Source organism: Daucus carota, chromosome 2 (assembly GCF_001625215.2).
Source record: "Daucus carota subsp. sativus chromosome 2, DH1 v3.0, whole genome shotgun sequence".
Classification (NCBI taxonomy): Eukaryota; Viridiplantae; Streptophyta; class Magnoliopsida; order Apiales; family Apiaceae; genus Daucus; species Daucus carota.
The window spans coordinates 30,427,205-30,571,383 of record NC_030382.2 but is presented as its reverse complement, the minus strand read 5'-3'; the positions used below and the strand labels follow the sequence as shown (position 1 = coordinate 30,571,383).

The 144,179-nt window shown below is 35.0% G+C and overlaps 8 protein-coding genes and 1 long non-coding RNA gene across 13 annotated transcripts in view; 6 read left to right on the top strand and 3 right to left on the bottom strand.

Moving 5' to 3' along the window:
* LOC108209482 (uncharacterized) overlaps window positions 1-3,353 on the bottom strand; it is a 3,815-nt gene extending 462 nt beyond the window's left edge. Inside the window, exons 1-4 of one of the 2 annotated variants that reach the window (XR_010288756.1) lie at window positions 2,930-3,217; window positions 1,256-1,516; window positions 342-784; window positions 1-240 (exon numbers count right to left, since the gene is read on the bottom strand). The exon at window positions 1-240 is cut by the window's left edge and continues 102 nt beyond it. Coding sequence is in view for 1 of the 2 variants with exons in the window: in XM_017380410.2 (XP_017235899.1) it covers window positions 734-784; window positions 1,256-1,516; window positions 2,930-3,130; window positions 3,228-3,233 (519 nt within the window). In the remaining variant the exon portion in view is untranslated. The other variant, XM_017380410.2, reaches the window with a different exon arrangement.
* Window positions 3,354-6,369: 3,016 nt separating this feature from the next.
* Window positions 6,370-8,393, top strand: LOC108207326 (uncharacterized). Its single transcript, XM_064086295.1, has 3 exons — window positions 6,370-6,846; window positions 7,259-7,626; window positions 7,714-8,393. The coding sequence occupies exons 1-3, from the start codon at window positions 6,579-6,581 to the stop codon at window positions 8,221-8,223; spliced, it is 1,146 nt and encodes a 381-aa protein (XP_063942365.1). The 5' UTR covers window positions 6,370-6,578; the 3' UTR covers window positions 8,224-8,393.
* A 16,584-nt stretch (window positions 8,394-24,977) lies between these two features.
* On the top strand, window positions 24,978-27,444 carry LOC108205919 (GDSL esterase/lipase At5g33370). The gene is made up of 5 exons (XM_017376044.1): window positions 24,978-25,307; window positions 25,694-25,821; window positions 25,929-26,171; window positions 26,596-26,848; window positions 26,965-27,444. Exons 1-5 carry the CDS (start codon window positions 25,055-25,057, stop codon window positions 27,195-27,197), a joined length of 1,110 nt encoding a protein of 369 aa, XP_017231533.1. The 5' UTR covers window positions 24,978-25,054; the 3' UTR covers window positions 27,198-27,444.
* Window positions 27,445-27,866: 422 nt separating this feature from the next.
* Window positions 27,867-29,970, bottom strand: LOC108206796 (GDSL esterase/lipase At5g33370). Its single transcript, XM_017377204.2, has 5 exons — window positions 29,637-29,970; window positions 29,220-29,347; window positions 28,847-29,089; window positions 28,362-28,614; window positions 27,867-28,263 (listed from the first exon to the last, which is right to left on the bottom strand). Exons 1-5 carry the CDS (start codon window positions 29,878-29,880, stop codon window positions 28,031-28,033), a joined length of 1,101 nt encoding a protein of 366 aa, XP_017232693.1. The 5' UTR covers window positions 29,881-29,970; the 3' UTR covers window positions 27,867-28,030.
* A 5,134-nt stretch (window positions 29,971-35,104) lies between these two features.
* LOC108205679 (uncharacterized) lies at window positions 35,105-39,394 on the top strand. Its single transcript, XR_010288755.1, has 3 exons — window positions 35,105-35,564; window positions 37,234-38,363; window positions 39,223-39,394. It is a non-coding gene; the product is annotated as an uncharacterized LOC108205679 (long non-coding RNA).
* Window positions 35,660-40,431, bottom strand: LOC108205678 (serine/threonine-protein kinase-like protein ACR4). 2 transcript variants are annotated; one of them, XM_064087111.1, is made up of 6 exons: window positions 38,935-40,431; window positions 38,110-38,438; window positions 37,274-37,409; window positions 36,830-37,064; window positions 36,591-36,741; window positions 35,660-36,500 (listed from the first exon to the last, which is right to left on the bottom strand). In XM_064087111.1, the coding sequence occupies exons 1-6, from the start codon at window positions 40,307-40,309 to the stop codon at window positions 36,261-36,263; spliced, it is 2,466 nt and encodes an 821-aa protein (XP_063943181.1). In that variant the 5' UTR covers window positions 40,310-40,431; the 3' UTR covers window positions 35,660-36,260. The 2 variants fall into 2 exon arrangements, with proteins under 2 accessions (XP_063943181.1, XP_017231180.1); XM_017375691.2 differs by having other exon boundaries at window positions 38,110-38,453; window positions 38,935-40,429.
* A 6,944-nt stretch (window positions 40,432-47,375) lies between these two features.
* On the top strand, window positions 47,376-92,656 carry LOC108207324 (protein PIR). 3 transcript variants are annotated; one of them, XM_064087108.1, is made up of 31 exons: window positions 47,376-47,546; window positions 47,621-47,691; window positions 48,181-48,253; window positions 50,795-50,859; window positions 51,051-51,128; window positions 51,796-51,915; window positions 52,118-52,188; window positions 52,806-52,898; window positions 54,480-54,549; window positions 54,645-54,709; window positions 55,736-55,931; window positions 56,070-56,221; window positions 56,992-57,085; window positions 58,612-58,827; window positions 60,277-60,488; window positions 62,117-62,264; window positions 64,491-64,659; window positions 66,121-66,197; window positions 67,422-67,592; window positions 71,329-71,405; window positions 71,473-71,575; window positions 73,533-73,652; window positions 73,743-73,886; window positions 74,099-74,248; window positions 75,630-75,773; window positions 83,568-83,655; window positions 84,652-84,779; window positions 85,527-85,734; window positions 87,941-88,113; window positions 90,116-90,322; window positions 92,293-92,656. In XM_064087108.1, exons 2-31 carry the CDS (start codon window positions 47,638-47,640, stop codon window positions 92,485-92,487), a joined length of 3,861 nt encoding a protein of 1,286 aa, XP_063943178.1. In that variant the 5' UTR covers window positions 47,376-47,546; window positions 47,621-47,637; the 3' UTR covers window positions 92,488-92,656. The 3 variants fall into 3 exon arrangements, with proteins under 3 accessions (XP_063943178.1, XP_063943179.1, XP_063943180.1); XM_064087109.1 differs by having other exon boundaries at window positions 47,391-47,463; XM_064087110.1 differs by lacking the exons at window positions 47,376-47,546; window positions 47,621-47,691; window positions 48,181-48,253; ... (2 more) ...; window positions 51,796-51,915; window positions 52,118-52,188 and adding an exon at window positions 52,400-52,422.
* Window positions 92,657-96,887: 4,231 nt separating this feature from the next.
* On the top strand, window positions 96,888-100,162 carry LOC108206453 (protein neprosin). Its single transcript, XM_017376756.2, has 7 exons — window positions 96,888-97,506; window positions 97,598-97,684; window positions 97,813-98,070; window positions 98,559-98,729; window positions 99,116-99,169; window positions 99,259-99,405; window positions 99,716-100,162. The coding sequence occupies exons 1-7, from the start codon at window positions 97,285-97,287 to the stop codon at window positions 100,091-100,093; spliced, it is 1,317 nt and encodes a 438-aa protein (XP_017232245.1). The 5' UTR covers window positions 96,888-97,284; the 3' UTR covers window positions 100,094-100,162.
* A 10,977-nt stretch (window positions 100,163-111,139) lies between these two features.
* On the top strand, window positions 111,140-116,451 carry LOC108205991 (uncharacterized). The gene is made up of 6 exons (XM_017376139.2): window positions 111,140-111,534; window positions 111,695-111,769; window positions 111,847-111,935; window positions 112,871-112,955; window positions 113,546-113,627; window positions 116,051-116,451. Exons 1-6 carry the CDS (start codon window positions 111,373-111,375, stop codon window positions 116,140-116,142), a joined length of 585 nt encoding a protein of 194 aa, XP_017231628.1. The 5' UTR covers window positions 111,140-111,372; the 3' UTR covers window positions 116,143-116,451.
* The last annotated feature ends 27,728 nt before the right edge of the window (window positions 116,452-144,179 follow it).

The following is a 144,179-nucleotide window of genomic DNA, read 5'->3' as shown; positions in this document are numbered from 1 at the left end:
GGTGAATGGTATTCTTGAAACCCAAATAAGTTCACAATTTTGGCCCCAAAGGGATCAATAAATTCGCCACCAGGTCCAAAAATCACAAGACTGGCTACTTATCCTGATATTGACGATACGTTAGTCTGGAATACTGGAATATCCGCTTCAACTTCTTATAATCTGGGTCTGTTCTTGGGTCTTCAAAAGGGAGTTCCAACCAAGGCATAGTCTTGAACGGTTTCCAGAATGATTCTTCCTCTGTACAGCAAGATTTTTTTTTGTCGGAAACGTAAGCACAACCTCAAAGTTTTTACTATTTTTAATGAAGTAGATTTACTTATAAAAAAAAGGTTACTCACATTTAGCTTTTACCGAGATCAAATCCAGAGTTCGTTTGTTTGGACAATAATGAATAGGGAAAGATACTGCATTCCCTGGTAAGAAGTCGAATTTTATTACCTATGGGGTCGAATGTCAATACTCCCAGATTGCCTGCCGCTGTATAACTAAAGAGGTTTTTGCTTTCCAATCATCAGATGTTGTTATACACGTATAACTGTATTGCATTTTTGCAATTCTACATTCTACATTTTAACCAATGCTAGAGCAACTTAGACTAGCTGTAAAGATTTCTTTCATTCCTTTAAGATTGTAATATACTACTGGATGTCCTTTGGGAAAATTCAGTTAGCCTTGGAATCCTGTTTTGTAGGGCTCGCTTCAGAAGCACCTGCATCTTCTAAAATATAAACTATCTCGTATGTGGCATAAAACATCTTGAAAAGAATCCAAACAACTTCTTCTGCACAAAATATGAAAACAAAGACATATCATATGTCTATTAGACTTCATCAGACGTGTCCGTGTATGAAAGTATTTCTAGAAAATGACTGCAACTTATCTAATGTTCCCAACAGATCTCTGTGCAGACTCATCCCTAATTATGTTGTGTTTTGGAGGAATTTAACCAGAAATTTAGTCCAAGTTATATCATGGATGAAAATGAGTACATGTGATAAGATAGTTTGGATTGCGTCGTTCTTATTAAAACTATTTATATGGTGCTTATGAAAACAGACTACTCTGTGCAGAAGGTTATTTTATACCATGATATTTTATTTTATTTTGTTAAACCAGCAGCAAGCCTTAAACCCCACTGTCCAACCATCTGGGACACTAGTAAAGCAGTTCCGTTATTCATGTTCCATATGACTGACTTGCAAAGCATGTATAATGCACAATATTTGAAGTTTAGTAAAGAAGAGAGACTCACTCTCTTGGAATTTTGTAGGGCTTCGGAAGGAACTTGATACAAATCTTCGTCCACAGGTTTAGTGATGGGTGGAATTCTGCGGTGAGAAACAGAAACAACAGCACTGGATATATTTTGGGTCTGAAGCTGATTAGGCCTCTTCTGTCTACCCTTGTAAGAATTCTTCTCTGATTTCTTCTCATGTGCCAGAAAATGTGAATAGGTCTTGATGGTAGGATTCCCCTTCTGTACATAAGCGCTCGGTTGAGTAGCTGAGTTTGGCTGTTCAAAATTAGCTGTATGTTAGGCTCTGGATTGCTGTTCAAAGTTAGATGCATGAAATAATGATAAAAAAAAGTGCTGTAGAAATAATTAGATGATTGACTGTGGTGTTGTTTTCTATCTGTTAAACAGAATAGGATTATTAAATATCTGTAAAACGAAAATGTCAATTATCAACTAAATAAATATGATTAAACCAAAAACAATGTTCCACAAAAGGCGAAAATAAAAGACATATGATCCTACGCTGCTATTTTTGAGGAAGTTGGTAGTGTCGGCGTAGGGAGTGTGATTCGAGATGCAAATGGAACCTTTGTTGGTGCTAGACATCGCAAGTTTGAAGCTCAATTATCTCTGCGAGAAGCAGAGGCTCTAGGACTAAAGGAGGCTTTATCATGGACAAAGAGATTGGGATTCAGAAGCTGCATCTTTGAGACAGATGCAAAGACAGTAGTGGAAGCGATTAAGGTGATCAAAGGGGTGTTCTTATTTTCATACGATCGTATCAGATTGTGTTGAACTTTTAAAGCACTTTGATAATGTGCAAGTTGATTTTATTCATAGGTCTGCGAACGGTGTTACTCATACATCAGCCAGGGCATCACGTTCTATGTCAAGCTCTCAGGAGTGGATACGTGTCGCTTCGGGGTTTATATCTGATGTACTGATTATTGATTCTATTTAATGAGAAGCAAGGCTGTTAATAGTACTCTCTCTATTTAAATATGCTCGTCTCTAACTTTTCTTCTGCATTTTTCAAAATTTTGATCATATAAGTGAATACATAGAATAGAATTTATTAATTTATTTGGATATAAATATTAAACAAAATATTTAATTAGAAAATATAAAATTTAACATTCTATCTACGTGCGAAATGGCCTAACATCTGCCGTCTGCATCTCAGAAAATAAGGAGTAATGTGAAATGTGGTGCCGTGCCGACATCTCCCCAACAAAGATAAGATTGGAACATGCATACTATGACTATATGCGTAGTATACGCTTACCCACGAATGCATGATGATGGAATCATTGAAATATCCCATGGTGGCCTCCACCCCAAAGTCAAATATATTTCCCTTCACTTTGTGGTGTTCTAACACTAATACTCTGATTTTTCTATTAAGTAATTTTTGGTAAATATTTTTTTAACATTTATATTTTGATTTGATTAAAAATAATTGATTAATCAAATAATTTCGATAAATCTCTGATAAATTCTGACAGCCAAAGGCCATCATAGTTTTAAAACTCGGATCTCCACTTCTCCGGTGATAATTCCGACCTTCATGTTATCCATGATCAAACTCATGGATATCAAGTATTATAATTTTGCTCCATAAATTTTTCAGCTCATGTACATATTCTATATATGCAAAACAAGTAACTAAGAAATCAATTGTTGTATTACCTTTGTGTAAGGAAGATGAGGAGGGTGATTCCTACTTGGCGCAGCAACATAATGATCACCAAATTCACGGGAATGACTAGGTTTTAAGCCTGCTTGTCTAGCATTTTCGAAATATTGAGTGATGGGAAGCTCCTTGACTTGATCCCAGTTCCCGAACGCTGGAATTTGACCACTGCGGCCTTGTGGTTTTCCTCTGTATATCTGCACTCAGACATAGCCCACGTCAATTCTGGATCATTGAGTAGAAACCCAAATAATACTAATAGATACCAAAGTGATGGTTCTCCACAGGACTTACATTCATTTTAGGCGCCCTGAACAACGAGGAAACTAGTCATCAATATCTGGTCTATAAATAGGTGGAGTAGGAGGGGTCATATATTGCCATATTGGAAGCGTGCGGAATTTTATAGGACTAGGATGATAATTATTTAATAGTAATAAGTTTTCTAAAATAGGACGGATGAAACATAGAGGGTGCTTGTTTAACGCTTAAAAGCCCGGTTTCTGAGTTTATAAACTAGAAACATTTATTCATATCGTTTGTGTAATAAGTCAAAAAGCACTTATAAAAAATTAGGATTGCTAACTTTTGTTTCTCGGCTTTTGTTTTTTCCTCAAACACTTATAAATTTTAACTTGGTTTTTCTTATCTTAAGCTCATACAAACCGCCCATAAATTTGGTATATGCCAAACTCTTCACGGGAAAGGACTGGGATAGTCAACTTGGTACAGTAGTACTATAAATATGTTTTCTAGTATTCGTAACGTGATTGGGACACCTCTTTTTGTTCACACTCTAAAGTCCAACCATACGTTGAGTTCTTGCCATTTTTCCTCTGCTCCCGCGGTACAAGGAAGATATTCCAAATAATCGATCCCACTTCCCAGCAGGATGACTAGATTTCACACCTCGATTTCTAGTGCTACGTACATAGAGGTATGCAAAACCATTAAACCAATCCAAACCAAACCAAAATTGTGAATTTGGATCCATTTGAAATCACATTTAGAAAAATGGATTTGGTTTGGTTTTTAGTCTCACATTTCTCACAAAATATGGTTCTAACCACATTTGGTCTCACTTTTAAGATTTCTTATAACTCTCCACACACTATTAGGTTCCTTTTCTTTTCTTTTTTTCTTTTTGCTAATTATCACACATGCACATCCCATGATTCGAACTCATGACCTTACTTGGAGAAGCCAAGAGCTTAAACCACTCCATCAACTCACACACTCACACATGCTTTTGTTATATTTAGTATTCATTATATTGTGATTTGAGTGTATTAACTTTTGTTCATTATATAAAATTTATTTTTATTTACTAAACTAGTTACCCATAATTCAAACTAAAACCATAACCACATTTATTAATATATGGTTTGGAAATAGTTTTGGTTCATCTATCCAAACCAAATCCATTTTATAAGAACCAAAACCAAACCAAAACTACATTTTGCCACCTCTATACGTACATACTCTAATACTCTAGTTTTGACTTTTTAATCCACTACAAAATATTTTGATTACATACATGTTACGATCAATTGTATGCTAGAACTCTTGTCGATCGTGACATTAAAAGAGTAACTGTGGGAGTTAGGATAGAAGTATCTTCTCCTTCTAACTCCCGCTTATTAACTTATTTATTTTCACTTTTAATTCATTTTTTACTTTAAAGAAGAATTTTTTTTTTAAGTTTGCCTAATCGACCACATAATTTCTTGATTCACTTCTGATGTGAAAATAATTAAGAAGTTTTGAATGTTTTTGTGTGAATGAAAATCGTAATTGAGGATGAATAATTTTGCACTAATGTATATATAGCTCCGTTTTGTCAATCGGTGGTAGCCGAACGAGGTGAGGAGTGGGAGGTAGTTACATGAAGTTAAGGAATTCGTCGCTTACGAGTAGCGTTCTAATTGACTCAGTTTATAAGCTGATCTAATTGGTACTCCCTCTGTCCCATTTTAACTGATGTTTGACTTTTTAATACGTATATTGAGGTGTAAAAAAACAATATCTACACTCAATAAAAAATTTCAATTCTTATATCAAATAAAAGTTTAGACTCTAAACTTTTATTTGATATAAATTTTATAAAAAATATTCATATTTAGATGTAATTTTTTTAACATCTTAAAATACGTGTAAAAAAGTCAAAAGCAGTTAAAATGGGACGGAGGGAGTACACTGTTTGGGTGGGTTATATGTGAAGTTTTAAACATCAGATTTTGACGATCATACAACCCACGCGGAGTTTGAGGAAATTTTTTTCAATTCAAAGAAAAATTCAATTGGAACGAAACTTGAGAAACAGAATTACGAATTTTAAATACCAAATCCTATTCGATTTCAAGCTCCCTTGTATATTTTTTTAAGTATTAAAATACTTTTATTCTAGAAGATATTGAGAGTTTTTTCATTAGAGATATATGCCTACTTTGAAATATTGAGAGAGAGAGAAGTGGGTGATTTTTACTTTCTCTTATTCAAAGATTTAAACGTTGAAGGTGTTTATCTATTCTCAATAATAGTTTAATTATGTGTTTTTTAATTTCTTGTTTTTTGTTAGTTTAATTATGATTGAGTAGATTTATAATCTTGGATTTAGAAAAAAACGCAACTTGATTTTAGATTTATTACAAAATAATCACATTTATGCTGTTTAAATGATTTTTATAAAATATTTTAGTTTTGAAAACCATAAGTTTAATCCACATTTCAGAAAAATTGAAATAGAAGTATTAACACAAGTTGTGGACTTGTGGTTGGGTTTCTGACAAAGGTATCATGTAAGACCACGCAATATGTTAACTACATTTCTGATACAACAAAGATTTCGAAGTCACTGGGCCAGAATAAGCCCAACACCGAGTAGCAGCCCAAACATCAAAAAAAGACCTCTTTTGTTGCTACATGGGGCCTTTTCCCATGAAATATGAATGTTGCTTTTCTTTCTCTTTTTTTTTTAATTATTATTATTATTATAAACTTTACTTAAATTTAGACATTGCATTTCGTATTAATTGGATCAGTTTCGCATGGAGTTCAATAATATTAAAACATCCTTAAAGAATAATTTGAGAAAAAATAACATTCCATCAGTCTCCTCAATCTCATAATTTTGTCTTATGTTTAACTTTTCAAAATTAAATTATTCTATATTTGAATGATAATTAAAACCTTTTAATTTATTATTTACTAATTTAAAAATTGATCCTTACAGTAGGTTGTTTAAAGTTTTAATGACATAATTTTTAGAAATTATATCAATTATATGCTGTAGTTATTTTATTGGTCAAAATTATTCAATTTGATTTGTGAAAAATCAAATGAGACTAAATTATGGGACGGGGAGAATAATGTATATTACTTCTTTTTGAAAGAAAAATATTTGTTTTGTTTTGTAGGCTTTTGAGTTGGAGGGAAACCAAAAAGTCATTGCGCGCATTGGATGACCTTGGGAACCGAAAGCTTGGGACTTGTCTTGTCATCCTCGTTTCTTTAAAGAAACCCTTTTGAATGCTCTTTTTATTTTAAACATGATTTTTGTGGCTCTTTTATTTCTTCTCCTTCTGTGTAGGTAATCTCCTCTCTTCGCAAAATCTCCCTTTTTTTACCTTTTGTCCAGATCTGAATATGACTTCTTTGAGAGTCACACGACGTCGTAGCTCGGCACCGAAGGCCGCCGCTGGTGGTTCTCCAGGTTTATCTCGTACCTTTGAGAGTATGGCGCCACTGCCACGCACCACTGTACCCCATTCTAGTTCTCATAGTTTTGCTTCTTTAGAAGGGGATGTTGAGCCTGTTAAGATGGGTGGGTTTGTCAGTCCTGATGTGGTGATGAAAGTGAATGTCAATGGGGATGGTTTCGCTAGAGAGGACGGAGGCACCGTAGAGGACACTGGTACGTTCTTTGGAGTCAAATCAAAAAATCTTTTAATTGTCGTACCACTTTGACAGCACAGAGCTCTAATATATGAGGGCTTCCCTAATATTGTGCCTTTGATATTGGTTATGTACATCACCTTCCTCGCCGTTCTGATAAGATGTGCCTCGTGATGGTTGGACCTATATGGAAGGGGACGATCTTAGTCACGCTCTGTCGTGGACTGTAGCGTCTGTCGGTGCTTAATCATTTGGCACCGCTTCCTGAAACATACCTGAATGACTTCCATGGGCGTGTTGAACTCTATAGATTTGATGATTTGTGTGATGTTAAATTTTTGACTACGCGTTGTTGTAAGGTTTCTTTTAATTAGCCGTGTCTTGTATTGTTATCCTCCCTTGCTAATTGTGTTCCTTTGTTCCTTTTGTAGTGGCCGAACAACTTTTGAGGCTTTTAGTGGAGTCGCGGCCCAAAATGCCTAGTAAGGCCATACCAGCTATGCAGGCGAAGCGTGGGGCTACATCAATGGCTGCCAGGACACCAGAGACTCTAGAGAAAGAAGTCACCTCGCGGGCAAAAGAGGTACTCGTGGTGATACTTGAGTCTGAGGTGGGGGCTGATAAGTTCGAGCTTTTTTTGAGGGATTGTAAACGTCATTCGAAGGATGGAGAAGGTCACTCGCGCCCTCCCCATCAAAAGAAGCCTAAAGAGTTTGTTTCCCTTGTGGCTGATGTCGTTGTTGCTGCTAAGGCATCCTACCGTGAAGAAGTTAAACGCCTCAAGGGGCGTCTTGATCAGGTGTGTAGCTGAGTCGTTTTATTGCTTCATCTTCGGTATTGTACTTAATGCACCTGCTTTGTACCCTTTTGAACTTTTGTTTTGTAGGTTGTTCAAAGTTTTGCTCGGGTGTTTGCTCTTGGAGAGGCGATGGATAAGACTGAGGAGATGGCTCGTATCCGACGCGATCATGAAGTGGCGAAGCGTAGGAGTGCTGAAGTGGAGGAGCGTCTGAGTGCTGAGGTGACAGAGTTAAAGATGAAGAACGCTGATCTCGTGACTGATAATGAGTTGTTGAATGATCTGATCACTTCTTACCAGAAGATTGAGGCTGAGAACACCACCATTGCTGCTGCAATCAAGGCCGAACATGAGAGGGTGTTGAACTCTTTGCGAGATGAGAAGCGTGGTTTGGAGGAATCACTTGGGAAAGCGCAAGCTGATTTATCTCGATGTCGTGAAGAAGCTTTGAAGGCTGTAGAGGATGGTTATCAGGTGTGCTGGGATCGAGCTGTTGAAGCTAGATATGACATGAAGGATCATACCTTCACGAAGTACTGCGAGAGTTTGGTAATTTCTGAAGACGGTGATGGTTCTTCAAATCATCTTGCTGATTAACTAGTTTTACCTTTTGTCGCTGGGGAATGCCCCTAAGAGCGTTGTAAGCACTTTGAGATGATCTGTTGACTCTGTTGCTTCAAACTTTTTTTTCTGTGTTTGTTGAATTCTGATTCTCTTTTGTCCCGCTTGTGGGAGTAACTAGTGTTTGGTGTATGCTTGTTATATTATGCTGGTTTTGAAAGTAATTCTGGCTCTTGTTCTTGAGTTGCTCCTTTTTTTAGATCTTTGTTTCTTGCATTATTAGTAGCTGTGTTGGAAATTTGGAAGTATAAATAAAAGTAAAGTGGGAGTTTTGCATATAAACTTGTTTCATAATTGTAGGTTGATATATGATGGTGTTACTACTGATAGTATTTTTTGAGGTGGACTGCGTTCTAGGTGTGGGGGACTGGCGACCCGTCGAGGTGACAAAGGCGATAGGTGCTCGGCCTCACCACCTTGGAGACTTTGTAAGGTCCCTCCCAGGGAGCTGATAGTTTGGAGATCTTTTCAGGCATTGAAGTTGATGCCTCTCTGAGAACATTGTCGTTTACTTGAAAGTATCTGGGCTTGACCTTGGCGTCATAGTACTATGCCACCTTTTGATGGTACTGCGCCACCTTGAGGCTTGCTGACTCCCGCACCTCATCTACTAAATCAACATTCAAATGGTTTCCTTCTTCCGAGGACTCTGGTGTGAAATTCTCCATTCTCGGGGACTGCAAACTAATTTCTATTGGGAGGACGAATTTTGTCCTGTATGCCATTTGGAATGGAGTCTCTTGACTGAACTCCATATTGAAAATTCCCAGCATGTTCGCGGAGATGTGTGCCTACGATTGGCTTTTGTGATGAAGAACTATTGGGCTTCTTTGATATGTATTACCTCTTACGAGTGAAAAAATGATGGGCTAGTTGGGTGGTTAAGTATCAGCTGGAAGAGTTTGACTTTAGAAGCCTGTTGTGTGTTGAGGTCTTCCCAGATCATAAGGATAGTGCATAGTCTGTTAAAGTAGCAACATATTGAGGCGTTATGGTGGAAGACCAAAATGGTTTTTTTTAGAGTAGTGATTTCCATTGTCGTAGTTATTCTGTGTATTGGTACATCATGTATGAGTTCAAAGTTCTTTAGTGGTTTCAACCTCTAGGGCCTTTTTGGGTAGATTGCTTCATGGATTTCCAATGGGACATGTGGATTCCATTCGAGGTATTGATGTTAACACCATGTCACATGACTATATTTTTGTACCGTTGTGATGCAATGTTCAATGGAGACAAGTGAAACGAAAAGTATCATAGAGAATAACTTTGGAGATTTTATGAGGATCTTTCCGTGGAGTTTATACGTTGCTAGTCTTTGAAGGCATTGTATTCGTGGGCTCCGAACGGCATCTTGTTTATGAAGGCGTGTGATTGGATTCTTGCGAAATTTTTTATGTATCCCTTGATGGAGCATAGAACTTGCCGACCCCGTCGAGGTGTTGAGGTTATGAGGTCGTATCCACCTGAGGTGATGGTCTCGGTCTTTTGATCATTCTGACGAAGATGACGCTTCATTGAAGCTTTCTTGGAGAGTGCCATATAGACTTTTTCAGAGGCCTTGGATATTTTACGTTCAAACTTTGTTTGCTTCAAAATTTTGTAAGGGGTACATGAGGTAGTGAGGTTAATGGTGACCGTTGGGGCGAGAACTGTTGGCTTGCAAGGGAATCTGCACCAGACTGGTGAGGCGATAGAACCAGTGAAGTCGAGGACTAGGGAGCTGCAGTGAAGGTTCATGCGATTCTTGTGAACAAAGAGTCATTTTCCTCTTTAAAGACTTTAAACCTGATAACTGAAGTCAATCTGATTGTGATAATTGTTGAAGGAGCCCGATGGCAAAAAGAAGAAAGTGTCGTGTTGATAGAATATATTTTTATATATATTTTATATGATTTTATTCTCATATCTTATTATATTTTGCACTGATTTGGATATTTATTTAATATATTTTCATGTTTTATTGTAGGGAATAAAGAATTCCAAGTTGAGAAGGATTTGAAGCTAAAATAGCTATTTTGTAGCTAAATTCTAAGGAAATTCGGATTTATTGGGTTCAACCCGATTTCTACACTGTTTGGGCCATATCTTGAGTTTCGGATGTCAGATTTGGACGTTCTTACAGCCCACGCGAAGCTTGGGAAATTTTCTTTAATTCAAAGACAGCCCAAGAAGCCAAATCCAACTGGAAAAGCCCGAAAACTGGATAGAACAGAAAGCTACGAATTTTGAGACTAAATCCTACTTGGTTTTGGAGTTTTATTTATATATTAGTTTTAAACATTACTTTTTATTATTAGATATAGGATTAGTTTTATCATTGTACAATATTGGATTAGAATTAGGGTTAGAGACTTATGGAGGAACTATGACTTCCATGGATGTGACAACAATGGAGGTTAAAGGTTTTAATCTATAGTTTTCTTCTCTTCTCTTATTAGTTTATTATGTCTCTTTATTGTCCTAATTGTTTTACTTGTTTAATTAGTATCGAGTAGTGTGTTCTAGGGTTTAAGGGGAAGCCATGTTTGCACTATGATATTGGCATGATTTTACAGTGACTTGATTTGTTGTGGTAATTCTAATTGATATGTTTTAATATTGATTTGTGTAATCGGCCGATATCATGAATTGATTCTTTGCGAATAGGAGTATGATCGAGAGATATACTACTAGAGGCACACATACGATTAACATATTTGAATTTGAGTGCGAGAGCATCATTGGATTTATGAAAGCGTTAATACTCGAGAGAGATTAACATTGCTTTAATTACCCGATTAATTGAATTACTAAAAGTGATTATTTCTGTAAGCATGTTTCGAGAGTGTTGATACTTGAGAGAGATTAACAAACTCTAGTTTCATGACCGCTTTAATTGCTTTAGCTTAGAGCCAGTCATTGTCTAAGCATGGTGGACCTGATTGCCCTGGATTTTTAACATATTATTTTAGTGTCTATTTAATTAGTGTTAATTTAGTTAGTTAAAATATTTTCTTATAATCATTTGATCTGGAAACAATTGAATATAACTGAATAAAAATTGATAGCATCTGTCTCCTTGAGGATACGACCCGCATTTGCTAGTCTGCACTACAACAGACACCGTGCGCTTGCGGTTAGTTATAAAATAACACATCAAGTTTTTGGCGCCGCTGCCGGGGAGACGGCTAGTTTCTATTAGTTTTGTTTGGTTATCTAGATTGTTTCCTTTGCCTCGTTGGAACCCTTGTTCCGATTGAGGCGGATTTTACTGTGTTTTCTTGGCTTGTGTTTTTTTCTTTCAGGTTTACAATGGAGGGAGCTGATAACTTTGCACATCTATCTTCCCTGATCGAGGCATATACTCGTGGAAATGCCTCACTGAATGCTACAGAGCCTACTATGCGTCCGATGAGTATTAATGAGATGTCACAAGTTGCCCCGAAAACTTACAACTTTTGTCAAGTTTGTGGTGTTCAGGGTCATTATGCTTATGAATGCTCGTACAATGTCTTCAATTCTCAGAATGCTCAATTGGGACCGATGAATGATTATCGTGAAGAATATGAGTACAACCAGTATTCTAATTCTTGTGATCAAGAATGGATGGGTCAACCAAGTTTCTCTTACACGGACAATGGTTTTCAGAATTTTTCATATCATGATCAACCGCAGTTTCAACAACAATATTATGAAGAGCAGTATGAGCCACTGCAACAATATCAATATTCTCCACCGGAAGAGCCACAATTTTCTCTAACTGATGTGGCTATGGAAGCTCAAAAAACTAACGAGATGTTGAAAGAAGTGATGCAGGAGATCAATGAGCTAAAAACTCAAAATCTAATGATGGAGGTTCAAATTGCACAGTTGGCTAGTTCTTCCACTACATGGCAAACCGAATCCCCCTCACCCTCTCCATCTATTCAACTAGAGATGGGCATAAATACTGTTATACTTGCAAGTGATGAAGAGTGTGATAATTTCTCGATCTGTGTTGATGATGTGTCTACTGATAAAGAGGAGGATCGTGTCATTTATGATGAAATTGATGATGTTGTTGTAGACCACGTGCTTGATGATGGGGTTAGCGAGGAAAGCAATGCAAAATTGGTTCTTGTGTCTATTCCAACATATGTGCCTGAAATACTATTGCCTACTCGGATGGATGACATGATTAAAGTGGATCAATGGTTTGATAATGATAAATTTGCTTTTACTCCAACCTCTACTCTTGTACATGAGAGTACATGTTTCAAGGTTGAAGAGATGTCAAGAATTGTTCTAGGAAATCTTTCTCAAAATTTGGTGGGTGATCTATTCCAAAAGGCTATTGTACTTCAATTCTCGGAAGATGGGGAAAGTGATATTGATCCCTTACTCATTGATGTGAGAAGCCAAGAAATTCAACTAGCTCCTGAGAAAGTGAGGAGTTTCGAAAAGCCGCCACCTGAGCCTCCACCTCCTGTGAATATTCAGGGAGTTTATTTTTCTGGCTTTGAATTTTATCGTTGTTTTGTCACAAATTTCTCCAAAATTTTGAAGTCTCTTGCTCAATTATTATTTTTTAATGTGACAATTAAATTTAATAATGCTTGTTTGGAGAATTTTTGCAGGATCAAAACAACTAATTATATTCATGATATTATTAGTGGCGGCGAGATTTTGTTCGAAGTAGTGGATACTCCACGTTTATTTGGACGTGATTTGAAGAAGTCAAGCTAATGACTCTAAAAGAGCGCTTCTTGGGAGGCAACCCAAGGTCTCTCTTACTTAATTTATCATATAATATATTTTTGTATTTTTGTTTTAGGAGTTTAGAATTTTTATTTTCATTTTTTACTCCCACGAGATGCCTTGATAAATTTTTATGAAGTGTTTCAGGTAATTGGTAGCTGAGAAAATAATTTATTTAAGACACTCAGTGTTTTATTTAAATTCTGAAAAAAGTGTTTTTCCAAAAAAAAAGGAAAATGTGTGAAAAAAATATAGCAGGTGAAGCCGTAAACCGCCGTTCGCTTTTTCCAGATTGACGGTGCAGAGCTTCCGTTTTTCCAGCGCACAAGACAAATAGCAGATCTTGCACGGGCGTGCATACTCTCAACCGGCGGTGCAATAACTTCTGTCCAGAGCGCTCATTCTCTGCCAGTCCTGTCCAGACTTCCGTTTATGGGCTCATCTTGATATCCCATTTTCATGCCCAGCCTATTCATGATATGTCAGGCCCGCAGTGGAACCCATCCACCTGATCCAGTCCAGCCGCAGTCCACTTAGCCACTTGCTGGGTTTAGCAAAAATAATTGATGGAGCTGAGAATTGAACTTTGGACTTCTGTAGACTAGACTCCATGTGCTACCATCCCACCATTGAGGCAACTGCTGCAATTGTTAAAATGTAGCATCATTCTATTAATAAAGAATTTGAAGTCCAGAGCCAATTAACAACCGCATTATCAGGGGAGTTTTCTTTATTTTTTTTAACTAATATTATCTTATTATATTATATATGTGTCATATTTGTTCATTGAGGACAATGAACCACGTTAGTGTGGGGATGGTTCCTCAATGACTAAAAAATAAAAAAAAATTATATATTATAAAATTCAAAAAAAAAAAATAGAAAAATTAGAAAAAAAATTGTATATTGCCATGTCTTAAATTTAGGAAATTCATGTTAGTTGCATTTAAATTAGAGCATGTAGCTGCTAAATTTTGTATGCATTTTTTTAGTATTTTTTTTATTTCTTTTAGGTTGCATAATTCATGAAAGTATATAATACCGAGTTAATTTCTCATGATGAGTTTATTTGCATAATTTCTTGGCTAGTAGTTTTGATCATATGTGATGTCTTGCATGCTTGGAAATTGTTTGTGCGGAAATTTTAAATACACTATAAAATGTTCTAGAGACGAGACTTAGACTAACTTAATTCTTGAGTTTTATCTATGAGTCGAGTGTAGAATTTTGACTATTCTCTTTTGAGCTTAGAGTATATAAATCTTAATTTTAGGGGAGCTTTAGGATGTTTATGCCTTTCTAAAAAAATGAAAAAAAATAGAATATTAAAAAAATAAAGTATCGAGTACTCCTTTGAGATTAATGGGTGATAATATGTCATGTGAAAAGGACGATCCATGTACTTGTGCTGGTATTAAGTGCAATTGTACTAGAAATAAATTTTCTTGGTGACTTTTCACAACCCTTGGTTACTGGAGAATTACTTGACTTAAAAAAAAAATAGAAAAAAAAATGAGCTAGCAAAGTCTTATGGTGGTCATAACTCACTTACCCTGAGAAGTGTCCCGACCTTAGACTGAGCATGAAAAAAAAATCGAAAAAAAAAAGTGAAATAAATAAGAGAGGCATAGAAATTAATCCCTTGCGACCCTAAGCTGTAGTTGACTCTAATGCAACGAAGTGTTTAAGCATTATTCTGATTAACGACTCATGGTTAAGACTCTGTTGAAGTTTGTTGGTCTCTGTTATGTTTCATTAGAGAGCATACTGAGCACACACGATGCACTCCGTACTTGCAGTGGAAGAGTTGCTTGACTAATGTGTGAGATAGATGAATGCCTTGATTGTTGCATATTCTGAGGATATATATTGACGAGGTTGATGCTTTCATGATTTGTTTTTAGACATATTCATTTAGTTTGCATTCATATTAGTTGCATGTTTAAGACTTGGTAGAAAATAATGGATTTTGTGGGTATATTCACTATAAACCCTCACGAGACAACACTCGTCCTACTAGGGCTGCCTAGGGGTTTAACGGCTTGTTGCATACGCTCAATGCAATCGTGTCATCTACGAAAGTGGTGTTAGTTAGTTAGGACTTAGATTTTATTTCGCTTATTTGCCCGAGGACGTGCAAAAGCTTAGTGTGGGGATGTTTGATAGAATATATTTTTATATATATTTTATATGATTTTATTCTCATATCTTATTATATTTTGCACTGATTTGGATATTTATTTAATATATTTTCATGTTTTATTGTAGGGAATAAAGAATTCCAAGTTGAGAAGGATTTGAAGCTAAAATAGCTATTTTGTAGCTAAATTCTAAGGAAATTCGGATTTATTGGGTTCAACCCGATTTCTACACTGTTTGGGCCATATCTTGAGTTTCGGATGTCAGATTTGGACGTTCTTACAGCCCACGCGAAGCTTGAGAAATTTTCTTTCATTCAAAGACAGCCCAAGAAGCCAAATCCAACTGGAAAAGCCCGAAAACTGGATAGAACAGAAAGCTACGAATTTTGAGACTAAATCCTACTTGGTTTTGGAGTTTTATTTATATATTAGTTTTAAACATTAAAAGACTTTTTATTATTAGATATAGGATTAGTTTTATCATTGTACAATATTGGATTAGAATTAGGGTTAGAGACTTATGGAGGAACTATGACTTCCATGGATGTGACAACAATGGAGGTTAAAGGTTTTAATCTATAGTTTTCTTCTCTTCTCTTATTAGTTTATTATGTCTCTTTATTGTCCTAATTGTTTTACTTGTTTAATTAGTATCGAGTAGTGTGTTCTAGGGTTTAAGGGGAAGCCATGTTTGCACTATGATATTGGCATGATTTTACAGTGACTTGATTTGTTGTGGTAATTCTAATTGATATGTTTTAATATTGATTTGTGTAATCGGCCGATATCATGAATTGATTCTTTGCGAATAGGAGTATGATCGAGAGATATACTACTAGAGGCACACATACGATTAGCATATTTGAATTTGAGTGCGAGAGCATCATTGGATTTATGAAAGCGTTAATACTCGAGAGAGATTAACATTGCTTTAATTACCCGATTAATTGAATTACTAAAAGTGATTATTTCTGTAAGCATGTTTCGAGAGTGTTGATACTTGAGAGAGATTAACAAACTCTAGTTTCATGACCGCTTTAATTGCTTTAGCTTAGAGCCAGTCATTGTCTAAGCATGGTGGACCTGATTGCCCTGGATTTTTAACATATTATTTTAGTGTCTATTTAATTAGTGTTAATTTAGTTAGTTAAAATATTTTCTTATAATCATTTGATCTGGAAACAATTGAATATAACTGAATAAAAATTGATAGCATCTGTCTCCTTGAGGATACGACCCGCATTTGCTAGTCTGCACTACAACAGACACCGTGCGCTTGCGGTTAGTTATAAAATAACACATCACGTGTGTAGTAGAGGGGCTGTGAGCCTAACTCGGAGAACCTTCTTTGGTGATAATGCGTTTGGGCAGATGAAGCCTTGATGCGTGATACTTGAGACCCGTTTAAAGTTGTTGAGCCATTTTTCCTGAAACTATGTCCAATAACTTTCTAGATAAATTTCATGGGAGAATTTAATAACATTTAGTTGACAATTTTGTTGATGGCGTTTAACCGTTGTTGTAAGTCTTGAATTTACTATATCCCCTTCCGGGATCTTACGAAAATACGTTGGGACATATTGGTCCGTTGAGGTGAATGAGGCGACGAAGTCTTGGGTTATATCTTTTGAGGTTGTGGAATAGGGATGGCAATCGGGTCGGATCAGGTCGGGTTTCTTGAAATCCATATCCAATCCGTTATATTTCGGGTCGGATCGGGTTCGGGTTTGGATATTAAAATGTAAAATCCAAATCCAATCCGTCGGGTTTTTTCGGGTTTCGGATCGGATTCGAGTTTCAACCGGATATCTTAAAAGATATTTAAAAATAAAAAATTATAAACATGTCTAAACTATGATAATTAAGTAATTTTTTTCAAAATTAGGATTATTGGATGGGATTCTATTTGTTTAAATTAGAATAATATAAACTTAAACCACATTAATTTTCATTATTACCAATATACAATATATTTTATACAATATATTATTAATGAAGTATTTGTCTTAAATAGAATCTCTTATTCCTTTAATCTAATCTATTTATATTGAGATTATTAAATTACATTCATCAAAAAAAATTAAATGACATATGTTATACACACACACACACACATTCATATTAAATTACTATATTATATATATATAATATTCGGGTTTTTCCGGGTTTCGGGTTCGGATCGGGTTCGGATAGGGTTTCGGGTTTCGGATCGGGTTTCAGATCGGTAGAGGTTATATCCATATCCAAATCCAAAAAATTTCGGGTACAAAAATCAAATCCAAATCCAAATCCAAAAAATCGGGTTCGGTATATCCGAAAATTCGGGTTTCGGATCGGATATCCGTCGGATCGGATTATTTTGCCATCCCTATTGTGGAAGCTTTGGGGTTCATACCTTGAGATAGTGGAAGCCTTGAGGCTGTGGAAGCTTTAGGATTCATGCACCGAAGAAGTGTATAGGCAAATTATGAGTCATTTTGATATTGTGTCCAGAAATTTTTAGGGGCGCTCAAAGAGCTAGTAAAGCAAAGAGGTGGATAATTGAGTCGTTTTATTACGTTTTGATATTTTTAGGGACGCTTAAAGAGCCACTTAATTGGGTTCATATCTCTCGGATTCCCATAGGGATTTATTTCTCTGGATTCAAATTGTGATTCGTTTTCTTTTGGATTCCCATGGGGATTCAATTTTTCTTATACTCGTAGAGCTGATGAAGCACGAAGATGGACTGTTGAACCTCTTGGTGGTTATGTCTGGTACTTTTTTAAAGGGCTTCAGCGCTTTCTCGGTTAGTCGGTTCCACATATTAGTGCTTTCTCAGTCCCCGGCTCAACGCCTCGTTTTCCATGTCAGATTCATGAGATTTTATGTGAGTTTTTTGGATTCCCATCAAGTTTAATTTGTTTGGACTCCAATAAGGATTCATGATTTTCGGATTCCTATCGGGATATGTGTTTATTTTAGATTCTCATTTAGGAGTCCTATTTTTGGATTCCCATCGGGATTCATGATTTTATTATTCCCATCGGGATATATGTTTGTTTTGGATTCCCACTTGGGATTCATATTTTTCGAATTCCCATCGAGATATATTTTTGTTTTGGATTCTCAATCGAGATTCATGACTGTTGTATGCTTTAAGAGCCAATGGAGTGTGGAGACTGATTGTTGAGCCTCTTGAAGGTTGTGTTTTGTGCTTTTTTAAGGCCTTCACGCTTCATTGGTTCCATGGCTCAGCACTTCTTCTTCTTGTTTAATACACGATATCTGATTGTATTCTTTAAGGAAGCCGTAGGAGCTGATGAATCGAAGTGATGGATAGCTAAACCATTTTAAGGACGCTCTAAGACTTGGAATGAACCATTGTAAGGCTTTGCTTGCCATTTGAAGGATGCTTGATGAGCTAATGAAGTGATGTAGTGACGAGGCACTTAATTGAGCCCCTTGTTTCGTCGGTTCAATATTTCAGCACTTCTGTCTTCATTCTCCTTTCTGGAAAATGTCTTTGTAGTCTCAACTTTAGGGATCCTGACGAGTCTTCATTTATTTCCTCATGACATCTACATCGGGTACTTTTTCTAAAAACTTCAGTGCTTCATCGGTTCACTATTTCGACGGTTCTTGTTGAAATTGGATGAGCGTTGAGTCAGTAACCAACATTTCTTGTAACCTTTTTGGACCCTTCCCGAAGGCGGAGAGATTGCTAAATTAGGGGGTATTTGAGTTATGAACTCGTTTTGGATTCGCTCTTGGAGAGTATTTGGATTCGCTCCATGCGAGTACATGAATTCACTATTGGCGGTTGTTTGGATTCGTTCTATAGCGAGTACTTGGATTCGTCCGTGGCCAACACTTGATTTTCTTTTTGCGAATGTATTTTGGATATGTTCTTGGCATTTAAGGAAATGAGTAGCTCGTGAATCATAGTGTGATTGATTACTTGATTTATGACTGCTTTATTAATTTTCAGCACGAGATCATCCCAAGCACTACAATTTGTTCTGGTACATTAGGGTCGGGGCCACTTTACTTCATCACCTCACTTGGTTCATTAGAGTCAGAGCCACCCAGTATCACATTTTAGGCTTTTGAGAGCTTGAGAGTTGGAAGGAAATTGACAGCTTTGGAAGTCACAACTAATAAGAATCCTACTATGGGGCGAGGAACTTGCTAACCTCGTAAGTCATGGACGACCAGAGCTTAGAAAGTTTGAGGAGCCGATGAAGTAAGGAGGCAGAACCGTTGAAGCGGGGAGGCGATGAAGTAAGGGGACCTTGAGGCCTCCGCAATGTGACTGGGTGAAGTTTTATCCACTATAATATCATCATCTAATAGAGCTCCTAGAGTTGAATTTAAGGACGCTCCAAGAGCTGTATTTTATGTTCAAGGACACTTCAAGAGCGTGACATTTCGAGAGTGTGACGAGAGCATGACTCTCCAAGAGTATGACACTCAAATAACGATTAAGAATGCTTCAAGAACTGGACGCTCTAAGAGCTGTATTTAAGAACGCTTCACAATCGGGATGCTTGACAAAGGGACGCTTAACAGGCGGAATGCTTCACAGGCGGTACGCTTCACACACGGGATGATTCACAATTTGGATTTAATAACGGTTTAGGATCTGACTTTTGAGGATGCTTTTGGATTTTTGTAAAATTCAAACATGGAGATTTCATCACCACGCCCTTCTCAGCATCAAGCTTTTACTTGCCTTCACTCCTTCATTTTCTATTGTAGTAAATCTTTCTTTCGGGCCATTGTTATTGTCTATGACAATGATACGATGTGAGTCACTCTTCTCAGTTGCTTGTGGAGCTTTGGGATCTACTTTTCTGATTTTCACTTGTTGTTTTTACTCTGCTCTGAAGGGACCTAGGAAGTCTCTCAGAGACTTAAAGGATTTCTGGCGAATTGTCATTAAGGATGCAGTGATCTTGCCACCCTTATTGTTACTAGAGAACCTGGTGCAGAACTTGTTCTTTAATACCGCCCAAGAGTCGATGGAGCGAGGTGGCAAGCTGTTGAACCACTTAAGTGTTGTGCCCTTGAGACATGTGGAAAAAGAGCGACACCTTGCCACGTAAGAATGTCTAAAGAAACTCATTATGCCATCGAATAAGTTAATGAAATCTAATGGGTCTGTCGATCCATCAAACTGCTCAATCGATGGGATCTTCAAGTGTCTATATTTGCATCTTCTATGTCCTTTGAGAGAGGGCTTTTTGTAGGCACCTCTAGACCTCCGGAGTGAGTGCACATAAATCCTTCAAAACAACGATGTCATCTTGTAATATCTGTAGCCTCGTACTTGATTGCTTGAAGTAAGGGGACCTTGAGGCCTCCACAATGTGACTGGGTGAAGTTTTATCCACTATAATATCATCATCTAATAGAGCTCCTAGAGTTGAATTTAAGGACGCTCCAAGAGCTGTATTTTGTGTTTAAGGACACTTCAAGAGCGTGACATTTCGAGAGTGTGACGAGAGCATGACTCTCCAAGAGTAGGACACTCAAATAACGATTAAGAACGTTTCAAGAACTGGACGCTCTAAGAGCTGTATTTAAGAACGCTTCACAATCGGGATGCTTGACAAAGGGACGCTTAACAGGCGGAATGCTTCACAGGCGGTACGCTTCACACACGGGATGATTCACAATTTGGATTTAATAACGGTTTAGGATTTGACTTTTGAGGATGCTTTTGGATTTTTGTAAAATTCAAACATGGAGATTTCATCACCACGCCCTTCTCAGCATCAAGCTTTTACTTGCCTTCACTCCTTCATTTTCTATTGTAGTAAATCTTTCTTTCGGGCCATTGTTATTGTCTATGACAATGATACGATGTGAGTCACTCTTCTCAGTTGCTTGTGGAGCTTTGGGATCTACTTTTCTGCTTTCCACTTGTTGTTTTTACTCTGCTATGAAGGGACCTAGGAAGTCTCTCAGAGACTTAAAGGATTTCTGGCGAATTGTCATTAAGGATGCAGTGATCTTGCCACCCTTATTGTTACTAAAGAACCTGGTGCAGAACTTGTTCTTTAATACCGCCCAAGAGTCGATGGAGCGAGGTGGCAAGCTGTTGAACCACTTAAGTGTTGTGCCCTTGAGACATGTGGAAAAGGAGCGACACCTTTCCACGTAAGAATGTCTAAAGAAACTCATTATGCCATCGAATAAGTTAATGAAATCTAATGGGTCTGTCGATCCATCAAACTGCTCAATCGATGGGATCTTCAAGTGTCTATATTTGCATCTTCTATGTCCTTTGAGAGAGGGCTTTTTGTAGGCACCTCTAGACCTCCGGAGTGAGTGCGCATAAATCCTTCAAAACAACGATGTCATCTTGTAATATCTGTAGCCTCGTACTTGATTGCTTCAGCAGATCAGGAGCTTACTTCCTGTCCCTTATCTTCTTTGAGAACTATATGAGCTTGCGGAGTAACCTCCCCTGGAGTATTCACCACGCGATGGTGATGGCGCTTTGTACGAGTAATCCTCATTGTTTTTTTTTATCAATGTTGTTCTTTGTGTTCATATTTGGATTTTTAATACTCTTTGTTCTTGTTATGACATTTGCTTCATGGGGTTTATACTTTTGAATTGTCAAAGCAAGAACTCAATGTTAGCTCCTTGTTTAGACATGGCATGCAAGTTTATAATTTATGGACTTTTGAGTGATAAGCTATTGTCTTTTGGGGGCACTTTACAGTTATGAATTAGTAATGAGATATCATTTTTATCAATAAAAAGATTCGTTGATAATCTCGGATTTTCTTGTAGTGGAAGGATTGGAATTAAATTTTGTATTAATATAAATTTATTAATATTATCAATATGTACTCTTTATTTATTTGTACCTAAAATATGCTAGGAATTTAGAATGTTTTTGTAAGTTAATTTATTTTGAATTTAAAAATTAAAATAAATAATTTTGTTGACGACATATTTTTGCTCGTAGTATAGTCGTTACATTACAAACCCTAATCAATATAAAAGTTTCTCAAATTAATAATAATTATTATCATCAAATTAAAAATTATATAATAATCAAATTTTATATAATTTATATTTGATACTTGTGATTTTTCACTGAAATTGAGTTTTATATATTAATAAAATATATTGATCGAAAATATTTTTAAGAAAATAATCTTGCCCGTCGTACATCGTGAAGTAAAGGGCCTGAAAATGTGGGTAAGGGAAAATGTTTGTAGCTACCTACTACAGGCATACAATGTTAAATAATCTGTGTATATGTGTGATGCGTAAGTATATAAACATAAACTGTGCAATTCACTTTTTTGACTTGTTCAGGGCGTACATGTAAAGAGTATAGTCGGTCTAATTATAGCTTCCTCCGGTAATAAATATCTTATTCACTAACACTTATTATGCGATGGTGGGCATGTCCGGGATCTCATCTAATATCATTATGTCACGTTAATAACCGTTTATATATACTAGTCGTTGGACATGTAATTTAAAATAATATAATTGTTTTGTTTACAAAGTTTTATGTAATCATTTTCCGGAGCCAAACTCAAGAAAAGTTTGCCTAAAAATAATTAATCTACCACCTAAAACATCTCCAAGATACTCTCGTTCAAGTTCTTAAGTGGAAAAAAAAATAAAAAGCTATGCATAAATTAGAGCTCCAAGAGACTCTTAGATGAAATCTTCAAGAGACGCTCTATTCATCCCCAGTTTTGAATTTGAATCTTTATTTTAGTGGAACCCAACATGAATAAAATATGATATAGAGAAAAAAATATAAAGAGAATTGCCGGAATTCATGCTCTTAACTTTGTACTAAATCACTAAAAACCCAATTTTTTACATTATATTCAAGAGCTCCTACTCGGAGATGCTTTGAGTGCATGTATATATGATCTACGTATTCTACAACCATGGGCGACCCTGTATTCATGTTTTACTTGCATGAAAAGATGAAATAGCATGCATGAGTAGTTTGATTAACATTATGAAAGTAGGTGAAATTATTTAACCTGTAACCATATTTTACACTAATTTATGACGAGGATGCCAAAATTATGGATGTGGCTCAATGAGTGGGGTGGTGGGGGACAGAGACAGCCCACTTTTTCATGTATATTCACCACATGGTCTCTTTATTGAAGCTCTTGTTTATGTATTCCAACGGTGTCAACCTGTAATCCAACAAATAACCAAATTTTGCGCAACTAGTAATAGAGTAGTACTATATCATAAAATATATAATAATATTTTTAAAAGTAAATTTATGATTAGTTTTAAGACTAGAAATTTTTATTTTCTACGTACGTACACAAAATAACCAAACACATGATTAAATTATATTTAAGGTTTATCCGTTGAATATATATGTGTTGATAATTTGATATTGATATTCTACTATTGTGATTATAAATTAAATAATAAATAATTAGTAATTTAGTATTACTGATGCAGGTTAAACCTGGATTAATACTTGAAGTAGTAATAATTAATTATTAAGCAATTCTTTTGTTGAAATTCACAGATCATCTTACTTTTAGAGAATTGGTTGAATGTGTTTTCTATGATGTTCCTAATTAGTCTAAGCAATTATAATGGAAGACAATCTGAATGTTTTTCTGGAACCAAATAAACTTATTGAAACCCGAAAGTGATGATTGTGATTCTGTATGATATAAAATATGGAAAGCTAATCGCAATCTTGTTGATGATGATGGAATTAAAGATGGGGCGAGATTATGACAATGATTAAGATGTTTTAATCAAAGGTAACAGGCATGCAAAATGTTGGCATTTAAGACTCACGCAGATATATACATCATTAGATTTCCTAAAATGAAAGCAAAGTCACTCTCATACGCAATTAGCCTAAACCATCAATGTCGTCCCAAACAATGCTCAAATCACAACCTGTAATCTATCAGCTTTCATTTCTTGATTCTAATGTGACCAAACACTTATTAGCTAGAATATATAGCTGTCTATGTCATTAGCATGTTAACCTCGTCTGCATCAACCAAAAAGACACCTGCAAATCAAAAATGTCTATGATAAGTTCTTAGCGGAATTATTTAAAATCTAGAAAACATGTTTAAGGCGGAACTGATAAGATGTATAACTTCAAATGTGATAAAGTAATTAATATATCCTGATTCGACTCGACAAGTTAAATAATTCATATTTTTTATTATATTTTTGATAATTTAAATTTTATATCATATAAGTATATTTTCCGTACACAGTATAAATCTCTATGTTTCTCTCATTTTTTTCAACGACGTAACAAGTATTTTAAGTTGCATATAAAGTATATGTTTGTAACTTTATTTAAAAGATTTCTTATTATGTATAAAAATTTAAACATTAAATATTTATTTATAAGAAAAATATTTAAAGTTATTTATCAAATTATATTTTGTGAGAGTCTTAAAATTAAAATGCGTGTCGAATCCCCTTCACCGATGTAAAAAATAGAGGGGCGGAGGGAGTATAAAATTTGTTAATACCAAATAGTTGAATGTAGTGTAACGATGTATGTTTGATTCCAGTAGTACTAGACTAGTAGGGTAAGTTGCAGCAGAGGCTGTGAGTGATTAGGGATCCATAACGTTAAACTTGCTCTGTGGTTGCAATGTTGTAGCTGGCATGGAGCTTAAGCCTAGATGATAAGAGGTTCTTGTTATGGTGTAGTTAAGAAATGTGTTCCATTAGAGACAAGTAAGCAAAAAGATGGTGTAGCTTGAGCTGTAAACAAGGCAATGTGGTCCTCATTAAGTGATGTATTCCTATCTAGCTAATGGTGGTAGGAGAAGACATTTAATGCAGAGACACCCACTGCAGCTTGTCATCATATATATAAACCATAGTCTGCCAATACATTCATTCATCATCAGTTTAGCAGAGAAGGACGACAGAGATACACACTCACACACACACACACACACTCTGTCATGGATACTTCTTCATCACTCACTCTGTCTTCCATCTTTCTTGTACTTTCATGTGCTGCCCTTTTAATTGCTGCCCCTCAGGCTGAGGCTGCCAGGGCCTTCTTCGTTTTTGGAGATTCCCTGGTGGACAATGGCAATAATGACTACCTTGCCACCACTGCCCGCGCTGACTCACCGCCTTATGGCATTGATTATCCTACTCACCGTCCTACTGGACGCTTCTCTAATGGCCTTAACATCCCTGATCTCATTAGTACGTCCTATGCATCTTACTTTCTTTCTTTTATTTTCAAATTAAGCTGTTTGTTTCACAGAAGCAGCTTCTGCTTTTGGAATCTGCTTTTCTTGCTAAAACTAGTGTTACTTGTTTGTTTAAACAAGTAGAAGCACTTTTAAGAAATTGAGAATGCTATCTTCTCTCTCTGAGCTTCTATTTCTTTTCCAAACACTTTATTAATTTATTTACTTCTCACTTCTAATCCACTTCTTTACTTTAAGCAAGAAGTCACTTTTTTTAAGTTTGTCCAAACGGCCCCCAAGTCTGCTTTTTTTTAGTATACGTGTCAGTATTTTGCATTTTACAGTGTTACAAAAATTTAGAAGCACATAATAAGAACTGTTATGTACTGTTTACTGCAGGCGAGGCAATTGGAGCAGAGTCAACCTTGCCATACTTGAGCCCACAGCTCGCAGGAGAGCGACTCCTAGTCGGTGCCAACTTCGCCTCAGCTGGAATCGGAATCCTCAATGACACTGGGATTCAATTTGTACGATCAATGACCCTTAATTCTCTCTGCACATCATCATCTACCTAGAGTGTATTATAATTATTATGTTCTTGCTAAATAGTGTTACTTGTTGATGTGCATGGCAGCTGAATATAATCAGAATAACGAAGCAGCTGGAGTACTTTGAGCAGTACCAGACCCGACTGAGTAGCATAATTGGGGTGGAGCAAACACAAGCCCTGGTAAACCAAGCACTTGTGTTGATCACTCTCGGAGGCAATGACTTCGTCAACAACTACTATTTGGTTCCATTCTCTGCAAGATCACGCCAGTTTTCGCTCCCAGACTACGTTGTTTACATCATTTCAGAATACAAGAAAGTCCTGAGGGTATATTCAGACACTTTCTCCTCAACTACTAATATGTTTCGAGATGCATGTATATGGATATATGTAGTTAGTGAGCTATTAGCTATGGTCCCAAGGGTAGATTGTATCATTTATGATACACAATAATTGACATAGAAGATACACCTATCTAATTAATTACATATTAGTATGCCAATCTGCAAGAGAATCCTCTTTACTCTACCATGAAACACTATAATTGGTTGCATTTTTACCTAATTTCTTTGGTGAAAAGGCGTATTACAGGACACGATGACCAGTCTAGGATTTTGTTACCTAGTTTCTTGGCCTATATATAAACCTAAATATTCTCTACTACAATGTAGAGTATGATTTTTTGGATGAAAACGGATGCACTCATTTAATCTGGAACATATAATCAAAATAATAAATTTGATTGGTGCAGAGATTGTATGAACTGGGATCTCGAAGAGTTCTGGTGACAGGAACCGGACCCATGGGATGTGTGCCTGCAGAATTAGCACAACGAAGCAGAACCGGAGAATGTGCAGTAGAACTGGACAGAGCAGCCAACATATTTAACCCTCAGCTCATCCAAATGATAAACGAATTGAACAGTGAGATCGGAACCACTATTTTTGTAGCTGTCAATGCTGTTCAAATGCACATGGACTTTATCCACGATCCTCAGGCCTATGGTAAATATTTCAACCAACTCTCCTTTCCAACCTGTCAATATTTTTATGAGGTTTAAATGAAATAAATACCTATTAGGTAGCGACATTTATCATATGATTTTTTTGTACTGTGACAGGGTTTGTGACATCCAAAGTAGCATGTTGCGGACAAGGTAGATTCAACGGAATCGGACTATGTACACCGTTGTCCAACTTGTGCCCCAACCGTGACTTGTACGCGTTCTGGGATGCATTTCACCCGTCTGAAAAGGCCAACAGAATCATTGTGCGACAGATCCTCACTGGAACTACTGAATACATGCATCCCATGAATCTGAGTACCATTCTGGCTATGGACGCGAAGGTCTAGTTGATTGAGTTCCTCCACACGAAGAAATGATTTCTTGTAGTTTGTTTGCTATATCATATTTACTGTCTGTGTGAACTTTTAATTCTCTCAGCTTCTACAGCTGGGATTGGAGTGTTTCATGTCTTATTTTACAGTCTCGAACTTTCTTTAGATTGGTAATGTATTTGTATTTCAGATTCATCGCGTAATTGTAATAAGTTTATCACATATATAGCCAATAACCTGATCAGAGGAAAGTTTCTGTTCATCTTCTGTATGTTTGTGCAGTGTGTTTATATATGCTCTGCATTTAATGAAAACCTAAAGACAGTTCCAGATCCAACAACCCCTTGCTAATAGTAAAGGTTCTAGCTCTGCAACATTAATGAACAATGAAAACCCATCAATTTTGATAGCTGCCAGCCAATGAGAAACATTAGTTCATTCTTAAATGAGTAGTGCTGCATGCACAAAACTTATAACAAAATATTGCACAGAATGATATGGCAATTGAGGCGGGAAGTTTTAATTGGTGCTACTAATGCAACACAGGGGCTCATTCCAATCAAAACTTAACACATACTCATTTTGTGAATGTTTTTGTACCCAGTTTTGTGACTGCTCAAAAGTTTCAATACTATTACTGGATCGAAAATACAATAACAAAACAAAATAAGATCAACCAAATGGTAAGGAATAAAATGTTGTGCCAATGCACATTTCTTGATCATATAGAATTAATCAGCTGGGAAAGGAAATTCAATTCAAAAACATTCAAGGAACATGCGAGAAAGGAAAATTAAATAAGAGATAACAACATGGTTTAATGATAACGGCGACCAGTAAACTACTGCTTAAACTTTAGAATCCATTGCCATGATCATGCTGAGATTCATTGGACTCATATACTTTTCAGGGCCAATCATCATTTGTTGAACAATCAGCCTATTTGCTTTCTCTGTAGGATGAAATGGATCCCAAAATGCATACAAATCTCTGTTCTCGCACAAGTTTGACAATCGAGTACATAATCCAATTCCATTGTATCTTCCTTGTCCACAGCAAGCTATCTTTGATGTTACAAATCCTGCTCAATGGAAACACGCGCAGATTAGTAATAAATCATTAATCATCAATTAATGTTCACTAAACCGGAAATGAAACACGATAGCTAGTGAATACTACCATATTGCTGAGGATTGTTGATAAAATCAAGATTCATCTCATTAGTATTCACTGCAATAAACACATGATCTCCGATTTCAGTATTGAGTTGATTGAGAAGCTGAACCAGTTGGGGGTTAAATAAAGCAGAAGCTTGTTGGAGTGGCGCTGCACATTCGCCATTGACACTACGTTGGGCTAGCTCTGCAGGCACGCACCCTAGTGGTCCGGTTCCTGTCACAAGAACTCTGCGAGCTCCTAGTTCATATAGCCTCTGCACCATAGATTAATTTTGATAAATACTCATGACAGTAAATTTTTCCTTTGACAGATTTTGAATTTTTGATATTGAATAAAAAAGTGCACATATGGGAGGGAGTATTAAATGAAAATGGAAGTAGCTAGGTGAAACTGGTGCAAAATTAAATGCTCATTTCTTAGCACCTGAAATGCATATGTAAAACCCTTGTAAAAGCTGTACAATGACACAAGGTTGGGTTGATTACCTCTAAAATTTTGCGGTATTCAGAGATGATGAAGGGGACATAATTGGGGAGAGTGTATTGGCGAGACCTAGCGGATAACGGTACCAAGAAATAATTGTTGACAAAGTCATTGCCTCCTAGCGTTATGAGAACAAGTGCTTCGCGTACAAGTCTCTTTGCCTGCTCTTCTCCGATCAGAGCACTCACTCTTTGCTGGTACTGTTCAAAGTACCTCAACTGGAAGGGCATCCGGATTATGTTAACCTGCAATATACAACCTCCATTATGCATGTGGACCGTGTAGTAGGTTTTTCAGAACTAAACGTATCACTCTTTTTTTCCCTAGTAATCAAAACTTTAAAATATGAATGAGTATAGCTAGTGTACTACTTACAAACTGGACTCCAGTGTCATTAAGTATTCCAATTCCAGCAGAAGCAAAATTAGCTCCAACAAGTAGCTTTTCGCCTTGGAGTTCAGGACTCAGATATGGCAGTGTAGTTTCGGCACCAATTCTCTCACCTGCCATACAAATAGATTCAAAAATGAGCTCCAACAAGTAGCTTTTCGTCTTACGCATGCAACTACTTCAAACAAGCAAAAGATTAAGCTAAAAGCCATGCACGAAGGATGCATGCATTTGTATTAAAAAGCAATACGTGTAAAATCTGAAATGACTGCCAGGTTAGTGCAGTGGTTGAGCTCTTGACCCCCTTGCGGGAGATCAGGGGTTCCACTCCTGGCGTGTGCGTGTGTAATCAATTAGCAAAACAAAACAAAAATCTGAAACGACAAGCTGAAGAAACCCAACTGATAAGATCAGGAATGTTGAGTCCATTTGAGAAGCGACCACTTGCTCGATGACTCGGAGAATCAATGCCATAAGGAGGAGCATCGGCACGAGCTGTTGTAGCCAAATAGTTGTTGTTGCCATTGTCCACAAGCGAGTCTCCGAACACAAAAAAGGCTCGAGCCTCGGCTCTTAGGCCAAGACTTGCTACAACTACTTGTATGATAAGTGTGAAAACTACAGGCATGGATAAAGCTAAAGCCATGGGGGAAAATGACTAGCTACACTTACCCTTTGGTATAGATAAAAGTGTTTGTGGTGATGTGTTTGGGACTAATATTATAAATTGGTCATATTTGTAGTCAGTTGAGACCGAGTCCATATACAAAAGAGAAAAGTTGAAGTAAATGCTACAGTTTGGTTGTTACATGTAATAAGTTGTGGTCAGTCTTTTTAGCAGGGTAGAATAAATTCTTTAATGAATGCGACCATATATGCGTAGCTACCCTCCCAGTTAATCGGAGTTTTCACTGTCTGGATCTGCGCGGACTATCTCCATGTTATCCTTTTGGTTTACGTTGTCTTCCGGTTCAAAACAATAGTCGCTTTGACACGTAGTTTGAGATGTAAAAAAATACGCTTTATACATCATTTTTCAAATTTTCTTTTCTAAATAAAAGTGTAACATCAATATTTTTATTCAAAAAATGAATTTTTAAAATATAATGTGTAGAAATATATTTTTTTATACCTCTACATGCAAAAACTCAATGTTACTACTATTTTGAAATGGAGAGAGTATTGATTTGACAAAAATAATCATATATATGTATTTTTATGAGTAGGAGACATTAATTTACAAATGTAAGATATATAAAAAGTTGGTATAATTTTCACTGTGGAAAAGTTATATGTCGATTCTTGTGCTTGTCTCCTTGTAATCAATGCCATACTCTTGAGTAAAGCCTCTAGCAACTAGACGAGCTATGTCTCTATCAATGGAGCCATCAGCTGATTTTGTCTTGATTTTGTAGACCCAATCGACAACCATTGTTTAACCAGGAGGCAAAGTAAGTAGATCTTAAGTATGAGTTCTGTCCAACGCTTGAAGTTCTTCTACCATTGCTTTCTGCCAAAGAGGGTTAACATTTGCCTCTCTATATGTTTGATGCTCATGTAATGATTGTATAGCAGAATAAACATGATAATCATTAAGTCTGATAGAAAGTTTTCTTACTCAAGTAGAGTGATGAACATGCACATCTGGTAGAATAGGAGGCTCTACATTAGAATCCTTAGACTCAACTTTTGTTGAATGGAGATTAATAGTTGGAGATGGTTGAGTGAGCTCATGCTAAGAATCAGCTGAAAATATGTTAGAAGTAGATGTTGGGTAATCGATATTTTCATATTTGGGATGTAAATCAACAAAAGGATCTGTAAAGTGAGAAATACAAGTAGAAGTGTCAATTTCAAATTCTGACATTGATGAAAACATTTCAATAACGAGAGATAGGGTCCCAGTCACGATATCCTTTTTGACCACTCCCATATTCAATAAAGCAACAAAGACGGACACGTGGCTCTAGTTTTGTTTTTTCATATGAAGGGTGATAAACAAAGTATGCAGACCCAAAAACCTTAAGTGAATCTATGATGGAGGTTTACCATATAATTTTTCATAAGGAGACACATTATCAATAACCGGGGAAGGAAGCATATTGATCAAGAAGAAGAAATGAGAAATGCTCGAATTGTGTCTAAGATATGTCTATGTTTATGTTCATCACGACCATTTTGGATTGATGTGTAAGGACAACAACTTTGTGCAAGTGTGTCATAAGAAGCCAAAAATTTTGTAAGTTCAGAATCTTTGTATTCTTTGGCATTATCAACACGAAAAAGTTTGATTTTATGTTTGAATTGAGTGTGTATCATAATGGCAAAATTTTTATAAGTTTCTCCTAATTTAGATTGATTTTTCAAAATATATATCCAAGTAAAACGATAAAAAGTCAACAAATATCATAAAATATCTAGACCCCCCCAAATATCTGAGTGAACAAGATTAAAAGGAGCAGAAAATTTTTCATAATTGATAGATTAAGGTAGCACATGTTGTTTTGCCAGTTTATAAGGAACACATTCAACCGTGTCTTCACTTACACTACCTAAATGATCATTTGAATTAGACTTTGTAAACGTATGATGGATGACCTAACCGGGAATGTCATATTATGGATGTAAATGAAACTGACCCAACTAGATAAGTGGATGATGTTGATTTTGGAAGATGAAAGGAGGTGAGCTAAAACAACCTTCCACATCTATTCCCTACCCCAAGAATGTGTCTCGTCTGAGGATCATGTACATGACAACCAGATAAGATAAAGATTATATTAAGATCATGATTACATAGTTGACCAATGAAAATAAGATTAAGTGAAAGATTTGGCACAAAATATGTGTCATGAAGAGAAAGATATTATGGGGATACAGTGCCGACATGTGACACATTCATGGTGGAGCCATCAGCAGTTTGAATAGTTGGAAGAAATGAAATTATTGTTTTCATGGTAAATATGGATGGATCATTTGTCATATGATTGCAATGCAGAATCAAAATTCCAAGATGTACCTGAAGTAACTGAAAATGTAGTGGATAGAGAACTGGTTTTAGATAAAATCTGTCTGAGTAATGATTCAAGCTCGCTTGTAGATGAGGTCTGTGTATGGTTTGATGTAGATTTAGAAGTTGTAGCAACGGAAGATTGAGATGGCTTGTTTAAACGGAAGGATTGCTTTTTGTAGAAATATGTGGAGTAATGACCCTTTTGATAGCAATGTTGACATGTATGATTACAAAGTGGTGAACAATCCATAGTCAGATGTCCATTTTGTCGTTAAAATTTATAAAATGATTTATCAGTACCAAAAGATGAAGGTGCTGCAAGGACTGTGTCTGTTACATGTTTTTGTTTGCCAATACCAAGTCGGGTTTCTTCATATATAAGTTCAGCGACAGAACCTTCTAGAGATGGTAGAGGAATACGATGAAGAAGAGCAGCTCTAACTGGTTCAAAATCCTGATTGAGAGTCATTAAAAACTGGATGACTCGTTGTTGATCATGATAATTTTGATAGAGTGTAGCATCCTCAGTATATGATTAATGAGACATATCATCATCAAAATTAGCTGTTGCCAAATCAGGGAGTTATATCTACTCATTATCATTATTTTCTTTCTATCATTTTCCATTCCGTTATCCTAAGCAGGGCCTGTGAGTTAGTGTATGGTGGTCCTGATCCTTCTGTCATTTTGTCCTAGCCTTTTCTCTCTTTTCTGTTAGTGCACTGCAAGGCATATAAGCCACTATTTGTATTTTGGACATGCAAGGTTGTTGAATTATTTTCTGAGAAATTAATGAATTAGACATTGCTCTATATATTTGTGTTGTTGATATTCTCAGTTTAGCTTGGTATCTAAAAGGTATCAATAACCACTTTGGTTCAGATAATGTCAACTAATCCCAAAGTGATTGTATTTATGAGAGGAAATCTGCTACAGATTGATCAGATTCTTGCTTTTGCTTGCTTAGCGAATTCATAATTTGATATTGATGAGAAAGATCGGATGTAATGTACTGTGATGCCAGCATATCCCAAATTTCTTTTGCAGTTTCATAATTTCCAAATTGTAAATTTAGAAACCGAAGATCTAAAAAATGTAATCGTTTGTGATTTTTGACATCCTATTCTTCAATACCATCCTTGAATTTGGAATTGGTTTCATCTTTCTCTTTGATAGGAATTGTAAAATCTTCGTTGACATATCGCTAGATCTTTTTTCCTTTCAAGTAACTGCGCATAGCTTGAGATCAAGTTATATAGTTCAACTCATTCAGAATTGTCTGAATTGGTGAACTGTTTTCTTTTTCATTTGTACAAGCACTTGTGTAAAAATAAAAATAAAAAAAATACAAGGGTTAAAAATGTAAATTTAAGAAGTTGAGGTACTCTCCGGCAAATCATAGATAATCAGGGGCTGATGTGTATGTTTTGAAAGATGAATGTGAAAACTGTAAGATATGAAAACTTATAATTAATATAATTCAAGCATAAGAAAAACATAACTAATCACAAGATGAAAGAATCATTATTAATTAGTATACGGTGTTTACCAATAAAAGAAAATTTACTAAGACATTGAGTTTTTCACCTTGCAATTTTTTTATTTGATCGCTGGTTGTAGTCAGTGGTTTGGCTCAATGTCTGGACTCAGTGGAATTGTTTAGTACTTTAGTGGCCGCGAGCAACTAAGGGTGTGTGTCTATTTGTAAAAAGTGTGTTAACTTTTACCAAACCCTACTTATGTTATTGATGGCCGCCAAATTCGTCGGCCCTATGGCGCTACGACTCTTCGGCGGTACGATCCTTCGAGATGACCAAACTTATGAGTGACCCTATCCGAAAGCTTACAAGTACAGTCATATATTTCATCCACATGTTGCTCAAACTGGTCCCTCAACTGAGACCTTGTCAGGCCCCCTAGTTGGCTATATGTCTTCCACCATCTAACCTATTTATAGCTAAGATACGTGTCCACAAGAAGGTGGTACAAAGTAGGATGGTGAACCTTAATACTTGATACATATCTCTCCCAACCAAGTTGGTGACAAAGAGCCGACGAGGCTTTTTGTAGTAGGGCCACGTAGGAGCCATGCAAACACAATTAAAGAGCCAAGATAATATAAAAGGTAAGGGGATAATCTCTAAAAAAGGAGGGCAAAAAAAAAAAAAAAAAACAGGTTATCTTCTGGTGTTGGTTACGGAGTTCTAAAGCACTTCCGTTACTGTTTGTGCTGAAGAAAACCTCGGCCATCAGTTATATTATAACTTTATTCTTTGAAACAAAACAAAAGAATAAATATATTTTTTTTTCCTTATTAATTTTGCCATTAATGAAAGATATGTATAAAAATATATATATGAAGTGGGGTCAATTTTTTTGTAAAAAAAATTAAAAGGGGTCACTAAAAAATTAAGGGGGGTCAATTTCAATTTTACAACCTAAAAAATGACATCTCATTCTTCAATGCGATCCTTGAATTTGGAATCCGTTTCATCTTTCTCTCTGATAGAAATTGTAAAATCTCCGTTGACATATCTTTAGAGCTATTTTCTTTTCAAGTAACTGCGCATAGCTTGAGACCAAGTTATATAGTTCGACCCGTTCAAAATTGTCCGAACTGATGAACTATTTTCTTTTTCCATTTTTTACAAACACTTGTGTAAGAATAAAAATAGAAAAATACAAGGGTTAAAAGTGTAACTTTAAGAAGTTGAGGTACTCTCCAGCAAATAATAGATAATCAGGGATTGGTGTGTATGTTTTGAAAGATGAATGTGAAAATTGTAAGATATGAAAACTTGAGGGTACTTAAATGCAAGTTAGCCAATATTGTGAACATTAACAGATGTACGGGAAGAATGGGTGCAGGTACATACTACATGTCTGTTGAACAATATTCAGATTTTAAATTATGCTTTAAAAATCTTGACCGACGCATATATCATGGACCTGGATCCGGAAAAAGGTATCAATATGTAAAACATATCTTGCTGTGTGTTTTCGAGGTTACCAACAGACTAGCGGCCGTGTGGTGATTGATGTTTAGAGATTATAAAGAACTTGGATGTTGATTCTTTCTTCTTTTTGGAAAGAGACGAGTGTGGTGGTTCGCCGGAGTTTCTGGTGATTCGCCGGATTGAATGTCGTGTGACGAGTTGAACCTGTGGGAAGGAATTGTTCTGAGTTTTATGAGTTGAAACGAGTTGAGGAACTCGCTGTGTTGACTCGTCAGAAATGTGGTCTGCGCCAACTGTTTGGTTTAATGACCGACAGATTTTGTCACCGGAAATGATGATTACAGCAGAATAAACGCCGAGGTAAGGAACTTAATGCTCTGATACCATGTAGAAACCGACGTGTTATGTATATATATACTGATGTGTGTGTCTATATATGTGTATTACAAGTAGAATGAATAACTTGATAGTAGAGGCAGTAGTGCAGATGTCTTATATTACATTGTGTTGTTACATGAGAAGAAGATGAAAATTTATAGGACCTAGGACAGACAAGAAAATACATACAACGCGTACAACCTCTAACAAACTATGACTATGAGAAGTTATATTAGATGACTAAGCTATGCTAGTGTACAGCAGCTGCTTGTAATACAATAGTAGTGTAAACATAACATCTATTTCAACACGCTTGAACAGAACCATCACCTCGATCATGCTACTGGTGATTTTTTTTTCCTGACCCGGAACTTCATCGGATCTTTGTGGGATGCATCATTTACCACTCCGTGACTTGCCTAGAATTGTCATACAGTGTGCACAGTTCATGCAGCAACAACGTATTGATCATTGGAGACTGCCTTACGTGTTGTTTGTTACTTACAACCATCCAGGTCCAGATATATCGTTAACAATTTTTTTGAATTTGAAACCTCAAAAATATGGCATTGTTTTGCGACACATAGGTTAGACGAAAAGAGTTTGTTGGGAGAAACCAGAAGTGCACAACAACAGTACAAAATATACTCCATGCTTAAACAAGAAATTTCTGAGTTTTTACTCTGATACAGATTGATGCCTTATGTTGATGAAGTCAGGCTCTTTTGGCTGAGGCACTTCAGTATCACTATTCAGCATCTCAACCACCATGGACATGCTTGGCCTGTCTTCTGGACATGGTTGCACACACAATAACCCGATCTGAATGACTCGAAACAGTTCAAATTGAATATATGAACCCATAGCTGCCTTATCAAGCAGTTCCAAACAATTTTCATCTTGATAGAGTCTCCATGCCTATTAGTATATATTTATTAGCATTATTTTAGCTTTTGAACATAAAAAGATCACACTATCCATAATTCTGAACTAAATTTGGGTACTTACACGAGTAATAAGGTTTTCGCTGGGATCTGAATGATTGAACCCTCTCATTTGTATTCCACTTATTATCTCTAGCACCAATACACCGAAGCTATAAACATCAGATTTAGCTGAGAATCTCCCATGAACTGCATACTCCGGAGCCATGTAGCCACTGCAGGAAACCCAATAGTAAATTTTAGTTAACTCGTAAATCATAACATTGGAAGGAGATAATTTAAAAGTTTGGTTAAGGTAATTACAATGTGCCTACGACAAGGTTTGTATTAACTTCACTTTCATGCTGAAAAATCCTAGCTAGTCCAAAGTCCGAAATTTTTGGATTCATCTCAGAGTCGAGTAGAACATTGCTGGCTTTAAGATCTCTATGGATGACCCTCAGTCTAGAGCCTTCATGAAGATAGAGAATACCTCTCGCTATTCCACTTATGATATTGTAGCGTATTGGCCAATTCAATAGTCGTTTGGTTTCTTTTCCTGTTTCAAGTGCAATGTATGAAAGGTACCATGATTATTCAGATCATGATTTTTTTTAAACAGTATCAAAATGATTGTTACAAAAAGCAGATATCTAAATTGGCGTTAGTTGTTGTGATCTGTTTAATTTGTTTTGTGTTTTGATGAATATGGTTATTGTGTGATGCAGTGCCTTAAGTAGTGGATGCTAACAAGATTGAGAAACTCACTCCCGAACAGATGCTGTTCCAAGCTGCCCTGAGGCATAAACTCGTATACAAGAAGTCGATGCTTATCTTCTAAGCAGTACCCAATCATATTAACAAGGTTAGGGTGACAGAGATATTCCAGAACTCTTATTTCTGCCTGTAGTCAAAAATGTCGCAAAGAGTAAAGAGTTATATAGCAAACTTTGTTGAATAAAATATTGTATATTATAATTTGATAATATTAATGGATTGTTATTATATTATTATTTTAATCGGATTCTATTACTTGTAATTCTATTTAGATATTAAAATCCCATGCCTATTCTGTTATACTGCTTTATACCATTACTTTATACTGATTTATACAATTTATAAATATAAAAATTAGACAATTTATACATATAAAGATATTACTTAATACTATTTTATACAATTTTCTTAGTCTCTATGTTCAACTCAATGTAAAGAATTCACCGTGACTGAGGGGGTATGATACTACGATAGAGAATACTGTGCCGGGAAAATTTTTCAAGGTACGAGCGGAAGGTATGCTGCTATCATTTTCCCGTGACCATCTTCTTATAAGTAATTATGTGTGTGTGTGTGTGGATAATCCTAGTAAATACCAATGTTTGTTTTAGATGGGACGGTAAATTAAAAAATCAAATAATGATATAGATAGATGATATAGATCTAAATTTGAAACCCTTCTCCTAAAATATTGAATTTTTAGATGACTCAGAAAATCTAAGTTATTGAAAGAAATTTTGATTAAATTAAGTTATTTGAAGAAATTATAAGAGACAAACGAAACTCTTAACATTTGGAAAAAAAAAAAAAAAACTTTGGGCACTTACCAACCACTCCTGGGCACCCTGGGTACTTTCTCGATGTAATCTCTTTACTGCAATGAGCAGGCCAGAACCCCATTCTGCCGCGGCAAATGTGTTCGTATCAACCCAGCCCTTATAAACAGAACCAAAACCACCTTCCCCTAATTTACTGTCAGAATGGAAGTGCCTGGTAGCTACACTAAGCACATTAAATGAGAAACTCCGCAACCTCGATGACTGCAGAACTTTTTCCTCGTCCCAAGCTTTTGGTTTCATCGGTAAGAAGCTTATATGTCTCAGCTTCTTTATTATATTATTTGTCATGGATCTTCTAAGACTGTATCTTGATTTCTCTGCATTTTTATTGACTGTGAAAAAAAGAGAGATGAAATTACTTATATTTAGTAGTAAATGCTGCAACTACTGTTATTCATTGACCGAAATTTTTATTTAGAATCTATTGTGTTGTATTTGGTTGGGGTGAATGAATATGAAAAGAATAGAATGAAATTTACACTATATTATGGGCAACTGTATATAAATTTTGTTTCTTGTTTCATTCTATTCCTTACACCTTATGCTAAAGATCACAGGCCAATTTGAAAAGGAGTTCTCTATTCCTTTCCATTCATATTTTGTTCTCACATCTCATCATAACAAATTTTGCACTCAGTTTTTTTTTCAAAACTTTCCTCCAACATCTTCTATTTTTATTTATTTTTAATCATTTCATTTCATTCTTCCCAACCAAACACATGAGTAATAGAAAGGAGAGGAGTTTGTCTGTGCTCAATTGTGTGCAAGTAGGCATTCATCTATTTAAATAAACCAAAAGAAAGAAATAATTACCCGGGAGAAGTTCTGTGGGGGCTTTAGCCTCTCCGGGTCCTGTAGCAAGTCCACCTACAGGTTTAGCTGAGAACCCCCGAGCTGTACCTGAAAAAAGACCACTGATCCTTTTCGTAAATGTTATTCGAACAGAAGACTGCCTTTTGCACCGTTCACCACTAGAAACATTTAAAATTTCTTCTGTATTTTCATGCTCTTGGTTGACGTTAGCATCTTCTTCTGTATAATCGACAGGCATTATCTCGACTAAAGAATAATGTGTACTCTTAATTTGCAATTTCAATGCAGACTCAAGGCCAACTACAACCTCAGCCATAGTAGGACGATGCTTGGGTTGAGGATGCAAACACTTGATAGCAACTCCCACATACGCGTTTAAGGAATCATTGGAAATGTCCCCCTTGATATTCAGATCAATTATCTGACCTAGGAGTCCTTCTTTATAGCAGTCTTGCGCCCATCCAGCTAAATTTATTTGCTCTTCATCTAGACTTGTATCAACTGCTGGTCTTCCACACAAGATCTCAGCTAAGACTACACCAAAGGCATAGACATCAGTTTTACTGGTTAATCTGTGAGTTGAGACATAGTATGGATCAATATAACCAGTCGTGCCTTTGACACGGGTACTTATGTATGTACACGTTTGATTTGCTGGACCTATTTTGGACAATCCAAAGTCAGAAATTTTAGCAGCCAAATTTTCATCCAGCAGAATGTTTGAAGACTTTATATCTCTGTGTATAACCCTGTTTTCGATGCCTGTACCAGTGTGAAGGTAGTCTAATCCATGTGCTGCCCCAATGCTAATCTTGAGTCGCTGCAACCATGTTAAACTAGGCAAAGAAGTGTCACCTTTTCTGACCCTTTTATGCAGATGATCAGCAAGGTTTCCACAAGACATATAATCATAAACAAGAATCATCTCCTCAGAGTCGTCGCAATAACCAATGAGAGAGACTGAATGGCTGTGCTGAATCCTGGAAAACATCTCAATCTCTGTATGAAATTCCTTGATTCCTTGCCTAGACTTGGATTTTAACCGCTTTATAGCGACTTCTCTCTCTCCAAAGTCCACGATACCTTTGTAAACGTTCCCGAAACCACCTTTTCCAATCACCAGTTCCTCCTGGAAGTTGTTTGTTGCTGACTGCATTTCTAGAAGTGAAAAACGTCGACATAATTTTGGTACAGACAATGGTAACCGATCGGTATTCTCAGCTTCTTGGACTTCAGGTTTCTCTACTTCTTCGAGTTTGGTTTGGCTTGCTTCTTGGAGTTTGGTTTGCTGTGCTTCTTGGAGTTTCTGAAGCTTATAAACCAAGATATTTAACAAAGTGATGAGAATCACAATTCCATTTGAATTGTCTGTCATTGATTATGTACACTGTACAGGAAGAATCTTATCACCTAATAGCAACAATGGAAGAAATAATTAGCAGAAAGAATGGGAGGTGGTGAAGTGAAAACATAGACAAAAACCAATTGTTAGTCAGTAGATCAACTTTTGAAGAACGCGGGTTTGACTGAAACATGAAAAATAGTCAACCCAAGTAATCATAAATTTGTAATCAAAAACAGCTTGAGCATGTACTCTCCTAACTTTCTTTAATTAATTCCACACAACTTTGATTAAAAATTATTTAATTACAATTAAAGTAGATTATGTACACTTTTGAAAGTTATATCTTTTATAATTCTTTTGCCACGGTTTTTATAATTTTTTTATAAAATAATATATTCTCAGTTAACTTGATCCTACAAATTTTAAACAAAACAACTGATTTGAAATGGAAGGTGAATTATATTTCTTTTCATTTTGCTTGCATGCTTTTTGTTAATTTTGTAAGTTGCAACATGTACTCCCACGGTCCAGCTGAAGTCTTTACATTAAAGTTGGGCATGAACACTAAGAAAAATACTACATCCTTCCTCTTTTATTTGTCATATTTTTATTTTGTTAGTCAAATTAATTAAGTTTTGACTAAAAATTATAAATTACTCACTCATTATTTTAAAAAACTGAAACTTACATCTGATTAAAAATTATTTCCGGTGACATATTTTTTTTATTTTGTCAATTGATAAAATATCAATAAATTTCAGTCAAACTTTAGTCAATTTGACCGGCACAAAACCAAATATGACAACTAAAAAGAGACGGAAGGAGTATAAAATAGTAGGGTTTGTCCCATAAACACATGTTAAGCGCGGAATTTTATATGTTTGGGAGATTTTGATTGGTGTGATAGTTGTATATGCAAGAGGTCCACCATTATTAAGATATGAGAGCCAATAAAAATGAGTTAAACTTATAAAATTCAGCTCTAAGCATGAGCCCATGGGCACACACTTGAAAAAACGGAAAATAGTATTCCTTCCGTCCCTTTTTAGTTGTCACATTTCCATTTTTTTTGGTCAAATTGACTAATTTTTTACCAAAGATTACAAGTCACCCTTTCATTAATTTAAAAAATGAAAAATTACATCTTAAGTATATTAAAAATTATTCTCGGTGACATATTGTTTTTATTTTGTCACTTCATAAAATATTAATAAATTTCAGTCAAACTTTGGTCAATTTGACCGGCACAAACCCAAAGGTGATAACTAAAAAGGGACGGAGGGAGTATATAATAATAAGAAAAAGCAATAAAAGTAGAGAAAGTGGTGGAACTCATCTATACATAATGGAGAGATTTGAAAAGTAGATGAAACTTGAAAGTAGTGAGTCGGATTAAGTTTTATATTATATTCCCTCCGTTTCAATATACTTGTCTACTTTTGAAAAAAAAATTGTTTTAAATTAGTTGTCTATTTCAACTTTCAATGCAAAATCATATTTCCAAAATCAACTCTACTCCACATATCTCTTATTATATTTCCTAGATCAACCTCATATCACATATTATGGTCATTTGATGCAATTAATTTGTAAACAATTATTTTTCTTACACTGTGTGAATTTTTGAAAGTGGACATCTAATTTGAAACGGAGGGAGTAAAACTTTTCTACTTTTGAAAAATATTATAATGTCAAAAATGAGTGGGAACGTCCAAAAAAAGAAATCGTAAAGAATCCAGTGGGATGGAGGGAGTTCGTAATATGATAACTTGATAAGTATTACTTTGTGGTGTGATAGATTGCTTGACAAATTTTAGCGGTCAAAAATATTTGAATTTCGTTTGAAATATTTGTATTTTTATTCAAAATAAATCGGATGTTTTTCGTATACAAAACAAAATAAGTACTATAGACATGTATAAGAATATAATTTGAATTTAATATTTTAAAAATAACAAAATTGTATTGAAAAGATAATAAAAATTAATTTTTCAAAAAATTTAAATAAGCTTAAATCACTTTAAATCTTAATTCAAATTTTAAAAATTATTTTGGAGTCGTCACCATAGCCGATGTATTACCTTGTTAGGAAACATATATTATATTATTCATTTCAAAATGATTTAGAAATCCTATTGTAAATGTTTTTAGAGGATCTCCAATAATTTAGCTATTTAAAATCTTTATCTTTAGCTAATATCTCTCCTCTTCTAATTCTTATTTTAGAATAAATATTTGAAACAAACATCTTTTCTCTATCCACTTTTTATAATAATAATACTTTTTACTGATAAAATATTACATAAGAAATGAATATAAAGAATGTTGTTGATGATGAAAATAACTATTGATTTCTTAAGTTGCTAGGAATCAATATAAATTTGAAAAATTAACTAAGATATTGTTTCGATTGCTCTTAGAGTGACAACTTTCTTGTAAAATATTATATGTTTGTATATCCAGCAACTTGTTAAGATTCCCCCTATTTTCACTAGTCATAGAAAAATAATGATTACATGACAAGTATAAATTACAACTACATGATAGATATAAAATACGACTATATACTAAGTACAACAAATATGTTTTATAAACTATGCAGAGTATATTTATCTAAGTGTTTTGATGTCCTATAAATAAGGACTTGTTTATGTTGTCGAATAACACCCTCGGTCAAGTTGAAGAGGGAGGAATTTCAGAGCGAACTCCCGACTTGAAAACTAAATGATGAAACTGGATGTCTAAATGTTATAATCAGTAAGTGATTTAATGAATTTTGTTTGTTGAATTTTTTGATAGAAAGATTTTGTTTCCACTAAGATTGTTGACATTAATAATGTAACCGATTAACTGTCACAGTTATACTTGATAGTTAGATTCATGATAGCAACTATCAAAGATTCTGTCAAGAATCCAAAAAGAGGGTCGCGCTCGAGAGAGAACCAATGCTTAAAATATAACCATGGAACCACTAAGTTTTTGCTGCAAAACCCTGTATTTTTAATAAATCTAAACACATATTTTTTTGTATCGTTGTATGTGTTCAAAAGTAATTTCAAAATATAATACATGAATAAAATATTTTTTTTCATGTGCAGTTCTGCTGCAGAACCCTAACTAATACTAAGAATAAGGTAATGGTTCTGATGCAGAACCCTAACTAATACTAGAAATAAGATAATGATTCTGAGGGTTTTCTCCCTAATAGTTCTCTATAAAACATGAACCTCCAAAAAAAATGCTTTCACTAACTTATTAGGTAGTAACAATTACTTCTCATGACAAACCTACGGTCATGAGAATGTACTGTCACACCATTTATATTCAAACATTTCGATTAAACGTACAGCACAGTCAATTGAAAATTTTGGTGGAAAGTCAAGTGGATAGGAATTTTCCTCCAATGTGTCTGACAAAAAGTAACGGCACCCATGTGCACAGTTACCATTTCGTAATTTTCTCTCTCCAACAAACACTATACATATTAAAAAAATTATAAAAATAACTAACTTATAATTTATATATCTAGAACAAGCCTAAAAAATTTCTCCTCAAAACCCTCTCATCCTCTTCTTTTTTTCCTAGCCGCCGTCAGGGGTTTCCATGGGTTTTTCACCGATGGAAAACCCCAAATCATTTATTTTCCTTGCTTTGTTCTTCTGTTTCGATAATATTCCTCCCCTGGTAAGGATTTCTATCTTCAGAAATTATATTTTTGTTTGATAAAATCCTTTTTGGGTGAGTTTTGTTCCGAATTTATTTGGGTTTTGTTAATTCTCTCCTTATGAGAGCTTGGTGAGTTTTTAAGTGTGATTCAATGTCGACGACGTTAGATCTACCGAGTTTTCAAGGATTTGATCAATGACAAAGATTTATATGGGATTGCAATTATGATCGATAGCTCAAACTGGTTTCGGTGAGGTGATACATGTATTGATGTATATATATTGATTTCAACAAATCTCTTCACTATGTCTTCATAAAGACTAGATTAATCAGCGATATGATCCGTTTTATATTTGTTCGACTCGATTGTCTTGGGGTGACGGCCCTGAAAGTCACCCTAGTTTAACAAATGGGCCTGAAAGTCACGATCGGGGAAAATGGCCCTGAGTGTCACTCCAAAACGTCACTTAGACAAGCGTTTCAGAGGAAATGCAACTGCACTCGGCGTTTATCCTACTTTATCAAAATAAAAAAGGTAAACGTTACTGTAAGTTACGTTATGAGCCAAAACGTGTTTCCGTCCAACGTTCTACCTTTGCGTTTATATTTTTCATAATTTTAAAAACCATAAAACGCATCTTAAATTTTCGTTTTGGGAGCATCAAAACGTGACTTTGAGAAGCGTTATCGCATGAAAGTAACTTTAAGTTGTGCTATTTATATTTCTTTTTCTAAATTTTTAAAAAGAAATTTAATTTCAAGTAAAAATAAATCTTTCTAAAACCCAAATATGAACCCTAAAATATTAAAAACTATTAATTTATGTTTTTAGATTAATTTTTTAATTTGGTTTCTCGACTTTAGGGCCTCACGGCCCTAAAGCCTCGAATTAGTTAGGATTTAGGCTCGAGAGTTTAGGTCTAAAGGCCCTAAACCCTAAACCCTAAACCCTAACTGTCAATCGATTTAATTTCAAGTATAAGTAAATCATTCTAAAACCCAAAGTTGAACCCTAAAATGTTAATAACTGTTAATTTACGTTGCAGTATTAATTTTATTACACTGGTTCCTCGACTTTAGGGCCTCACGGCCCTAAAGCCTCGAATTAATTAGGGTTTAGACTCGAGAGTATCCTAAACCCTAACCGTCAGCTAGGGGTGGCAATTTCGGGTAATGGGTCGGGTTCGGGTCGGGTCGTCTTATCTGGTCCAGTTTTTGGGTCAACCCGAACCCGAAACGAGTTGAAAATTTCAACCCGAACCCGACCTATTTAGTACCCGATTGACCCGAAAATGACCCGTTTTGACCCGGAATTTATTAAAATTTATTTATTTTAATTATATTTATTATAATATATAAAATATATATATAAACAATAATTTAATGAGATTATATGTGAACAAAATTATTCTTAATAATATATAAATATATTATAAATATATGTAATTTTAAATATAAATATATATAATTAATATAATATATTTTATATATAAATATATCGGGTCGGGTACACTGGGTCAACCCGAACCCGACCCGAAATATAAAAACCCCGACCCTAATTCGTATTTTTTTGAGTCGGGTTCGTATCGGATTTTGCCACCCCTACCTGTTAGGGTTATACTGAAATATTCGTTTGAAGTATATAACAATTATTTGAGAATCTTGAATGCATGTTTTCACATTGTCTGTATATTATATATTGTAGACAATCTAGTATCAAATGGGATAGCAGAAGATTAGATTGTCGAGTTCCTTATATAATATAATAAAGGTTCACAGTCTAAATGGTGTTAGACAAACCATTGGAACGACTGAAGTATTATTTGGAAATAGTTTATCTTGACTATTGAATTATACTTATATACTTTGTGTATATTGAACGGGATCAAAATATTAGAATAATTGTTTCTTTAATTCTGACAATAAAGAACTAAGATTCTATGATGTTATTAATGCTTAAGTTCTTGATCCGGATATAGTGATTGACACTTGTATTTAATGCACGTGCCTTGACTCATAAATTAAGTAATTTATTTTAAATTACGAATTTATGTATTGGGTAATGACATTATATACAGAGTGGGATATTGACATTATCTTGAAAGCTCATAAAGATAATTATGCTTTAGTCCTGCAGGCAGATTTGTTCTTGCATAATTATAAGGTTGAGTGGATGATCAAGGATAAAAGATATTAATTAAATTAATTGTCAGAAATTAATGGACATGCAATATCTTAAACATGGGGAATTTATAAGCAATTAATATGGGAACCGAATTAAATAATTAATTTACGGAATTAGGAAAGGTAGTGCAAATATTAGTTCTTTAGTGGATAGAATTAATATTTAATGACATTGGGCCTGGCCCGGAATGTCATTGGAAGGCCTGACCTAATGATCCATGATCCCTGCTGTAGCCTATATATATTCTCGTTCTCCTAAAGCTGAAAGACACACCAAAACGAATTATCCTAGAGTTTGAGAGAGGCAGACGTTTTTCTCAAGGAGACAGCTAGGGTTTTGGGTTTTCGGAGCTTTAAGGAGAGGCACACCTTGGGAGATCGAAGACCACACTTCGTCCAAGGAGAATCAAGGAATACAGTAGAAGACGTGGATTTGAATCGCTTGCGCCGTAGCGATTAAGGTTAATATTCTGTTCGAACTTTTAATTAGTATCATAAAACGCAGGGCCAAGGTCCGATTGTTCCTATACTACCGTCAGCCGATTTAATTTCAAATATATTAAATCATTCTAAAGCCCAAAGTTGAACCCTAAAATATTAATAACTGTTAATTTACGTTCCAGTATTAATTTTATTGTATTGGTTCCTCGGCTTTTGGGCCTCACGTCCCTAAAGCTTCAAATTAATTAAGGTCTAGGCTTGAGAGTTTAGGACCTAAACTCTTAATCCTATACCTGAACCGTTTGTCGATTTGATTTGAATAATAAATAAATCATTCTAAAACTCAAAGATGAATCCTAAAATGTTAACAACCGTTAATTTTATTTTATTTTTTTATAAATTAATCACTGAAACGTGATTTTATATTACGTGTTTCAAGGTGGGGAAACGTCACTGTAAGTCACGTTCATGCTTATTCAATTTTTTTTGCCAAAACGTTCATGCTTATTTAATAAATGAATTTGTCAAAATGTGACTGCGTGTGGCGTCTTATTCAAATATATAAAATGCTACTTCAAGTGAAATTTTGGAGTGATAATGAGAGCCTTTTTCCTGACAGTGACATTTGGGGCATTATGTACTCAAATTATGTCTTCCGGGGCCTTTTCTCATTGTCTTGTAGACACCGTATGAATTTTTATTATTGAATTAATTTCTTTTTTCGATAAATAAATAAATAAATAAATACCAAATAATATAAAATTAAAAATAATTAATATTTGATGAAATTGCGGCAAAAGGAAACACCCAACCGGTGTGTGAGACTGTGAGTGCTCTACTTTCCCGGATGCGAGCGACTATAGTTGATTAACACACACGTCCACGCACAGCAGGTAAAAAATTAGGTCTTACGCTAAACCCCTGCCCACTAACAATACAACATCACAACTCAACATTTTGGATCTGGCTTCCCTAGGTATGTTTTTCACTTAATCTATCTTTTTATCTTCCAATTCACCTCATTTTTGTGTGTAATAATGTATGTAACAGATTGATAGTGAATTTCAATGGCTGTTCCCGTTGAAGAAGCCATTGCTGCTCTCTCTACTTTCTCGCTCGAGGTCATTTCTGCTCCCACTCTTTTACTTGATTGTAATGCTTCCTGATTTCGAATGTGTCATATGTATGTAATGTTATGATTTTAACATTTTGATACTAGTCATGAGGAATTTCATAAATTTTTGTGTTTTTTTTTGGTCATATTAACTTCTGAATCTAATATATTTGAAGTATTATGTTTTCCGAATTAACTAGGGAAGTGAACAAGAATTAAGAAACTATTGTTAATATATGTATGTATGGGATCTCGATTGACGGGATACTATTGTGCATTATCATCGCATTCCCTGTGTTAGGTTAATTTTTGTCATGTATGTAATTTGCTGGTCAAGGGGTTATTTTCCAGGATTCTTTGGTTTGAAAATCATTGTTGAGAATAGCGGCCACTAGAAAATCTGAGCTAGCTGCTTTTGTTTATATTTTCATTTTTAATATGGCTGTAGATATTGCAGGCTTCATGTGTATTTACACTTGTGTCATTGGTAATGCAGGATGACCAGCCAGAAGTTCAAGGGCCAGCTGTGTGCGTGTCAGTAGAAAGAGGTGCAACGAACAGTCCAATTGGTATGTATGTATATGTCTGCATATATCTCATTCTTTAGAAACTCATCCACTTTATTTGTTAAAACTGTGGCGTTGAATTGTAAATCTGTGTATACTTTTATGTCTGTCTAATTTATGATTCAGTTGGCTAACCGTCAACATAATTTATAACACTTTTGTATTTGTTACTGTTATTCTGTCTACTTCTGTTCATTGAGTCATGTATTTGGTATTTTTCTGCATGTTCATTTAAGGGTAATTGTATGTTATAATGGTAACTACTTACAACTGGAGTATGATATGATTTGTTTTAATTAAAAAGTATGGTTGCAGAACATTGAGTTAGAAAACATAGGGAGGTTGCAAGGAGAAATTACTGATTGAGAAGTAGACAGATATGCAATTGAAACACTACATTAGACTTGTTGGTAAATTTTTCTATTTCCAGTATTTAACATAACATGAATCAAGTTACCACTAAATATATATACCAAATTTTATTATCAAGCAGTTCCTAAATGCTTAAAAAGGAGAATAACAGAAAAAGGAAACCCAAGTTGTTGGGGTCTTTTTATATCCTGATTCCTGACAGATTTGCATCATCACCTGCCCGATTACGTTATCGCTAGGATGATACATCTTAAAATATAAAAGAACTGAAAACTCAATGCCTGTGCCTATGGAAAAAATTGGAGAGGATACAGTTGAATCATCATTAGCAGGGGATATGAAAAATTAATTGGGGGGAATAGGGAGATGCCCTGTCAGGTGCGTAATGCATCTAACATGTCCATCCGGAAGTTCTAGTTTTTTTTCCCCCCGAATACTTCGTGCTTTCATTACTTAAAACATATCTCTTTCGAGTACATGCGAAATAAAATCCCGGGGGGGGGGGGGGGGGGGGGGGGGGGGGGTTATCAACCCATTTTCGCTCTCCTGACATCGAATAGGTAGCCTGTGCTAAAGGCTAAAGCATGTGCCACACTATTCGCAGAATGATAAGCAGATTTAACTAGCACTGGATTTATGTGCTTTAATAGTTGAATACATTCAGTGACAATTGTACCAAATATGGCTTCTCCTGGATCTCCTTTGCAAGCAGCTACAAGCACCTGGGAATCTGATTCAATGATACAGTTCTGATTTCTCTTCGTAATTACCCACGACAAGGCCTCCTTCATACCAATAGCTTCTGCTTCCCTTACTGACCATGCTCCCTCCAGTCTACGACACCTAGCCCCCAGAAACATTCCCTGTGAGTTTCTCATTACACACCCCACACCAATACTCCCATCCTGAAATACAGCCGCATCACTATTGACTTTTACCCACCCATCCATTGGTTTTCGCCAGAAGTAGTCACCACTTTCTGCATGTGTCGCTTGAGCATCTCTCCATTCTCTAAGAGCGTGTGAAAGTTTGCAACAATATTTTTGTAATAAATTTTAAGAGGTTAGGCAGTTATGAAAAAAGCCCTTAAATATTTGATTTGTAATATATCATCACCGGAGTTGAGCTATTTGAGATTTGGTGATGTTATGGTGCATGTTATGACTTATATGAGCGAAAGATAATACTTAGTATATATGTCATGTTGCTGTTGTGCTTTTCGCTAATGTCTTGGAGCATCTCCAATGGTGTTGGGTGTAGTGGTTGGTTAAAATAATATAAAAATAATTATTAAGCAAATTTTGCAGAATCCGTAAGGTGCTCTACTTCAATGGAGTTGGCTATAATGATTGGTCATATATTAGAAATAGTTTTTATTTTTATTATAAGTTAAAAATAGAATATATTATTTTGATAGGGTAATAGATGTTTTGGAGTTCCACTACAAGTCTCTAGAGGTTCGACAAATATAACCAATATAATTGGATCGGCTAAAATTTTACCCAAGGAGAGTGTACCGTTGGAGTGAGTAATTTTTTACACATTCTCTATATTTCTATATTTTTTATGTATGTATGGTAAGACATGTAAAATTTTAACTGAGGGGTTTTCCTTTTTGGAAATGCTCTTAGTTGATCTGGAACATTCTGAAATCCATTTTTTTTTTGCTAAATACATTCCAAAAATTTTGATAAACTGAATTATGCAGGGATTGGTTGTTGGCTTGTGATGAAATCTTAAAATTCGGTACTTTTTATGGAACCCACTTACAAAGAAATTTCATTGTATTCATGAACGTGGACTGTCTCATGCTTTACATGCTTTTCAACTTGATTGAATGAAATAGAAAAAGAAACTATATGTTGTTAAAATTGAGACCATAATATGTTTCTATTTTTATGTTCTATGAGTTTCTGCTGAAATTACCCGCAATCAGGACAGTCTTTGATATTTGAAATCACTATAATATCCTGGCTCTTCTGCCATATCTTTTGTTGTCTATCATCATTTTGTGAACCTCTATGGTCTTTGGTTCTTTCGCGAGTTTCTTATTTGTTTAGTTATTTCTTATTGCTCTTCTTTCAATGCTTTTATACTTGCTTCAAACAATGACAAACTTACATTTAGAGTATGGCGTATACTGATAATTTGATTGCCTCCTTTCTCACATAGAATACAGTGATGTTTCTGCTTATCGTCTATCACTATCGGAAGACACGAAAGCTCTTAATGAACTGGTATATAGCTTATCTTTACATTGTTACACTTCTCTCTTTCTGTGGAATGTCTGATTATCATTCAATCATATTGCAAAGTCATAACAAATATTTTTAATTCTTTATCCTAGCATAATAACAAGTAACTTTTGTATCTGGGCGTATGTGTGCCTGGTCATGCCTTTAATTGTATATCTCTGGGACATGTGCAGAATACCCTGATCAATGAAGGGAAGGAAATGGGATCAGTGCTCTATACATATCGGAGCTGTGTCAAAGCGCTTCCTCAGGTTATAATTTTTTAATTGTACAAAATATTATTTAGTAGAAATTTGGGTAACTGCATTAGAGTAAAACTGACATCTTGTCATTCATTCTCCGAATTAGATGAACGTTCGTTCAGTATTGGAAAATTGATGATTCCTTCCAATACAGAAACATATAGCCCTGAACAGCTGATACATTTAAGTGTGGAGCTGACATGTGGGTCCACTTTTCATGAAATTCTTTATTTAATATGGTTATTATGTGAATTCGTTGCCCTAGAATCTATTTTCTAGGAGGGGCAGTGGGGAGACTTTGGTTTGGTGAATGTGATGAATCTTTGATCAAGATCTGTTAGTAATTATAAATCTGATAGGGGCATGTGCTATTGAAATATTTAATATTTTAATTTGTGATTCTTGAGAAATCTTTTTATCGATCGTCATCTAATGTGTGTGTGTGTGTGTGTGTGTGTATTATGATTTATGGATTAACAATATTTTGACGTGGGATGATATTAATGGACCATGTCTATAGTAAGCTGTGCATAATTTATACTTATCTTTAGTAATATATACGTGGTTATATTGATTTATTAACTGTTACACACACACACACATGGGAGGAGCATTTTTGCATCTTTTCTTTGTCCCATCCCCCTATTTAATTTTTGATTAAGAAATTATACTACAGCTTCCAGAATCTATGAAGCATAGCCAGGCTGATTTGTATTTAGAAACCTATCAAGTTCTGGACTTGGAAATGAGTCGTTTACGAGAAATTCAGCGATGGCAAGCATCAGCAGCATCTAAGGTAATTGCCAAATAAGTTTCGTTTACCTTCATTCCCTCCCTTTATGTTGTAACGGAACTTCTGGAAAAAATATAAAAAATTTGCACCACTTTAGAGGAGCCTAGATATTTTTCAAAGCCTACAAACTAAAACACTACTCCAAAAGATATATGTTTCTGATATGGTCTGTCCCAAGAATTACTCATGTTTGTTTTTTATGCAGTTAGCAGCTGATATGCAACGGTTTTCTAGGTCAGAGAGACGTATCAATGGTCCTACTGTAACTCATCTTTGGTTTGTGGTTACCTCTTTTCGACTTTATTTATTTTTCCAGCATTACGGTTAAAGTAATTTCTATGCATATTATATCCATATAAGTTTTACAATTTTCGTCCATATTTTCTTAGCATCGTTATTTGTTTTTGATCTTTTACATTCTTTTCAAGTAGGTATCTTTCAGACAGTTTACAGCTTGTAATACAGCCATTGCATCTTAGGTAGAATGTGAAAGTCTTAATTCAACCGGAGGTAGATACTCATTTGATACAATATGTCACCATTGCTGCAGACATTTTTAGTCTTGTAAATTACTTAGAACTGTCGAAATCAAGAACTCCCACAATAAGTCATTTATCTTTGAAATTTGACTGATAACAACTGGGAGGAGTGGCACATATATTTTTCTTTCTCAATATGAGAATGGGCAATGTGTTTGAAGTTCTAGGTCAAATAGCTGTGAATTGAGATGATGCGCATGTAGTTGCGGCTCAGTTTAAGTCCGATCTTTGGTGCTAATATATACCAATTGTCGCCAAGTTTATGTTGTACTGTTGCATCATAACTTATCTGCCACGAGTTTAGTTTTTTCTCATGTTATTTTGTACGTATGTAACCGTAATGTTATGTTGAAGGTCCATGTTGAAGCTACTTGATGTATTAGTTCAACTTGATCATCTGAAAAACTCTAAGGCAAGCATACCAAATGATTTCTCCTGGTACAAGAGGTATTCATTATTTACCAGATGCATTAAGATTCCACAAGCCTTTGCACCTGTTTTTATTTATTTATTTGTGCTATTATTTATATTTAATTGCTGATGAGTTTGTAGAATAATTTACTGTTTCGTTGTGCTTTTGTACAAGCAAACTCATACTTTGGTGTTGTTCGAGCACTTCGCTTTCTATATAGGCATTTAGTTACGTGAGATTTATTTAGTGGTCAGCCAGCTTTCTCCCTGCTTGGGTTGCTTTTGTGTTGACCTTCCGGCATGACTAATATGAGTAAATAACAGGTAATTGAATGTTTCACCAAATAGTACGTCTAAGGGGGGTACTCTACAGGACACTGTTATGAATTAATAATGTGACATTAGTTTGTTGTCCTTGTCGAATAGGTTTTCTTTCTCCGCCTAATTCTCTTCTCTTGAAAAGTAAGTTATTGGTATATCATCTACGATTTTGCAAACATGTTGCAACATTGGGCCTAGCTTAATATTCTATCTTGGTTATACTTATGTTGCTTATGTGTGCGTATACATCAAAAAGAAACAAATCGAAATTTGCAACTGGGCATAGGCTAGTATAATTACAACATTACTCCAAACTAAGAAGAAAAGAAAAGAATTATACAGTTTTTGATGTACCAAGAGAAAAGATCAATTTTGAGATTTTTGACAGAAAATATTGTAATTAGGTGCTATCTTTTCCTATTGCAATCTATGCATATACCCTTGTATGCATCCAAGGTTGTTACCCTATGCAATAAAACCATAGGACAATTCTATCTTTATTACTCGTAGCTACTGCCCTTACTTGTAGGTGAAGTTCGTCTACATCAAGCAAACCTTGCACCGATTTTCTCAGTAGAATATCCTCTCGTAAGGTTTCTACGAAACTTTGATACAAAGTATAAGCTAAATGTACTTGCATTGAAGAGAGTGCTTACAGTTCACGGATACATCTAGGTGTAATACTCCTATCAAAGCTTTGCAATCATCATGAGCAAGCTATCTAGAAATAATTAGTGGAACTTAAGAAACTAAACTTGAATGAAGTATGATCTGCTTCGGAACCATGCAGATACATACTTAAAGTATCCTTAAAATCATTCATACCAGCAAATTAGGTATCGGATCGGCCTGGTTTAGAAAACCTAATCCAAACCCGAGTTTTTATTCATCAAACTCGACTAAAACCTGAAAATTGAAACCCGAACTAGTGGATTTTGGGCAGAATTCGTGTTTTCCGAGATCCAAAGATTATTATATTCAGTTATGAATGTGATATGCTTTCATTTTGAACTTGGTACTCTCTTATACTGCATAATTGGACCAATAACTAGATGTTCGAAGTTTAAAAAGTATGACTCGTTTCTCACATAGCAGCTCATAACTACCGATGAATCTATGACTTTAGGTTCATATTTGATTAGCATATAGTTAAATAATTAAATAATTAAATAATTAAAAACTAAGATCAATGCAACAACTATGACTTGTTTTTACCCTTCCATATGAAAACTATGAACATGAATTTTTTGTGGCTTTGTCTCGGTTTTAATGCTTTATTACTGTTTAATCTTTTAGGACATTTACCCAAGTCAGTATTCAATGGCAAGACACTGATTCAATGCGAGAAGAGTTGGATGATCTTCAGGTATGAGACTTACAGAAAGTGCTTGCATCTACAGTCTAAGTTTCCACTGAACGGACATGATCTGACCAGTACTGCATTTCTGTTCTATTTTGTAGATTTTCTTGAGCACGAGGTGGGCATTTTTATTGAACCTGCATGCTGAGATGTTCCGTGTAAATAAGTATCCTCAATAGAATGCAATTTTTTTTTTTTTTTTTTTATGTGTATTTGTGATATTAAAATGGTCTATAGATTGATAGCAGCTTATAGTGCGTATTTTTCACGGAAGCAAGAGAAATATTATGTATGTCCATTATTCCTCACTATCAGTAACCTTTTGCCAGCCTGCCATGTTATGTACTTCTTTAAATGACTCTAAATCTTAATTTTATTTTTTTATACATAATAGCAAGGACCACTTGTCAAGGCTAAATAGTTGGGGGCCATATTGGTATCCGATGAAGAAGTATTTACTGAGTCTTTGAGGTATTCTAGCTTGTGATCCGACCTGTTTCCTGTATCCCTCTTGACGATAAATTTTATCGTCCATCATCTCTTTGGTGTGGCCTTGTCTTATTTACTTATTTATTTATTTATCTACTTATTAGAGGGATTTATAAAGTCTGAATCAGAACATAATAATAATTGTTATAGTGTTAGTTGACTGATTGGTGAGATCAACCAACTCTCTTTTTGCCAACTAGAGAAAGTCAACCATTTGTTTTATGTTGACATACTTTAACTCATTTAAACTTTGCTTTGATTCCATATAATTAGGCATGTTATTAAATACGAATTTCAGCCAAGCCCACTAAGGGCTCTCTGCTGATATTAATGCCTTTGTGATTCATCAGCCTCAACATCATACATGCAAAAATCTTTTTATGGACAGAAAAACTTGCGTTAGCTCTACCTTATAACACTAAAACAACTGAATAAAAATATATGTCGCTCTCACAGGCTCTAAGTTGCTTCAAATCCCTTTATGAGGCTTGAAGTTACATGCTAAATAAGGCAGAACCCATGTTCTGGTTTATTGTAGCTTTGGTTAGCTGTGTTGAGATGAATGCACATGCAAACATGATTAGTTAATTAGTAGGAAGAGAGAACAACTTTACTCCTTATCCTCTATACGCATCTGTCAACTGTAATTGCCTCATAAATCATCAGTTTTCTTCACATTATGAGCTCCTTGACTTGAAAACAGTGTAGAAGACATTCTTCAGGTTCTCATAGTATTCGCTGTTGAGTCACTGGAGTTGGATTTTGCCCTTCTGTTTCCAGACAGGCATGTTCTTCTCCGTGTTTTGCCCGTTCTTGTTGTCTTGGCAACTTCATCAGAAAAAGATAGCGAATCATTATATAAGAGGGTAAAGATCAACAGACTGATCAATATTTTTAAGGTATATTAGCTTATTTGTGGTTAGTAGTTCTAACAGACTACCTTATGTACCTCTGTAACATTTTTATAAATGAAAATTTTTAAAGTAGCATACGTTTTCTGCCTGACGCCCACTTTTTTTCCTTTGACCTTGTTATAGAATGATCCTGTTGTACCTGCTTTCCCGGACCTTCATCTCTCTCCTGCTGCAATCTTGAAAGAGTTATCAATGTACTTTCAGAAGTTCTCTGCACAAACTCGTCTTCTCACCCTTCCAGCACCTCATGAACTCCCACCCCGTGAAGCTCAAGAATATCCTCTTCACATATCTATTTTTTCTTAATAAGCTATTATCTTAGAATTGATTGAAAGCTTTAATTAATGTCTTTACTTTTTTGTAAATTAATTACATCTCACACCATCATTTCTACTTGAAAAGCGTTTTTGTGCGACTTTATATGCTTAGAAGTAGCATTTGTCATGGAAAGAGCTATCAGAACTGTGAGAGAATCTTAACAAATCCTCATAATAGCCACTTGATCCACAACTTTATCTCATGACAGAATTAATTTTCTTTCTATACAGTACGAGTTCCTATGCTTCTATAAGATAAAGTTAAGATAATTCGTGGATGGGATACGTTGTTGTTGATTTTGCATAATAACATAGAGGATTACAACATGGCTGGATGTCAAGTTTATACTGTGAACTATTCAAAGCCATGTCATAGTCTGTATCGGCAATTTAGTCGCGGTAACTTAATACCTTTTCTTGTTATGTAAAAACTCAAGGTTTCCTTACTGCATTTGATGATCTTCATCCTAAATAGAAAGAGAATTCACAAGTCACAAGCTAAATTATTGGAAGTATCTGAATAAAATGAAGTAGTAACATAGTTTCGACTACTAACTTACAAAGAGTGAAATGTGACTTGCTATATGGAAGGTCTTGCATTCCTGTTAGTCATCAATTCGTCATAGTATTTTATATTGTAAGTACTTGCTCCTGTATAGAATTAAGCATTCTTCATAGATTTTCTGGTAAGAATATATTTCTTTGGGAAATGCCTTGACGAATTTCACTTATCAGCGTCATTATCTGATCATCAATCACATTGGAGCAATTCGTGCTGAACATGATGATTTTACTATTCGTTTTGCTTCATCTATGAACCAGGTGTGCTTTTCACGCATCCTCATCATAAAAATGCTGTGTCAATTGAATAAATGACACACACACACACACACACACACACACACACACACATACATACATTTACACACACACACACACACACATATGGGTCTTATTTAAATACAAACCTCCTTTAAATACAAACTACAAACTAAAACAAAAAATTTCTAATTCACATCGAAATATAGCACATATGGTATGCAAATTGATCGTTGGGAGATGAAGAAAAATAGAGTAAAGTTATATTTTAATAAATGTTCACTGATTGACGGGAATAATCAAATTAAAAATTGCGGGGATTATGTGTGATATGGTGTATTTTAATTGTGTAGTGACTTCAAGGGGCCATTAGATTAGATTCATCTAATGACCTAGATTAAGTTTGTAGTTTGTACCCTAATCTGTTTTGTACTTGAGCAATTGCCTACACACACACACATAGATTTTTAAACATAAATTCCTGAAACAAGATCCACGTGTTTCGTAGCTAAATTCTGTAAATCTTTGTTTTTTTGATCAATTTTCATTAAGTAATGTCTTACACACACACACACATATGAATTGGGTTCTATGGAGAACTCCAAAAAACTCTTCTTATTTTACAAAATTTGTCATATTTTTTATTCAAAATATACGTGTTCCGTAAATTAAAACCCAAAGATGAGAAAAAAAACATGTATATACAAAAAAATTATGTAAAACTATTTATTGAACACGTGCATTATGTAGAGGACATAGTAGTTGTATAATTCGTGTTCTATAAAATTGATGACATTCTTCATCAAATTTTGATGTGTTATGGAAACGAAAACGTAATTATGAGACTGTTATATGTAATTGAAGAAAAACCAGTGAAAAAATGTTTACAGAACACATAACTATGAGGTACAGAAAATACTAGTTCTGCGGGGAACTAGTTCTCATTGGAACCTCGCTGTACACAGACACATACCAACATCCTCTTATATAGAGTTCTGTAGTATGTCATCACAAATTTGTGATTCTAATATAGATTCTATTATAGAATACACAGATATATATATATATATATATATATATATATATATATATTTTATAAATCATTTAACACTTAAAATTTGATCAGAAAAAGTTGATTTCAAAACTAGTTTTACAGTAGAATCATTCTGGATAATTACAGTTCGGTTGTAGAATCATGTTGAACTATAGCATAATTTTCAATTTTTGGATTATATTTTATAAAGAATATGATAAATATATATTATATATATTATTATAATGGTATGCTATGGAACTATAATAGGGTTCTCTCTAGCGTGTCGCTCACACACACACACACACACACACACACATATTTACATACAATCTACTAATTTGGTGATGGCAAGATTCTTATCAATAAGCATTGAAGAAAGATGATGCCCCTATGCATAGTTGATAGTAACAAGTTCTGGTGTTCATTTATGCATGTTAAGATTGTCTTCTTGTTTTTTTTTTTTTTTTTTTTTTTGGCTTGTGGGCCTGTGCAGTTGGTATCGTTAAAATCCATGGATGCTGCAGACGTTGAGTGGTGCAAGGAAGTGAAAGGTAATATGTATGATATGGTTGTTGAAGGGTTTCAGCTCTTAAGCAGATGGACAGCTCGCATTTGGGAACAATGTGCATGGAAGTTCTCACGGCCCTGCAAGGATCCTATTTCTACCGAGCCACCTGAGACATCAGCATCATATACCGACTATGAAAAGGTGCACTTTTCTTATTTACTTTTCGAAGTTTCTTATGATGATGAGAAACTAATGATTGGTCTTTCTTACATTGGCTTCTAACACTTATATATATATATATATATATATATATATATATGTTGCTTTATGTCACATGTGCTTTAACTCATCTATAAGGCTCTTGAAGTTACTAGGATCTTTTAAACCTTTCACATCTCTGGATCCATTTCCTAATGTACGACTTTATTGAATTTTCCGGGGTATGAGCTGGACACTGAGTCGTATCAGGTAAGGCTCAGGAGTTACAGTTCTTGGTTGATGTGTATAAGCGGAATTGGTGAATTATGGTTTGAAGATATATTAATTGGGAGTTGAGGGGTCCAATTGGTATGTTAAGAGTGAAAAGGGGTTTTACTCTTGGATTAGGACGGTTCTAAATGGGAAGTATAACCAGACATTGGGGTACCTTGTTTATCTTGTTAGACAAAAGTAGTTTGTATTCAGTAGAGTAGGCTGAATGGGAGCTCAACGGAAGGGTAAATATTGTGAAAAAAAAAAAACTATCATTGCCCTGTGTGGTGTGCCAGTCTTCAGCTTCAATAATTTTTCTTTTCGTAATATAGTATTTCTAATTAACTGCAATAAACACAATTGCGTGGAAGTTGGTTCACCAGTTGTTCTGGACGTCAATAATAGCAACAGCTTAAAGTTATCATTGCTGCAGCCTATCATAGTGCTTCAAGTAATACCCTGTCCCAAAGATTTGGAATAAAAGTATGATTAATAATAATGATGAAATCCCTACAAGCTTTTTGAATCTATCCACAATCTCTGAACTATTTAACTCTTTTGTTTGTGTTCAGATGCTCATTTCTATTTGTTAGATTTTGTCTCTTGTAGCCTAATGGAACAACTTTATTACTTATGTACTTGTAACACACCTCTGCAGTACAAGACAGTTTATTTTTTAATATAAAATTTGGTGTAGATGGGTTGGAGTTGATTTTGGATATAGTGTAACCATAAATTTTTACTCCACTATGGTGTAAAAATTCACACCAAAAGACTTAATGTGTTGGAGGTTTCTTTCACTTTGGATATGCAAGGTTATGTAGCTAATTTAGGTGTAGTTTTAGTTATACGTATTCTTTGCCCTGAACACCATTAAGTAGCTTTGATGGTGTATGAGTAGTTAGGGCACTTCTCACTGTCATCATTTTTTGATTACTACAGATTATCCTTAAAGAAACTCTTGAAAATGTGAAAAATTCTTTCTCGTTTCACCCTTGAGATATTTTTTTAAAACATAGTCAAGACTGAAGTGTCAAACATAGAATACTTCACATAAAAAAGGGATTCTAATCTTCAACATTATAGAAGTCTGAAGCAAAGATATAAATTGTTTCAGGTGTTGGATTAACCCAACTTTGCGCATCTGATCTTCACTGTTCTTTACTATGAAATTTGCAGGTGGTCCGATACAATTATACTGCAGAGGAAAGGAAAGCCCTGGTTGAACTTGTAAGCTATATCAAGAGCATTGGATCTCTGGTGCAGCGGTGTGACACATTAGTAGCTGATGCATTATGGGAAACTATACATTCAGAAGTTCAGGATTTTGTACAAAATACATTAGCAACAATGTTGCGTACAACATTTCGGAAGAAGAAGGACCTCTCCCGGTGAGTTTATTCTAATGTTTTGTGCATAGAGGCTTGCTACAGTTTTATTATTACTATCTTTATGGAACTATTTTTGGCTTGCTTTTAATTCTGAATAAATCAAACATTAAAATCTGTATACCTGATTATACCCTGGAAACTAATTTAGCAAACTATAATTTTAAGGCATATTAACCAGATGTGGACAACACTTCCAGGTTATTAAGAAATGCGGCTATTAAAAACGGGATGCATGGATTAGTTTATTGAATTTTGTTAGTAATATATGAAACTGTTTTCTCTAAATATATTATGTATATATTCTATTTATTGTATGTAGAACATTAAATGACCATTCATACTATGTTGGATGATATTTTGTCCTGGTGATACGCTAGTATCATGGCTTGACTTGGCATCGTGATATCAATGGTCATCAAGTATGTGTGTTTGTATAAGTATTATGCTGTATTGTTCCTACCACTATCATACATAAACTGGCTAGTTCTACTAAACTAGGGGTGTGTTGTTTATGTTGGGTCAACAGACTTGGATTGTGTATGCCAACTGAAATTTGAAGGGATCACACAAACTGAACGCGAACCTGATTACCCATGGGCAACCTGACTTGACTCAGGACAGTAATAATTTTTGTTTAAGTAATAACACATTCATATATGTGTGTGTGTGTGTGTGTGTTCTAAAAGTCGGTGATTAATCACGATTAGTGACCGATTAATCCCTGTTCCGTACCTCGCCGAACTGATTAAATATCCGATTATTTAATTAATCATCCGATTAATCTCCGATCAATCCAATTAATCCCCGATTAATCCTTATTCTGTAACTTCACCGATTAAGTCCGATTCCCGCTGCTTACAACACTAAATTACACACACACACACACACACATGTTAATACAATCATACACGTAAACAATATTTATATATATAATGTGAGTGATATTTAAATAAACAATGAATAAATGATTTGGGGTAACCTGAAACCAACTCTAAACTAACGCTAAACTAACCTGGTTTTTTAGGTCTGTTTAGGGGCCAATCCTGATTTGACCCAAAGCTAGAAACGTTGACATGAATCCGTATTTCTTGGGTTGAATTCTTGTCCAGTTATGCAGAATTTTTTCTTGTTTTACTAACGCTAGACTATGTAGTTAAGTGTATACCATATCAGGAATCAGACATTTCATTCCTAGATTCAAAAAGCAGAGGCTGCTTTCTTAGATTTTTGGCAACACCAAAACTGCTTACCTTAAATGATGGAAAAACTGCTTTCAAGGAAAGCCACAAATTTGTAACTTTTTGGAAAGCAGCTTTCGCAGCTTGTAACAACAGCTGGTATTTTTATTTTTTTTGGTAAAAATAAACTTCTTAGATGTCAACGGCATTCAGAAAAAAATTATGATAACCTCTTTCACCTTCAGTTTAGAACTTCCTTATTTAGTTATTTATGTACCAAATACTTCTCAAATTTTCCCCATAGCACTTTCATATACAGCACTTCCACCCCACAGCAGGGTGGGAATAACAATGCCAAACACACTTAAATTAGTGTTGTGACAAATTATTTTAATTTTTTTTTTGGCACCTGTAAGCATATTTGTACCAAGCCTAATTGCTATTGTGCAGGATCATTTCGGATATGCGGACACTTTCAGCAGACTGGATGGCAAATACTAGCAGGCCTGAATTGGAGTTGCAATCAATGCAGCATGAACGTGAAGAGGGCAAAGGGCTTATATTTTATCCGAGGGCTGTAGCACCAACAGCGGCTCAGGTTTCTCTGTCCTATCTTGTATATAATGTGTTTTGTTGGTTGCTGGTTCTCATTTATTTTCATTTCTGCCTCTGTAAGGAGTAAGGACACAAATTGCTTTGTTTATATGATTATGTTGTTGCAGTTTCCAAGAATTGGAAAACTATACTTTCATGCTAATCCTAATCATTTTCCATGTATATTGTACATACAATATCTTACTCAAGTTAATATATAATCGGGTTAATTATCAAATTGGGCACTCACTTCACATCAATATATCATCCGGGGCACTCTCGAATTTTCGGTCTCATTTGAAACACTGTTTTCAGAAATTGTATCAGTCTTAAAAGTAAAAAATTAAATTCGAAAACAAATCGACAGTTTGAGATGTGTTACTCATGGGGATTTAACACAGTAGGCTATAGAGAATATGTAGGTACGATTAATTGAATTTCCGCGTTCAAAAAATGGCTATATATGTATTATTAGGGTTCTTCATAACCCCTCTCTTCCACCATCAATTTTACCCATTTTTTGGATGCGGAAATTCAATTAATTGTACCTGCATAATCTCTATAGCCTACCGTGTTAAAGCCCCATGAGTAACACTTCTTAAACTGTCGATTTGTTTTCGAATTTAACATTTTATTTTTAAGACTGATACAATTTCTGAAAACGGTGTTTCAAATGAGACCTAAAATTCGAGAGTGCCCCGGATGATATATCGGTGTGAAGTGAGTGCCCAATTTGATAATTAACCCATATATAATCAGAGACACATTTTGTGTTCTTTAAGATTCGGGACAGAATTTCCTGGTCTTTATCATGTATCCTTCATAACAGTTTATGCTGTTTGATAACTCAGAAGGAATAGAAGGCATTTGTTGATATACAAGAAGCTAGATATCTGTTTTTCATACTAGTTATGAAGTTCCATTATCTAATTATGCCAAACTTGTTTCGAACCCACAAATTTGATATTGTCTTTGCTTTTTAAATAGCGCTCTGTATAAACTAGCATTTGTCTTTGTTCTCTTGATCGCAAAAGGAATATTAGGCATTTGTTGATATACAAGAAGCTAGATATCTGTATACATACTAGTTATCAAGTTCCATCATCTAATTATGCAAACCTGTTTTGAACCCACAAATTTAATATTGCCTCTGTCCTATTAATAATGCTTTGTATAAACTGGCATTTGTCTTTGCTCCAAACTCTGGTTTTATGATATTTTCCTGGGGTAACGTAAATCAAACTAAAATTAAACAATTCGCACACCTCACGTTCTGTATTCACTAACCATTCCTACTTTGGAATATGGTGGGGAGTTGGTGGTTTCTGGTGGCGGCATTCTGACCAGAAATTTTTACCATGACCTGAATGTTATTTGTGGGAAGTCCTAACAGCAGATATTCTAAGTGTAAGCATGTAAATTACTACTCAGGCTAGGGCTAGTAGTTTTTTGTCCAGTTGTACTCAAAATAGAGGAGTTATCTCTAAATGTGCTCATTATGTGTCCAAAGTAGAATAGATCTGGGTTTCTGAGTGTTTTTCCAGCATTACAGTTTGCACAAGTGCAGGTCTTTGTTACCCGGACTCAGCTGTAAGTGTCCAACATGGATACGAGTCTAAGTGTCGGACTCAGCAACATTATAAATATGTTCCAAGTTTTTGCCTGAAATTAAGTATCGAGGTCTCTATAGCCATGTCCACGTGTTGAGTGTCTGACATGTACTTGGGGAACACTGAAGAGTCTGCATAATGGAGGCGCAAATTTTGAAGGCAAAACATTGAGTAGATCGGTCTCCATGTGTACTGCACAAAGACTCCAGCATTGTTACTTGTACATAATTAGATCTAGTCGATGTGTTCTTTGTTGCAGATGTATTATTCTATTATATACACTTCTCGTTCTGATAGATCTTCAGTTTCTACACTTGCATACATCTAAATAAGTAATATTAGTGTCTTGCGGAGTCAAAATTCTACACTAATCTCGTCCTGTTTCTCCGTCCGGTAGCCACAAATTATTATGCTCATAATTTGGAGATGCCCGAGAGGCTATATGTGTGCTCTTTCAGTCCGTCTCCAACTCAATTCCAGTTACTAGGGATATATCATATATGGCTCCGAATATTGTTTACAATTTTAAAATGAAAACTGTTCATGTACTTTATGCATAAATAATCATTTTTCCTATTATGTTCGTAATACTTTCTTCCATTGTTCTTTGTTTCTTTCAGATTCATTGCTTGCAGTTCCTAATATATGAGGCAGTATCAGGCGGTAACATGAGAAAACCTGGGGGGCTTTTTGGGAATGCTGCATCTGAAATCCCTGCAAATGATCTAAAACAACTAGAAACCTTCTTCTACAAGCTGAGCTTTTTTCTTCACATGTTGGACTATACAGGTTCGCTGATATATATATATATATATAACTGAATTTTTCCTGTTAATGTGATCTCTGCTTAGATTTATAACAAATGATCTTAGCCAGAGGTATACCCTCATGTTTACACTTTTAAATCTCTTATGATTTCTCTCCCTTTCTCTTCTTTCCTCTGCATCTTAAAACTCAGGAGTACAGCGTTAGTCTATCACGATTGGCGGTTTTCTTTATCAGCACCATTGAAAGGCTCCCTTAATCTTAAATGCTTCTTTCCTGTATACATCTGGTGTTTATATTACTTCTGTCAGTGTACTAGGAACACTTGTGACATCCTAATGTTGTCTGACTTCCTGTGGTACGTTGTTGCTGGACAACTGAAAAAATATCCTGGAACCCTAACTTAAGATTTTGATACATTTTTCTTCTCCTATGGAACCATGATCTACATAGAGCATTTAAATTGTGTGCTCAAGTCGGCAGGGACCACGATTGAAATATCTGTAATTTGTACCTGAAGCTCGTTTGTTTGTCAAGTTTCACCTAGTTATCTGCTTATGTACTAGATCTGTACATTGGGTACAGTTTTATAGTACATATGAAAGAATTAGAAAACCTTCATATTACTTTTCCGGGGTCATGTTCCACTTAGAACCATTAGCCTAAGAACCCTTAAAACCTCCTAGTATTAATAAGGGTTCTGCAGCAGAACTGCACGTGCAAAAAGTGTCGTGTTTATGTATTATATTTTAAAATTATTTTTGAACACACACAACGATGCAAAAACATGTATTTAGATTTAGATCCTGAAAATCTATTTAAAATTTAGGGTTCTGCAGTAGAACCTTAGTGGTTTTATGGTTCTCATTTATAGACTGGTTCTCTCTTGAGCACGACCCTACTTTTACGACCTCTTATGTTGTACGAGTTGTTGCGTGTCTGATGCAAGGTTCTGGTTTGCAAAAAATTCTGTATAAGTTCTGGTATTGGAGTCTAGTGGATGCTCCTTCTCCTTTGGTAAAAGAAGGTTATAAACCAAAGTAGGGGCAGGGTAGGGAAATATTGAGGTTTTTGTAGTTTAAATCACAAAAAACACACTAATAGAAAGCTAGAATTAAAGAAAAGAAGTATGATAATTCCATTTCAACTCATATCTTCCTCGAATAGGAAGAAAAAAGAAGCCAAAGTTGGGTTGGAAGTCTCATACTACACCCACAAGAATAATTATTGTGATCAACTGAATACTCTTCATTATTTTTCCCACATGCTCCTTCACTGCCTCCTTTACAGTAGCCAAAGAGGTACTATACCCACAATAATAATTAATGTGATCAACTGATTACTTGTCATTGTTTCCGCACATCATTTTCCTTCACTGTCTCCATTGTAGTACCCAAAGAGGTTGTAAAATGCCTGCATCATCCCATTCATGATTTATCTATGCCCTGAATTCATGACTTACGATCAAAATAATGCTATTTGCAGTAACTGTAACAACTTTGACGGATCTTGGTTTCTTGTGGTTTAGAGAATTCTACTTGGAATCTTCTCGTGTTATTCAGGTAAATGCATTTTGGCTATTGATGCTGCAATGTATTTTGAAATCTAGCAATAACTGTTAGGGTATGTGTGTAAAACATTAGGTACTCTATTTGCCCTTTGCTGTTTAGCCATTTAGCCATTTTCCAACAATGCACCAGGTGTCAGATGTTAAAGTTTAATAGCTCCTCATAGCGAAACTACTTTTCTCTCTTGGAATTTGCCAAGTCTGTTTTGAGTTCAGAAAGACTTTAAGTTTCGTTCTTATGGTGCATTGTTATACTTGGGAGAATAAGCCTCCATTAGCTATCCTCTAAAAATGGACTACTTTTTTAAATGTTTCTTCTTGTTACTTGGTGGGATTTATCTAGGACTTCGATCCTCAACCAAAAAGCACATATTGCAGCACTAGTGAAGCTCTCACAGTGCCGAATAGCAGTGGGAAGATGGATGTGATAGCCTCGAGTTGCTTATTAATGTATACAGTATATTTTCCTAGTGAGCCTTGAAATTAATGGCGTTCTATAGTTTTACCTAATTAGTCCAGCATCACTCTAATTCTGCTCCAGAGATTGATGCATTCTTGAGCAAATAAAAACAAGATCATTGTTTCTTGCAATAAGATTATATGAATTGTGTTTCATTTGCCTGTAATAAAATACCATGTTTGGTGACTAGATGACCAGTTGAGTAAGAGCAGTACACAAGTCTATTAGGAAAATTCTCTTTCATTTTTGTTTGATGATATTGAGGAAGTAAATTTGTCACTTATAATCGTTGGTAGTTTCTTATTCGTATGTTAGTTGCTTTCTTAAGGCTCACTCTGTACTAGTGAAATTATAGGAAGTGTTAATGAGTTTGAACTTAAATATACTAATTTGTATCTCTTTCTTTTGTAACAAACTTGCTGATGACATTGTGTATATTTCTTATTACAAATTGGTTATATAAGTGATTAAGATAGCCTTTAGGTCTGAATTGTCGATTAGAAGAGGGCTACTCAGCTCTTTAGTGGTCTGGCCTGCTGTCCATCAAGTAGATTTTATTGTGCGCTACAATAACCTTAGTACTTAGTAGCATCTACGTTATCATTTAATAATTATTTGAAATATACTTGTACAGGTGCTAAATATCCATGTTATTTCCTTTAGTCCTGACATGTCTTATGTTCTCTCATATGTACCATGTTCTATCTCGTGTTTTATCTTATGGTAAATATTGAAAACTTAAGTATTTTCCATTTGCAGTTTCCTGTTGAATGCTCCCTTCCCTGGATGCTAGTCGAATATGTGCTTGAGTCCCAGAATGCAGGTCTCTTTGAGAGCATACTAATGCCGTTTGATATCTACAATGATTCTGCTCAGCATGCGCTTGTAACTCTTAAGCAAAGGTTCCTTTATGATGAAATCGAAGCAGAGGTAATTGCCTTCAGTGCTGAAATAGGATTATGTGTTTTTAATAAAGTTGGATAAGAAGTGGCAAAGTCTTGATATGCCTAAATTATTAAGTTTCATATTCGTTCTGTTGCCTTGGTTCTATATTGAATATCGTTTCATAGGAAATACTTAGTGGGTGTTTGGGCTAACTTAAAAAAAGATATTATTTACTTAAAGTAAAAGCTTACTTACAAGCAAAAATGTAACTTTTGACTTATAAGTTTCAACCAGTTGCATAATTTTATTGGTAATTTATACTCCCTCTGTGCCCCTCAGTTCTTTACGTTGGGAACAGAGGGCTCGACACGTATTTTAATGCTTTGATAAAGTATACTCCCTCCGTCCCACTCATTTGTATACGCTTTTTTTTTTCACTGCTCGACACACATTTTAATACACCTATAAAATATAGTTCTATAACTTATTTTAAAATTTTCTTTTTTTTGTATAAAAGTACAAATATCAAATTTTTATTCAAAAAAAAAATCTTAAAAATAAGTTACAGGAATACACTTTACAAGAGCATTAAAATGCATGCCGCATCCCCGTCCCCCAATGTATACAATTAGGTGGGACGGAGGGAGTAGTTTCATAAATTATTTTTATATTAATTTTCTTTTGAATAAATGTTTGATGTTTAAATTTTTATACAAAGGAAATTTTAAAATAAGTTACGAAACTATGCTTTATATACACCTTGCGTGTCAAGCAGTGAGAAAAAACTTTAAAGAAATGAGAGGGATGGAGGGAGTAACTTATTATATAAAAACTAGTGATATATAACTAAACATTACAAATTATCTTTTAAAGTATTAATATAGATATATATGAAGTACAATTTCAATAAGCCAAATAAGTCGCTGAATGATCTTAGGATTTTCTACTTGTCAGATTCCAACTTATTATAAGTAATCAGCTGACTTAAAAGTCTTTAAATAAACAGGCCCTTAACATCCTAAGCTATTGTCAGAATTTTTTCCGCAAAAACAGTTTCAGTTAGAGTATATCGTTCTACTTCATAATAAATATATTGTCTTCTAAATTAAATGGGTGCTAGTTTTAGTGTGACAATGAAAATGCTAAATTGTAATTCAAAAAGAGGACTTGTAAATTTGAAAGTGGTAGAATTTGAGCCCCATACTTTAAAAAATAGTATGAGATACTTAAAACTAGATTATAAATAATTTTAAATATGCATCAGTGACATATAATATATATTATTGTGATGTATATTATATACTTCATATGTATTAAATATTATATATATATATATATATATATATATATATATATATATATATATATATATATATATATATATATATATATATATATATATAGGGTCGCGCTCAAGAGAGAACCCGTCCTTAAAATAGAACCATAGAACCACTAAGGTTCTGCTGCGGAACCCTAAATTTTAAATAGATTTTTAGGATCTAAATCTAAATACATGTTTTTTTCATATTTTTTCATCGTTGTGTGTGTTCAAAAATAATTTTAAAATCTATTACATAGATATTGACATTTTTTGCATGTGAAGTTCTGCTGCAGAACCCTAACTCATACTTAAGTTCTGCTGCAGAACCCTGTCTTATCAGGGAAGGGTTCTATGGTTCTCTCTCTAATGGTTCTCTCTGGAACATGACCCCATATAACGCTCAAGAGAGAACCACTCCTTAAAATAGAACCATAGAACCACTAGGGTTCTGTTGCAGAACCCTAAATTTTAAATAGATTTTTAGGATCTAAATCTAAAATACATGTTTTTTTCATGTTTTTTCATCGTTGTGTGTGTTCAAAAATAATTTAAAAATATAATCCATAGATATTGACATTTTTTTTGTGAAGTTCTGCTGCAGAACCCCAACTAATACTTAAGTTCTGCTGTAGAACCCTTACTTAATAAGGTAAGGGTTCTATGGTTCTCTCTCTAACGGTTCTCTCTGGAACATGACCCATTATATATATATATATTATGTATATATATTATGTATATATATATATTATGTATATATATATATATTATGTATATATATTTATTTCATAATGTTACATATATTAAGTAACATCTTTTTATTTTACATAATTAATTTGAACATTTCAATTGATGGATTTCATGTTTTACCCAAATAGGTTAAATAAGATTTTTAATCAGCATACAATTATAAAATGTAAAATAAAATAGTATTCCACAATTCTAAGAAAGAAATAATAAATATTCATTAATTATGAAAACATAAAAATATATTGATAAGTATTGTTCTATTACATAACAGGTAATATTGTTTCTGAATGAAATCGGTGCTAGTTTTAGTATGACATAGAAAATACTAAAATTTTATTAAAAGAGGACTTAATAATTTTGGAACTGGCAGATGTTGAACCCCATGGAGAAGCTACATACTTCGAAAAAGAGTATTGCATAGTTTAAATCTGCAAAAAGTTCATGCAACCAGGCAAACAACGTTGAAGTAATCTAAATCGGACTTAATATCTATGCTTTCATAACATTAAGGGATTAGAGTAGAAGCTGAACTTCTCACTGTTTTGTTTTAAACCATTAACTTTAGTGCTGTCACCTGGTGCATCCCGATAGAATCTTGGTAGATCCATTTGCAACCTATTTCTTTTTCTTTTTGACTTCCCAGAACATTCCCAGTTCATCTACATTTTGGATTGACTTGTGGGGTATTGCATTTGAGAAACTCTCTACTCCAAAGAATACCCAAGTTTCTATTAGCTTTAAGGTGTTCATTGACCAGACACAGAGGATACAGTGATGATCCGTTGTAGAAAAGTGTTGATTCTGAAGTATTTAATGTTGGTTATCACCCAGCTGATCCTATGGCTTTGACGACCCAGTCTGATCCTATGGGTTTGACTTTAGTTTATACGTAAAAACCATTTATATTTTGTTTTTAATTGAAACGACTGTTGGATTCTCACCTTCTGAATCCATATCTGATTGGATTTATGTGTCCAAGTTGCTGTTAGCTTCCAGTCACTAATTCGCTAGAGATAGAGGGGATGGCTTTTAAAAGAACTGATAATTAAGATCTTCATAGAAGAGCTTAAATTCCTAGATATTCTTATAAGTTATATACTTATATCTATGTGATTTTGTGTTTTTTCAGATCAAATGGATATTAATTGAACTCAAGTAACTTCTACTGATGATATGTGATATCATGGGTATAGACATTAAAAGGAATAAGGGGGATAGGAAAAAGGTTGTGGCCTGAAAAGTATTGATAGAGATTAGACGGATTTCAAGTGCAGTGGGGCAAAAGGGGTTTGATGTTAGGACAGATGTAATAACGGAATAAAATCCTATCATGGGTGGATTGACACAGAAAATGTAAGAACATGGGTGATTCAGCAGCTGTTCCTAGAGGTTCCAGCCACTAGTCGTTCTCGTCTGTTTGTCTTTCTATCTATGTATTTATATATAATTATCTTTGTATATTGTAATAAATTAAAAATTCAGATCTGGTTTATAAAATTGGATCTAACTGTAGATTGGATTGTTGAGGGCCATCCATATACTGAAAACAGATTTAAATCGACCGCCATCGATCGAAGGTCTGACTGGGTGCCCCATCTATCTGTATAATGAATGTAATAACTGCTTAGTGGAGGAACAACCTACTACTTTTGTTAGTAAATATTCTTTATACAAATTTCTCTGCTTCACAGGATCTCACTGTTTCCTTTGTAGGTTGATAATTGTTTTGATATATTTGTGTTGAAGCTATCAGAGTCTATTTTCACATACTACAAAAGTTGGGCTGCTAGGTATGTCCTTCCCTTTAAATTACAAACTTCGGTTTAGTTCCTGCATGATGGATTTTAAACTGTGCAGCGAGTTGCTTGATTCATCATTCCTATTTGCATTGGATAACGGAGAAAAGTTCTCGATTCAGACTATGAAATTCACTACACTTTTAAAAATGACAAGGGTGAAGGTGAGGATGATGTTTCATATGTTATTTGATTCTTTGGAAACTATCTTAAATATTTCTCTCAATAAAAATTTCTTCTTTGTATTAAAATTTATGCACATGAAATCTCATGAAGTAAGTGTGTTCCTCAAATACTGTCAGTGGCAATATTCATTTTCATTTTTAGGAATGCCATTCTTTCTATTATAGCTTTTAGCATATCATTTTATTTTCATATATCTCAAAATGCAATGCAGAAAATGGAGTGAAAGGTCACTTTGAAAACCAAAGTGTTTTTGTTACCTATTGAATGCTTTAACCATTTACATAGTACAAGAGTATTCATGTTGATAAATATATTATATGACTAATTGTAAGAGCATATCACCATTTTAACTCTGTACATGCAGCAAACCAGATTTATAATTTATTTGTTTTAATCTTTAAATTGTTTTTTCAAGTGATCAAATTTATTTGTAAGTTACACATTCACTTGATTATTAATTGACTTGACATTTAACAGTTGTACTTATTATCGATGTCCTTAACACAATGTAAGTATCGTCAAGTTTGAGCAATTTAATTAAGGTCAATCTTAAAATAGAGCCTTAGAACCACTATGGTTCTGCTGCGGAACCCCAAATTTTAAATAGATTTTTCAGGATCTAAATCTGAATATATGTTTTTCGTATCGTTGTGTGGGTTCAAACCTAATTTTAAAATATACTCGATAAACACGACATGAACATGTATATATACATATACATGAACATGACCCATATATATATATATATAGAGAGAGAGAGAGAGAGAGAGAGATAGGATCAAATAAAAACTTTTTTAAGTTATAAACTTGCCAACTTTTTAATTTTTTTTTATTCTCCCAACTTGTTAATCCTTAGTTATAGAAAGTATCCATGTTGAAAATTATTGAAAAAACATCATAATTTTTAAAAATAACGCATAAATAAATCGTGCATTCAACACATTTATAATTGGGGTTCAACATCGGGTCTAGAACACTTATTATCATTGTGTTGAATATATTTATAGAGATGCTTAAACTATACCTCTGAGGTTTGGTTAGGGTCCAGAAAGATAAATATTGTTTATATAATATGTTTAACTTAGTTCTTACATTGAAAAATTAGTTTATGTACTTCTCCAACACAATTTTAATCGATGTTCAACAAAATATGTTATAAAATATTGAACTCAAGTTATATATGTGTTGAACGCATAGTTTATTTATATGTTTTGTAATGAAATAGTAATGTATTTTCAATTATTTTCAACATGGATACCTTGTACAACTAATAATTAACACACATGAAAAATAAAAATAAAATAAAAAAAGTTTGTAAGTTTGTACCAGAACCCTCCCCCATATATATATATATATATAAATATACACACACACACACACACACACACACAAACTATTAGAATACAAACTAAATACAAACCAATACGATTAAGTAGAATGGTTAGGGTTTTGAGACCGGGGATGGATCCCGAGATGGGCCTAGACGAGGTCTAAGTGGGGCCTAGTAGGGTCGGGGCGGGGCCTAGTGGGGCCAAGTTTTGGCTCTTCAGGCTGTCTGGAGCCTGTCTAGGGCCTGTGCGGAGCCTTGGCGAGGCCCTAGCGGGCCCGGGGTGGATTAAGTGGGGGCGAGGGTAGGCCCTAGGTGGTTGATGACATATAGGGGGTGAGTGATGACACATAGGGGGGTGGGTGATGTCGTTTAGGTATAGTTTCTATTGGTTTGTATTTCAGTTTTTATTTTAGTGGTTTATATTTGAGCAATTGCCTATATATATATGTATGTATGTATGTATGCATGTATGTATTCCTGTAATTGCAATCTAACCATTGGCCTAGCATTTTTATGTCGAACCTTTCTTTGAAATTCTAATTATTTTTTTGCATTAGCTTCTTTTTACTTTATCATGCCTCACATGATATTGTATTCTGTTTTAGTTACTTGGACGGACAATTAATTTGAGAAGTCTATTAGCCGAGAGGATGAATAAAGTATTTAGAGAAAATATGGAGTTTCTGTTCGAGCGCTTTGAGTCTCAAGATCTGTGTGCTATTGTGGTATCTATCTCTTATGTCTTTTAATTCTATGTCTCTTTATTCCTCACTATATATAAAAATGTGAGTGTCTTAATTACATGTTAAATACAGGAACTTGAAAAACTACTGGATGTGTTGCAGCTTGCACATGAGTTGCTGTCCAAGGATCTTTCAATAGATTCTTTCAAGCTCATGTTGAGCGAGACACAAGAAAACATTTCGCCTGTTTCATATTCTAGCCGGCTGGCATTGCAGGTATGTGATATATCATCCACATCCTTTTGAACTTAAAAGTTTCTAAACATGCTTAGGTGGTGCACACGTAATTATGTTGATCATGTATGTCATCTAATAAGTTACTCTTTATCAGCTGCTCTTTCTACCTTGCCATCTTATCTACGATATAATTATCCAAACGAGTGCCTTTACATCATATAAGTTTTGGCATACTAAATTTTGTATTGCAGATTTGGACAGAAATGCAAAATGATTTCTTGCCAAATTTTATCCTTTGTAATACAACTCAACGTTTTGTACGATCATCAAAAGTACCCTTTGCTCCAGTTCAGAAGCCATCAGTTCCATATGCCAAGGCAAACTTCTATTGTGGGACTCAAGTAAGGAATATTCAACTAAATTGTTTGTTTGTATAAATATTTTGAAGCTTGCATATCCTTGGCAACCATTACTAGTGTCTAATATATTACTGTCAGCTCTCAGGTATAGACAACTAGCAAAGCCCTGCACAACTCTAATTTATAGATGCTTTTCAGTTTCAAATTGTCTGGCCAATGGGAAGTATACTTAGTAATCCTGAACTTGATAACAATTAATGTGTCGGTGTCCTTTTAGTTGGGTAGAATGACAAATTCTCTAGTAGCTTAAGCCGTTTATTTTATTATCATTATTCTTGTAGATAGGAGTCTTTTCTTATGGTTTCCCAGATTTTCTTCATTTAATATTTCCTTCACCTTTCTCTAGGTTTTTTATTTGATATTATCTTACACCTTTCTCTAGGTTGCTTGGTACTAGGGGAGTAACAAAACTATTTGCTATGTCAATGATAGTTAGCTTAAGGGTTCAGATTTGATGATGGATCATGGATATATATAAGATTATATAGGGAGGAGGCTAAAATGGCGACGGCGTCAGTAGGTTTTTAGGAAACCTAATTAACTAGAATATTTGTGGAGCAATAGTTGTGGCTCTTAAGAGAAACTAGAAGTGCTAGCTGGTTCCTGGATCGACTATTTGTTCCTCCTTCCTGTAGGTTATTACATTGTGGACTAATTACAGAAACCCATTCCTTAACGGGTTAAGAGTTAAGAGGTTCAAATCACTTCTAATGTACCGTATGTGAGCACCAATATAAATCTTGACAAAGGTTCAACTCCAGAATTTACATGGCCTTAAACTTGCTGCCTGGAATTGAACTGTCTACTTACTGTGTGTACATTAGTGGCATTACTTTCCTTTCAAATTCATCATTCAAATCATTCTTACTGTATAGTAACTTCTTTTTTGCAGTCTTTATACTGTTTTTATAGAATCAAACTTGGTGCAGAGAGAATTATATTTACTAGACAATTAAGAGGTGACAAAATTAACGAAATGAATACATAATTTGACTGACTGAGATAAAGTTCGCGAGTTGAAACTAATCAGGAATCTTGCGCTAATTATGTTTATTTGACCTATTAAATTGTTATAAAGTTACCTTTAGATAAGTAAAAACTATACTATCTTTAAACGGCTAGGAAGGCCAATCATATATATATTATTATATAGCAGAGCGTGTATTAAATGTGCTTAATTGTTTTTTTATAAATTATATACGAGTTTTTGATTTGCATGTTTCACTCGTTTTGCATAGGTCTATCTATATAACACCTTTTGTTGACGAGTTGGTCTATATATCTACTATTCGTTTACATACTTTTATGTTATAGTAGGTCCATCAGCAGAAGTGCATAACTCTTGTCTTTATGTTTTTGATAGGAACTAAATTCTGCACACCAAAGTTTTGCTCGATTATACAGTGGATTTGTTGGTATACCTCACGTGTTATCTATTGTAAGACTCTTGGGATCAAAATCATTACCTTGGCTTATTCGAGCATTACTGGATCATATCTCAACTAAGGTATGTCTCCTAAGGTTCTGCACTTAATTTCAAAGTGCCATAATTATATGAAAAGACATAAATGTCATTTAGTATATGCCACGAACTATGTGCTTTCAAATTTTTCCACTCCCTACCCCCTCCTCGGGTTTGATCCGTTACACGAATCCAACCCATCAGAATTTCAAGATTAGATAAAGCTTTAACCAAATCTCCCAAGAACTCTCGGGATCTCCAACTAAATAACTTAATGTATTATATGTCTTTTTTTTATTTCTGATGATGCATGCTCTTTTACGGTCTCTTTGAAATATATTTCCTTCAATGCTGCATGCACTCTTTTATGATGGCTTGAAACGTGATTGGGTTTTGTTCAATTAATTCTGATGGTACAGTAGCCAATGTTGTCACTGAACCGAGTTGTTTGACACTTGACTAGAAACCAATTCTATAGAGCGGCGTATAACTTAAGTTTGATGTCATATAAACAAGAAGTGTAATTTACTCGAATTCTATAAAAGCATATTTTAGTGATGAGAAATGGTAAAGACTATAAAATGAGTCTTTTATTTATAATAGTAAATGATTAAATCCTGTTTAGTGTGTGGAAATTTGTGTAATTATTTATTTGTTTTATTTGGGGCTAGTAGTTCATAAAATATAGCTTATTGAAAATAAACCCAAACGCCATCTACTCAGGCTCCTATAAACACTAAACCAACTCCAATCGCCAGTTTTTTGTTTGAGGACAGCAATTTAACTGTTGGTAGGTGATAAAAAAAAGAAAAAAGAAAAAATGAGGATAGATCAGAAATGAAGAAGGGACAAAGAAAGAGGAGATTGGCAGAAAGGCAACTTTGGAGTTGAACCGCCACTGATCACCGCATGTTAGTACTGTCGCCATTGCTGGTATTTTCCCTCCAGACAGTCTGGTGATATAGAATGGCAGATAAGCCTATTTTTCTCTTTTTGTTTGACCTGGCCCAGCTTAAAAAGCAAATCTAATTAAGTTCAGTCCAGCGCAGTAAATGCCTTTAAATGCCTTGAGCGTGTATTAAACAGTGCAATGTGAAAACTTGAGGTTTCTAAAATCTTAAACCTACCCCTGAAATTATCAGCAAGTATAATTTAGTCCTTGAAGTTTCCAGAAATCACAAAATGATCTTTCAGCCTGGCAGAATTACAGAACAGCCACTCACAGTTTGAAAACTTTTACCGACCAGTCTCTGGAACTGCTTATTTTTGACATTTCAGCCACTTTAACTTCTAAAATGTGATCCAAAGAATTTCAGAGGTATTCATGTCATAATACGTAATAGGGGTGATCATCAAATCGCAAAAACCGCCCGCACCAAACCAAACTGCACCGCGATACGTGGTTTTTAATTTTTGTGGTGCGGTTGCTGTTCGAGATTTTGTCAAACCGCAAGGCACGGTGCGGGTTGCGGTTTTGATTTTACAAAATGTGGTTAAAACCGCACCGCACCGCATTTAATATATTATATAAAAATATATATTATATATACTATATTATATTATATTATATATGCATTAGTGTCATACTTTATTATTTATCAATCTGGGAACTTTTATTTTTATATCAAGCATATCAAATCTGAACTCGAAGCCCATTACTTGACAATTAACCCTATCTCAGTAGTCTATACCTCTCTGTTAGTGTTACCAAGCCACACACGCATAAAATCAAATCTCTCAACCCTAATTAATAATTAAAGTGATCCTATTGTATCATATTATATTTATTTTTGTGGAGAAAAATTGGTTATGGACAAATTTTAGAATTTAACTTTAACAAATTATTTGAATATATATATTACGTAAAACTTCAAATTGAATGAGTGAAGGATGATATATATATCCACTAGCGTAAACGTTACGAGATGGGTGAAAAAAATGACATAATTACCGTAATTTTACATATTTGTACTGAGATGCAACTTTTCAAATTGAATATCCCGACTTGAAGCCCGTTTGGGCAGGCTTAAAATAATGGTTTGTGACTTACAGTGACTTACAGTGGCTTAAATTGTCTATTTGGGACCTTAAGTAATTTTATATTATAGGTGGCTTATGAGTTATTAAAAACATAATAATAAAATAAATTTGATAGATTATTTATTTTTGTTTTGAAATTGACTTTTTCCAAAAAATCACAAAAATTAAATAAGTTGATCAAAAAAGTACATCTTACCAATTTTCGGCTTTAAGTTAGTTTCATTTTCTGGTTTATTTCTAACTTTAAGCTGACTTATAGCTTATTACCCTAAGTAGACATTTTCAGCTTAAAGTCTAAAATGGCTTAAAGCCCGGACATAAAAGATTTGGCAAACACGCGCTTACTCATATTTGGTGCCTACAATTTCTTGGCGGGGGTGATTGATAATGAGTTTGTGGTGGTGATGATCTGTGTAGACAAAGATATAATGTTGTATATGATACGCATTTCAGTTCAGGTTGGGGTAACAAGACGGCGAAAGTTTAAGAAGGATACCCTTTTTCAGAGTTTGTATTGTGGGTAGAGCTGTAAACGAACCGAACTGTTCGGTAAGTTCGCTCGGTTCGGTTCGTGTTCGAGTTCGGTAAGCTCGTCCGGTAAGCTTACCGAACACGAGTTCGAACAACATTTTCTGTTCGATAAGCTTGACGAACCGAACCGAACTTTTAGGGTGCTCGGTTCGTGTTCGGTTCGAGTTCGAGAAGTTCGTGTTCGTTCGACAATAAATAAAAATATTTATAATATTATATGTGAATATAATATATAATATCCATAATTTAGGTATTAATTTTATTTGTAATTGTAAAATTATTTGAAATTGATATTGTATATGTTGTATATATATAAATAAAATATTTGGGTTAATTATTTTCATTAAAATAATTAAAAAATAACCTAAATATTATTTAAAAATATACATTGTTCGTGAACTGTTCGTGTTCGGTTTGTGTTCGGTTTTGTTCGACATGTTCGCGAACAGTTCGTGTTCGGTTCGGTTCGTTACCGAACCGAGTTCGGACATGAAATTTTGTTCGATAAAATTATCGAACATTGTTCGGTTCGTTAAGATTTTGTTCGAGTTCGATAAGAGTTCGTCCGAGTTCGTCCGAGTTCGGTTCGCTTACAGCTCTAATTGTGGGATACCCATTTGGAGAATGCGTAACAGCCATTTTAAAGAATAACAAAAAATAATTTACTGGTGATACCCATTTTAGGAATGCATATGTGAGGATACTCATTTTAAGAATGCTGGTATTTTTGGTCATCCCCACGCAAAGTGGTATCTTTGTGAAAATAGTGGTAAAAACTGGTAATTTTGTCCTTCACCCCGAAACGAGCCACGCTACTAAAATTTATGCCTACTATCATCAAGACAAGTTATTTGAATATGACCTCATGTTGAACGAGTTAGATAAATCATGTCATGAACTTAAAATGTTGAAAAAGAAGTACAAAGTTGAATTTGTAAAAAACAAAAAGTCGAAGACCTGTGCAAGTAAGAGACAAAAGAGAATTTCTGAGACTATTTCATCTCAACCATTCCTTAAAAAAAGTAAGAGCTGAAAATTCATCTTAGTTCCATGTCGGCCTTGCATGGTACTTGTCTTTTAAAACACACGTGGTCGAGTTTTCTTTTTATAAGGGGAGAATGATGAGGAATGGGAAAGAAAAAAATTACACACATTTTTTTATTATTAAATACTTTAATTCTATAATGTGTGGATATTAGTTTCTTTATTTATTCGTTATATGGGGTTTAGTAGTTTAAAGAATATATGTTATTGATGATAAGTTCAAATGTTTATGGGTCTTAGTCCATTAGGTTATTGTACTAGGTATTCTATTATCTATATATAATGATGTAATCCCCTACATGTTAATCAGCTTGGATTACGTACATAATTGTTTTGGGTTTATTGGTTAGCTTGTGATTGATTAAATTTTATGATTTATGTTGGGGTAATGACTGGGTTGCGATTTAATCACCTGATATATTCCTGTATCAATTAGTCAAGTGTAGGATAAGAATATCAAATATCCTACTCATCAATTGCTCAGTGAACCATACCAGTTCCGCAAAAACCAGAGTTAAGGGTTGCCACTTTGTTCTGTAGATTGAAAGGACACGGGAGTTTTACATATTCCAGGATCTTAGTTCTGCTGTTTCGTTCGTTTGTATCTACAGTTTCCTCCAACTGAATAGACGAATCTTGATTCTAAGAGGAGGTCATCTAAGCCCTTTGTCATGTATATAACTATTTAAGAGTTATGGAGGCATGGTGTTTGTTATTGTGGCGGCCACTCCATCATCACTGATACCATATCATGATATATTTGTTGATGAAGGTAAAGAGGAAGTGACATATTGAAAAAGATTGTACCGAAGTCAAAGTATATGTAGTGAAACAAGTAACAGAATCACCATGATAATATTTTTCATCTAATTGATGATAAGTCTTGCAATTTCATTTCAACTGCCATTTTTTTTCCTTTCTCAAGTACGCACAGCATACAGATTGTCTATATATAGTTCTGTTGTATGTATATGTTTGTACATAAGTTATATTCTCATTAAAGTACATGGATATCCCCCGCTTGAACATGCATGATGGAATCGAATCCTACTAAAGCATTAGTTTCAGTATTGACATATTAGAAGCTGTTCAAAAACCAGTCTCTCAGTATGTTTAATTTAATTCCTAAACAAGCATGGGATGATGTTAGTGTTGATAGCACAAAAAAAAATCTGTGAAATGCATATCAGGCTTTCACAAATATACCTATCTTTTTATTTCCAGTTTTGGTTTGTATACATTTCTTGAATAATATGTATAGCATGTTAAAAAAAATAGAAAAATATTGACATTGTTATCACAGAGTCTAATGAGCGAATTGCATTTGGAGGTGCTGGGAGAAGGCACAGTTTCGTGGTTGATTTGTTCATAAGTCCAGATCTGTTTTCATCTTTACCTGTAATTTATAGCTCAAATTTTTGATTGGGTGTTGTTTAACTAGATTGTGAACAAATTAGTTCTGTAGGAACTACGAGGAACCACAATTGTTAACAGGACGCATAACTAAGTTCGAACATGGTCGTGCATTGAACCGTAGTTGTATGTGATGATTAATGGTGGTTCTGTACCCTAGATATGGAGTGGTGAACCTGTAACCTAATTATGGAACGGTATACCTGTACCCTTACCAACTACCTTGATATTTTATACCTAAATTCTAGAATGGTTAAGCCCGGATGGAACTTAATCAAAACTTATATAGTCTATACTTCTAATACGCAGTTATGTTTGGTCTTAGTTATATATGTGTGTGTTGGGTTTCGGGGCAATAAAACGCCGCGAAAACTAACGTAAAATCAAAAATTTTCCGAAACCCTAACCGCAGGATCTATCTATAATGCATGGCTGATTATGGAGATACGAAATAATACCTTGTTGAAGCTTTACGTTAGGGAAAGATGGAGGTCCGGAACAAGCAATCACCACGCAGCCTTCGGTCTAAGGATCGCGTCTCTAAACAGTCCACCCGAACGCCTGATCGCCTAATGATCACCGGAGCCGGTACTAGCCGAAGTCAGCCTCTCTCTCTCTCTAGCCTCTCCTGATGTAAAGCTGCTAAGGTTTATAAAACGAATTTATAACTCATAACCCTAAAACAATACATCATTATGTATTTATAGGGAAAGGAGAGAGACGGGCCTAACCCTAATCGGTTTTGGGCTTCTCCAAATCCAATCCGATTTAGGTTTTAATATTAAATTCGAAATCCTGATTATTTAATTAAGACCGGCTCAACTAAACAATTTATTTCGAATTTAATCATTTAATTTAAATTCGGAATTTAAATTAAAACTCCTTTTAAACGTTCTAAGTGTGTGACCCTTTAGGTTATTATTACGTTGGCAATAATTTTAATATCCTATAACAAAATCATAAGCAATGAGCGGCATCTAGTAATACATCATTGCTACCCAATTAATAATAATAATTGGTGATTCAATTAAACCTTTTGTGAATAATGTACAATGTAATATAATCCTTTTAACCTTATATTATAGATCAAACTCGAGGCATGCATTGTGTCATCCTCTTCAACGTTTAATCCGAATTTCCTTGATCAATGAGTAGACTATTAAACAAATCAATATTTGAGCACGGCCATGCATTTCATAGTCTCACTCAATCAAGAGGCCAATAATATCACTCCTAAAATAGGAGGGTTAAATCCTTTCTAGATCATTCATATTTCTCATAGGATTCATAATATACCCAATATACATTTTATCATCACCTGGTCAAGGGTAACTTTTAATGCAACCAAAGTATATTAATTCTCATATAGAAATATAATGATATCAAGTCAGAGGATCATTACATCATTATCACAGTGAGAATTTCTAATGACACTTATTAACATGTAAAATCTCACGGTGGGTCATTCCAGTGCCATGTGTTAATACATGCACTTGTGTTCTTGACTTTAGTATCACTATACCTATGATCAATGAGATGTGATCATCAGTCAACAAACACAGTAGTCTCAATGCATTACTATTGTCTCTTAATAATAATGCTCGACTAGGGACCTTTAGAAATATCGATACTATTCTCATAATCTCATTTCTAAGTCACGCACTTAGAGATATAGAATTACATATCATATTCCAAGGACATTTATTATGCTATAAATTTATCACGCAGTAAATAAAGAACATAATAAATATCTATTCAATAATCAATAAAACATAATCCATAATAGGTTACATTCAAACATAATAGCATTATCTCTAGGACACCAATACTAACAGTGTGAACCTTAGGGTTTCCTCTAATTCTTGTTTTATCCAACGCCCATTGCTATGTGATTAGTCTATTATTATTGTAATTTCGAGCGATATGTTTTCATTGACATATTTAGTTATAATTTATGTTGGGGCAGTTGCATACTACACACACACACACATACATATTTATGTACATGTATATGATATATACATATATATACATGTATACATGTATATATGTATATGTATATGTATATATTAACTATGCTTATTATGTTTATCTCTCATATTATTAAGAATCTTGTATTTCTTTAGATGCAGTTTGGAATAGTATTAGGTTTAGGTTTGTACTGACAAAAAGGTATTGAAATATTTATATGTTAGGAATAAAGGTTGACTTTTGTATTATAAGTCCTGTTGTGTGATTGTGCATTTTGGCATTAGATTGTCCTATTTTTCTTTTTCCACGGTATTCCTCCATCTTAAGTGAGGGTTCTTGACTATTTTTTGAGATGCGATCAGTGGGTAAAGGATCTTAGAGCCGCTGTCTCTTTTTTCACACATGCAAGTGTACATATGTTTTTATGTAATTTTACTTTTATGCCATATTGACATATATCGACTTGGCTTCTCTGCGAATGCTGTTGTGCTGGAAAACAAATATTTATTTATTTCGTTACTCTCTGTGTACTTGGGATCTTTTTCATTCTTTCTTTTGCTCAACTAGAATTAGGATTTTGTATATTGACCCTGCTGTAGTTGGGTACTTTTATGTTGCTCTACTGGTTTGAGATTTTTGGCTTTTTCTTATCCTTATGGTTCTTTGAATTTTGTTTTTCGACCAGGAAACAATAGGCCTACCATGTTGCTGTTGATGATATTAATCCTCGGAATAGAAACTATCTTATTTCTGCATTATATCTTTTTTTACAGCGAGTGTTGCAAATTGCAATGCTACACGCATGAGTACTGCCTCATCTTGGTCTTTTTTGTATTTCAGATAACTACCCTTGAGCCAGTTATTTCAGGCTTGAGAGAAGCATTGCCGAAATCGATTGGGTTACTTCCTTTTGATGGAGGAGTGGCAGGTAGCTTGTGTTACTTTTATCTGTATACGGAGTTTGAGCATGTTTATCGACCTTTTTCTATTTCTGAATTATTACCATCCCACAAATACCTTCTCTAAATTTTAATCCCCATCTTACTAGAGTCATAATTTTCAGATATGCTTATCCTTTTCTTTCTTCTTTCTTTCCTTTTCGTGTTTAAAAATCAATGGATCATTTTTCACATCATGTATTTAAGCAGTAGGTAAGTATTCTCGTTTTGCTTGATTATTTGTTTAGAATAAAGAAATTCTCTAGGTTTTGAGGAAAAGAAACGTGTTAAACTATTAGTCCTGATTTTAGTACCATTTGACATATGTGGAGTTTCTTTTTTACATCTTGTGGTATGTAAAGATCTTTTGTATAGCATTTCTGTGGAGCTATATTTTCTTTTCTTTATTTTGTTCACTATGCATATGCTCCACTCTCATAAATTGTAATATTTGGATTTTAAATTTAAACTAGTATCGAAAAATCTACTCAATTTCAGAACTAGTCAAAGGTAGGCTGAAGCAAGTTTAATGCGGACGTTAAGTTTTCAGAACTCAGGGCGATAAAGGTGATGCTAGAATTTAGAAAAGAAAGCCCAGAACAAATAATTAAATGAAGGGATCGATGGAAAAAAACAAATTCGCATAAAGACGAGTTATTTACAGTACAGATTGTGACAAAAACAATTTTTTTTGAAAAACACTCTAATTCAGTTAGTCTTTAAGTCGGATATGTAGATGGCGCACCCTCAACCAAGAACTACGAGGGTTCGGGTTCTCAAAATAATAGCGTTCATTAAGCGTCTTTCTAATTTTCTATGATATTTAATGTTATATGTATCTACCTCCGATATTAGTTCCTTACCCTTTTTTTCATTATGTACTGCCTTGTGATATATAGGGTCCTCTCTTTTAGTTACTATAGACAACATGATTTGTTTTGCGCAATTCATCGATGCATGCATAATTGTGAATTTATCATGCTTAGGTTGCAAGAGGCTTGTAAAAGAGCATCTTAATTGGCAATCAAAGTCTGAACTGAAAGCAGATGGAGTTTGTGGTATCAAGGAGATTGGAACGGTTTTATATTTGATGGGGCTTCTTGATATTGTCTTGGTATGTATCACACAGTGTTCAGTTTTGCACCCCTATATACACAATTATTGTCCAATATGCCAATAGTGCAAAAGGAACCAAAATCACATGTAATATGCCAACTGCAAATGAGTTCCGTGCGACTGAAGGAGGTTTTCATATAAAACAAGCCTTAATTATGTTTAGTATATTCATAAATGCATGCTAATTTCCGGATACTCCTCACTGTTTCCGTTCAATAAGACAACTGAATAGTGAACATGTACAAGTAGCATATCTCTTCCTTCCCTACAATATATGCTTTCAAATCTCCAAACAATTCCTGGATTTTAAGGAATCAGTATGCAACTAAATATTCTTTTAGATTGTCAAATTATTCCTTTGACATACAACTGTTGTAAAACTGTATGATATGTGTACTTTCCTCCTGTTTAAACTTTATATTTAAGTCCATGTTCCTCTATCTAATAATGGAAGGATCGTATGAGTCTGACATCTGAATGCATTTAAGCTCTCAACTTTGTGACAGACTGAATTGAATGATTATAATTTATTTACAGAATCTTCTAAGACTACAAAGAAAAAACCTGACAAGAACTATCTTTACTTATTTTCAACGAAGTCGAAACATTTCTCAACTGAATATGTGTAACAAGGACAATATTCACTCATTTTGAGTGGAAGGTTGTCCATTTGATATGTACTGTTATCTTTCAGCTGCTATTTGTTGATATTACTGGATTACCTACACTCCCACTTATTTAACAGAGAGAAGAAGACACTGCACATTTTATGCAAACAGCTCCGTGGTTGGGTTTGATACCTAGTGTTGATGGACAAATACTACAATCTCAAGGATCAGGAGATAGTCCTATTGTTACTCTCTTCAAATCAGCAACTGCTGTAACTGCGTCAGACATGGGCCGCTCAAATCCAACATCCCTGCACACCATATCAAAACAAGCAGAAGCTGCAGGTCTGTTTTCTTCTCTCCATCCTGTATCTACCGAATTGTTGTTGGTACAATTCTGCTACAAGTTGCAATGCTCATTGTACCGATAGATGAGGAAGAGGGTATCTGATAATATTTCTTGTTCCAACATGATTACTAAGTCTCCAATCTCCTGACTAGCCCCGAAAGTATGATAATCATAATGGAAAAGTATATTTGTTTATGTATGTGTGTGTGTGTGTGTATCTACACACACACACATATATATAGGGTACAAACAACTAAAATACAGACTAAATACAAACCACTGCTATTAAGTAGAATAGGAAGGGTTTTGGGGTTGGGGATAAACCCCGAGGTGGGCCTAGACGGGACCTAGTGGGACCAAGTTTTGGCTCTTAGGGCTGTTTAGGGCTGTAAAATGATCCGGGTGATCCCGGGTACCCCTCTGCTCAAGTACCGGATCATATTATTTTTAACTTGTCCAGATTTGGGTCCGGAATCGTTTTATCCGGATATAAACCGATCCCTGGTATTTGAGATTCGGATCTGAACCGGATATGATCCAGTATCGCATTTTCTATTTTTTTACCGGGTAGTTTATGATCCATCGAATATGAGCCGAATATGATCCACTAACATTAAGTATCATTATTATTTTAGTTGTTCAAATAATTATCATTTAGCCTAAGTAAACATAATATTATAAAGTATAATAATTTTAAATTAAAACTTATAGTTATATGTTGGTATATATCATATATATGAAGATAATAAGCATGATCACATTAAATAAATCATATTTTATGAAGATATAAACTTAAATAAGATATTAAAATTTTATAAAATGATGACTAGTTACTTGCAAATATGATGGTGCTAAAATATAATATGTATATGAGTTTGAATCGAATATGAACCGTGGATCATATTCGGTTATTCGGGTAGGATCATATTATGAAAAATTATATGAGACCGAATCTGAGCGGGTATAGGTGTGCTCGTATCCGGGATCATATATTATACGGGCTTAATTTTTCCGCCAGATTTGGATCGTTTTCAAAACGGATATGAGACATGTATCATATTTTCGAGTCGGATACGATCCGAGACGCCGGATAGTCCGTATCAATTTACAGCCCTAGGGCTGTTGGAGCCTGTGCAAGGCCTGTCCGGAGCCTTGGCGAGGTTCTAGTGGGCTTGGGGTGGATTGAGTGGGAGCGAGGGCGAGCCCTAGGTGGGTGATGTCGTTTAGGGGTGGTGACAAATAGAGGGTGGGTGATGTCGTTTAGGGGTGGTTTCTCTTGGTTTGTATTTTAGTGATTTGTATTTGAGCGATTGCCTATATACATATTCAAGATGAAAGAAACTTCTTATTAGATGACTTTATGGTGCCAATGATTATGTGGTTGATAAAACAAAGCATTTGTATATGCTGCTAAGTCTTTGGGTTTTGACATAGCACTTGTAATGATTTTATACTGGTCTGTCATGGCAACTTATTTAGATGTTTATACGCTGATTATCAGATATTAAAGGGGCTGTTATGCAGATGAGTATTAGCATAGCTCATGCATTGGTTTGTCGACAAAATCTTAATACTTTTTAATTTCAATTGCATCCTCCAAGGCCCTTTTATAGAACAATGATCAAGAAGGCTTTATATAATAGACCCTTTTCTTGCTATCATCGGAGTAATCCCTCCAACCTTACTACCATGGGGTGCAACAACGATGGGAGAACTGTTACCAGTACATTAGGTTCTGCAATTGGAATCCTATTTTCATTTTTAGGCATCATAATAAAGGTTAGTACATAAGGAGACAAAATTGTAAACACTTAGTATCTGTAATGTTGTCAACCTTACTAATTTTAGGCTTTTTTCAGTTAAAAAAATAAGCATGTGTTTTGTGTTTCTTCTTATCCATCCTAAATTGGGTTAATACCTACACCACAAATTAAACTGATTGTAGCATGCTCCCTTCAATACGGTATCAATAGTCAGATAAGATATTCCTGTATGTGGGCCTATAATTTTTGCATCCATTTTGATTCGATGTGTCAAGTTTGTCCATCATCTGTTGTCTCGTGTGTTAAAGTTTCTCAGGTTTTCTGTTAGTAGAAGCTGGTTGAAGTTTTGAGCATTTCCCTTTCTGTTGTACAGCTTTTTACAAAGCTAACATTATTATTTTTCTAGTTTTGGGAATTTATTATTATCGTTATTTTGTAGACCTTTTGTACAAGGCCAACATAAATACTGGAAGTGTGCTGGAATATGCCCTTGCTTTTACAAGTGCGGCACTGGACAAATATTGCAGTAAATGGAGTGCTGCTCCAAAGACGGGTTTTATTGATATTACAACATCAAAGGACTTCTACCGTATATTTAGTGGCCTGCAATTTGTAAGAAATTCTTTTAAGCCTCTCTGGCCAATATCTGTTATATGCAGTGTTCTAAAAATCCCCGATTTAACCGATAAATCCCCGATAAATCCCCGATAAATCCCCTGCAAGATCGGCCACCGATCCGATTTTTGAAATCCGATTAATCCTTATATATATTTCTTAATCGAAGTATATATGATAAATTATTAAAATTAAAATACTATATTACTTTAAATATGAATAATTATAGAGTTTATGAATATAATAAATATATTAGTTACTTAAATAGCTAAAATAATAATAACTAAATATTAAATAATATTTTAATATTAAAATAAACCCGATTTTAACTCCGATTAATTCTCCCGATTAATCCCCGATTTCCGATTAATCCTTGAATCGGTAGCTCATCCGATTAGGTCCGATTCCCGATTTCTGTAACACTGGTTATATGTAATAAATATGTTCTTTATTGTAATTCATAAAACTAAACAAGAAGAAAGCTCTTGGCCTTCTTATCAATGTACTTATCTTATATATACCTCAGTTGCAATCTTCAGGATATATTAAACATATAATTTTAAAACAGTAAAGCTAAACAACAAGAAAAGTCTTGGCCTTCTTATCAATGTACTTATCTTATATTTACCTCAGCTGCAATCTTCAGGATATATTAAAAATATAATTTTAAAACAGTAATGCTAAACAACAAGAAACAGTAATGCTAAACATATAATAAATATGTTCTTTATTGTAATTCATAAAGCTAAACAACAAGAAAAGTCTTGGCCTTCTTATCAATGTACTTATCTTACATTTACCTCAGTTGCAATCTTCAGGATATATTAAAAATATAATTTTAAAACAGTAATGTTATTTTCTCCTCTATTATGTGTTGCATGATTTGGTTCCCTTGATGCCATTAATTATCTAGTCTTGCATATTTTAGGATCTTAACAAACTAATGGATGTTATATGGTGCATGCTCTTGGAATTTATGGCTTGTTTTTTGTTATATAATGAGCTTCCTCAGTAACCTCCTTCCCGCTTTTTTTTTTGGGTCATTTTTTATGCTATATAATTTTATTGGTTAATATTAAATAAGAATTTGTTATTGTTGTTTATCTGCTGGTTTGACCAATGTATTAAGACTTGCATCCAAAAGTTCTATGTATAGGACAGTTTTCGAAGTAATACCTTGGTAGAATATTGAATATAGTGTCGGTCGTTTAGTTCTTCGCCTCTTTATTTTGTCTCTGGGTTTTGACCTATTTTCTTCAAGTAACAGTGGATTGTCAGCTATTTTATTGCGTGTTGTGAAACAACAATGTCATTTAGCTATTTTTGCGCCTGTTGGGTCAGCTGGCTGTAAATGACAAATATATGAATATAGTAACCATATATATTGATAGAAATATAGATGCATATTGTTGGTCTTTTGGGTCCACATAAGAAGTATGACATGGTTGTGCTGTATACTTTTCAAAACTGTAAACAGTTGAGATAACACTTCATTAGAAATTATCAAATACCCTATATGCGGAGTGTATGAATACTTGCTTTTCACTTTTTTGGATAATTGAACACAATCATTCATCCAACTTCTCTTTGAGAGTTTTAACCCTCGAGCTCCCGCAAAGGCAAATAGGGAGATAACGTTGAACCAATAGATGGTTATCTTCTTGTCTCTATGTAAATGGCCCTTTTGATTTTTGGGTCAATATGATCAATTTAATAATAGAAGTTTTCAATTGAATACCAATTTATATTTTGCTGTTTTGTAATGTTATTAATAATAGCGGATGAGATATTTATCTTTGTATTATTGTCTATTCATGTGTACTTCAAGATTGCAAAATTTTAAATGGCAGAGTTGGTCAATTAGACATTAAATTAGTCAAAACTGACGCTGTTGGTTTAGGGACACAAGAAGTACTTTACTACCTATTCACAATAGCAGAGTTTATGGCGGAGTTGTTTTTTAGTTGCTTTTGATCTTACCCAGTTGTAATTTTGCCAGGAATATCTTGAAGAATCTGTTCAGGTACCACCAACTAATCATGATATGCTTGGTGATTCCGTGGCCTGGGGTGGTTGCACGATAATCTACTTGCTTGGCCAACAACTGCATTTTGAATTGTTTGATTTCTCATATCAAGTACTGAATGTTGCTGAAGTGGAGGCCGCTGCAATAACACAATCACATAAAAATCCTCATGTTGGCCAGGTAATAAGATATATATATGGCACATATCTTCCTACATGGTTTCTGTTTTTTTTCAGGAAATGTGGATTTTGATTTATATTGGATTGGCTATAGCTATGGAATCATAGTTGGTTTTGAATTGCTTTATAATCAAACTGCGATTTAATTCATGCAATTCTGTATCTGGTCCTCCCTTGATTGTTTAGTAATGTTCATATAACTTTAAGTAGCTTTTTATTGAATATTTGCTAATGGTCATTTTATTAATTCGACGGGAGTTGAGGAGCTCAATCTTACAAATCCAGAAAGAGAAAAAGGTTCCAACACAAAGGAACTCTCCCGCCAATGAACCAGCTGGACTTGGAACCATGCTTCGTTGTTAAGTAACCAGCCCATTTAAAATCTTAAGTATCATGCTTTTTTGTTAACTAACTAGTCCACTGGGAACCATAAGGTGTGTGAGGAAGGCCGTCCGGGATCTTATGTTATTCAACACTTCTCTCAATACAAAAAAACATATAGAACAGAATCTGACACAAAAACAGAGACAGATGGGGGTGGGAGGAATAGATGGGTGTCTACTTCACATGGTATAGAGTTCGGTTTGGGGAGTGCTCTCGATTAAGGTATCAGAGGAAGGCCTCTTCCCCAACAGGATCTTATATTATTCAACACTCCTCAATTGGTACAGTGAAAGAACAGACAACAGCAAAGACGAACAAATAATAAGAATTGAACAGATGTTCTTAAAAAGATGGGGTCAGGAGATTCGGGAAGGAGGATCAGTTGGGTTGGTTGCTTAACCATGGTATTAGAGCTCAGTTTAAGGAGGAGTCCTGTTGAGAAAGGCCCCTAAATTTTCTAGTATTATTTAACACTCCTCCTCAGTCGTATGATTAATGATTGAACACACAAACATCAGACAGAAGACAAAATAATTAAATTTAACAAATGGGACTGGGAGGACTCAAATCCGAGACCCTCCCCTGATCCAGTCTCTAATACCATGTCAGTCCTCCGAGACCCTCCCCTGATTCAGTCTCTAATACCATGTCAAGTAACCGACCTCTAGCAATCCTAAGATTCTAGATGAGTTTTTTATTTAACAACTTTAAACCAAATCAGGAAGTATTTTCCTGCAGTACTTTTGGGTGATAAGTTACCCCGGTATATAGTTTCTAGTTGTGCGGGAAATAAAAAGATAAAAGCAAAACACAATATATAAGTGCGCGAGAGAGACTTGAGCTCACCCTTGAGTTCTTCATCTTGACATTCCAGAATAGAGAAGTTAGCAGTACACTACCCTGGTCATGGAAACATAATGTTTGTGTATTGCAGGGTAAGATTCCAGTTGTGCTGTGTTTGTAAGATCTTTAGAGAGTTTTGTTGGTTTCTCTAAGAGACTTCTGCGCCTGATTTCTTCATTCTTAGATCCCGGAAAGATAATAGCCATGGTCCCAGACGCATGATTTTTATGATTATATTTAGCTGTGTGCTTTAATTATATTTTTTAAGCTTTCTTTTGGTTTGTAATCGACCAAAAGATAGGTAAAGTTTTACGTCCCTAGCTATTTTCCTTTTCTTTTTCACCCTCTAGTTTTTTAATATTTGTTGTATAATGTCTTCCACGTCCCATGCTATGCAGAGGATATCAAAACCAACACATTGCTCTAAATAGCATAACCTGCAGAAACAATTATTTTCTAGTTATCACAAGGGGCTCTTATACACATTCCCGCACTACTCAAATCTTTATTAAAATCTTTAATAATGAGGTGCTATTCATTTTTTCCTTTCTCTGCTGTTGGAAATCTAATGTTTGCATTTGATAGGTGTCAGCACAGGTAAGATAATCTTGTCTGAAAGTCCAGAATATTTGTTATTTAATGTTGTACATTTTTTCTAATAGTCAGTATTAGATATCATAACTGTTTTCAATGTGTGTATATAATCCAAATCATCTCTTATACTGGCATGTACTTTGTTTTAAGGGATGGGAAGCACTGTTAGAAGCTATGAAGAAAGCGAGACGGTTGAATAATCATGTATTCTCAATGCTAAAAGCTCGGTGCCCATTAGAAGATAAACAGGCATGTGCCATTAAGCAGAGTGGTGCTCCCCTGCACCGTGTCAAATTTGAGAACACAGTATCTGCCTTTGAAACCCTGCCCCAAAAAGGTGTCTGAGTTTACTAGGTTGGCTTGGTTGTTTCTGAATTTTATATTATTTTGTATATTCGTTTGAGAATTTTATGATTTTGGTCTTTGTATATCATCCTTGCGGTTCGTACACCCGCTCTTGCTGTTATGAAGGAATTAGAACCTTTTGTTGGAAATTTATTAATTTTAGAAGTTAAGTACAAAATTGTGTAGTAAGGTTAAAACAAAGTTTCTAATTGGTATTATCAAAAAAAAGTTTCTAATTGGTAAATAATATTGAAAAATCAAAATTATCTTTTTCAATTTCAATTTTTTTGAAAGAAATTTTAAATTAAAATAAAGTATAAAAGTCGCGCTCAAGAGAGAACTAATATTTAAAATAGAATCATAGAACCATTAAGGTTTTGCTGCAGAACCCAATATTTTTCATAAATTTTCAGGATATAAATCTAAATATATGTTTTTTTGCATCGTTATGTGTGTTCAAAAGTAATTTTAAAATATAATACATAAATAAGACATTTTTTTCCATTTGAAATTCCTTCATTAATACGTTTTTTCATTTGAAGTTCAACCCTAACTAATATTAGTCTAAGGGTTCTCTTCCTAATGGTTTTTTCTGGAACAGACCCTAGAGCATAATATACACGTAAATTATGATTCAACACTTATTACATACATGTGTATATTATTATTGTGTGTTATTTATATTCATTAATTTATTAATATTTCTTAAAAGGAACAAAATAATAAGATTAGTCATTGAACAAAGAACAAAATATATTGATAATGTGGCTTATATTATAATTGAATTTGGAAAATGTATAATTTTTTAAAGGTTAAATATGAATTAGGTGACTGACGGCGTGTAAAAAAATTCAAATAGTTCATTTCAATTTGACTCAAAGTGACTATTAATTAACTTAATTTGAGCATGTTAAAGTCGAAAATTGAAATTACTCAAAACTGGAAAATGATAACATAGGAAGGAGCTCATTTTTTGTTCCAATATAGTTACTAAAAATTGCTATTTGACTTATGGAATTATGATATAAGATCAAATTTGTAATATATATTTTTGAAAGTCCATATAATATAATATAATATGATCTCTTCATTTGCGGTATCTAATATTCATATGTTTTTGAGATTTCATAGATCAATCACATTATCATTTGGCTCAAATCTCTTCTTTCCCTTATAAGTGAGATCTTTTGCTCCAAATGGGCTAGAAGAGTCACAAATAACTTGAGATTTATCTGATGAGCTGCATAATATTTGTCATGAAGCTACATGTCATTTATGAGCTTATTAAACTTTTCAAAAACATCAGTAATGCTCTTCCTTGGCTTAGCCATAAAACCTTCATATTGGGACACCAGAATATGTATCGTTAACTCTTATTTTTATTTTTTTTTCAGTTCTTTCATAAAAAATCTCAATTTTCTCCCATATTTATCTAACAGTCTCACATTAGATAATATTGTTACACATAACATTAGTAAGATACTTATTTAGGATCAATTGTACACCAATGTCAGGAGACACCTTGTCTTTTTCAAAATCAGTCAACTGAGAAGGCTCTCTGAGCACATAGTCTGTAAGAACAACCTCATCTCCCACACTGATTGCAGGAACATGGGTCATGGGAGTGAATGGACCATTTTTTAGAATATTTTGGTAGAGAAAGTTTGCCATCTTCATAAACAGCATTATTTCTTTTTTTATAAAATGTAGTTGACTTTGTCAAATGGTGGAATCTTGATTAACTTAATGAATTCATACTTTCATGATCTTTAATTGGTTTGGTTCAGCCTCTACTTTGATACTACTTGTTAGAGATGAGTTATACATAGAGGGAATGTGTGTTATTGGTAGATTTTAACTTATCCTTTTGTTAAACATTCAAACCAAAATTAATGAAATACAGAGGCACTGTTAGAAATAATTAATAGTAGATAAAAAGATCTACAAATATAAAATATGTAAACACAAGTACACTCAAAATTAATGTTTATTGTTCGAATTCTGTTATAATCTAGGTTCTTGTTAATGAAGATCCCAACAGGCTGAGCTTACAGGATAGAATTCTTGAAATATTAGTGCTCCAACAAATACTGAATGAAAAGAAGAGTCATTGCTTTATAGAATAGCACATGTCTTTGTTACAAAATTGTCTAAAAAAAACTAATCTGGTTTATGCACAACTGTTTGTCTCTCGCTTGAATTAGCAACTCTACAACTAGGTGCGTTTTGTCTTCACTATCATTTGTCTTGTCCATCTTTCATCATGTTCACTGATCTATGAGAAAGCTCCATGTTTTGGTTGTAATTTTGCCATTGTTTTCTTAAAGAATGCAAATCTCTGAGAAAAGTACTAATATTTGATTTGTTTGCTTGATTATTTGACTGAGTGATATTCGAAATTTTGATAAGTATTTTTGTCGAGAACTGCACTTCACACTCTTTGAGTTGTCGATAACTCTATTTTACGATATAGTACTTGATTTGTCGATAACTTTACGCTTGCGGTAGCATATGATCATTTTCAATAATTCTTAATTTACGATAGCATTATTATCTTGTGGAATACTAAATTCTATGTAAATCTTAGAATTTTGGACATTTGACTTTTTTACAAAAGCTAATTTTGAGTTTATTATAAAGTTATCTATATATGCAGTATTTTTGACTCTACTTCATAAAAAATTTCTACAATAATATTGAATTTCCTACAACTTCAGAATCTCATAGCGTCTTATTCAATAATCTCCCCCAATTTGGGAGAAAATTGTTTATCACAAATTCATGCATTCAACAAAACTAACCCTAGTTATAATCTTCGACGATTTAAAGCGAAAAGAATGTTTACATGTGACTGAACTGTACATTACATGTTTACTTCCAGTTTTGACAGACAAAATTCTGCCATCTCCTGAAACTCTACCAAGACTATTTTCAAATCTTTTAATCTTCTTTTTCACATAATTTAGTTACCGACTCGAATCAATTGGGTGCTGGTCCTGACTATCTAAAAATGGCTCCCAAAACGCTACATCGTGTAGCCTCTAATTAGGTTAACTCTAATTACAACGCTACATGGTGTAACGTCTAATTAGGTTAAACTAATTAGAAGCTACACAGTATAGAGCGTTTTCATCCCAAAATTGAAAACGCTAGATTATCAGCGTCTCTAACTGGTATTTGGGGTCATTTTTTCCAACTCTGTTATTTTGGGAATTACTTCAAGAATATGGGAGATTTGGGGCTATTTTTCAAATGAATTTTCGTATATTGTTGTAATAATTTTTCAATTAATTCTAATTTTAATTATATTAATAAATATAATTTAGGCCTATATCATTGGATGTTTTTTTATATAAACTTTGAAATATGCACATAAAAAATATTAAAGGTATAAAAGTATCATAGAAAAGTAAGAGTTTGTTGCGACTCCCTTTGTCGTGTTTGGTATGTTCCATTGCTTTGTAAAGATGAATACGGTGAGAAAAAGGAACCTTTTGCTTTCAATTTATTCAGACGTGAATTAGAGGTCAAGATAGATAAGGCCTGCAAGCATCCATCTAGGACTACATGTTGGATGAGGTTTCAAATTGTTTTTCTTCCACTGTTTTGCAAGTTATTTTGCAACTAGAAAGCAAGTTCTTCTATATATGTAGGCAGTTCAATCAACTAAATTGCGGAAGTGCTATAACCTATATAATCAGCGAGATGACGGACAGGCCTAGGTCTATCAAAATGAATTTTGTAAAATTCGAATTTGTATTCAACTCTTTTATCAAAATTCAAACTCATCCCAGAATTTGAAATAACTCCGAAAACTCTAGCCCCCAACATGTGGTATTTAATTGAATTTGGGTTTGATTTTTATTAAACTTGCATGAGAATTTAGAAAAATTCGGAACATTAAAATTTAACCCGAACATGTTGGGTTTTAATTGCACTGTGATTTAACTAAAATGTCAAAATTTTAAATATTGAACTTTAAATAAATTTTCAAGAAAATACAAATTAAACTTATTATCAAGTCAGTGATACTTTAAAAAGTTTGTTTATTAAATTTCACTAATTAATTCTGTTTGTTTTAAATTAGAGAAAGAGTTTAAAGATATCAGTCAATATTACCTAAATTTGTCTGTACAGGAAAAAGAAATATTTGTTCACATACAATAATATACTACTATCATGTTTTAGCATGAGCAAGGGGAATTAGGAAATAAAGAAAGGAAAGGCGAGTGATATTAATGGGAGAGTTGAGAGGCAGATGCAAAAATTGAAGTGAGTGTGTAATAAAAAAGGTGGGGGGTGTTGGGAGATGGGTAGGTTGCAGTGTCTTCAATGTTCTTCCTAATCTCGCTCTCTAAATCTCTTCTTCATTAATGCCACCCTCCAAACCCTCCATTAGCATCCATCTTCTTTTGTATTCAAGAGCTGACAGACACAGACAGACATAAATAAACCCCTCTAGCCACAATCATACATGATGATGATGGTGAACTGAATCTACTATTTGGGGCTGTGTGCTCAGTTTTATTATCCATCAACAACCTCTCTCGCTCAGCATTTAGAAGGAGAGAGATTTACAAGGAGAGAGATTTCCATTATTCACCCCACATATTTACAAATTTTAACTCCACCAGCCCCCCTTCTCACTTGTCTGCAATTTATTCAGGTCCTTTTCATTTTGCATTAAGGCCTGGCTAGCTGTGCTGCATGTATATCTGTGATTTGCACTACTTAAAGCTTTTGTGAATTTCTTGCACTCAAGGAGATTATATTGTTACTCCATTTGGGTAGTCATTAATGGAAGCTTCTAATAGTAAAACAACAAGAAAGAGATCATCAAGGCTTCTTCTTCTTCTTCATCTTTATGTGATCATCTTATACCAAGCAACATCCACCGCGGAGGCTTCTTCATCGGGTGGCTTGAATTACACCAAGTACAGGCAAGTAGGGAGCTTGAGACTGGCCAGGATTCAAAAGCATTTGGATGGTATCAACAAGCCTCCTGTCTTAACCATACAGGTATTAATAATGTGCATGTGTTTATGAAGCAATTAATTAAGCATTTGTACTTTACTGGACTTAATGACTTGAATCATTATGATTTGATCAGAGCCCGGACGGGGACATAATTGATTGTGTGCCGAAAAGAAAGCAACCGGCTCTAGATCATCCTCTGTTAAAGAACCACAAGATTCAGGTATACTGTGAAACTAAATTCAAAACTTAACGTGACAAGTAGCTAGCTAATAATTATGCAACAACCAGCAGTTAATGTAATAAAAATGATTTATTTTACATTTTTGGTGTTGAATATAAATATACTAGAGGGTTCGACCAGAAATGCCGAAAAGTAGTAGTGCAAATTTTACTGAAGAACGAATGAGGTTGAAAGGTGCATGGCAAGCTTGGCATGAGAAGAGAGAGAGGTGTCCGAGAGGAAGTGTTCCAATAAGGAGGAGCCACGTGCATGATGTTTTGAGAGCCAATTCTCTGTATGACTTTGGGAAGAAACGGCGTGCCTTTGCGCCCATGACGGCCCGGCATAAGGAGGCTCCCGACGTTGTTAGCGGCAATGGACACGAGGTAATTAATGCAATATTTTACTTCATTACTAAACATCTTAATTTTAGTCATTCTACCGTTTCTAGTTTTGTAACAAACGAGGGAAGTTGAAACCGAAACTGATTAATTGTTCAAATTATGATGCACATGTAATTTGAAACGAAAATACTAGTGATTATCCCGTTGAAACGAAAACGATAACATGTAATTTGAAACGGAAATGAAAATAGTCAAAGTGGGTGTTGGGGGAGTTAAAGTCAACACCACATAACCCGGTAATAAGATGCTTCCAATGCTGGAAACCTGTGTTTTTTATTGCTACAACGAGTTCTCCTACAGTTGTATAGGAGATTAGGAGTACAGTATTTTGTTGTTCCCGAAATTCTGAACCAACGTGTATATAAACCTTGTTCTCATTAGTGTTAGAAATTAATTAGAGGTTTGTGAATTTGTGAATAATATTTGTAATAATCTACGAGTACTTAATTAAAAATTGAATGCGGGCGCAGCACGCAATAGCGTACACCGGAGCATCGCAGGAGGTGTATGGGGCTCGGGCAACCATAAATGTGTGGGACCCGTCCATAGAAGTAGTCAACGAGTTTAGTCTATCTCAGATCTGGGTGCTCTCCGGTTCTTTCGACGGCTCTGATCTCAATAGCATCGAAGCTGGCTGGCAGGTACGTCTATTATTTCTCTACACGTTCCCATTTTTATATTACAAAATCTGTATAAACAAGAGCTGTATCGAGATTTCTCATAATTAATGACACCGTCGAGTATTCGGCAGGGTTAAATATCTCAAATGACGTGACATAACATATGACAAATTTAATTTATAGACATGTATGTATACGGATCTCATATTATTATTAAAAAGAATTATTTTGTATGCGTTGACAATTCAATACTCCGAGAACTTTTTTTTTTTGGAGCATCCAGCGTTCCTCTTAATATTCTCGCTAGATTAACGGAATTAATTTTTTTAGTTTATATTCATCGGTTATGATATGATAGTAAAAGTTGGACGTTAAATTTGTGACGATTTGATTGTTCTACTAGTCAGGTCAGTCCAGAGCTTTATGGTGACAGCAGGCCCAGATTATTCACGTATTGGACGGTTAGAACTATCTCTTTTTGTTTCTCTCCGTTCATAATGAATCAAAAATTGCGAGAATTGTATCAAAAGTGTTATGTAATGCAATGCAGAGTGACGCTTATCAAGCCACTGGATGTTACAATCTACTCTGTTCAGGATTTGTGCAAACGAATAGCAGAATAGCCATTGGAGCTGCCATTTCTCCTGTGTCTTCCCCTTCCAGCAACCAATTTGACATTTCCATTCTTATTTGGAAGGTTATTTCTACCCTCCTCTCTTTCTTTTCACTTAATGCAAATCTTTGTTACTCGGACTATTCATTTTGTCTCAACGTGCCTGTGTCGGTCCGTCGGACACTCGCCACTCGGACATGGACACTTGTATTATAACAATTATTTTAGGCTAGAAACATGTAAATTTTTCAAGAATAATCCCGAGTCTGACACATGAATATGTAACAATGTTGGACATTTCTAGCCGAGTCCAAGTAACATAGAAAGCATGCATTTTAAATGTGATGATCGTGATTATGATGCCCGACACTCGGACTAACAAAATTTCATTCAGGATCCGAAATTAGGAAACTGGTGGATGGGGTTCAGCGACAACACGCTGGTTGGATATTGGCCTGCAGAACTCTTTACACATTTAGCAGACAGAGCCACCATGGTGGAATGGGGTGGCGAGATTGTGAATTCCAGGGCCAATGGAAAGCACACATCGACACAAATGGGGTCGGGTCATTTTGCAGAAGACGGGTTTGGGAAAGCAAGCTACTTTCGGAACTTAGAAGTGGTGGATTCAGATAATAGTCTTACCTCAGTGCATGAAATATCAACCCTAGCTGAAAATACTAATTGTTACAACATAAAAAGCTCCTATAATACTGAATGGGGGACTCATTTTTACTATGGAGGCCCAGGGAACAATCCCAGATGCCCATAATCCACATATTTTCTTTGGCTGTATATTTTAAACTTTAGAATTCATTTTATTATTTTCTTGTTGGGAAAATCTTTTATTACAAAGTTGAGGAGAAGAGTATCCACTGGACTCGAAAAACAATCATCATTCCACTATGAAAAGATTGTCCAGCCAGAGTAAAAACGGACCAGTTGACATCAGATGAACAACTGCACCAAGTCTTTGCACTGCAAACACCATCTTCATTTTGTACTGCTCTGCTTCATGTTTGCTCTTTGCTGCTGCTGCTGCACTGAATACCATACGAGCAAACAAAACAATCAAAGATGGTGAACGGCCTATGGATAATCTGAACTTAGAATTTTCAGTCCCCTGGTAAATCCACAAAACGGCTACCCGGCAGTATGAGTTTTACCTCGGGGAAGATCTTTAGAACAAAGAATCAACTAAATTGACATAATGAGATCATTAGAAAAAATAATTAACTAAATCGATTTATGTCAAAATTATTCGAACTCATAACATAAAAGTAGAAGTGTTTTCTTTTTTAAATTAAATATTTGTTGGGACTATATAGATTTTTCCAATTTTTGATATGTGTAAAAAGTTTATTTTATTTTCTAAAAGTTGAGAGAATTTTTATTACTCTACACCCCTGAGTCCTTCGTGGATATATGTCACGAGAATATATCAATTCGCGCAGTTATATGAGTTGCTACAGAGACTCCTCTTGATAGTTTTTCCAGTAGTCAACAGCAAAAGAATAGTATCGATAACTGATGACGAAATAGATACTATGTCATCAAATATGAAATATGTCAATACCACAGTTACAAGAGTACACAATAAACTTTGTTTTCGGCAAGAACTTTGTCTTCAGGCAAGAATATGATAATGGTTTTTATAAATTGGTAGTGAACAAAATTTGTGAACAAAATTTGGTACTGCCACCGCAATCGAGATGCGTGATTGTGGTTGTTCTTCAAAAGAGTCACTGGAGATTGGTGGTTATGTTATCAAAAATGGCTGAAATTGTATGTTATGATTTGTGATTGCAAAAGAAAAACCTTGAAGTTTCTCTGCAAGTCATATGTAGTTCTTCTCATCCAAGAAATCAACTAGAATTTCATTCCACCATCTTATATATGTCTTTTTTACAGGGCAGAAGAACCGACAACCAGCTTAAGGAAGAGCCGGAGAGAAGTCACTGCTCATTAGAAAGACTAATTCAACTACAAGGATAGAAACCCAATCAAGGAGGAGCAGAGCATGAAAAGCTTTGCAGCTCAATGGACTAGCTAACGATACTAGCTAACAAGATATCTCTGCCATGTTCGGACCCTTTTTAGCACATAAGAAAGAAGATCTCAGAAAGTAAAGGCCTTTTAAAATACGAGCCCAAAACGAAGAAGGATTAGAAGAAGCCTTCAGCCTTGCTTTGCTAACAATGCAAGATTAAAAAATTTTAAATCTCTAAACCCCATTCCATCTTTTGATTTTGCCTTTGAAAGAAGTTCACATTCCCTCCAATAGATACATTCTGAATCACCTCCTCACCAAAATCTTCTAACCGTGGTCATAATTTTATTAATCATACTCTGAGAAAGAAAGAAAAAGTGCATAGCATATGAGGGAATTACCTGAACGAAAGCTTTTATCAGAATTTATCTTCCTGCATGCGATAAAAACTTACTCTTCCAACCTTGCATCTTTTGTAGAACTCTTTCGAAAATATAAGAAAAATAAATCTCTTCTTTATTTTTACCAAGATAGCCAGAAGACCCAAATACTTACCTTTCTCAACGGATTCTGAAATTCCCAAAATATCAATAACTTTATGTTTAAGCTCCGAAATAGTATTTAGGCTAAATAAGAATGAAGATTTAAAAAATTTAATCTTCTAACCAGAGGCTAGACAATAATCCTGAAGAAGAAGGTGATATTTCTTACAACTGATTCATTTGCATGTAAAAACATCATGGAGTCATCAGCAAAGAAAATATGAGAAACTGTCAGACAATTACGAGCAATTTTGATACCAGAAAGTAATACTTTATGAATTGCATTTGAGATGGATCGAGACAAAACATCGGCCATATAAGAAACAGGTATGGAGATATGGGATCTCCTTGCCTCAGACCCCTTTGATGTTCCATTGTAGAAAATACCTCATCATTAGTCAAAAACTCTATAGAGGTTGTTGAGATGTGTTGTATAATTTGGTGGTAACTTGGATTTTTCTGAAGTCGTGTGAACACTTTCAGATTGAAGTTATTTGTGGTTCACCAAATAATTCAATCGGATAAAATCAGAAATTCTGCAAGAAGAGAGAATGTGTTTTGTTGTGTATTTCAAATGAACCATATTTCTTGAAATGATCAATGCAACATCTATATATAGATGTCAACGGATGTGTCTTTTGACAATAGACACGTCTTAATCCAAATAGATTTGTCTAATGGCAATAGACACATCTTATCCCAATAAATGTGTCTAATGTCAATGGACAAATCCAATGCCAATAGACACTTCTTTTCCAATAGATGTGTCTAATGCCAATGAACATGCCTCATAAGCACTAATAATCATAATAAACTCGAACTAAGCATACACTCCGTACTCTCCTGACTTGTTCGATGTAATATTATGATTACATTGATCAACTAGTTAATTCAATTTACACTAAAATAACCAACAATCCTCCCCCATTTTAGTGTAATCCATAATCAACTAAACAAAATCACAACAAATAACAAAGTTATGCATAAATGAAATATCATGACGATTGAATTTCACATTAGTATATTACACATTTCAAATATTCGAATATCAAGGTATCGCGATGGATTGAACCTCTACTATTCATAATGAATACATGAAGATAATATACACATAACTTTACATTCTCAAATTTTCTTACTTGACACTATATTTGACTAGCCTTGTGTCCCAATCCTTCTTAAGCATATCAAAGCCAAGTCCAAGCTTCTTGAAGCGGCTAAACTTCATGCTCAAATAGGTAGTTCTTTTATTCTCGCACCTGCATATGCGATTTTTCAAAAGAACTATTAAGAAGATAGACTTCAACCTCCTTATCTTGCAGGTCTGAACACATAACCTGGGATGATGCTTTAATGTGTTCCAGTCTCTAGATGTTAAGTTTCCACATTGAATTCAACACCTGATTTAATCTTAGGTGAGAATTGGGTTTCTCAACATGAGAGACTTTTAAACGGACTTTAATCCCATCCCCACAGCCGACTTGTGCACAAGATCTCTACTCAATCATTTGGTAAGATGATCGGCTAAATTATGTTGAGTTCTTATAAACTCCACTGATATAACACCGTGAGTGATAAGCTCACGAATCATACTATGTCTAACACCTATGTGTCTAGATGTGCCTTTAAACACTTCTCTATAAGCATTAGACAAGGCAGATTGACTATCACACCTTATTGATATGGGTGATATAGGTTTTGGCCACAATGGAATTTCATATATCAGATTTCTTAGCCATTCAGCTTCTTTACCAGCAGCTGATAATGCCACAAATTCAGATTCCATTGTTGAGTCTGTAATGCAACTCTGTTTCTTTGATGACCAAGAGATAGCACCTCCCCCAAGGAGGAATACCCATCCACTTGTGGAAGAATGATCTTCCTCATTGGAAATCCAACTTGCATCTGAATGACCTTCAATAACCGAAGGAAATCCAGTATACGCCAAACCATAATCCATGGTTCCTTTCAAGTACTTAAATACTCGGCTTAAGGCTTGCCAATGATGTGAACTTGGTTTGCTAGTGTACCAACTAAGCTTTCCAACAGCATAGGCAATATCTGGCCTAGTGCTTATCATGGCATACATAAGACTACTAATAGCCCTTGAGTACTCAAGTTGAGATACTGAAACACCTTTATTTGGTAGGAGTTTAATACTGGGATCAAGAGGAGTGCTAACTGGAGAACAATCCTTAAAATTAAATCTTTTCAAAATCTTCTCAATATAATGAGATTGAGAAATTGAAATACCATTATTCTCACGCTTGATCCTTATACCAAGAATCACTTCAGCCTCCCCCATGTCTTTCATATCAAAATTAGATGACAAGAACTTCTTGGTTTTATCCACTTGATTTTGGTCTGTACCAAAAATCAACATGTCATCCACATATAAACAAATTATAACTCCTTTACCAGAAGAATCAAATTTGCTATATACACACTTGTCTGCTTGGTTAATAACATAACCATTAGACAAGACCACTTTATCAAATTTATCATGCCAATCCTTAGGTGCTTGCTTTAGACCATAAATTGATTTCTTCAATTTACACACCTTGTTCTCACAACCAGGCACAACAAACCCTTCAGGTTGTTTCATATAAATCTCTTCATCTAATTCACCATTCAAGAATGCAGTTTTTACATCCATTTGATGAATGACAAGGTTGTGTATAGCAGCAAGTGCTATTAACAACCTAATAGTTGAAGTCCTAGCAACAGGAGCATAAGTATCAAAATAATCAATCCCTTCCTTTTGTCTAAAGCCTTGGATTACCAATCTGGCTTTAAACTTATCTATCGAACCGTCCACCTTTATTTTCCTTTTGAAGATCCATCTATTCCCCAATGCTTTACAGCCAGGGGGCAAATCACTCAATTCCCATGTATTATTATTCATGATAGAATCCATTTCATCCTGGATAGCTTCCTTCCAAAATGCAACATCTCTCGATGTCATAGCTTCGGTAAAAGTTTTTGGATCCTCCTCAATAATAAAACAATATTGGTATTGATCTTTAATTTCATCTCTGGAACCCTCAACTAGATAAAGATGAAATTCATCTCCAAAAGACTTTGCTTTTCTAGCTCTAGTGCTTCTCCTTGGTTCAGACGGTTGATGAACATCTTCAGTAGAAACTGAGTTCCTACTAGAAGAAGATTGAAGCATGTCCCTCGGTCTAGGTATAGATGTAAATCTTGTTTCATCAAAGATAGCATCTCTTGACTCGATAATCGAGTTCACAGGCACATAGTCATTAGATTCTAACACATAGAATCTATATGCGATGGAATGCTCAGCATAACCAACAAAGATACAATCTATACCTCGTTCACCCAAGTTTCTTCTTTTGGGTTCAGTGAGTCTTACAACTGCTCTACATCCCCAAACTCTCAGAAAACTCAATTTTGGTGACTCGTTATACCAGAGTTCATAAGGGGTAATTTTATTCCTCTTACTAGGAATTCGATTCAATAAATAACAGGCTGTCAACATAGCCTCACCCCAAAAACCCTCACTCAAACCCGAGTAGGATAACAAGGAATTAACCATTTCTTTCAAAGTCCTATTTTTTCTTTCTGCCACACCATTTTGTTGTGGTGTATAAGGAGCCGTGGTTTGATGTATTATACCAGTAGATTGAAAATATACCGGATCATAATACTCACCTCCTCTATCGGTACGTAGATTTTTAATCAAGGTACCATGATGATGTAGCTCTACTTCTTCTTTATATATTTTAAAGGAGTCAAGAGCTTCATCTTTCGCATGCAACAAATATACATAACAATATCTAGAAGCATCATCAATAAAAGTAACCACATATTTTTTATTTCCTAATGATGGTGTAGAATGAAAATCACACAAATCACTGTGTACCAATTCTAATACATCAGACACCCTATTAGCAACTTTAAAGGGCTTTCTAGTTATCTTTGTTAACATGCATGTTTTACATTTTTCATTGTTTAAATCAATAGCAGGTATGAGGCTCATTTTAAACATATCCTTTATTCTTTTATAATGTACATGTCCTAGTCTAGCATGCCATAATTCTGATTTATTCAAATTTAGGCTAGTACTAGTAGAAGCCATGCAAGAAGATTCATCATTAAATGGAGTATTTACATTCAACATAAACATGCCATTACATAAGTAACCAAAGCCAACAAAAGTGCCATGTTTTGACAAGATATACTTGTCACTTTCATAAACTTGCTTATATCCACAATTATTTAATACAACACCAGACAAGAGATTCTTTCGAATCCCAGGAACATACAACACATTATTCAAATATATACATTTTCCAGAAGTAAACACTAGCTTAACATTTCCTAGCCCTTTGATCGGTTCAGTTGCAACATTTCCCATATTTAAGATAGATCCATCTTCAATTGGTTGAAATTCCGTGTACCAACGAAGATCTTTACATACATGACTTGTTGCTCCAGAATCAATCCACCAAGCAACATTATCATCCTGCACATAAAATGCATCAGATATCAATGATACATAATTCTGACCAGAATTACAATTTTTGATCAAAATCTGACCTTGTTGCTTTTCTGGATCCTTGGATCCACTTGGACCAGCATTAAGCCTTTCTTGCTTACTTTTACCAACCCGACAATCCTTCTTGAAATGTCCAGGTTTGCCACACTTCCAACATGCAATCTTAGGCCTCTTGTTGGAAAAGTTGTTGTTGTTTCCTTTGAATTTCCGTTTATCACCCTTGCTGGTTTTAGGATTCTTATAAGATCCACCATCTTCAACCATATTCACAGAAGAATTACCGACTTCGTTCTTGCCCTTAGGATTATTCTCATTTTCTTGAGTCCTCAAAGCCTCTTCAATTCGGAAGTGACTTCCAAGTTCAACCAATGTCATATCTTCTTTATTATGTTTCAAGGTGTGTTTAAAATCCTTCCATGATGGTGGCAGTTTGTCAATAACACCATAAACAGAGATAGATTCATCCATCTTCAAATTGTGTTGAACAAACTGTCCCAGAATCCTTAACAATTCATTGTATTGTTCCATCACCGGTCTAGAATCGACCATTTTATAGTTCATAAAATTACTGACAAGAAACTTCTTACTAGAAGCATCTTCTGCCATGTACTTGGATTCAAGAGAATCCCACAATTCTTTCGCTGACTCAACATTTTGATATACATCGAAGAGGGAATCAGACATACCGTTTAGGATGTGACCGCGACAGATGTAGTCATCGTTTTCCCATTTGCAGCGTTGCCTTGTTTGTTCAATAGTTTCATTCTCAATCTCTTCGGGCATGGGAGTACTTAGAACATACACAACCTTTAGCGTGGTCAACAAAAAATGCATCTTCTTTTGCCATCTTCGAAAATCTTGACCCTCAAACTTGTCCAATTTTGCAAACTTACTTGTCATGTCTTTTGCAGATTCTCCGTTCGTCATCTTCAGAATATAATAACTTCAATCTTTGTTGTATAATTTGGTGGTAACTTGGATTTTTCTGAAGTCGTGTGAACACTTTCAGATTGAAGTTATTTGTGGTTCACCAAATAATTCAATCGGATAAAATCAGAAATTCTGCAAGAAGAGAGAATGTGTTTTGTTGTGTATTTCAAATGAACCATATTTCTTGAAATGATCAATGCAACATCTATATATAGATGTCAACGGATGTGTCTTTTGACAATAGACACGTCTTAATCCAAATAGATTTGTCTAATGGCAATAGACACATCTTATCCCAATAAATGTGTCTAATGTCAATGGACAAATCCAATGCCAATAGACACTTCTTTTCCAATAGATGTGTCTAATGCCAATGAACATGCCTCATAAGCACTAATAATCATAATAAACTCGAACTAAGCATACACTCCGTACTCTCCTGACTTGTTCGATGTAATATTATGATTACATTGATCAACTAGTTAATTCAATTTACACTAAAATAACCAACAAGATGCATTGTGAAATCCAAGTTTGTCATGTAGAAGAAAATCTCATTTTATTCATAACAGCAAGAAATCCCATTCAACACGATCAAAAACCTTATTTAAATCTAGCTTTATAGCCATCTTTGTAATAGAGTCCTTTTTTATGCATTATATGATGAAAGCATACATGAGCTACTACTGTGCAACCCTAAATTAACCTTGTTGGAATAAAAGCAGACTGTTGTGGAGTGATAAAAAATTTTTATAATTGATTTTAACCGATTTGCCAAAATTATTAAAATAATGTGATAAACAAAACTGCAAAGGCTAATAGGTCCGAATTGATCTAGATCTTCACGATTTGGAACTTTAGGAATAAGAACTACCCTAGTAGTGTTAAGAGGGGGAGACATTATCTTTGAAGTGAAAGATTTCTTTACAGTCGAACTGACTTGAACACCAACAATATCCCGGTATTTACGAAAAAAGAAACCAGAAAAACCATACTTACCAAGTGCTTTCAAAAGCCCAACATTCATATTTTCTGAAATAGATTGCGAAACCAAAGAGATTAAATAAGAGAAATCTCTACTACCATCAGATTTAAAAAGTGAACAAAAATATCTGACATAACTTTTTAGCTCCACTTCTGATAAGATCCACTTGTTTGTTAGGGTTATACTGAAATATTCGTTTGAAGTATATAACAATTATTTGAGAATCTTCAATGCATGTTTTCACATTGTCTGTATATTATATATTGTAGACAATCTAGTATCAAATGGGATAGCAGAAGATTAGATTGTCAGACTCCTTATATAATATAATAAGGGTTCACAGTCGAGGTGGTGTTAGACAAACCACTGGAATGGCTGAAGTATTATTTGGAAATAGTTTATCTTGACTATTGAATAATACTTATATACTTTGTGTATATTGAACGGGATCAAAATAGTAGAATAATTGTCTCTTTAATTCTGACAATAAAGAACTAAGATTCTATGATGTTATTAATGCTTAAGTTCTTAATCCGGATATAATGATTGACACTTGTATTTAATGCACATGCCTTGACTCATAAATTAAGTAATTTATTTTAAATTACGAATTTATGTATTGGGCAATGACATTATATACAGAGTGGGATATTGACTATAGAAGGAAACCGTGTCCGAAAAATATATTCGGGTGATGATGTCCTCTTGAAAGCTCATAAAGATAATTATGCTTTAGTCCTGCAGGCAGATTTGTTCTTGCATAATTATAAGGTTGAGTGGATGATCAAGGATAAAAGATATTAATTAAATTAATTGTCAGAAATTAATTTAATTAATGGACATGCGATATCTTAAACATGGGGAATTTATAAGCAATTAATATGGGAGCCAAATTAAATAATTAATTTACGGAATTAGGAAAGGTAGTGCAAATATTAGTTCTTTAGTGGATAGAATTAATATTTAATGACATTGGGCCTGGCCCGGAATGTCATTAGAAGGCCTGACCTAATGATCCATGATCCCTGCTGTAGCCTATATATATTCTCGTTCTCCTAAAGCTGAAAGACACACCAAAACGAATTAATCCTAGAGTCAGAGAGAGGCAGACGTTTTTCTCAAGGAGACAGCTAGGGTTTTGGGTTTTCGGAGCTTTAAGGAGAGGCACACCTTGGGAGATCGAAGGCCACACTTCGTCCAAGGAGAATCAAGGAATACAGTAGAAGACGTGGATTTGAATCGCTTGCGCCGTAACGATTAAGGTTAATATTCTGTTCGAACTTTTGATAAGTATCATAAAACGCAGGGCCAAGATCCCATTGTTCCTACATTGTTTTCGTTATTTCGCAACTTAACAACTCTATTCTCTATTTATGCTGAAAAGTTGTAACATGAAAACACCGAGGGTTTGAGTATCCAAGATTGATCCAATTAACTTTCGTCCTTTGGTGCCAAAAATATCTCCTCCCGAATCCATAATTCTAAGTGCTCTAAAATTTTTGTCAGTTTCAACGACTATGTCTGTGCATAGCATTCTTAATTTTATCTATCTACATTTTGAAACCTTTCGTTTAGCAAAAATAATAAATTTAATATTTAAATCACTTCTAAGTTCTACCATTAACATATTTTTTTGTACTCCGTTGTTCAATAATTTCATTCTTATGAGTACACTAAGGTGCTGTTTGGGGTTGTTGTTGCAGACAACAACAACTTTTTGCTGAAAAACAAGTGAAAAACTGTTTGATTAATCTGAAAGTAGCTTTTCGGAACAACAACTTTTAGCTCAAAAGCTGCTTTTAAGAAAAGCAAAAACAGTTCTCCCATGCTTTCGAAAAATGCTGTTTTTCAGCTTTGTAGGAAGTTGTTACAGAGTTCACTATCAAACGTAAACCAAAAACATTATCTTTTTATATCGAAAATAATCACATATCAACAAAATTACCAAACAATTATCTGATTTCTATAACAACACTTTTTCTGAGAGCACAACAATTTGTAACAACACTCTCAGACAAACTCTAGATACTTTATATATTCCGCCAGAATTTAATATTATACTCCCTCCGTCCCTGCCAATTGTATACCTCTGCTTGGGACAGTGAGACCAAGAAAAGGTGTAAAAAATGAGTAAAGTTAGATGCAAATTGGGTATAGTGGTGGGACCCATTTATATTTAATAATAGATTTGTGATAATGGAGGAAAGTAGCGGGTATAATAGTGTTTGTATTATTATAGAATGAAGATAGTGGAAGAAAGTAGTTGATGTGATGATATTTTATATTATAAAAATTTACTATTTTTTGGAATGTATACAATTGGCGGGACGCTCCAAAAAAGAATCTGCAAACAAATGAATGGGATAGAGGGAGTATATTATATACGTATCGTCACACGTAAAGTGTAAAATTATTTTCAAGAGTCGTGTGATAGTGACTGTAAATAATTTTAGTTATAGAAATTTTGATTAAGATATATTTGTATTTAATTTAAAATTTTTGACATATTTATATTTTAATTTTCAAAATTCCAGATGCATCACAGAAGAAGAAAAAATAGGAGAAAAGGTCTTAGAAGTCACTATTTTAGATCAAATAGGCTTTAATGTCAATTTGTGGAAAAATGGCCCCAAGTGTCACTTCAAAACACGATCTGAAGTTGTGTTTTGATTTTTCTGAATAAAACACGACTTAAAGTTGCATTTTCAGTTATAAACATGACTTGAAGTTGCGTTTTGAACTGAAAACACGACTTGAAGTTGCGTACGACTTGAAATTGCGTTTTGAGCTGAAAACACGACTTCAAGCTGCGTTTCTATTAACACAACATGAAATTGCATTTTAAAGTGAGCCATTTTTCCAGAAAGTAGCAATAGAAGCCTCTGCAGCGAAAGTGTGGCCCTTGGGGCCAACACCCAAAAAAAACGAGGGGATTGGAATTTCAGATTATAAAACGATTTGTATGCACATTGCGGTACTTTTTAAATTCAAGCCGCATCATAGCCCAAACGCGAGCGAACCCTAGAAAGAATTAGTACAAAGTGAGGAAGGGGTTTAAGACAAAAAATCGTGAATAGAAATAATGGAGGAATCAAGATTGGTGACACCGGGGGAAGTTCTGGGCAAGGCGTCTCAAGTAAAAGCAGGGAAGGGTGCTTATGTTTCTCAACGCAACAGCACCGTCTATGCCTCTCTCACTGGCCGCTCTTGTTTTATCTCCCCTCCGCCCAATTCCATTGACCAGGTTTCCTTCTCTCTCTCTCTCTCTCTCTCTCTCTCTCTCTCTCTCTCTCTCTCTCTCTCCCTCCCTCCCTCCCTCCCTCTCTCTCTCTCTCTCCCTCTCTCTCCCTCTCTCTCTCTCCCCCTCTCAGATATCACTAACCCCTTTATTCTTGTTTTTGCAGAGACCAACTGTTGAGGTTACTGGTCACAACCCACATGCCGCTGTTCCTCAACCCTCTTCTATTGTCATTGCACGGGTATTTTATGCAACTTGCATTCCTGCTTTACCCATTTTAATACTTTGACTTTACTATAATTATTTAGCCTTTGTTAGGTTACCAAGGTCATGCCTAAAATGGCTTCTGCAGATATAATGTGTGTTGGCCCCAAGTCCGTGCGAGAAAAATTCACTGGGATTATTAGGTACAGTGTCTTTTTTAAATAGATGCTAGGGTCTATATTTGTCAATGTAGAATTACATTAATAAAGCTTCAGAATAAATGGGTATACATGTGATATAATCAAATAAATTTAACGGGTTGTAGTCTCTCAAAACTTGGCTTGCATTGCTCAGTAGCCTGTAGTATCAACTATGTATAGCAAGATTTATATAGTACTAAAAAATTTGGTTTATCAGTTTACTCCAGAAATGCAGAAAGTATGTCAAGTTTTTTATTTGTTATGTGCTTATGTATAGGATTCTGCTAATTGTTATTGTCATAAAATTTTATGGGAGGGAATACCTTAGTAGCTTTATATGGACAGAATCTCCCAAATACAGGTATAACGAGGTGGTCATAACTATGTATGTATAGACACTTGTGGGGATATTGTTTTATCATAGTATTTTTCTTTACTTGACCAACTGGATTTAGTGAGCAACTTTACAGTGATTTGTAATTTTTAGCTAGCCCATATCGTACAAAGAAGATAAATCTTTTCATAAGTACAACGAAAGTAAACATTAATTTCTTGAATATTGTATTCTTTGGATGCTTACATTCTCAGTATAATCTTCTTTGTAGTTATGTTGACTTATTGATAAATTCTTTAAAGCATCAAGTACATTGTACCAAAGTGTCTTGGCATTTTTATACACATATGCTTAAATTCCCAAAATTGTGTGCAGTTTTGAGTTTTGTTTACTATATCTTCATGTGTCGAGCTCTTGGCCCATGAGCTTTTATATTTTGTTTTTACTTTCTTCATGCTGTTGAAAGATCTGTTCGAGATTTCTGTATATCTGCTAAAACTCCAACCCATTAGATATATAATGAAGTGCATCTGTCCCCATATATGCTTACACAGAAACTCCACATGTAAAAGCATATTGAGAGTTTTAACTTTTGATTATACAGGCAACAAGATGTCAGAGCGACTGAGATTGACAAAGTAGAAATGCACTCATCATTTCGCCCAGGCGACATTGTTAAAGCTCAAGTGGTATCCTTAATATTTTAGGTTATCATGCTCTCTAATTTACTACATTTAATGTTTCAATACCAGACTTTATTTGTTATTATTTTTTATTGCACAAATAATTGTGTTTGTATTGAGCTGTGCTTGTATTATTTCATATCATTCTCTTACTTTGATAGTTTTTCAGAACAAGAATGACTGAGAAATTAGAATAGATTCCCCACAACTCAACAACCTACTCACATGAAGTATAGTAGTAGCATTACCTTTGTCAGCTGCTTTTACTCCACACTTAGAGAAGCTCTTCCAACTCAATATTTGAATTCAAATTAATCATACAATTTATTCAAATCATAAAAAGAAAAAAAGGTAACTTCCTAGCATTCTATAGCCTGTAGAGTGATTGCCTAGTCCTTGGAAATGCATATTTCATGAGCAGAGCCTACATGATTGTATAGAAGATAAAGAAGCAAATCTTCAATACAGGAACATCATCAGGACTTTCATTTATTGTTAACAAATTCATGTTTTAATCTACCTTCCATTGTTCCTGTTATCTAACAACCCTATATAATTTGGTTACATTGTTAGCCTTTATTTATTTTCCTGTTAAGCTTTCTCTTGGAGATGCACGTGCATATCATCTATCAACCGCGAAAAATGAATTTGGGGTCATATCTGCAGAAAGTGCTTCAGGTAGGATTTATTTTTTATTGTCCTCTTTTTCTGTCTTTAGTTGTCCCTTTAGTTTGTGTGCAGTGTTATCGAAAGCATTAAGCGCACCGAGGCGCAAAACTCTCTGAAGCCTAGGCGCAAAGCGCAAGAGCGAGGCGCGCGCTTCTTTGAAGCTAGGCGCATGTTTTACAAATTTATTTTATTTGTTATTTAGGATATATGTATATAGGTTTATAACATAATTTATACTTCATAATATATTAAATCGCACTTTAAGCCAAAAATAACTTAATTTATCCTTTATAATATATTAAATAATACTTTTAGAGGGAAAAACAATCGTAAAATTAAATATTAAAATTCAAAATTTCTGTTTCATAGGCAGAATTCCAGGCTTCCGGCTCCCAACAGGTAGATATTTTATCAATCATCTTCACCAAAGTCATCTTCATTGAAGTCTTCATTGAAGATGGTTACTTTATTATTAGGGTTTGTGCTGAACGGCGCTCTCCAGAAGATGAGAGGGGAGAACGGCTAGGGTTTTCCCCTTTTAAAGTCGTTGAAAGCTGAGAGCCTGATATAGCCTTTTTATTTGGGCCTAAAATTCTTTATTTTGTTATGGGTTAGTACTTTTGGGCCATAAAAGTGGCCCAATAACATTAAATATCTTATTATGCGCTTAGCTTCGCCAAAGCGCTTTTCTACCGCTTCGTGCTTAAGCGCGCTTTGTGCTTCAAGGCTAAAAGCGTGCGCTTGATTGAAGTTGCTTCGCCTCGACATATACGAGGCGCTAAGGGTGTGCTTTGCTTCGCTTTGCGCCTAGGCGCGCTTTTCACAACACTGTTTGTGTGTAGGTCGGGAAGAGTGCATTGACATGCTTGTTGCTTGATATGTCTTCTCTTTCAGGGTAGTCATTGAGCCCATTAAACTTTAAAAGATGATCAGTCATCAGTGTTTGTCTTGTCATCTCTTGTACAAAAATTCATCTACTGTTGGAGGTGCGAGATTTGGTAACAAAGATAAAAGAAGAAACGGAAAATATCTATTGATTCAAAATCGGAGCCAATCTTGTTTAGTTGTGTCTTTGCTTGTCCCTTTTCTCATATATGTGCCTTAGATCCAAACGTTCAGAATTAAAATTAATCAGTATCTCAAGGTTAAATTGTGATATTGTCATTGTTGTTGAGTCGCTCGACTAGTCGCGACTAGTCGTCGACTAGTCGAGCAGTCGGTATGCAGGGCTCGACTGGGCTGGTCGACTAGAAAAATGTAAGTATTTCGCCCGACTTATGATCGACTAGTCGACTGGGTCGACTAGTCGGGTCGATTGGAAGACCCAGTCGGTCGACTGGAGTTTAATTTTGCATTTTTCCACTTTTTTAACTTGGTTCTGCAGTTTATGCTCTCTAGTTTATGGTTTTAATTACTATCCAGTTATGTGTTCTGGTGTTATGCACTCTTCTACAGTTACACAGTTGCATTCTGCACTTAAAAGGGCCCGGAATTCTGCAGTTTTAAACTGCTAGTTCCAGATTTCTGCAGCTTGAAACTGCCTAGATTTCTGCAGTTTAAGCTATGTTTCTGTTCAGTTTTGTTGTTCTGCATTTATTTTGATGTTGCTGGCTTGCTGCAGCGGTATTGTGACAATTCATTGATTGAATTTGAATGTTTAATCATTCGATAAGTAATCTCTTTGTTTGGTACAATATTAGGAAAGGTCTTTAAGATCTCAAACAAGTATAATTAAGAGAAAAGCAGAAAAAGAATCGTTAGAAGTGAGAGTTTAGAAGTTAGAACACATATATAACTTGTTACACATATAAATAGAAGTATATATGATATATATTTTTAATCTTATACCTTGTCGACTTGTGTCGACTAGTCTATGACTAGTCTCGACTAGTCACGACTCGACTTGCCGGAGAGTCCGGTCGACTCGACTCGACTTACCGACGTAACAACCATGGATATTGTTATATTTGATTAGTCACTGTACTTCAGAACCGTATCATTTGCACAATAGCTCCTCGAAGGACTCCTTTTTCCCCCTATCTGAAGACACTTAGATGCTTCCTGTTAAATTGTTTTGCATCAATACCTCAATCACATGTATGAGGAAGTTTGCAAATCACTGTTACAAAAAGAGAAGTCCACTTTAAAGAGTTCAGCAAAGATAGTGTGGGATACAAGTTTGGTATTTTCTGTTTATCTGAAGTTTCTAAACACACACATACACTCTTTATATAAACATGCACCATACCTTGAGGCTGAGTCGTTGGCACTCAGTGCCCAGTTTCAGCTAAACACAAATAAAAACTAAACATATTATATAAATTTATGATAATTTCATATTTATATAATTATTGTTATGTAATTGATAGCATAATTAACAGTCAGAGCCCTTCTAATATATTACTATATCGTATTTTGATTTAACGTTTTAGGTGCAACAATGGTTCCAATTAGTTGGACAGAGATGCAGTGCCCATTGACAGGTCAAACTGAGCCAAGGAAGGTTGCCAAGGTTGAAACATAGTCAAGTCTGACATTAAACTGCTCTAAATCATTGAAACTCTAACAAGTGGAGAACATACTAGACTAGACTGGCAGACTCTCATGGAAAGAGTGGCTGATGACAGCCCAAAATATTTGATACAATAGGGTGTTTTTTTGTTTTGTTATGACAATAGTTTATTTAGTGAATTTGATTTGATATATTTGAAGGTGTTGTAATCTACAAGTGAGTTAAGTTATTGTACTAGAGCCCAAGTAAAACAGCAAGTCCTCACAAGTACTTCAAAGTGACATTGTGTATTTGCAATATATTAGTATTTTGATTTGTTAAGCTGGTCTTGACTTTTTGTGCTACAATTATGTGATGGACTGCATTCTCTAGTTGTGATGAACTGCCTTCTCAGGAATACTATATCGTTTAATACAATGTGTTTGTATTGCTTTTGCTTTTGGTTTGGTCAAGTTAAACAAACCTCAACACCCGATTGAGCACGTACCATTGTTGCAATTAAGGTTTAGATCCATTAGCTGCATATGGGATGAAATGAAATAGAGAAATAGAATAAGTCGGGTGGTTTTATTATTGGAGGGTTAAATATATGATATGGCAGCATATGTGTTAACATTTAGCGGATCGGAAAGATGTTTTTAGTCAAGGATTTAACGGCTGTGAAAATTTTAACATGTTTAATGATTACAGTTACCAATTTTATTAGTTAAGTGACCTAAATGACGGTTTTTGAGCACGATGACCCAAGTAAAAATTATTGGTCAATTGAGTGACCAAAACATTATTTAACTCATAAAAAATGCAAAAACTACAAATTGAACAAAACGATGAAAGGAACTTATATTTTTGAAGATTCATTGATCATCAAGTAGATAAGAAAAAAATGCATACACATCTGCAAAATGCAGTAGGCATTTGTGAGGAGATCAATGAGCCTAAATCTCTGTTGAGAGTGCATGCAAACTATATTTTTCAGTAGCTCAAACGTGTAGAGCAATGATACCAGGCAAAAAATGTCACACCTTATGGATGAAACATGAATTAAGGAGGCAATGCACCTGATGCCATTTATAAATAACTTGTGATGCATTTGTCTGAATCATTATAAATCTGAAAGCATGAGCAAGCTAGTTGTTGCATTAATCACCGCAACACTAGTTGCGGTGGTGAGCGCACAGGGTGGTGATCTGCAGTCATGTCTGTTCAACTGCCGACTGAGAGTGATATCCTGTGCAACCGGGTGTCGTATTGGTGCAGGCCCTTTTCCGTTCAACATTCGCCTCTGTCTAGGACAATGTAGTTTCCAAAACTTTCAATGTCTTCAAAGTTGCATGAATCCCAGACCACCTCCACAAAGACCTCATCATCCACACTTTCACAGACCTCCTAAAGGCCCTAGACGCCCCCATTTTCATAGACCTCCTAAAAGTCCACTAGAACCACATCCAATTGTTCCTCCGCCACAGACCCTTAAACCACAATCACTTCCTTCAGCCTCTGCATACTTTCTGCCGCTGCCTCCGCCTCCGTCGCAGTTACACCATTTCGAAAAAGGCAACTAAAGCTTTCCTACTACATTCAGATACTTTGTTTGGCGCGCTAAATAAAACAATCACCCCCGACTTGTTATTTTGCTTAACTGTTTTCGTTTATTATTAAGCTTCGTTGTCGCCTTCCTCTCTATGTATGTCGTTTATTATCTCATTGCGTGTCATCACATTTCATTTCTAAATACTACTTATATCAAATTATGTCCATTTATATCAAAATGAAATATTACCCACTTGTATAACTATTTCTTAAATACATCTTGTTCGGAAAGTTGTTTGCTTTTTTATATAAGATTAAGGTACGGTTTAATTGCTATTAAATTGGAGACGGCATCAACAGTTTTTTGCTAAAAAACAGGTGAAAAATTGTTTTGTAAATTTAAAAACATCTTTTTCGAACAACAACTTTTAACTCAAAAGCTGCTTTTACAAAAAGCAGGTTATCCTATATTTTTGTAAAAGCTGCTTTTCAGCTTTTTACATATTTTATCACCAAACTTCATCAAAAATATTATTTTTTTATATTATAACTCAAAATAAGAAAATATCAAAAAAAATTACCAATGCCGGCATGCCAAACACCATTTTCACCGTTTCAAAAAATAATTGCCCCATGATTCTTTTATCTAATAAATAATATGTAACTCATATATTAAATATTGTAACTCCAATATTTAAATATATTACTCCCCCGTCCCCCTCATTTGTTTACATTGTGGGACGGGGACTCGGCACACATTCTAATACTGTCATAAAACGTAGTTTGATAAATTATTTGAGCTTTTTTTTCTACTGAATAAAAGTTTGATGTTTATATTTTTATACAAAAAAGAAATTTTTTAAAAATAAGTTATACAACTATGTTTTATATGCGCTTTAAGATGCGTGTCGAGCAGTGTAAAAAAAACTGTAAAGAAATAAGACGAACAGAGGGAGTAATAATTAGATTTATAACTTACGATCCATATATTTTACAAATCTTTCTAATTAATTTTTTTATTATATATTTATTAAATAAGTCAAATATACAACACCTACCACTTGAATTATTTAATAAATATCTATCTAACTCTCACATTTCTAACATATTTCAAATATATATCATATGTAACATTTAAACATGTATTTATTGGATGCGAAATATTGTCCCAATGTAATCAAGGATTTTGTGATTTATAAAATGAGTTATATATCAAAGTGGTAATTGAAGTGGAGATCATATATCACTTTGTTGACCGATATTAACAGGATATCATTTCAATCATTGAAGTCTAAATATCAAACAAGTATCTCTAAATATGAGTTCAAGCATTGAAAATATTATTTATAGAATTTTACACATTATTCTTGAATGTTACCATAACCAAGTAAAAAGTTATGATTTCTAATATTTATGATAATACATTTAGATTTTATCAAATTTATTTACTATTTATTGTTAATTAAAACAAAAAAATAAATATATAATTAAAAATAAATAATAAATAAACTTGATAACATCTAAATATATTATCATAAATACTAGAAATCATAAACTTTTATTTAGTTGTGGTAAAATTCAAAATAATGTGTAAAACTCTATAAATAATATTTCTATTGCTTGAACTCATATTCAGTTGTACTTATTTGATATTTATTGTGATTTTAATAATTCAAATGATATCCCGTTAAGATCGATGAAAGAAGTGATATATGACCTCCGCTTCACTGATCATTTTGATATTTAACCCTTTATAAAATACTGATTTACCACTAATATCAGACTAAGGTATCATAGTAGCTTTGTTTAGAATAGGGATCCTAATGCTTTCATATTTGTTTGTCGACGTCTTGTTTATCGCTTCTGATAGCCTGTTGTAATACCAATTGTTACCCAAGTAATAATCAATTGTAGAAGGTGGTTGAATACAGTTGTATAAGATGTACGAATTAATGTAAAACAATGAACACAAATATAAAAGATCAAAAACTTTTATTGATTCTTTTATAAAAAAATGTTATAAAACTCTTTCAAGAAAATCTGATGTTCTTGAGAACTGCTAGGTTACAAAATACTTGTGTGAGTTGACACAAATTCTGTAAACCTATAACTGTGTTTATATACTACACAATTGCTCTCTCAATTAAAAGATATGTTCTATCAATCATTGTCTGTTTCTATACATATATAAGTTGATAACTACGATCCTATTAAATAGGGGTTAAAGATATTGTTATTTAGACAATTCAAAGAATAAGTTAGATTGTAGAAGGGGGGTTGAATACAATCTACAAAAATTTCAATAACTTTTTGCACAACAGATCATATTCAAATTACAAGAGAATATAAAAGCTAAAATAGAAATTTAAAAAACAAGGATCTTAAAAATTTCAGGTGGATTGTTTGATCCACCTGAGAGATTTTTATATCAAGAACCTTCCAAGTAAAAATACTTGGCTGCTTAAGAATGAAGAGCAGAAGCTTACAATTTCTTGCTAACTTTCTCTAATGCTTTGCTCTTCAGTTCTTGGTGTTTGGATTACTTTGAAATGTGAAATTACAAAGTGAATATATACTACTACAAACAAAACTAGTCTGTAAAAGTATTTTCCTACTCACTTTCTAGCTAGTACAAATATAGAATTTCTTGGACTTGATACTGCATTTGGCAGCTTGAAATTCTTGTTGCTTTGCCAGAAATGGTAGGCTTTGAGGTTCTCAATATTTGACTAAACTCCTTTTGGTTTAGCTTCCAAAGCTGGTGTAGCATCTGTCACATCAACCCATGTGAACTTTGTCTTTTCCCTGACTTGTAGCTGTCAATTGCTGATAATCAATTGCTAATATCATCAATTGATGATACACTGAAATAGCAGTTGATAGTCTTCTTTGAGTTATGGGATAATGATGATGTTGATGTAGCGTTTGATAGTCTTCTTTCCAAATAGCCATTGATACTTTAAATTACCGATCGATCTTCACTTCACTTGAATAGTCATATTTACAATTATGTCACCCTATCTAAACATCCATTGATAGATCAACTGCTAATCTAAAAGTACACATTATTTTTACATCAACTGCTAAAATGCTCCAGCTTTGTTACAATACCTCATCAGCCGTTGATGGGTCAATCTGATCAATTGATACTGCCTTAGCATGCTACCAATTGATCAGCTACATGCAATTTTATTCTAAGTAAGAATAAAATACCTTGTATCATCAAGCATCACATATTCCTAACAATCTCCCCCTATTTATATCTGTAGGAATTTCAGATATAAATTTGAGGTGCTTGATGATTACAAAACACACAATAAAGAAAACAAATATCTTTGCATTAAAGAGAAAAATTTAAATTGCCGAAAGATAAGAGTTTTACAAGGATTGGATTTTTTTTTGCTCCTCTAGACTGAGCAGATATTCATTGTTTCCTTTTCTTCTGTCTGGACAATTTCTTGTTGATCTCCCTCTCTAGATCTTCAATGAACTTGGCCTCTTCTGTGATCTTAGAATTGAGTTTGTTCTGCATTGCCCTCAAGATGTCTATATCAGCATTTCTAGCATGATCCTTTAATCTGAAAAATCTTTCAATGCTTTGATCATCTCTAAAAGTCATCAGTCTTGAGGGATGATTATGAATGCAGCTACCAATATTAGGAAGGGACAATCTTAAGGGGAGATCAGAAGGTTCATTCCATTTCTTCCTTATATCTTCAATTCTTTTAAGAATTTCACTTCTGATTCCCTGTGAGTATGAAGTTCTGTTGTCCAGCTTCAGGTACACTGTCTTCAAATCATTGTAATCTTGATCTACGATCCTTTCTAGTGGCCATACAATTCTTGCTTGAGATGAGTAGTGGAATTCCAACCTTTCTGGAAGCTTCTTAGTCCTTGTCAAGGCCTTCACACTTAGCAATTCATTCAGATATAGATTGATTGGAGGCTGTTCACTGATATGAAATGCATAAGCATAAGTAGATTTAGGGACCTTGACAATTTCCGGTACAGGAGGGATCACCACTTTTCTTGAGGGAGACTTAACTTGAACAGGTCCAACTGGATCATGCCTTTTAGGATTTCCTCCTTTCTTTTTGATGTTACTAGGCATGTGTTTGGCTTTACTTCCAGTTTGGTTTTTCTTTGGCCTTAGATAGTCTGCCAGCTCATCCTCTTTAGTTACAAAGATCTTTGGAAAATTCATGGATGAGATGTCAAACTCCATAGGTTCTTCTTTCAGCTCTTCTGGATTGAGGAATGGTTCTGATTGAGGAGTAGAAGTAGGGGGTGGATCCTGTCTTGGAGATTTGACCTTCTCTTCTTCATGCACCACAGTTAAATTTGGTACATTTTTATTTACACCAGCCCTAGACTTCTTTCTAGCCTTCTTCTTCAAATTCTTTTTGGCTTCATCCAGAATTTGTTGCTGAATAACAATGTTGGACTCATCAGCCAAGTCACCAACTTCTTCTCCAAGTTCTTGCAGCAACTCTGCAGCAAATCTTTCAATGTCTGCATCTTCATTTACAGAATGCCCTTGAGTTCTTTCTTGTTCTTCTTTTGCCTTAGCATACAAGGGGTGTCCAGGAGGCACACATATAACTTCATTGTTCCTTGTAATGTAGGCAAATTCAGATCTCCACACAGAGTCTTGATCTAATTTGCCAACAACTAGCTTTGGCTTGACAGGCTTCCCTTCTGCAAGATCTTTGGCTTCTTGCTCAGCCCTCTCCTTTTAAGCTTTCTCTCTCTCTTTCTTTTCTTCCTCAGTCTCATCCCACTTCTTGCCAAATTTTCCCATATGAATGGCAAGACCAAGTAGCTTAGATTTATCTGATTTTGGCATGGGGAAATCTATAGCTAACTTGTTCTTACCATGTGGCTTTATTGGGGATGGAGGATCAATCAGGCAAGGCTTGAATTCATTCACTGAAGATGACTCACCTTGACATGTTATGCTCTTGACTGTGACAGTCTTAGCTTTCTTTGGTGGCTTCTTCTTCTTTACAACTGGAGGAGCTTTGGATTTTGACACAAGAGCAAGTTGCTCCCCCTCAGATGTAGGCAATTGTTCTCTGGAGGGTAAAGGCAGAGTTGCAGGAGGGTTTTCAGAGATGGTGGTTGATGGTGGAGCTGATGTTGATGGTGGTGTAGTAGAGACATTAGAGGTTGCAACAATTGTAGCAGCAACAGGAACAAGAGTGACAAGAGTAGTAGTAGTAGTAGCTCTTGAAGACTTCTCCCCCTTTTTGGAATCAGCAAGCACATCACTAGGAATTGGGATGTTCAGAGCTTGGAGGAGAGTAAGAAGTAACCTCTGTTGAGTGTTTTGATTGATAAGAACTTGATTAAGTTGACACTCAACATCTGATACTCTTTTGTCTAGAGCATCAATAGAAGCAGCAAGTGAAGAATCTTGATGCAACTTGGATTTTATGTTGGCCATTGTGTCATAAGACATTCTAGCATCCAGATTTTTCTCATTATCTTTCTTGACATCAGAGACTGCATTATGAAGATCTCCAATTTCTTGTCTGATTTGAGTAAGGTGAGATTTATGAAGTCTCAAGTTATCCTTCACAAACATAGAGAGGGTTTTCTTCATTGGATCTTTATCTTCATCCCACTCCATTGCTCTCTTATATTGCCTTAGAATTTCCATTTTAGTGTCACCAAAGTTGAAGTTTTGGCTGAACACCCAATCTGGCATTTCTGAAGGCCCAGCTACTTCTTCATCTTCATCATCATCTTCATTAGCCAGGGAGTCATCATATTTAGAATCACCCTGTGTAGAGAGCATGCCCTTAGGAACAGCAGCATGTGCAATTTTTGCTCTCTCCAGTGCTTCAGATGTGTGAAGCAACCCCAAAGTTTCTTCTGCTAGGACATTGGATTGGCCAGCCATAATTTGATAGGCTGACACTGGATGAGTGAATGTAGAAGCATCCAAGGGGTCCACAGCAGATTCCATCCTTGTTTCTTCTGTACCTGCATTTCTCTCATGATCTCTATATTCTTGCATCAGGGTCTCACCCTGGCTCACCACATCCTCACCTTCACCATCTAAGGTGGTACCCACAACCTCTCCTTTTGCCTGGGAGGAAGAAGTTCCCAGCCTCTCACTCACATCCTCTCCTTTTGCCTGTCTGCAAGACAGCCTCTCCTCTAGCTCACTTTCTCTCAGCCCTAAAAGTGCAGTAACAATGATAAGTTCTTCACTGACAGCTCTTGTGACAGCAAGATGATCTCATTGAGTTGCATCTGCCAGTGGAACTTCTTCTATCAATGGCTGAGGAATAGCCATTGATGCTACATTGTCATTCATCAACGGCTAATTGCTGTCAAGCACAGCCGTTGACAGAACTGCACTTACCGATTGGTGAGAAATACCGATCGATGATGTGAAAGAATTAGCAATTGATGCATTAGCAGTTGATGCATCAATAGTGACAACTAGTGAATCTGTGAAGAGTGATGGATTTGGTAATTCCACAAGTTCACTAGTAGTCACAGAAGAAATTGATTGATGACCCAACAAATCCTGTGAAGGATGATCACCAATTTCAGAGATTGACTTCTTCAAGAACAGAGTTGGAGAATTTGGGTGGGGGATGTTGTATAGTAAATCAACATCCTCCATATGGAAATCTGAGATTGGAGAGAGTGTTTCAACAGGAGGGGACTGTGACTCCACATTTGTTGGAGCCACATAAATCTGAATTTGAGAAATGGTTTGTACTGTCACAAAATCTGTCATTTTGGACTGCACAGTGGAGTGTGTGTCAAGTGCCCTTTTCTTGTTTCTCCTAGAGAAGGTTTTGGGAGGTGTTTGGTCAGTGTCCCTGCCCCTTTTGTTCTGTGCTCTTGGAGGAGAGCTCTTTTCAATAGTGGCACCTTGTTGAGAAGATGTCACTTGTAGTGTGTTTGATTCCATGTTAATCACCACATCTTTTTGGGAAGATGTGGGATGGCTTGGCTGGACCTCACTCACCTCTCCTTCCTTATTCTGGGGGCTTCTTTGATGATCACCCCTCCCCTCACCACTCACCACCTTCACACTCCCCTCAGGTTGTGAAGAAGTTGTTACAACTGGTATCTTTTGGGAGACACCAGAGGTGGTTTTCTTAGATTTGGACTTAGGAATTTTCTTAGTTTTGACAGCTTGGGTAGGAAGTTGGGGGTGTTCAACTTCCATTGCTGCATTGGAAGTAGAAGAAGGTTGAGGATTGGAAGAAGTAATGGGAATAGAAGGTACCTGCATTAGTGATGGAAGTGACAAGGGTACTTGATCATTTGCAAGTATCCTCATCAGATCACCACAGACTCTCTTGCTTTGCACCCAGTAGTCCATCTTGTTTTCTGGCTGTGCAATTACTAAATCCTTGACTAGATGATTAGCAATGATCATCAAGAATCTAGAAAAATAAATATTATTGGGTCTTCCTTCATGAGGACCCAATTTAGCGACAATTTCATACAACACTGAATCACCAATGTTAAAATAATCATCAGTTACTAGCATGTAGAACATGGATTGCATAGACATTATGAAAGCATCATAATTGGAAACTTTACCAGAAAAGACTTTGATAAAAGAATCACACAGAAAACTCCACTCTTTGCGCATATGGCGCCTAAGAATCTGTCCTAAGTTAGATAAATCACCATTATAGTGCATATTTCTAAGCATGCTGACAATTTCATTATCACTAGGTAATCTATCAGTAGAGTTCCTAGGCAGATTAAGAGCAGCCCTAACAATTTCACCATCAATATTGTAGCTAGTACCATTGATAGAAACAGACAAGGTTTTAGAGGTTGAGTCATACCTTCCAGATGTCCACATTTGCTCAACAATCTCACAAAAGATAGTTGGAACACGAAGCATGGCATATGAGAACTTACACTCCTTGATGAAATCCATCATGGTATGAAACGCTGCAGAATGTTTCCCATCTTTGTCCACATAGGTGACATGATTGTTCTGCTCATAGACAAACCCGGTTCGACTTGTGATTTTGACAACAGGCGCCATAGATGAAAAAGCTTTAGAAAAGATTAGGGCTTGTAGGAGTTGAGAGAGAAGGAGAGTTAAGAGTTTGCAAATGCAGGTGAAAAGAGAAATGAAATTAAAGGCAAACTATTTATACTCTCAGTAAAAGTAAATGAAGTAACCGTTCAAAAAGTAGCCAATCGTCACCGATCGATATATACATATATGTATGTATATACCGATCGATAATTAAATTGAGAACTGACGGTTGCTATTTTAACATATCAATGGCTAAATAAAAGAGCCATTGATATGTCAAAATTGTATTTACTTATCCAGTGATATGTGACACACTATCAATTGCTAAAATAGCGATCGATAGTGGACAAATAGAGAAAGATAGTTCAATATCCTATCTGTCACTTATCACAGGCTGCATAAAATAGGTAAAAAATTAACTAGAGAAATTTAACATACCAAGTTCACTTACTAATCTTGAGAATGTAGATTCATCAAGTGGTTTGGTGAAAATATCTGCTAGCTGCTTTTCACTGGGAACAAAATGGAGTTCAATTGTTCCATTCATTACATGTTCCCTAATGAAATGATACCTTATGTCAATGTGTTTTGTTATTGAGTGATGCACTGGATTTTCTGTTATGGCAATGGCACTTGTGTTGTCACAGAAAATAGGAATCTTGGAAATGTTCAATCCATAATCAACCAATTGATTTTTCATCCACAAAATCTGTGCACAACAACTGCCAGCTGCAATATATTCAGCTTCTGCAGTTGATGTAGAAACTGAGTTTTGCTTTTTGCTAAACCAAGAAACTAGTTTATTTCCTAGAAATTGACAAGTTCCAGTGGTGCTTTTTCTGTCAATTCTACACCCTGCATAATCAGCATCTGAAAAACCAATTAAATCAAAGCCAGAATCTCTAGGGTACCAAATGCCAAGATTTGGAGTACCCTTGAGATACCTGAAAATCCTTTTAATTGATATTAAATGAGATTCCCTAGGATCAGCTTGGAATCTAGCACAAAGACATGTGGCAAACATTATATCAGGTCTACTGGCTGTTAAATATAAAAGTGAACCAACCATGCCTCTATAACTTGAAATTGTAAGTCTAAATGTATAGACAACCCTATCTGTTACATAGGGATGATAACTCAACAATAGAACAGGACAAGTAAATAACACTACGCCTGCACCGGAATCGGAAGATACGAAGACAAAGGTTGAAGAAGTCATCTACAGTCTTGAAGGAATAAGTTCACTGGAAGAAGTTCATTAATATGTTCATGCCTCAGTGAAGAATAAGGATTGAAGTATTCAAGATTGTGGAAGCAATGAAGATGTTGTCCGAGTACTCGAAAGATTTCAGTGCAACCCCTGAAGCAAGATATTTTTATATCTTGGTTGGTTAATTTACAATCAACAAACTGAAGCATAAACTAACCCGGAATGACTGATCAAGAATATTATCAAGCAAAGGATTCAAAGAATTATTTCAGTTCGAGTCGTTCGTGAACCAGACCAGTGCACAGGACGTCAGGACGTACGAAAGTATTCAGTGGATTCAATCAACGAATCATTGATCAAGTCAGTTAAAAGATCAAAAGAAGTCATCAAGGGATTCAGTGATATATATATATATATATATATATATATATATTTCTTTAAATTGTGAATTACTTGAATACATATATATTCAAGTAATTAAATTAACACAATTAGTCATATATATATATATGCATATATGAGGCGCAAGTTTAATACTTGTAGAATTCTCTAAGTCATATATATGTCTACTGTGCTCCACTGTGTCAAAGGCGCAACCTTTGACCAAAGTCAAAGGCGCAACCTTTGACTTGTCAAAGTTGGCGCTAACAATTCCCTTGAATTGTTTTAACTCTAAGTCGAAGCACTCCACAAGGCAATGGAGGATATCCCCTGGAGCGCAAACTTTGACTCGGTCAAAGTTTGCGCCTCCAATTCACTATCCAGGCGCAACTTTGGATGGCTGGTGGTTTCTCCAAGTACAAACTCAGGAGGACACTGTATAATGAATGTTGAAGCGCAACATTTGACCAAAAGTCAAATGTTGCGCCTCTTCTTCATGCACTCCCCTTCTCTCAACTTACTTAGATTTATTCTAAGTGAAGGCAATACAGTAAGTGGTGATTGAAGCGCAACTTTGTTATATATATATATACAAATATATATGTATATCAAGTTGGCGCCACTTCCTGCATATATTTGGAGTTAGACTTATTTTTGTAAAACGAATCCGTCCAGGACGAACTCAAGTCGTCCAGGACGAACTCGTTAACCATGGTTAGTTGTTGGAAAGCCTATAAATAGAGGTTGATGTTTTCATTTGAAAACAACTACACACTTTGTAAAGTGCACACACTACACACATACGAGAGCTTAGATAGAAGATCTGTTTTGATAGGCGTTTGTGTGTAGAGTGTATTGTAGTCTCTGCTGCCAACCTTCGGGTTTGGATTTGTAGCACCTTCGAGGTATTTATCAATATACAGATATACCTTGGAAAATATTGTGTGTTGGTTTAATATTTTCATATCCTCAGAAACCGACTCAATAAATATCCGGAACACGAAACCCATTACAGAACTGCAATTTGTTTATCCGCAAGATTCGAAAGAATTTTAAATTGTAGTGAGTATCGTATTCAACCCCCCCCCTTCTACGATACTTTGGACCTAACAATTGGTATCAGAGCCAGGTTGATTGATATACAAATCAGGATCCTAATCGTACGGAAAATCAAGAACCTAGCTTTCGATATTTGATTAGGGGAAATGTTCTTCCGGTTTGTGTTGCTGAATTTGTCCGTAGGCCTAAGCAAGGATTATCTGTCGGATACTGAACTTTGGACTGGGACTTATAAATTTATATTTTAAATTTTAATAAGTTTATTTTATAAATTTGATTTAATTTATTTTAAACTTATTAATTGAGTTTATTATGAATTAATTAAATTTATCTTATAAACTTAATTAAATTTACTTTATAAACTTTACTAAATTCATTTAATAAATTTGAATAAATTTATTTTAGACTTGTAAAGTTTACTCTTAGACTTTATTAAGTTTATCATAAATTTTATAAATTTATTATTTAAATTTTTATAGTTTGTGATTTAAATTTAAGTTAAAATATAAAATATAAATTTAAGAGGATTTAACTGATTATGGATATAAGTTCAAGTTCAAGGGTTCAATTTAGTTTGTTCTGGAAGCTATGATTTAATTGGAGACGAGACACTTGAATATTTTCAAAAATTAAATTTATTTTAATATATTTACTAAATAAATTTGAAATAAATTTATTCTAAACTTATTCAGTTTATTATGAATTTATTTGAATTTATTTTTTAAATATAATTAAATTTACTTTATAGATTTAACTAAGTTTATTTTATACTTTATTTTCTTTCATCTTTTAAAACTTATTTTTAAATTTATTTTCTTTATAATTTAAACTTAGTTTAAATAATCAAGTGTCCCGTAACCTTTTGAATTATTCTACTCCAAGACAAATCAGATTGACATTTAGTTGAGACAGATCAGGCTGACAGATTACAAGACAAACATCGGGCTTTCAAATACCAGATTCTCAGGTCGGTAATGGAAGTACATTGATGACCCAATCCAATTGATTTCTTAAAAGATTATTAGAAGCAGTTTTCTATGTTCGACAAAGCTGATTGTGATTCGAAGAAGATTCTATTGAAGACTAATTTGGTACTACTAAGAGTGGTTTTTGAAGAAGGCACTTCAGGCCTTGATCTGAGTAATTACTCCGACTTGATTATCAGATCACCAGATCAGGATGGGAATTTGCTAGATATGCAGTGAAGCATCTTTCCAGGGCTCGGAATGTCGACTTTGAATGGCACCACTGGTAGTAGGAAAAGAGAAGTTTTTGCAGAAGAATCTTCAAGGGATTTCAATCTAACTCAGTGATTCAGGGATATACAATTACTCAGTGAATTGTACCAATGCTAAATCCATCCAGAATCAACTGAACCAAAGACAGAGAACTGTGGAGGTTTAAGGATATAATTATCGAGTTACTACCGCACCAAATCAGTTTCGTGCATTTATGTCAAAACCTTAGGATTGAACAGAAGAGTTTGTAACTGCTGAATTTGAGGAAGCTCAAGTCGACGAAAGTTAACACTTTTGAAGAATGTGAGGACAGAACTTCAAGGATTAGCATAACACTGTCTGAGAGGTTTAGTCATGTCAGATTCAGATGGAATCCATTGGTTTCAAGTGGAGACTCTTCGGGGTTCAGTTCGACAGGTTGTTTGAAAACTGAGTTGGTCAGTACACACAATATTGTTTGGTATCTTAAGCAAAGAAGGGTTGCTATTATTGAAGCCTCGACAAACAAGGATGATGGGGCTTGTCTGAAATTCAAGTGGATGTTTTGAAAGAAACATCACAACAAGTTCTTATGCTATTGTAGGAAAGGTGTGAGCTGGATCAGTTGCTGATGAGAAGGATGATTATGGTTATCTGGCTATCCTAGCATTCTCTGAAGATGACTCAACTCGCACATCTCAGGTATGAATTCTTTCTAACTTTGCAATACTTATTTCATTATATTCAAAGCATGTTATAAATCTCTGAGTAGAATTGTTTAACACACAAGCACAAGCATGATAGCATCACAATAGATAATGTTAAACTAGTATGCTAGATGACTATTCTGGTAACTAGGATTGATGATAATCTTGTGCATGTGTCTTTAGCAGATTCTTAACATGTGTATGAATATTTAGGATTTGATTATTTGCAATGGTGAGTTTAGAAGCTTTCCTTTGGAACACGACTCTTAGTTTTAGGGGTTATGATCCTAACATATATAACTTTGTTAAAACACTTACTTTCAGATTCCCTAGTACAATTAGATTTGCTTATCTAATCTGAATTGTTTGTTAAGGAATTTATTTGTTCTATGATGGAATGTCTACCTTGTGTCAGTAGAACTTTTAGAACTTCATGTTAGATCTAAAACTGACTTAGGTAATAGAGATAGTATAATGCCATATAACAATAGAGTGGGATTAGTATGAATTGATAATGTGATTATTAATTTGTCTATGATCATTATGCTTTTAGGAGATTATTGAATATATGTAATTCTACTTGCTACCTGTTACACTTGTGTTAATTGGTTTAAGTAGAGAGTACTGAATCTTCTGAATTGCATAACTGCCTACCTTGCTCTTGTCTTATCTTTGATTATTTGCCATGGGTATTCAACATCATGTCTGCTTATTTTTCTTGTCATGAATGCATGTCCGTGTACTTGCATTGATTTTAGAAAAGCATGTTTGAGAATCACATTAGGGCAATGTCTAAATAAGAATTAGCATGTTAAGGTTGATTCTGTTGTTACCACTGTTAAAGAAAAATCTCTAATCCATCCGGACCCAGTTATGATTGGGGACCATAGAACTCTTTCCATTTGTGATTGCAGGTTACATATGATCCATATGATTTTTGGTGCACTCTGTTTGCTGAGTAGCTGAAATCATATGATTCACCAAAAGTACCCTGTTAGCAAATGTGATCGTATGAGCAGTTTCGTCAATAATCTTTGAAAGATGACAACAAAGATTCTCTTGCGGGACATGCCTGTTTTCCTGGAATGTCATCATGGAAGCATATCTTTCTTGGAAGAGTCAAAGCACACAAATTCCTAGTATCAGACTGTTCTCTAACAAATGACAGTATGTCAGTTCATGGAATAGTGTCTTATCTCAAATCAGGAAAGATGTGAATTTTGCTCGTAGCTAATATGGAACTTCAACTGAAGATGGAGTGAGCTGTTTCGATAGTGAAGCTTCATCGGATGAGTATTAGCTATGGCACCTGAAGCTCTCGCACTTGTATGTCAAAACAAGAAGCTCTTTCTATTCGTAAGAAGAGAATTGGTGAGAGGACTACCTCATCTGGAATTCATTATTGGATGAAGAATATGAGTTATGTCAAAATAGGGAAGTCGAAGGAGCATCGCACAGAAGCAAAGATATGATCAACATTACTGAGCCGCTTCAGATGATACGTATGGATTTCTACGGATCAGTTAATGTCATGTCTACAACAAAGCTAGATATCTTTTTGCGATGATCATTGACTGCTCTAGATTCTTTCGTGTTGTTCGTATGTGTTCGAAGGACAAGACGTCACAAATGAAGGTTGATCAAGATGAACCCTGATCATTGATAATCCAGAAAGACACCATTCTTGTCAGTGGCCAATCAGAAGCAAACACTAACTCTTGGTATGTGTTTGGAGGAAAATGCCTCTTTGCAAGTCTTGCATTTGAAGCTCAAAGAATATTTTCCTCGGCTACTCAATGGAGTCTACAGTCTACAGGGTGATTATGATTGATCAATAGAAGGTGATTGTAAGTCTAGTCGGGACATTGAACGACACTTTGCTCCAAGCTGTTAAAGGTGATAGTATTTGGTTTAATAATGATTCAGATCCAAGCAGAATCTCTTTGCAAGGATAAGGATTATTAAGGAGATCCCAGCAACAGCTTAGGGGGAGCATTTGGTGGATCCACTAGTCAAACTCAACACCACATTGAAGATGAACAGGACATATGAAGAACGTATCTGCTTAGACAAAGGGTTTGAAATCAATATCATTCTCGGGTTCTAGTTCTTAAATGTTCCTAATGGTGAAGTGAAGACTAGGAGAGCTATGGTGAAAGGATGTTATTTCTTTGGGTTTCAATCTAAAGTGAAACTTGGGGAAGATTCAAAAGCTCTTAATGGGATCCAGATTGAGTGATTGCACAGCAAGATGATCTCAGTCAGTTTGAAAGCAGATTATGCGGAGTCTGATACCCTGACCTAATGACAATTCAGTACTTGGTATTTGTCGGGTATTTAGATTCCAACTGGATGTTTTTGGCTCTGTTACGAGGGACAAGCCAATTTGGTTGCTCAGAGTTATTACAAAGGAGAAGGTTATGAAGATGATGGAAACAGAATCTTCAAGTTCAGGACTCTACATCTTAGGGGACTCAACGACCTTCATGATTTAACTAAAGCACCATTGACGAGACTCGGGTTCAGGATATTACAGTGAGCTAGAAGATGAAGATTCATACAACATTTCAAGGACTTTGCAGTTGCAGATCCAACAGAATTTGTATGCTCTTTCTTCACCAGCTCTCTATGAGTTTTTTATCCAAGACTTGATGATAGTCACAGACATGGTATGACTTCTGACTAGCATATTATTTTAAATATCTGTTTGCTAGAGTCATATTTGGTATTCAAATCATTACCTCTCATGATACAAGGCACACACAATATAACTATATGTGCTGTGATACCATGATTATATTATATGTGGACTAACGTCACTTGTGCAAGATAATTGCTAAGTGAATGCAGATTAGTGATATGATGAATTTGTTGGAAAGTTGCAATTCTTTATGGTCTACTAGTTAGCCTAAAGAATGATGGCAATAAAAGGAAGTCAAGGATCTTTTGAATATGCGCATTTTGAAAGATTCTAGACCTGCCAAGACTTAAGCCAACAACCACTGAACTTGATCAGTACAAGAAAGGTACATCTACTGAAATGTCAAGTCTTAGAGGTATTCAACTCATCACTTTACTTAACTACAAATTGATCACATGTTATATTTTCTTTATGTCAATGTTCATGGTTCTGAGTGGATTTTGGAGAGCCTTTCCATTTAGTTGTTAAGAGGTTTATAGTTATTTTTGGGGATTGCCTAATCTATTGGAATGGTACCCTAAAGATACTGTGCTTAACCTGTACAACTACATAGATATTGTTTTACAGATTGTCAGAAAGACATGGGATTTATTCTCTCTTGAAGCTGTCATTCGTGGAAGGAGGTTGATTTCTTGTTATAATAAGAAGATGTCAAGAACAAGGAAATAACTCCATTTCCAGCAACTCTGTGAAGCACTCTCTACTCCCTTGAACCTAAGGATCTTGCTATTGGAACCTAAGGACCTAACTCGATCTAGTGCTCGTTGACATAAGGTATTACTTCTTTCATGAGCATGTCTATCGTATTTCTTGAATGAATTCATGAGTATTAAATTGTCTATACATAGGACTTGTGAATTTATTTAAAATCCAGTACCTCGTGCTTTTTGCTATTCTATGTGATTGCCATGTTTATTGCTTTGCATGCTTAGATGGTGATTATATGTTTTAGCATGAGCGTTTGTTATTTCAATTATTTAAATTATGTTGCATAACAATTAAGTGACTTGTTTGTTCATGATTTAAATGATTAAGAGATGACATGAAGCATGACTTAATTATGTTATTTTTCTTGATCTATACCTCTTTAACAATTGGTATCTAGTAGAGAAACTTTGTCATAATCTAGTCGTGATATATCTGTATTTGTGAACATACTTAGGATTATTTTCTAGGTTGAATTCATTTTTTTTAGGTATAAAATCTGAAGCATGACTTATTTGTTTCTAGACTTGTGACTTGTATCAGTAATTGGTATGTGGTTAGAATCTAGTTAGAATTTAGTCATGATATACTAGTATTTGTGGAGTTACTTAGATTCTCTCTAGGCTGAATCCATTTATATTAGTGCATATACTTGAAGCATAACTATTTGTGTTGGATATTTGATGATTTATTAATTGATATTTTATTTCATGTCTAACTGCATATAGTTGTGATACTTTTAGTGTTAGTGATATTATTGCATGCTTATATGTAGATCACTAATATTAATTGTTAATATTTTTCTGCGAGGAGTTGTGTGCGTTCACGTGTGTTTATTGATTATTTGTATAGGACTCGTGAACTTTTCCTCAACATTCCCTCGGGCTTGCGAATATCTTTGTATGATTTTCATGATTTTAGTTGTTATATGCTGATCTGATAATTATATGATATTTCGTAAGTAATTATTATTTTATCTTAGTTAAATTGTGATCCATGACAATTATATGCCTATTTGTTTCATGATTGACTTTGATAGAATAATAGAAGCATGATTAATTCATTTTTGAAATATTTAATTGGTATCTATTTTTGATGCTTTATTGATGTTTTATTTGTGAATTGATTGTGATGTATTGGCACTGGTGAAATATTGTTGCATATTTCTTAAAACCACTGGTGCTAATATATTTTAGGTGTTTAATATTCTCAGTACAAGAGAGACAACCAAAATCTTTATTCTGTCTTGTATTTATGTTCTGGAATGGTGAATTTCTGTCAAGAAATTTCCTTATCAATTGATTTCAACAATTGGTATCCACTATTCTATTTCATAAATATTTCTTAGCATATTTTGCATCTATACATGTAGCGTCATAGGACGAGACATTGATTATCTTGTATTTGTGTACTTGGTGATCTCTGTCACTTGCAACGTCTGTTTTGACGATGTGCTAGTATGAGGCCTTTTCACTAATTATTGTGGTGAGTGCTTTATACACTGTAGCGCATAAATTTTCTTTTTCCCTTTTTAAAATTGTAGTGAGAAACAGGAGTCTGTGTCTTCTTCAAAGACAAGTTCATTTAAACTTTTTATGCATAGATTCAGACTCTCGTACTCAAACCAGTTTTTAAAGGAAAACTTTGATTCTTTCATCGGTTGTGATTGTCATTCTTTATGAAAATCATTTTACAATCACAACTGATTCATTTTTTTTATTAAAAGATTAAATGCAATTGCTTTCATTTAAAATCATAGATTTTCTAAAATGCATTTATATCTCTTTCTGTTCTTCGGAACTTAATCAGCCTCTTGGCTTTCCTAGATAGTCATAAGGTTGAAAACCAACAATCTTTATCCCAGACTATAAAACCAAATTCAGAACACATCCCAACTTTCCCCCTGGAGTGATAAGGAACTTTTCAAACAAAAAGTCAATGAGGGAGAAACTGTACTCGTTGCAGCAAATAAGGATGTGAGGGATAGTGTACCCACAGCTCTACCTCTCAAGGAGAAAAGGTGTTTTTGAACTTGAGGTAACTGTTGCTCATCTGTATTCTCTCAAAAGAATATAGAGCTGAAAAGGCAATAAAACAGTCTCTGGAATCATTCTCTCAACAGGATGAGTCCATTGAAATTCGCTCGTCAGCCAGAGCATCTTGTATTGAGTCAAGCACATCATCAGTAATCACTCTGATGAAGAGCCTAAACAAAATTCTTATGGACACAATACAAGAGAGTGCACAGTAAGGTTAAAGGTTTTGTTCCAGAAGCAACTTCTTCATTTACCATTTTACGGTAGATAAGATGGTTGATGCCTTTACAGGTGTAAGGAGGAAACGAGGATCTCAATTGCCAAATCTTCAGGATTCTCGTCTCCCTCCCCAGATAAGAATAGATCTGGATCCAATCGGAATGGATTTCCTATTTATAGGAGATCGGCAACTCTCTGACTATGAGTCAATTTATTGATGAGTCAGTTGAGGATCGGGGATTTACGAAACCCCATTGCACCGCCAGTGACCTCTCTTGAAGGGGCTATGGTGATTTTCTCATGCAGGTACAGAAGACCATACTTTGAGTGCTGAGAGAAACACTGTGAGCCAAACACTGAGAGTCAAACACTTGGTGAGATTCTGAGAAGATTCAGTGAGATATTAGAATGAGAGATATGTGAGCATGAGTGAGTGCAAACACATAGGATTTTGAGAAGAGTGAAACACTTGTGAGGTACATATAATAATAATTGGTATTGAAAGCTCACATGTTGTTGAAAGAATTGACGGAAGCAACTACGGTTCATTCCATTTCACGTTGTGAACTTATGGTTGATGATTCTCTTGAATCAAGTGTCTTCACAGACATTGAGGAGGACTTAGGCCTTTGCCATAATTAAGCCTTTGTCTAACCTCCCAGAGCAAACAACTCTGGATCCTTAATTGGATAAGCCACTTAGTGGTTGGCAACTTGTGGACCATGATTCGGATTTATCTGATGAGTCTGCAGGGACTGGGAATTACGAACTCCCATTGCACCACCGGTGACCCCCTTTAAGGGTGGCTAAGGTGATTTTCTTGCAGGTACTCAGCATTTTGGAAGCTCAGTATTTGTGTGGAGGGATACACTTACAGAACTTGTGAGTGACACCCTTACCATAAAACCGAGAGAAAATTGAGTGTTGAGTGATACACCTGCAGAACATTTTAGTGAGACGCCTACTAATTACCAAATTTATACCTAAAGACAAAGTGGATGTTGTTACTGGAATGTTAGTTTTATTCATTACTTTTCCGTTTGGAACCTATTCTTTCAGCATAGGGACCAACCCAATCAAAGTAAACCCTTCTTCTGAACTCTTTCTTCGACCCCAGCTTTAGCGTTGTTTAGTTCTCTATGGGGAGATTATCTTTTGGTACAGGAAGTATTGTACACGTTCCTTGACCTATTTGATACCACATATCCTCGGAGGATTCCACAACTAAGGGGGAGAATATATTTAGGGGGAGAATATATTAAAGGGGGAAGAAAAAGTAAGTTAGCTTTCTTCTGTTTAGCTGTGTACTACTGAGGGGGAGATTCTTCTTTCAACTAAGAGGGAGGATTGATCTTTCATCTAAGGGGAGAGGGGAGATTCTTCTTTCAACTAAGAGGGAGGATTGATCTTTCATCTAAGGGGAGATAGCTACTTATCACAAAGGGGTACCTGATCAAGGTAATGGGAGGAGAAGTAATAACAACTCATGTACACCTCACCACTGTGTTGTATCTTTATTCAGGTGGTACGTGGTATGATTCCTAAGAAACAGTGGTATTGGTTCACCACTATCTCTGACAGAGGGAGAAGCATAAGCAAAGACTTGTTCTTTACTTGTGAGGAATCATGGTGATACATCTATTCTTCAGTAAGTGGTAGACAGGAACTTATTCATTACCACTGGAGAATTCAATGAAGCTGCTGATTATTCTTTGCATAATGGAATGTTTTGAATTCTCTTCAAGACAGACTATGAGGATTATCTGGCAGGTAAGCAAAAACCAGAGAAATGAAGGTGATATGCACATCTGTTATTTCTATTCATGAAATCTGGAAATGTATTATATGATCCAGAAACTTTGTAGCATTATTTACTAGTCCAGGACTTTACTTTTTCTAGTGTTAGTTGAGTTATCCTCCAGAGGATTTGCTTGTTATGATTAACAAACAAATAGGGGGAGATTGTAAGTCTAAATGTATAGACAACCCTATCTGTTACATAGGGATGATAACTCAACAATAGAACAGGACAAGTAAATAACACTACGCCTGCACCGGAATCGGAAGATACGAAGACAAAGGTTGAAGAAGTCATCTACAGTCTTGAAGGAATAAGTTCACTGGAAGAAGTTCATTAATATGTTCATGCCTCAGTGAAGAATAAGGATTGAAGTATTCAAGATTGTGGAAGCAATGAAGATGTTGTCCGAGTACTCGAAAGATTTCAGTGCAACCCCTGAAGCAAGATATTTTTATATCTTGGTTGGTTAATTTACAATCAACAAACTGAAGCATAAACTAACCCGGAATGACTGATCAAGAATATTATCAAGCAAAGGATTCAAAGAATTATTTCAGTTCGAGTCGTTCGTGAACCAGACCAGTGCACAGGACGTCAGGACGTACGAAAGTATTCAGTGGATTCAATCAACGAATCATTGATCAAGTCAGTTAAAAGATCAAAAGAAGTCATCAAGGGATTCAGTGATATATATATATATATATATATATTTCTTTAAATTGTGAATTACTTGAATACATATATATTCAAGTAATTAAATTAACACAATTAGTCATATATATATATATGCATATATGAGGCGCAAGTTTAATACTTGTAGAATTCTCTAAGTCATATATATGTCTACTGTGCTCCACTGTGTCAAAGGCGCAACCTTTGACCAAAGTCAAAGGCGCAACCTTTGACTTGTCAAAGTTGGCGCTAACAATTCCCTTGAATTGTTTTAACTCTAAGTCGAAGCACTCCACAAGGCAATGGAGGATATCCCCTGGAGCGCAAACTTTGACTCGGTCAAAGTTTGCGCCTCCAATTCACTATCCAGGCGCAACTTTGGATGGCTGGTGGTTTCTCCAAGTACAAACTCAGGAGGACACTGTATAATGAATGTTGAAGCGCAACATTTGACCAAAAGTCAAATGTTGCGCCTCTTCTTCATGCACTCCCCTTCTCTCAACTTACTTAGATTTATTCTAAGTGAAGGCAATACAGTAAGTGGTGATTGAAGCGCAACTTTGTTATATATATATATACAAATATATATGTATATCAAGTTGGCGCCACTTCCTGCATATATTTGGAGTTAGACTTATTTTTGTAAAACGAATCCGTCCAGGACGAACTCAAGTCGTCCAGGACGAACTCGTTAACCATGGTTAGTTGTTGGAAAGCCTATAAATAGAGGTTGATGTTTTCATTTGAAAACAACTACACACTTTGTAAAGTGCACACACTACACACATACGAGAGCTTAGATAGAAGATCTGTTTTGATAGGCGTTTGTGTGTAGAGTGTATTGTAGTCTCTGCTGCCAACCTTCGGGTTTGGATTTGTAGCACCTTCGAGGTATTTATCAATATACAGATATACCTTGGAAAATATTGTGTGTTGGTTTAATATTTTCATATCCTCAGAAACCGACTCAATAAATATCCGGAACACGAAACCCATTACAGAACTGCAATTTGTTTATCCGCAAGATTCGAAAGAATTTTAAATTGTAGTGAGTATCGTATTCAACCCCCCCCCTTCTACGATACTTTGGACCTAACAGAAATGTCCACTTTCTTTTCCTTAGTGTTCAATTCAAGTTTAGTGGCAGTGGCCATGGGAGTTTTAGCAGTTGAGCAATTTATAAGATCAAACTTTTTCAATAAGTCATAGACATATTTAGTTTGACTTATAAATATGCCATCACTCACTTGTTTGACTTGCAAACCAAGAAAGTAAGTCAATTCTCCCATCATGCTCATTTCATATTTACTTTGCAATAGCTTGGCAAACTTTTTACAAAGTTTCTCATCTGTAGATCCAAATATAATGTCATCCACATAAATCTGAACAAGTATACTAGAACCATTAAGATTTCTATAAAATAATGTCTTATCAACAGTACCTCTTGTGAAGTGATTCTCAAGAAGAAACTGTGATAAGGTGTCATACCAGGCTCTAGGTGCTTGCTCAATCCATAGAGAGCTTTCAGGACAAGATATACAAATTCTAGAAAATTTGGATCTTCAAAACCAGGTGGCTGACTTACATAGACTTCTTCTTCAAGCTCACCATTTAGAAAGACACTCTTAACATCCATTTGATAGACTTTGAAATTAGCATGGGCAGCATAAGCAAGAAAGATTCTTATGGCTTCAAGTCTGGCTAAAGGAGCAAATGTCTCATCATAATCTATTCCTTCTTCTTGACAGTAGCCTTTAGCAACCAGTCTTGCTTTGTTCCTTGTCACCACACCATTTTCATCCATCTTATTTCTGAATACCCATCTTGTACCAACAATTGCTCTATCTTTGGGTTTGGGTACAAGCTTCCACACTTTGTTCCTTTCAAACTGATTCAGCTCCTCTTGCATAGCTAAAATCCAGTCAGGATCAAGAAGGGCTTCTTCAACCTTTTTAGGTTCTTCCTGTGAGAGAAAGCTTCTGTATAGACATTCATCCATAGTAGCTCTTCTTGTTTTGACACCAGCAGCAGCATCTCCAATAATAAGCTCAAAGGGATGATCCCTTGTCCATTTTCTTTGTGGAGGAAGATTTGATCTGGATGAACTGGCTTCATTTGTAAAGTCAGTTTCATTTTGAGAAGCTCCCCCCAAGTGTATGGACCTTGAACTACCAGCCATTGATGAGCTAGTATTGGATAAATCATTAGCCATTGATGTAGATTGAGTTACATCAACTGATGTTCTGGTATTGGGTAAATTATTACCAATTGATGGAGGAATCACACCAGAATTTATACTTTCAACACAGGCATCATCATCACTTTCCAGTTTAATTATTCCTTCAGATTCATTTTCAAATTGAAGGACATCATGAAATCCTTCATCATCTAAGCCTTGTATTTTCTTGTCATCAAACATCACATGGACAGATTCCATAACAATGTTTAATCTTAGATTATAAACTCTATAGGCTTTTCCAGCAGCATATCCAACAAATATTTCTTCATCTGCCTTTGCTTCAAATTTACCAAGATTTTCACCTTGATTTCTTAACACAAAACACTTGCATCCAAAGACATGCAGAAAGTTCAATGTTGGCTTCTTCCCTTTAAACAATTGATAGGGAGTCATTCATTGTGCTTCATTGATCAAAGAGATATTTTGAGTATAGCATGCTGTGTTAACAGCTTCAGCCCAAAAGTAAGTTGGCAACTTTGATTCTTCAAGCATTGTTCTATCAGCTTCAATAAGAGTTCTGTTCTTCCTTTCAACTACACCATTTTGTTGGGGAGTTCTTGCAGCAGAGAACTCATGGTGAATTCTTTTATCTTCACAGAAACTCTTCATAACATAGTTTTTGAACTCAGTCCCATTATCACTTCTGATCCTTGAGACTTTTCTTCCTGGATCAATGTTGTCAACTATCTTGATATGATTGATGATGATTTCACTTGCTTCATCCTTGGAGTGAAGAAAATAAGTCCAAGTAAATCTTGTAAAATCATCCACAATCACAAGACAGTACTTCTTCTTTGAAATGGACATTATGTTGACTGGTCCAAACAAGTCCATATGTAGAAGCTGTAGAGGTCTATCAATTGATGATTTCAGTTTGCTTTTGAAAGAGGACTTTCTTTGTTTTCCAATTTGGCAAGCATCACACAGACCATCCTTGGAAAATTCCAACTTTGGCAGTCCTCTAACAAGATCTTTTCTCACAAGATCATTCATATCTTTGAAATTTAAACGAGACAATTTTTTATGCCACAACCAACTCTCATCCAAGCTTGCTTTGCTAAATAAGCAAGTAAGAGAATCTGCACTTGTAGAGTTGAAATCAGCTATGTAGACATTGCCTTTCCTATTTCCAGTTAAAACCACTTTGTTATCTTTCTTATCAGAGATAACACAGGCTTCTGTTGAGAACCAAACTTGATGTCCTCTGTCACATAGTTGACTGATGCTAAGCAGATTGTGCTTAAGCCCTTTCACTAATGCAACATTGTCAATGATGACATTCCCTTTTGAAATTATGCCATATCCCAAGGTAAATCCTTTGTTGTCATCTCCAAAGGTTATACTTGGGCCAGCTCTTTCCTCAAATTTGCTGAGCAGGGTAGAATCTCCAGTCATGTGTCTTGAGCAGCCACTATCAAGATACCACAGATTCTTTCTACCTCCCTGCACAGATTCAAGACAATTTAAGTTGATTTTGGTACCCAAGCAGTCTTGGGTCCAGTTTTGTTAGACACAGCCTTAGGTTTAGAAGAGTTATTTTCCTTGGATTTATAAGGTTTAGAAACAACTTCATCCTCAGAGTTAATCTTCTTAACTTTAGACATCACAACAGAGTTAGAGGAACCAACATTAGTAGAGTTCATAGAAAATTGATTTGCATAAGCATGATTCATGTTATCATGATAATTGGGCATAGCAGACATGTTAAATGCATTAAAGTATGGATTAGGCATGAAAGGCATATTAGCATATTGAATGGGAGTAGGAGGAAACATAGGCATGTATGACATGTGAGAGTTCATCATAGAATTAGGCATGCAATGATCAGATAGAGCATTTTTGCAGTTAATAGCAAGATGATTAACACTACATTTGGAACAAGTTTTTCTGACAGCATATTTGTCAGGTGTGTAATCATTCTTTTTGTTGATCCCAACTTTGCCATTCCTAGAACTCTTTTTCTTCCCTTTTCCAGCTTCCATTCTTTCTTCACTATGACCAATTCCTTCTTTTTCAATCTTCTTGGAACTACCAGATTCCTTCACAAAGTTCTTATTGATGGGCCCATACTTTTTATCCAACTTTTTGAGTTTGTTTTCATCAACTGCTGTTTGATTCTTTGATGGATAGCTTTCATCCATTGATTGAGAATCTATCAATGGATGATCACTATCCACTAAGAGATCAGATTCATCTAACAATTTTTTGTTCTATCTCCAGGCACTTTTACAAGTTTCCTCAAGAACTTGTGTGGAGCACATGTTCTCAAGAACATTCCTAGAATCCTTCCATTTAGCAATAATCTCTAGTTCCCTTTCCAATTGCTTTTTGAGAATCTCTTCTCTTTTTAGAACAGCCAACAACTCATCTTTGGCAAGCTCAGAAGCCTTTTTGAATTTATCCATTTGGATTAATTCAGTTTCAAGCTTTCCATTTTTTTCAACAAGCAAATCATTAGTCCCTTTAATTCTAACATTTTCTTTTGTCAGAGATTTAAGACAGACTCTAAGATTATAGATTTCATTAGACATGTCATCAATGATTTGTTTACATTCAGATTTAGTGAGATCAGCTGTGTTGGTTGTTTTTACCTGTCCATTGCTGGTGGTGGAAGAATCAGCATCATCTCCAATTGCCATTAAGGCAAGATTGACATGCTCCTCAATGTCAGAATCACCTTCATCAGCAGCCCAGTCACCATCCTCAGTTATGAATGCCTTTTCCTTGCTTTGCTTGAGTAGATCAAAGTATTTTCTTCTATAATCTACATTCTCTGAGGAGGATCCTTTCTTTTCAGCAGAAGGTCTTCTGCACTCATTAGAGAAGTGTCCAGGTAGACCACAGTTGAAGCATTTGAATTTTGATCTATCAACCATACCAGATTGCACTCACGTGCATGTGTATCGCTCGGTGTTTGCCTTTCTTCACTCATTGATTGCACTCTTCCAGCTGAACCTGTATAAACTACCAATGTCCCCTGAGATGGGTTCAAAGGTAGTGGAGGAACAAAATGTCCTCCGGATGCCTGTGAGGGCAGATCTACTTGCACGCTGCCAAGTACCTCCTGATCATAAAAGAAAGTGCGATCAGTAAAGTTTTCATACATATTAATTGGGTTTTGAAAATCTGTGCAATCAGTAAACATAGTAACCTGTGTATCTGTTTGGTCTTGCACTAGCGTGAGTGCTAGGGCAGTGCTTGACTCTGTACAGGGTACCGTGGCAGGGCGGTCAACTTCAATGGCATCATTCTGTTGAGAGAGTGAGTCCAGAGACTGTTTCATTGCCTGTTCCAAGTCCAAGCCTTTTTGGGAAGGCAAGGATGAGGCTGCAGATGTCTCCAGGGTTTCCAACCTTGGCTTCTTTATGAAAGACAGAGCTGCGGGTTGACTCGTTAAACTGCTTGTACTCCTCTTCCTGGCAATCTTACGAATAGGTTGAGTAGTAGTGATGATTGTTGTGTTTGCAGAAGAAGGAGTAGTTTGAACAAGGTCATCAGCTGGGATATGAACCTGTGTGTTGTCAGGTTCATTGCTGGTAG

Excerpts from the sequence above, each read along its gene's own strand:
- LOC108207326 (XM_064086295.1), top strand. The coding sequence starts at position 6,579 with ATGACTTCTTTGAGAGTCACACGACGTCGTAGCTCGGCACCGAAGGCC. Across the intron at positions 6,847-7,258 it reads AGGCACCGTAGAGGACACTG|TGGCCGAACAACTTTTGAGG; the intron begins GTACGTTCTTTG and ends TTCCTTTTGTAG. Across the intron at positions 7,627-7,713 it reads TCAAGGGGCGTCTTGATCAG|GTTGTTCAAAGTTTTGCTCG; the intron begins GTGTGTAGCTGA and ends TTTGTTTTGTAG.
- LOC108205919 (XM_017376044.1), top strand. The coding sequence starts at position 25,055 with ATGGATACTTCTTCATCACTCACTCTGTCTTCCATCTTTCTTGTACTT. Across the intron at positions 25,308-25,693 it reads TAACATCCCTGATCTCATTA|GCGAGGCAATTGGAGCAGAG; the intron begins GTACGTCCTATG and ends TGTTTACTGCAG. Across the intron at positions 26,849-26,964 it reads CCACGATCCTCAGGCCTATG|GGTTTGTGACATCCAAAGTA; the intron begins GTAAATATTTCA and ends GTACTGTGACAG.
- LOC108206796 (XM_017377204.2), bottom strand. The coding sequence starts at position 29,880 with ATGGCTTTAGCTTTATCCATGCCTGTAGTTTTCACACTTATCATACAA. Across the intron at positions 29,090-29,219 it reads ATGACACTGGAGTCCAGTTT|GTTAACATAATCCGGATGCC; the intron begins GTAAGTAGTACA and ends TGTATATTGCAG. Across the intron at positions 28,615-28,846 it reads AATACCGCAAAATTTTAGAG|AGGCTATATGAACTAGGAGC; the intron begins GTAATCAACCCA and ends TCTATGGTGCAG.
- LOC108205678 (XM_017375691.2), bottom strand. The coding sequence starts at position 40,309 with ATGACAGACAATTCAAATGGAATTGTGATTCTCATCACTTTGTTAAAT. Across the intron at positions 38,454-38,934 it reads CCCCACAGAACTTCTCCCGG|TCAATAAAAATGCAGAGAAA; the intron begins GTAATTATTTCT and ends TTTTTTTCACAG. Across the intron at positions 37,410-38,109 it reads AGGGTGCCCAGGAGTGGTTG|GCAGAAATAAGAGTTCTGGA; the intron begins GTAAGTGCCCAA and ends TTTTGACTACAG.
- LOC108207324 (XM_064087108.1), top strand. The coding sequence starts at position 47,638 with ATGGCTGTTCCCGTTGAAGAAGCCATTGCTGCTCTCTCTACTTTCTCG. Across the intron at positions 51,916-52,117 it reads AAGCATCAGCAGCATCTAAG|TTAGCAGCTGATATGCAACG; the intron begins GTAATTGCCAAA and ends TTTTTTATGCAG. Across the intron at positions 58,828-60,276 it reads CATATACCGACTATGAAAAG|GTGGTCCGATACAATTATAC; the intron begins GTGCACTTTTCT and ends TGAAATTTGCAG.
- LOC108206453 (XM_017376756.2), top strand. The coding sequence starts at position 97,285 with ATGGAAGCTTCTAATAGTAAAACAACAAGAAAGAGATCATCAAGGCTT. Across the intron at positions 98,730-99,115 it reads GCATCGAAGCTGGCTGGCAG|GTCAGTCCAGAGCTTTATGG; the intron begins GTACGTCTATTA and ends TCTACTAGTCAG. Across the intron at positions 99,406-99,715 it reads TTTCCATTCTTATTTGGAAG|GATCCGAAATTAGGAAACTG; the intron begins GTTATTTCTACC and ends AATTTCATTCAG.
- LOC108205991 (XM_017376139.2), top strand. The coding sequence starts at position 111,373 with ATGGAGGAATCAAGATTGGTGACACCGGGGGAAGTTCTGGGCAAGGCG. Across the intron at positions 111,770-111,846 it reads CTTCTATTGTCATTGCACGG|GTTACCAAGGTCATGCCTAA; the intron begins GTATTTTATGCA and ends AGCCTTTGTTAG. Across the intron at positions 112,956-113,545 it reads ACATTGTTAAAGCTCAAGTG|CTTTCTCTTGGAGATGCACG; the intron begins GTATCCTTAATA and ends TTTCCTGTTAAG.